Source organism: Pongo abelii, chromosome 1 (genome assembly GCF_028885655.2).
Source record: "Pongo abelii isolate AG06213 chromosome 1, NHGRI_mPonAbe1-v2.0_pri, whole genome shotgun sequence".
Classification (NCBI taxonomy): Eukaryota; Metazoa; Chordata; class Mammalia; order Primates; family Hominidae; genus Pongo; species Pongo abelii.
The window spans coordinates 42,648,932-42,790,573 of NC_071985.2; the positions used below are offsets into that span (position 1 = coordinate 42,648,932).

The following is a 141,642-nucleotide window of genomic DNA, read 5'->3' on the forward strand; positions in this document are numbered from 1 at the left end:
AATCATCTGTTCCAACCCTGTCATTTTACAAATGCAGTGTGGAAATAATTGAAAACCACCCAAATGAGAACAAGCAAGGCTATTTATTCAGAGCTTCCTCTAGCGAGGGAGTCAGCCATCATCACCTGCATTTTGGCAGAGATGTCAAGGCAGGCAGAGGAGTAGGAAAGCTTTAGACTTGGATGAAGAAAAGCTTCAGGTATCCCCTGATTGGAGGCTGTTTGCATGGAGAAGCTGCAGGCATGCTGACTAGAAGTGGGCATCCTATGTGATTGGGGTTTATATTTTTGACTTTCTCTGGCCGATCCTAAGTTGGAAGCAGGGACAAAAATTAGGGAAGCTGTCAATTATTAATCAAGTCCTGCCCATTTGGAGCCAATTGTTAAAGGTGTTATTGCTTCCAGGGCTGATTGCTAGTGATAGTGATCTTACTTCCTGAGAGTCTGACATATTGAGAGTAGGCTGGCTTCCTAGGCTGGTTACTGTAGATAATGGATTGGCTTCCTGGGCTGGTTGTTGCAGATTGTGGGTCAGAGTTCTATTTTTAGATATGGCCTGGCCACTGTCTGTTTGTATATTCAGTCTCTCAGCAGAATATATACTCCCTCCAGAGAAGGTGAGTGGCCTATTTAAGGTCTAACCACTAATACTAACCAGAGCTGATAGGTCAACCTGAGATTTAACATATTTATCTTGTCATCTCCAAAGGAACTTATGCTCTGCTTGTTGAAGAAACAAGATTCAGACCCATAGAAAAACAAAATTCAGCACAGATGTCACAGAGATAAGTTGCACCAGGAAGTTAATTGTTAGTGCCATAGCTTGGCAGGAAACCTCATCGTTTTCCTCTGATAATGGCCAGAGCTGCTACTGGTCAGGTGCTTTCTATGTCCTGGGCATTCTACCCATCCAGCAAAGTCCAGGGGTTAAAAGCATGGCTCTCCAGTCTTCCCACCTGCATTCATATTTTATCTCCACCATTGGTAGCTAGTGAACTTGAACATGATATTTTACCTCTAATCTTCAATTTCCTCATCTGTAAAATGAGAATAATAATGGAAATATCTCATCATGCTCTTGTGCAAATTAGATGGCCAGATATTTGTAACATGCTTAGAACACTTACATTATAAGTACTGGTACAAATTAGCTATTGCAATCTCATTTAGTCCTCATATCCATTCAGTCTGACAAGCAATATCCCCAGCTTGCAGATGAAAAACTGAAGATGGTGATGTCACTTGTCCAAGATAGTGAGAGTCAGAGTCAGAATTTTTACTCATGTCTCTAGGAAACCAAACCTCATTATTCCTTTCTGCTGTGCTTCTGAAGACAAGATGCCATTGTTGGGAAAAAGGACAAGAAAGTCCAAAAGTATGTAGGGCTGTAATATCAGACCACCCACATTCATATCTTGTTTCTGACTTCTATTAGCTGTAAAACCTTGCACAAATTACTTACCATTTCTGAGCACACTGTCATTTGCAAACTGGTAATAAGATTAGTTGTTTCAATAAGACTAGGGTTGTTTTAAGGATTAAATAGTGTACTATATGTGAAGTTTCCATTACAATGCCTGGCACATGCTAAGTGCTTAATACTTGACAATAATAATTTTGGTTATTGTAATCGGAAGTGACTATCATAAACCATTCTTCAGTGTCTGTCCTCAGTGGTCCCATCTTCGTGCAGTTTTCCCTTAACCTCCAGTCTACTTTGGTGTCTCCATTGTTGAATTCCTCATTATTCAACATTGTTGACTTCCCTCATGTAGTGCTACAGTAAGTCAAGAAGAAATGAGACAAATGACTTGGAGGAGAAGATGGGTTCTGCAGGGAAGAGGAATAGACAGGCAAAGGGTAACAAGTCGATGGCAACATAGTGACATGGAGTCCCCAAAGACCAAGGCTTCCTATCGTCCAGACTTTCAGAAGAGTCAAAAATGCTTCCTAAGGCTGGGCATGTTGGCTTCAGTCCTGTAATCTCAGCATTTTGGAGGCTGAGGCAGGTGGATCACGTGAGCTCAGGAGTTCGAGACCAGCCAGGACAACAGGCTGTCTCTACAAAAAATACAAAAATTAGCTAGGTGTGGTGGTATGCACTTCTATTTCCAGCTACCTGGGAAGCTGAGGTGGGAAGATTTCTTGAGCTTAGGAGTTCAAGACCAGAGTGGGCAACAGAGCAAGACCTGTCAAAAAAAAAAAAAAACAAAAAGGAAAGGAAGAAAGAAAGAAAGAAAGGAAGAAAGAAAGAAAAGAAAAGCCTTCCTAGGAAGCAAATAGAGGAGTTGTGTCTTTAGCTTTGTGGTCAAACTCAGACATGGCCATCTGGGAGACATTCACCACATCCTTAGCAGATGAAACCAGCTTCCTCCTTGCCATGTAGCATCCCTTGGAGGTGATGATTCTAATTTTAGCACTGAGTTCCATGCAATTGACCTCTCAACTCTGTTTCTTCAGAGTTGAAGCCAAGTTGTTTATCAGATTGGTCAGAGAGAATCAGGAAACATGCAACTGAAAAATCTGATAGATAAAGGGTGAAAAGGGGTAAAAACCTGATAGAAAATGGGCAACAATAGTGGGGAGTATGAACTTACAAAAGCAAGGGAGCAAATCAAACGAACATAAAAGACCACCTCTTCCATCACCCTGTAAAGTAGATATTACCATTCTGTTTCCCAAAGGAAGAAACTAAGTCCAAATAAAGTTCAGTTTTGCCCCCACAAATCACTCAGGTAATGAAAGCTGAGTCATGATTTGAACGCATCAAAAAATATCTGGAAAAAATAAGCATAAATGTTTACAAGTGGTTGTCTGCGGGTGGTGGGATTATGGGTGATTTTAATTTTCTTCTTTATATTTCTGTTTTCTTCCAAATTTTTTTTCTGTTGGGCAGTTGTTACTAGTATAATGAGAGTTATTAAAAGTTAAAGTCATTGAAACTATATCAGGGCCCAGGCTAAGAACAGGGAATAGAAATTAAAGCAGTAAGGAGAGTAATCTTTAGGACCCAGGGAATCAGCCTGAGACTTTTGTTTTTGAGACTGAGAAAACTAAGCAACTAAACTGGGGGTGCACTTCAGAGTGAGGTGGGGGAAGAAGGAAGAAACCAGGCCAGGCCAGAACTCTGGCTCCTCGGTGTCCAGGGACACTTAACCTGAAGGGGGCCTGGAAAGAAAACACTGACTTAATAGTTGGACACAAAGATAAGGACTTGATCTGGTAACAACCTAAACTCTGAGGCTGGACAGAATCCAAAATGGAAGGGCCTCAAAAGGGAGCTCATACACTTCCCTGGGCAAGACTCTAGACCTACACTTTGCACCTGTGGGTTTTTAACCTTTATAATAGAGCCTCATGCCCATTGTAATTTGTCTTGCAAGAGTATGAGGTGAGAAAGAAAACAGAGGTATAGAGAGGGCAGTGCTCCAAGCCAATGAGGCGAAAGCAGAGATGGCTGAAGCCCCTCACTCTGTCACAGTCCTTTTGAGAGGTGGGCAGCCATGGGGTCAGAGCAGTATGAATTAGGAGATAGAGCTGAGGATGAAATCTGCAGGAGAGAGAAGGTCCAGGTTCCTACATCTTCTTCCTCAAAGGAGCAAGAGGACCTGGGGTGAAATGAGATTCAAACTTATCCTCAACGTGGTCTCTGCCCTTGAAACATTTGCAAACTCCAAGCAGATGTTATGAAAGGAGAACTTTATTTGTAGAAATACATGCCGGCCGTGTAGGATTCCTGGCTGGAAGATACACAATTATGGGACTGGGAAGTCTACTGGGGATGGTCAGTAATTGTAAGGTAGATGTGCAATTCCACATCAAAACTTATTCCACGACCCATCCTAAGTAGTCATTTGTTCAATTTCAAATATCTCACAGAGCATCAGCAATGAGTAAATATGTCCTTAGTTGAATACAAATGAATAACCCCCATAGCCACTCTTCTGGAATTTACAAGGTTTTTTTTACTGTATAAAAATACATCACCTGCTCTAGTCAGGTTATAAATATAATCTGTGAATTTTTTTAAAGTCCCATGTCCAAGTACAAAAATAAATACATTAAATAGCAAAAAATAAATAAATATATTAACTAATAAATATATCCAATAGTAGAAAGATATTACAAAGATCTTATACAAGTATGGTCTCAATTAAGATTGGGGATGCATAAAGACAATCACGAAAGGAAACAAGTAATGCATAAATAAGATACACTGTGACCAGCACTAGACTACTACAGTAAAGAGATGGTGGTTTGGGGTCATGCCTCTGCAGGTATTGAGGACTGGAGCTCTTGACCTCTAATACTCTTAGCAGCATCATCACTTTCCTCCTATTCTGTCTCCTCCATCCATTGCAGAAGAATGTCTAGTTCCCCCAAAGCCTTCACAACTGCTGCCTGAGGTTCCAGCTGAAAGAGACACACACCCATGTGGTTAGCAACTCATGAGACAACATTTTCTTCAGGGTTAATTCTCTCTTTTATGGATAGGTCTGCTGACAATTGTGAGCAGAGCATTCTTCTCAAGATGAAGCACTTAAAGAAGTTATAGAATCTCAAGATATCACACAAGGAAAGGAAATCATTGAGTTCATCACCCTGGTCTTATGTACAGAAACTGAGGTGCAAGGGAGTAGCAGAAGCAAAACTGCTACTTAAGACTCTTGAATCACAGAGATCAAAGTAATCAAGCTATTTTCTTTAAGAAACGTGTGTGTGTGTGTGTGTGCCTGTGTGTGTGTGTAGGGGTTGCCTATGGTGCACACATCAGTTGAACAGATATTGATTGTGCCAATCACCTGGCTGATGGTTAGGGATGAAAAGGTGAATGGCACAATCCCTATCCACAGTTGAGTGAGGAGACTGGCAAAAACAGGCAACTAAAATGTAGTGTGGTGAATAAAGGGATGAAATTCCTACAAGATGATGTGGGAGGCATCTAACTCTGAGAGAAGGAGTCAACACCTTCCTGAAAGTGATGCCCAGGCTGAGTCTTTAAAGGATGAGTAGGATTTAGTCAGTGAGGAGTGAACTCCAGGCCTTCCTGGCAGACATGAGAAGGTGTGAAGGTGAGAAATTGAATGGCATGGGTGTGTGTGTGAAATTGTGAGTGTTTTCAAAGGTACGTACAAGTGTGTGAACATTGAAAAACTATTGCCTCTGGTTTGTGCAGCTAAAAGATCCATATGTCACTGTAGTGACTTGATGGAATCATGGCCATTCCCTTTCCATTTCCAGAGCATCACCCAGAGAGGGTACTCCTCTAGAGCGGATGGGTGTCCCCTGGGTTAAAGCAAGGGCTGGTCCTCATGATTTCAGAGGGCTATGAACCTGAAGCCTACAGGATGTCTAACAGTGAATATCCATCCCACCCACCTATGATCTCAGTTCTTAAAACACACCCATCCCAATCAATGCCAAAGTTGCATATACCTCTTCAAAGTGACTCAGAGTCTGGCTGTATTTCTTCATTGCTTCCTCCCCACAATGGCATGTCATGTGGGCATGCTGAAAAGAACCCAAAGAATAATAGATTATATTACAGATTCTGATTTTTTTGCCCTTGCCATTGACATGAAGCAGGTAGAAATTCTACTCTTTCACCCACAACCCTGAGGATGCTTATTCCTATAGAAAAGCTCTTTCAGATCTCACATTTGGAATCATTAAGTTCATCATCAGCTAGGAGAGGAAGCCACCTTTTAGGCTCAAACATGGAACTCATCACTTCTTTTTTAGAAACAGGCAGGCAGTACTGAAGGCATTTACCATCCCTGTACCCCATCTGGCCTCCCCACAACCCCTAGCTGTAGTCTAGGAGCTCTATCCCAGAGCTCTTTGAGCCCCCATGAGAAAAAAAAAAAAAAAGAATTGAATTCCTAGGTCCTATTCAGACTATATTCTGAGGTCAAGCTCAATGGTCTACTAATTGACTGCCTAGACAGAGGATGCACTAATATACTGTAGGATGCCTCACCTATAGAAAAAGTATAATTTCAAAGACAACAGAGTTATCATTAATATCAAATAGTTAGCACCTTATAGTTCTTTAGACTTTGCAAAGTACTTTTTGCCTAGAGCATATACTGAAAAGCCAATAAAACTGAGTTCTTATTACCTAGTCACATGTCTCAACACAGATTATTAGAACTTTTGGACTCAGTTTCTCCATCCATTAAATGGAGGTAGGAAAGAGAGTTTAGTTGCTAAGCCATTGAAGCTGTGTGCTGAGATGCATCCTGTCACCCAAGACCCACACTCACACAGAGCCGGAGGTCCTTCTTGATGGTAAGAAAGGAATTGGCGAGGCTGCTGATCTTCCGGAGAGTATAATGGTCAGGGGTCTGGTAGTTTTTAAATACTCTGTCCAGATAGAGTCTTAGCAAATGGCGCAGGAGGCAGCATCGATTCGCAGGCTGCAAAAAATCACAGCTATATTGGTGAGGGGAAAGGGGAGAGCAGAGACAAGACCAGGGTGATGGAGATGCTCCCACTCCACTCCTCCTCCCAGAGTTTGTCTGGGCCAAGCACATACCTTTGTGTCTTGCAAAGACTCAGTCCTCCTTAAGATTCTGATGTCAATGTTTCCATCTTTGGCTTGCTAAACAGAAGAAGACAAAACAAGCAAGGATGAGTCAGTGACTGCTGCCAGGGTCTTCAATATCAAGACTTCTCATCCACTCCCTGCCAAGAACTAGTGGGAGGTGTCCTTTACCAAAACATTTTACATATTTGAACTACAGTTATTTCTTGGGAATACATCCCCGGGGTAAGGAGTCCCCAGCCTGCCTCTTTTTATGATTACACTGCCAGGACTGCCAGGAAAGAGAAACGGACAAGGAAGGAAGAGAAGAGGCTTTCAGGAGAGGTAGATACCCGCTTACGTACCACACTGCCCCGTAACTCAGAAAATCCATTTCGTATTTCCTGAAGGTTTGTGGCGACCACACAGCTTCCCAAATTGAGTGTCTTCAGTCCAGTGGAAGGAGTCCATAGGAGATAAAACGCAGCAGAGAGAAGGCTGAAGGCAAGACTAGAGGCTTTCATCTTAGGCCTGAAATCTGGAGACCACAGGAGCTAGGAATTCAAAGAAGAGAGCATGACTTACTGATTTTCCCCTCCTCCAAGTGTCCACGGGGTGAGGGGTGGGGGGGCAGGGGAAGAGAACAGCCTTATCTGGCCTCAGACAGTATGGCCCATCCACGCAACTTACTAAGAAAAACTGCCGAGCCTCCCGTGAAGAGAAGCTTTCAGGTCTGAGTTCAGAGTCTGAGTGCGAGTTGGTGCCACAGGTCGTGGCTCCTTTATTCTGGCCCCGTCCTGGCTCCGCCGTTAGTGCCCAGCAGGTAAGGCCTGGAACAGCAGGCATTTGTAGTGACTAGATAGAGGATGACATTTCAGGGGAAATGTCAAAACTTGTTTTGGGGAATTGACGCATATAGCCTCCCCTTCCAGAAAGCCACCGTAGCTCACCCTTCTGGTCCCCTCAGACCCACAGGGGAACTGGGGAGAAATGGAATCTCACAGAAGCTGTGGCTGCGCCATCGAAAACACCTGGGGAGAAATTGTCTGGATTTTATGGCCACCCACAGGGCAGAGAAACTGAGCTCTGTTTGGCATTTGTCTGAGATCAGATAGGTTATTTGAGGGTAACAGATTTGCTTAAGCCCCAGAGGCAAATAGAAAGTCAATGATTTCATAACAAGCCTACTGCCAGGGAAAGGCAAGACGTGATGGGCAATCAGCCCGATTCCACCTAACACTGAAGTGTCTGGGACTCCACAGCGCCCTCTGCAGGACGACTGTAGTCAGGCACTCCTGGGTGGATTCGAGAGTACACCGTTTCCTGGCCCTGCAACTCAGGTCCTAGACCAAGCAAACGATCCCAAAAGTCAGAGAAGAAAGGCAATGACGGAACTCATTTATTCTTGGGTGAGGCTCCTCAGTAAGAGAGCAGGTTAGGGTGTTTGCTGAGTTTTAAGATAAAATGATAATGGGCTGGGGTTAGGGTAAAACAATTGAGGCACTCATTTTGGGTGCAAAATTTAAGGGAGCACTAAAAAACCTCAGTCATCAAGATAAAAATATTTTAATGCAATATCAAAATGAATTAAAAAGCTTATGATGAACAAAATATCAAAATTTTATATAAAGACAAAATTCGACAGTGCCATGCTGAGCCATATTGAAGCAAAAGGAAAATTATGTACCGCTATTCACATGTTTTCATGTTTCATTCTTAATGGTTAACTTTGTTTCTCAAAAGCATATGATGAAAATATTATTGATGAGTTTCCTTCCCTTAAAACCAGGACAGTAAAATTATAATAAATTTTGTTTGGGGCAGAAATAAAATATTTAAACTTAAAGTCATGAGTTGTAATAAACCTACTTTTTAATTTTTCAATTTTCCCAACTACTTTAATATTTTTGAAAGAAATAGCATACATAAAATTTATAAAGACATATATATGTATATATACATATACATATATATGTATATATATGTATATATATATATATATGCACACATCCACATATATATGGCTGGCTCCATAGCTTGGCACAGCACTGATAATCATTATCACTTACTGAATTTTTCCTATATGCCAGGCAATTTGCTAGACATTTTTTACATTTGTGACCACTCGAGATACTGTCAAATGTAGGAAAAGGAAAAAAGCAAACCAAACCCAAAAGAATCAAAGAGGATTCTGGGTTTGGAGACAAGAGAACTGGGTCCAAACAAATCCTTGCTTTACTAATTTCCATTGATGTGGGTCATTCCAGTTTACCCAGGACTGAGGTTGGGGGGCAGGGGATGGTTCCTGAAATACGAAAATTTCAGTTTTAAAACTGGAAAAACCACAGGTAAACTGGAATGAGTTGGCCACCCTACCTCTATGTGACCTTGGACAAGTCAACTCACCTCTGAGTTTAATTTTCTTAACCCCAAAATGGTGATAATTAAACTTAACCCAGAAATTGTTTTGATTTTAAATTGATTATTTAAATACAACAATATATGATTTATACACTTAGCACAGAGCAAGTGATCAATTCGTTTTAAGTAGAGATTGATGTTAGTTGTCCTGAGCTAACAATTTGATGAGCATTTAATGAGCACCCGTTGTCTTGAATGTTGTGCTAGGTACTGAAGTACAAAGATAAACATGATGATTATTTGTCCTCAAAGAGATGTTGTCCTCATGGAAAAAGGTCCTTTAGATGTGACCTTGAACAGACCTGGGTAAATGATTAGGAGAAGTAGGTGATCCTCAGAACAATGTGAGCAGTGTCAGTAGAGGGTAAGTTCTCTTACCTGAGCTCAGGAAGGGCTGCTGCTTCTGGTCTCCCAGGAGCCTGTTTCAAGTTGAAAGGCTCCCAATTATTTGTATCTATATATACATGTCATATGAAGGAAGTGAGCTCAGGCAGGTGAGGGCTGGAACTCCCTTGGAATTTCTCTGGTGGCATTGTTCTTCCTCAAGCACTACAGCAGCTTAATTGCAGGGCGGATTACCCCAACACCTTCCTCCTGGAAGAAGCACTGCCTGAGGGGATTACTGGTTGTAGCTGTGGATAAAGGATGTGCCTCCTTCTGGCTCCACCTTCCTGCTTGGTAAAAATGATAGGATAGGGAAGATCTGAGTTACTGAACTGGAAGAGAATTCTGGGGGATTCTCCTGCTCTCTCCTCTAAACCCAGTTCCCCTTAACCAAGTTTCTCTGCAACTCCAGACACTGTGGGCTCATTCCTGCTGTTTTTCCTCAGCCTTTGCTATCCCCACCATTGCTCTCCAACATGGCCACCCTTCCCTCTAGTCATCATTAAAGACGAAACCCAAATCCTTTATTCCTGAACAACTCTGGGCTATACCAATCCCTCCCTTCTCTGACTTCCAATAGCAGATTTTTCTTTGGCAGTGAAAGCATCTAATGTTGTCCTCTGTTTCATGGAACTTGGTCTTTTCTCCCTAATAACACTGGAAAATTTTTTTAGGCTGGGACTAGTCCATCATGTAGGACCATGCTCCCGGACAAAATTAAATTCAAAGAACCTGGGATGAATTACAGACAACGCTTTGGAAATCATAAAGATGGTAGAGACTATCATATGTTCTTTATCAACTGATTAAAAATTAAATATCTAAAATTCTGAAGTCTTATATTTGAGTCCAAAGACTCCACATTACAGTATGACTTTGGCTTATGATTGTGCCTTTCTGGATCTCAGTTTACAAATCTGTAAAATGAGAGAAACAGACTAAACAGTGTGTAAGGTCTTTTCCTGTTCTGACATTCAATGACTCTTTGTGTTTCTACCTTTTGGATCAGAATGTTCTTTTCAACATCTTTTGATATCTTCTTAAAGTTTCCTGAAAATAAAGACCATGGCTTTTTATTGTAATGCTTAATAAATGTTGAAAATATGTACAAATATCTAATCTAAATATCTCTTAAACTATTTAAGCTCATGCCTATTTTTCCATCATTGGTGCCAGGTCAACCATTTCTCATGATCATACATAAGTGTGATTAAAGTAAAATCACGAGGTGTGGTCTGATGAGAATAGTTAAAATCAAGATTTTCAGTAAATCTAGGCTTGTATAAGCCAGTCATGTCAGTCAATTCCTTTTCATTAACCAAGAAGAATCCAATTGCATTGTTTTAAGTTATGTGTAATGATTAATTAAACTTAGTATTCACACACAATCCCAAATCTTTTTTTTTTTTTTTTTTTTTTTTTTTTTGAGACAGGTCTTACTCTGTCGCCCAGGCTGGAGTGCAGTGGTGCAATCTCGGCTCACTGCAAGCTCCACCTCCCAGGTTCATGTCATTCTCCTCCCTCAGCCTCCCAAGTAGCTGGGACTACAGGTGCCCACCACCCCGCTCAGCTAATTTTTTTTTGTATTTTTAGTAGAGATGGGGTTTCACCACGTTAGCCAGGATGGTCTCAATCTCCTGACCTCGTGATCCACCCATCTTGGCCTCCCAATTCTATTTTAATAATCAAGTCTCCCCTTTTCCTATCTCAAAATACTTTATCCTTTTTTTTTTTTTTGAGTTGTTTTTAAGGCAGGGTCCCTCTCTGTCTCCCAGGCTGGAGCGCAGTGACACAGTCACAGCTCACTGCAATTTCCTGGGCTCAAGTTGTCCCCCCATCTCAGCCTCCCGAATAGTTGGGACTATGGTGCATGCCACCATATTTGGCTAATTTTTTTGTATATTTTGTAGAGATGGGGGTTTCACCATGTTGCTTAGGCTGGTCTCAAACTCTTGGGCTCAAACAATACACCCTCTTCAGCCTCCCAAATTGTTGAGATTACAGGTATGATCCCACACCCAGTTCAAAATACTTTATTCTTTTAAAATTCACTTACCACATTCCACATCACATTCTGTACAGATACCAACTTACCTCATCTCCTCTGCAAAACTTCTCCTGCCCCACCCTAATCTGTCTCTTCACTCCCATTTCCCAAGGCGGAACTGATTCCTCCCACCTTTTCACCTTAACTTTGCCTTGTATATTGCTTTTTGTATTTATCACAGTCAACTACAATTTTTTAGTTGCATGTCTCTATCTCTCACAAACCTGAGAGCTCCTTGTTCATCTTCTTGGTCCCAACACCCAAAGGCTCCTAGTAGGTGCTCAGTGAGCATTTGATGACTATGGAATGAATATATTGATTTGTCACTGTTCCTTCTTTCTGCTATGTTCAAAAGCCTGAGCTCTATGATTTAACCTATGAGGGGACCCTGGGGCTCCCCTGACACACATCTTCTCCAGTAAGTCCTGGAGGGCCCACACATTTTTTCAATTAAGGAATTCAACCTCAATGGCAAGAATTTCCTTATCTGATGATAGACTATTCCTCCTGGACTGTTAGAGCAAGAAGTGATTTTTAAGTACAAGTCTAATTCCTTCATTGTATACATGGGGAAACCATAGTTCAGAGAGGTGAAGTAACTTGCCCAAGGTCATTCAACTGGTAAAAGGCAGACCCCAAAGTTGTATTCAGTAAGTGTTCATTCCACTACATGACACTCTTAACACGTGAAAAACTCCTATAGTAAATAGCTTTCCTTAAAAATGAGACTGAGAAGGAAGATTTTCCCATCTCATCATTCTGGTAGAAGAAATGAGTCTTCAGTGGAAACAGTGTAGAGGGTATTAGCACTGAAGATCACACAGGACTGAGAGCCAGGAGACCCAATCCTAATATTCACTTTCTCACCAACTTTCAGGGTGAACTTGGGTGACCCAAGTCTAGTTTTTACACCTTTCGGGCATTCAGAGTTTCATTAATAAAATGGAGATAACACCTACATCGTCTGTCTGCCTCACCCAGGAGTAATATATATATATATATATATATATGCATATTTATATAAACCTATAAACACATAAGATCATTTTTATCATCCTTGTGTCTGATAAATCTTAAAAGCCATTCTTTCAATAAATATTTATTAAATGCCTACTATGTGCAAGACACTGTGCTGAATGCTGTGAGGATTACAGAGATGCCCCTGGCAGGTCTCTGGCCACTACCTGCCTACAGCCTTGTTGGAGGACCAAGATCAATACTGCTGAGCGCACAGAAAGTTAAGGGGCACAGAGGAGGGCACTATCACATAGGAGAGCTTGAGCTAAGCCTTGAAGGGTAGGCAGAATTTAAATGAGCAGAGATGTTAGGGAGGGATAGAGAGGAGGGCGAAGTTGAACAAAGGACACTCAAAACAGAAATGAGAGGACAGAAAAACCCACAAGGTACTTGAGGACTGGCAAATAGATTTGTTTGGCTGGAGCTCGGTTTCATGGGGAGAAGCCGTGGAGAATCAAATTGGAAATATGGCTATAATATCAGTGACCAAGAATACCATACCAAGGAATATGAATTTGATCTGGGAGTCTAGAAACTGAAGTTCTAGCTCTAGCTTTACCTTCACCTCATTGTGTGGTCTTGGTAAAATAACTTCCTTTCCTTATCTGTAAATTATGGGAAAATAAATGAAATGATTTATTAAGCCCCTTTATACTTGGCTTTCTTAATTCTGTAATTCTTGACTTTTCCCCCTTAAGGCCATAGGGCCACTGAAGACTCTTATAGTGGGGGAGAGATGTGGGAATAGCTGTGCATGAACCATGGGGTCTTCAAGGGCAGCAAGTGCTTGGCACCTTGCTAGTGCTCCAGTGGAACAGATGGGGGATGCAACTGTGTTAGAGAGGCCAGGGGTACATTTCATGGGCACATCAAGCCAGCTTGAGAAAGTGAGGTTCCAAACCTGGGAGTCAGGCTATAATCGGTGCCAGTGGCATTGTAAAGGTAAGCCGGGCAGAAGGAAGAGAAGGAGAATCCCTTCCTAAGAAACAAACTCAGCTTCCTAACCAAGCCATTTTTGGGCAGGAAACAATTTTCTAGACAGCAAGAAGAAAATCCAGACACTCCTTTTTTTCCAAAGCAAGACCTGAGTTTGCAGTGCAGGGTTTTCCCTGTCTAGGACGTCACAGTTGCTGACATCTGAGCTTCCTGCCCAGTTGCATCACTTTGCAGGGAAGCACATGGGCCTTCGGTTCTGCTGGAGGAAAAACCTCAGTTCAAAAGGTGGGCAGGTGAAGGCCGTTGCCACTGGCTGGTAGTGCTGGGAGCTTTGCCCCACTTGCAGTTCCAGCTACCTTCCTGGGAGACAGCAGGGTGGAATAGGCGGGGTAGCTGACTATCAGAAGCGTACATTTTCGGTTCCTTGTCCTCAAAGCTGCCAGCATGAGTGACATCATTTCCCTTTCCTGCATTTTTTCATCATGCTCTGTTTAACCAGCTTGACTTGTTTCCAGGCTTTCTCTGAGACTTCTTCTGACATAGCTGGATCCCCAAAGTTGGTTAATTCCTCCTGCCCCATGCCTGCAGAGCAAGAGACACTGGGCATTTATTTCCTCCTCTGGAATTGGAGTTGGGAACAAAAATCCAGACAAGGACTTGACTTAACAGTTTCTTCACCTGAGAGAGCAGGGATGTACCAGTTCTTTCCCTTTTATTTTATTTTATTAATTTATTTTTTGAGACCAAGTCTCACTCTGTCACCCAGGCTGGAGTGCAGTGGCGTGATCTCTGCTCACTGCAACCGCCACCTCTTGGGTTTAAGCAATTCTCATGACTCAGCCTCCCAAGTAGCTGGGATTACAGGTGCACGCCACCATGCCTGGCTGATTTTTGTGTTTTTAGTAGAGACAAGGTTTGACCGTGTTGCCCAGGCTGGTCTCAAACTCCTAGGCTCAAGCGATCCACCTGCCTCAGCCTCCCAAAGTCCTGGGATTACAGGTGTGAGCCACCACACCCAGACAGTTCTTTTCCTTTTAATTTCACAAACAAGCACAGAGAGTCTCCCATGTGTGAGCACTGAGCTGGATTGACTCAAGGGCTACCAAAATGGAAAAGATGTGGTCTCTTGGGATCCCTCTCCATGGGACCTCATAGCATCATGAAGGCAACAGACCCTCTAATGCAAGAGTTCTTAACTTGGGAGAAGGTAGATGGGAAGACACTATGTCTTTTCTTTTTGCTAACCCCTAATTGAAATTCAGCATTTTCTTCAATTATAAGGATAGGCAACAAATACAAACCACAATAGTATTAGCAGTACCAATGACTTTGCCACTGATGGAAATCACAAATATTTTTGTATCACATTACAGTGGTTTCAGGTATCTCAAAATATCACTTATATTCATTACTTCTTAGAAATGTCAGCAGTTTGTAGGCCTACTGCTAGATCATGCATTAATGCATTAATAAAGAAGCACATATATATTACCTATTTGTCATTTCCACATTTTGATAGCTATATTTTACTACTACCGCTTTCCTTTATAACCCTATTTCTTTTACTTTATGCATTTAGAAGTATTATTCTGAGTTCATAAGCTTCACTGGCATGCCAAAGGAATTCACGGCACACAAGAGGTTAAGAGGCCTTGCTGTAATACCTGTGGGCATGGTGACCACAACTCCCCAGTTGTGACACACAGTCTGAGAAAAATGAGGCAACATAAAGGGGATGATGGGAAGGATTTTTGTTATCAGGACATTCCTAAAAAATTCAGAGTCTACGTTCATAATATGCATTTGGGTGAGGAGAGGAGAAAGGCACTGAGATTGCTTCTGAGGGACAAGGAGGGTATCCGAGATTTCTTAGAGAAAGTCTGGTTTGAGCAAGGGTTAATATGTCACAAACCCATTGACAGACTAATGGGTTTGTGAGCTTTGAGGATGGAGAATGTGGTAGGGTCAGAAGAACCCTTACCCCTTCCAGTAAGGAAAAATAGAACAAAATTCCTGAGGCCAGAGAGCACTTCTACCTCCCGTACCTGAGGTATGGTGACCCGTGGATGTTGGGCGGGGTTCAGGAGCAGGTATTGAAGAAAGTTGAAAAAAACGGCAGAATTGCAATGAACTGTGAGCAAGAACTTGAGAAACTACACTCTGAGACGTTCTAAGAATCAGTGACTGTTTTCCTTTGGTAACCCACTCAGAATCTAGACCAACATCATACATCATAATAGGTCAACTGACTTGCTTACTGATGTGTTTCCCTAATTTCAAATTCAAAGCACCTTTTTTTTTTTAGAGAGACATATAGAGACAGGGTCTTGCTTTGTCATCCAGGCTGGAGTGCAGTGGTATAGTCATAGCTCACTGTAACCTCAAACTCCTGGGTTTAAGCAACCCTCACATCTTAGCCTCCTTAGGAGCTAGGACTACAGGCATTCACCACCATGCCTGGCTAATTTTTTATTTTTGTAGCTGTGGTGTCTCTCTATTTTGCCCAGGCTGGTCTCAAACTCTGGCCTTCAAAGTACTTTTTCGTTCACTGGTTTCCTGCAGAGAGACTGAGCTTTCTACTATCCAATAACTTTCACATTAGACACCACTTCCAGCCACCTAGTGGTACCGAAAGGACCCTGCCTGCACTCTGCCTCAGGGGTACCTCATCTAGACTTACACCTTGCTCTTCTTAAGCGAGGTGTGAGGGACATTTTGGAGCCATTGAGGAGGTGAGGAAGAAGAGGTGAAGTCTTGAGTTCTTTCTCCCCACTCATAGGGCGGCTGGTCTGAAAAAGCTGAGAACCTCTGGCCCAAGTGAGAAGGTGATGCTTCTGCCACTACTGACCTTGTCGGAACAGATGATGCCCTCTAGCCTGCAGGCTTGGGACTGCACCACTCCTAGGTGAGAAGGGCCCCAGTTAGCAAGACACCCAGAGCCCTGGCCAGCCAAGGAGTTGAGTGGAGACACTAATCTTTAGGCTTCAGGATGTGAAGTTAAGGACCATAGGACAATAATCAGGGGTGAAAGAGAAATGAAAGGCAAGAAGGACAGACAGAAAACTGACTCCTTTGCCATGGAGCTAGAAACCAAGGACATGGAACAGAGGCAGAGGATCCAAGTGGAGGATAAAAGGAAGGCTGAGAAGTTCCGAAACCAATGACAAAGCCACAGGCTTCCTTTAAGTGGGCTCCACCTTTGCTTCATGCATGCATTCATTCATTCAATGAACTTTTATATACTGAGTGCAGCCATTCACAAAGTAGCTGTACCCTCGGAAGCTCAGAATCTGGAGACAGGAAATGGATACTGAGATATCTCTGACTTGTCAAGAACTGGAAAACCATTCTGGGTCCCAAGGAACACAACTAGGAGTGGAGGTAGAGAGGAAGGAGCAAGAGGAAGACTGCTTTCTGTCCTGGGGGAAGCCCTGCAGTTCCTGGGAAGTTAAGCCTGTGCTGGGGGTAGAGTTAAGATGCACTAGAAGGTGACCATAGGCTCTTTTGTTGTTTGTTTGTAGCACTTACTGTGTGCCAAGCACTATGGACTTCATGAAATACTAGTTCCTTTAATTCTCATGCAACCCCATGAAGTGTGTGTGCTTATTCTCTTCATTTTCCAAATAAGGAAATTGAGGGACAGAGTACTCTTACAGTGTCTAGGGAAGTGTTCAGCAGAGGCATCCAGACCGGAGTGTGCTGAGTCATACTTATCTCCTGATATGAAAGCTAGATTCTGAACCCACTCCTACTCCCATGATGGTCCTTCCGTGGGACCTGGTGCTGGATCCAGCCTCATTTACAGCACTTGAATCTTCGCTGAAGGTGGTTCTGTGGCAGAGCTCTGAAACTGAACTAATTGAATGTCTTTCAGTAACAGAATGCCAAGTATATAGACGTCTCTAGAATGCTCTAGAGCAGGGGTCCCCAACCCCCAGGCCATGGACCAGTACCGGTTGGTGGCCTGTTAGGAACCAGGCCACAGTTGGAGGTGAGCTGCAGGCCAGCAAGCATTACTGCCTGAGCTCTACCTTCTGTCAGATCAGCGGTGGCATTAGATTCTCATAGGATGTGAACTCCAGTGAACAACGCATGTGAGGGATCTAGCTTGCACTCCTTATGAGAATCTAACTAATGCCTGATGATCTAGGCCAAAACCGTCCGCCTTCCCCACCCTTGACCTGGTGGAAAAATTGTCTTCCACAAAACCAGTCGCTGGTGCCAAAAATGTTGGAGACTGCTGCTCTAGAGAATGCTCTATCTCCGGCCGAGTGCTGTGGCTCACACCTGTAATCCCAGCACTTTGAGGTGCCAAGGCAGGCAGATCACCTGAGGTCAGAAGGAGTTCGAGATCAGCCTGGCCAACATGGTGAAACCCCGTCTCTACTAAAAAAAATACAAAAATTAGCCAGGTGTGGTGGTGCACACCTGTAATCCCAGCTACTCGGGAGGCTGAGGCAGGAGAATCACTTGAACCTGGGAGGTGGAGCTTTCAGTGAGCCAAGATCACACCACTGCACTCCACCCTGGTCCACAGAGTGAGACTACATTTCAAAAAAAAAAAGAACACTCTATCCCTGGAATTCCTTGTCTCACCTGCTACTTAAGAAACAAAAATAAACAAAAAAACCAATGTAACTTGAGCTCATAGCAACTTTTTAAGAATTTATCCTCTCCCAAAGTCCTTGGCCAAATGTGATATGCTGACTCCTGCTATGGACCTACATCCAGGAATAATTGCTTTGCCCTGCCACCCACAGTCAGGCATTGCTCATGGCTGCATGGGGAGTATTGAGTGCATCTTATGAGCCAACGGTTGTTCTAGGCATGACAATCAGTGCTGAACAAAGCAGGGGTCCGGATAGAGTCAAGAGAAGAGTCCTACACTGATGAGTACTGTGACAGGGGAAGAATAGAGCACTGGACCAGCCTGCAGGAGGGGTACCTGAGTAGCAGGGAGAACCAGGAAGGCTACCTGGAGCCTGGTTGGCCATGCAGAAACTACAAGAGCCATTGCCAGGACACGGCAGAGAGCCATCTGGAGATGCAGACCTAGAGGAAAGTACAGCTGCTCTGGGCCAGAGTCTCTTGCCTTCATACTTGCTAGTTATAAATAAATAAATACATGTACAAGTAAAACTCTCCTAAAACAACACTGTTACATGGGAAATAAAATCGGAAAGTTGAGAATCATTAAATAGGACAATCAACATTTATTAAAATTTTTAATTTTTGTGAGTACACAGCAGGTGTATATATTTATGGGGCACATGAGATGACTTGATACAGACATACAATGTGTGACAACCGCATCATAAAAAATGGGGCATTCGTCCCCTCAAGCACTTATCTCCCATGTTACAAACAGTCCAGTTATACTCTTCTAGTTATTCTAAAATGTACAAACAAATTACTATTGACTATAGTCACCTTGTTGGGTCATCAAACACCAGGTCCCATTCATTCTATTTTTTTTTTTTTTTTACCCATTAACCATCCCCGCTTCCCCCCAAACCCCCTACTACTCTTCTCAGCCTCTGGTAACCATCCTTCTACTCTCTATCTCCATGAGTTCAATTGTTTTGATTTTTTGGTCACACAAATAAGTGAGAACATGTGATATTTGTCTTTCTGTGCCTGGCTTATTTCACTTAACATAATGACCTCCAGTTGCATTCATGTTGTTGCAAATGACTGAACCTCATTCTTTTTTATGGCTGAATAGTACTCCACTGTGTTTATGTACTACATTTTCTTTATCCATTCATCTGTTTACAGACACTTAGGTTATTTTCCAGATCTTGGCTATTGTGAACAGAGCTACAGCAAACATGGGAGTGCAGACATCTCTTCAATATAGTTTCCATTCCTTTGAGTACATACCCAGCAGTGGGATTGCTGGATTGTATGGTAGCTCTATTTTTGGTTTTGTGAGGAACCTCCAAACTGTTCTCCATAGTGGTTGTACTAATTTACATTCCCACTAACAGTGTACGAGGGTTCACTTTTCTCCATATCTTTGCCAGCATTTATTATTGCCTGTCTTTTGGATATAAGGCATTTTAACTGGAGCGACATGGTATCTCATTGTAGTTTTGATTTGCATTTCTCTGATGATCAGTGATGTTGAGCACCTTTTCATATGCTTGTTTGCCATTTGTATGCCTTCTTTAGAGAATGTCTATTCAAATATTTTGCCCATGTTTTGATTAGGTTATTAGATGTTCTCCTAGAGAATTATTTGAGCTCCCTGTATATTCTGGTTATTAATCCCTCATCATATGGGTAGTTTTAAAATATTTTCTGTCATTCTGTTGATTGCCTTTTCACTTTGTTGATTGTATTCTTTGCTGTACAGAAAAACTTGATGTAATCCCATTCATCTATGTTTGCTTTGGTTACCTGGGCTTGTGAAATATTGCTCAAGAAATTTTTTCCTGGGCCAATGTCCTGGAGAGTTTCCCTAATGTTTTCTTGTAGTAGTTTCAGAGTTTGGGGTCTTAGATTTAAGCCTTTAATCCATTTTGATTTGAATTTTGAATATGGTGAAAGATAGGGGTCTCATTTCATTCTTCTGCATATGGATATCCAGTTTTCCAAGCACCATTTATTGAAGAGACTGTCTTTTTCCCAGTGTATGTTCTTGGCACCTTTGTCAAAAATGAGTTCACTGTAAGTGTGTAGATTTGTTTCTGGGTTCTCTATTCTGTTCCATTCATGTGTATGTCTGTTTTTATGCCAGTACCATGCTGTTTTGGTTACTATAGCTCTGAAATATAATTTAAAGTCAGATAATATGATTCCTCCAGTATTGTTCTTTTTGCTTAGGATAGCTTTGACTATTCAGGGTCTTTTGTGGTTTCATATAAATTTTAGGATAGTTTTTCTATTTCTATGAAGAATGTCTGTATTTTGATAGGGATTCCATTGAATCTGTAGATTGCTTTGGGTAGTATGGACATTTTAACAGTATTGGTTCTTCCAATCCATGAACATGGAATATCTTTCCATTTTTTGGTGTCCTCATCAATTTCTTTTATCAGTGTTTTATCATCGTCATCATAGAGACCTTTCACCTCTTCTGTTAATCCCCAGGTATTTAATTTTATTTTTGCCTAGTGTAAATGAGATTACTTTCTTGATGTATTTTTCAGATTGTTCACTACTGGCATAGAGAAATGCTACTGATTTTTGTATGTTAATTTTGTATCCTGCCACTTTACTGAATGTGTTTATCAGTTCTAATAGTTTTTGGTTGAGTCTTTAGGTTTTTCCAAATATAAGACTATGTCATGTGTAAACAAGAATAATTTGACTTTTTCTTTTCCAATTTGGATGCCCTTTATTTCTTTCTTTTGCCTGATTGCTCTAGCTAGCACTTCAAGTACTACATTTAATAACAGTGGTGAAAGTGGACATCCTCGTGGTGTTCCATATCTTAGGGGAAAGGCTTTCAGTTTTTCCTCATTCAGCATGATACTCGCTGTTAGTATGTCCTATATGGCTTTTATTATGTTGAAGTATGTTCCTTCTATATCTAGTTTTTTGGGGATTTTTATGAAGGGATGTTAAATTTTACCAAATGCTTTTTTGGCATCAATTGAAATAATCACATGGTTTTTATCCTTCATTCTGTTGATATGATGTATCACATGGATTCATTTGCATATGTTGAAACCTCCTTGCATGCCAGGGATAAACCCCACTTGGTCATGATGAATGATCTTAATGTATTGTGAAATTCAGTTTGCCAGTATTTTGTTGAGGATTTTTGCATCAATAGTTATCAGAGACATTGGCCTGTAGTTTTCTTTTTTTGAGGGGTCTTTGCCTGGCTTTGTCTTTAGTAGTTCATAGTAACCACTAATGATCCTTTGAATTTCTGTGGTTCAGGAGCATATTGTTTAATTTCCATGTATCTGTATAATTTCCAAAATTCCTCTTGCTATTGGTTTCTAGTTTTATTCCATTGTGGTCAGAGAAGATGCTTGATATTTCCTTTTTTTTAAATGTTTTGACTTGTTTTGCGACCTAACATATGGTCTATCCTTGAGAATGAGCCAATGATAATACTGGCCTCATAGAATGAGTTTGGAAATATTCCCTCTTCCTCTATTTTCCAGAATAGTTTGAGTAGGATTGATACTAGTTCTTTAAATGCTTGTAGAATTCAGCAGTGAAGCCATCGGGTCCCGGGCTTTTTTTTTCCACAGGGAGACTTTTTATTACAGCTTTAATCTTGTTACTTGTTATTGGTCTGTTCAGGTTTTGGATTTCTTCAAAAGCTTGATAGATTGTATGTGTCTTCAAGCTTGATAGGTTATATGTGTCTAGGAATTTTTTCATTTTTTCCTTTCTTCTAGATTTTCCAATTTGTTGGCATATAGTTGCTCATAGTAACCCACTAATGATCCTTTGAATTTCTGTGGTATCAATTGTAATGTCTCCTTTTTCGTCTCCGATTTTATTTATTTGAATCTCTTTTCCTAGTTAGTCTGGCTAAAGGTTTGTCCATTTTGTTTAACTTTTCAAAAAACCAACGTTTTGTTTCGTTGATCTTTTGTATTGTTTTCTCCATTTCAATTTCATTTATTTCTGCTCTGATTTTATTATTTCTTTTCTTCTACTAATTTTGGATTAGGTTTGCTCTTACTTCTCAAGTTGTTTAAGATGTATTGTTAGGTTATTTAGTTGACATTTCTCTTCTTTTTTCATGTAGGCACTATAGCTATAAACTTACTTTTTAGTACTGCTTTTCCTGTATCCCATAGGTTTTGGCATCTTGTGTTTCTGTTATCATTTGCTTCAAGAAATTTTTCAATTTCCTTCTTCATTTACCTGCTGGTTATTCAGGAGCATATTGTTTAATTTCCATGTATTTGTATAATTTCCAAAATTCCTCTTGCTGTTCGTTTCTAGTTTTATTCCATTGTGGTCAGAGAAGATGCTTGGTATCTCAAATTTTTTTAAATGTTTTGACTTGTTTTGTGACGTAACATATGGTCTATCCTTGAGAATGAGCCGTGTGCTGAGGAAAAGAATGTGTGTTCTGCAGCAGTTGGATGAAATGTTCTGTAAATATCTATTAGGTTCTTTTGGTCTATAGTGCAGACTAAGTTTCTTTGTAGATTTTCTGTCTGGAAGATCTTTTCAGTGCTGAAAGTGGGCTGTTGAAGTCTCCAGCTTTTATTGTATCAGGGTCTATCTCTCTTTTGTTCTAATATTTGCTTTATATATCTGGGTGCTCCAGTATCAAGTTCATATGTCTTTAAAATTGTTATATCCTCTTGCTGAATTGACCCATTTTCACTATGTAGTGATCTTCTTTGTCTCTTCTTACAGCTTTTGTCTTGAAATCTATTTTGTCTGATTTAAGTGTAGCCACTCCTGCTCTTTTTTGGTTTCCATTTGCGTGGAATATGTTTGTCCATCCCTTTATTTTTACTCTGTGTGTCTTAATAGATGAAATATGTTTCTTGTAGGCAGTAGATCGTTAAGTCTTTTTTAAAAAATCCATTCAGTCACTCTACGTCTTTTTTTTATTTTATTATTATTGTACTTTAAGTTTTAGGGTACATGTGCACAATGTGCAGGTTAGTTACATATGTATACATAATCATCATTCTCAGTAAACTATCACAAGGACAAAAAAACAAACACTCTATGTCTTTTGATTGGAGCATTTAGTCCATTTACATTCAATGTTATTATTGATAAGTAAGGACTTACTCCTGCCATTTTGTGATTTGTTTTCTGTCTGGTTTGTGACCTTCCCTTTCTTCTGTCTTTCCTTCCTGTCTTCCTTTTAGTGAAAGCGATTTTCTCTGGTGATAGAATTTAGTTTCTTGCTTTTCATTTTTGTGTATGTGTGTATCCGTTGTATGTTTTTTGGCTTGAGGTTACCATGAGGCTTGCAAATACTATTTTATAGTCCGTTAATTTAACTCGATAACAACTTAACACTGTTTGCATAAACAAGGAAACAAAAAGCAAGCAAAAAAAAACTAATAAAGACTCTATGCCTTAACTTTGTTCCCACACTTTTTAACTTTTTGTTGTTACTATTTATATCTTATTGTACTGTCTGTGTCTCGAAAACTTGTTCCACTCCTCAAGTGGAAGTTACTATTTTTCATAATTTTTCATTGTTTAGTCTTTCTACTTAAGATAAAAGTAGTTTACATACCACAGTTACAGTGTTATAATATTCTGTATTTTTCTGTGCACTTACTATTACCAGTGAGTTTTGTACTTTCAAATGATTCCTTACTGCTCATTAACATCCTTTTCTTTCTGATTAAAGCACTCCCTTTAACATCTCTTGCAGGACAGGTCTGGTGTTGATGAAATCTCTCAGCTTTTGTTTGTCTTGGAAAGCCTTATTTCTTTTTCATGTTTGAAGGCTATTTTCACTAGATCTGATATTCTACAGTAAAAGTTTTTTCCTTCAGCACTTTAAATAGGTCATGATGCCACTCTCTCTTGGCCTACAAGGTTTCCACTGAAAAGTCTGCTGCCAGATGTATTGAAGCTACGGTGTACGTTGTTTCTTTTTTCTTCCTGCTTTTAGGATCCTTTCTTTATCTTTGACTTTTGGGAGTTTGATTATTAAATGCCTTGAGGTAGTCTCCTTTGAGTTAAATTTGCTTGGTGTTCTATAAACTTCTTGTAGTTCAATATTAATATATTTCTCTGGGCTTGAGAAGTTCTCTGTTATTATTCCTTTCAATAAATTTTCTACCCCTACCCCTCTACTTCCTCTTTAAGGCCAATAACTCTTAGATTTGCCCTTTTGAAGTTATTTTCTAGATCCTGTAGTCGTGCTTCATTGTTTTTTATTACTTTTTCTTTTGTCTCCTCTTGCTCTGTATTTTCAAATAGCCTGTCTTCTGCTTGCTGAATTCTGCTATTAAAAAACTCTGATGTGGCCGGGCGCAGTGGCTCACGCCTGTAATCCCAGCACTTTGGGAGGCTGAGGCGGGCAGATCAGAGGTCAGGAGATTGAGACCATCCTGGCTAACACGGTGAAACCCCGTCTCTACTAAAAATACAAAAACAAAATTAGCCGGACGCAGTGGCGGGTGCCTGTAGTCCCAGCTACTGGGGAGGCTGAGGTGGGAGAATGGTGTGAACCCGGGAGGCGGAGCTTGCAGTGAGCCAAGATCGCCCACTGCACTCCAGCCTGGGCGACAGAGCGAGACTCTGTCAAAAAAAAAAAAAAAAGAAAACACACACACACACACAAAACTGATGTGTTCTTCAGTATGCCAATTGCATTTTTCAGCTCCAGAATTTCTGCTTTATTTTTCTCATTATTTCAACCTCTTTGTTAAATTTATCTGATAGAATTCTGAATTCCTTCTCTGTGTGATCTTGAATTTCTTTGGGTTTTCTCAATGCAGCTATTTTGAATTCTCTTCCTGAAAGGTCACATATCTCTGTTTCTCCAGGATGGGTTGGTCCCTGGTGCCTTATTTATTTCACTAGGTGAGGTAATATTTTCCTAGATTATCTTGATGCTTATAGATGTTTGTCTGTGTCTAGGCATTTAGCTATTAATTGTAAGAGGTATTGTAATCTTCACAGTCTGGGCTTGTTTGTACCTGTCCTTCTTAGGAAGGCTTTCCAGATGTTCAAAAGGACTTGAGTGTTGTGATCTAAGCTCTATCTGCTTTAGGGGGCACCCCAAGCCCAGTAACACTGTGATTCTTGCAGACTTGTAGAGGTACCACCTTGACAATCTTGGACAAGATCCAGAAGAATTCTCTGGATTACCAGCCAAAGATTCCTGTTTCCTTCCCTTACTTTCTCCAAAACAGTCTATCTCTCTGTTTTGAGACACCTGGAGCTCAGGGTGGAGTGACACAAGCACCCCTGTGGCCACCAAGGACTGTGCTGGGTCAGACCTGAAGCCAGCACAGCACTGGGTCTCACCAAAGGCCTTCTGTAACCATTGCCTAGCTACTGCCTACGTTTGCTCAAGGCCCTGGGGCCCTACAATCAACAGGTAGCAAAGCCAGCCAGGCCTGTGTTATTCTTATCAGGGTAACAAGTTCCCCCAGGCCCCCAGAGGTGCTATCTGGGAGTCAGAGACTAGAGTCTTCTTATCAGGGTGACAAGTTCCCCCAGGCCCCCAGAGGTGCTATCTGGGAGTCAGAGACTAGAGTCAAAAACCTCAGGAGTCTACCCTGTGTTCTGTTCTCTATTGTACTGCACCTGAGCTGGCACTCAAATCACAAGATGTAGATTTTCCCACTCTTTCCACCCCTTTCCAAAGGCAGGAGAGCCTCATCGGATAGCTACCGCCACTTCAGGCCCACAGAGAATACTGCCACACTACTGTCAGTGTTCCCAAGGGCTCTTCAGTCAGCTTGCGGTGAATGCTTCTAGGCCTGGGACTCACCCTTCAGGGCTGTGGGCTCCACTGTGCCCCAGGGCAGGTTCAGAAATGCCATCCAAGAGCCAAGTTGTAGAATCAGGGACCCCAGGAGCCCAGTTGGTGCTGTACCCCATTGTGTCCAAGCTGGTACCTAAGGTGCAAAACAAAGTCCCCTTTATGTTTCCCTCCACTTTTCCCAAGCAGAAGAAGTCTCACCCCATAGCTACCATAGTTAGGAATGTGCTGAGTCTCATCTGAAGCCAGCAAGTCTCAGAGTCTCACCCAAGGCCCTCGACATAGTACCTGGATATCATTGCTGGTTATTCAGGGCCCAAGGGCTCTTCAGTTAGCCGGTGATGAATCCTGCCAAAACTGTGTTCCCTTCAAGGCAACTGGTTCCCTTCTGGCCCAGGGGGTGCCTAGAAATGTCAAGTGGGAGCTAGGGCCTGGAAAGGGGGCCTCATGACTGACCAGTGCCCTATCCTTCTGTGGTTGAGCTGGTATCCAAGATATAAGACAAAGTCCTCCCTACTCTTTTGTCTCCACTCCTCAAGTGGAAGGAAGGAGTCTCATTATTTTGAACCATGAGCTGTGCAGCCTGGGGTTAGAGGAGGGGTAATGCTGGTACCACTTTAGCTGCCTTGGCTGGTGTCTCAGTATATTGTGTGCATTCACACCCTAGTCTGCTGGCTCTGGGCCCAGTTCAACACTAGCACTTGCCTAGGAGTTGCAGTCCTTGTGACCTAGACTGAATTTCAAGTTTATTTAGAACCCCAGAGCACTTTAGCCCACAGTGGTAAGGCTTGCAGAAACTCAAGTTCTGACTGTTGGGGTCAGTGACTCCCCTCTGGGTAGGGCTGGTTTAAATCTCCCTCCACGGGTGGGCATCAGGTGAATGTGTTCCAGTTTTGCTTTCTCCTATAACAAGGACAGTACTGATTTTAATACCTCACAATTGCTGCACTCTCCCTCTCCCCAGCACACAAAACTGCTCTCTGTACCACACTGCCACTGCTGGGAGATTGGGGACAGGGTGGCATCAGCGATTCAAGACAGTTTTTCCTACCTCTTCAGTGCCTTTTTCAGCAGTATGAAGTTTCAGCAGTATGAACATGTGTGGCTATTAACAATTTGCTCTGGAAGATGGAAGGAGGATAGAGCATCCCCAGGAGGAGCCCAGGCCTCAGCTGGGCCGGGAACATTGCGTGACACACTCAGAAGTTGGCCTCTGCTCCTTTGCTCTGTGTAGGTCCATAAATTCATGTGTAACTTCAGAAGCTTGTGGCTAGTTAGTCCAAGCCCCTTTTGGTGCATCTGGGTTTAGTTATCTGCATTGCTGGCATTCGACGTGGTAACCTGCGTCCTAGGTTATACAGTCTTGTCCAGGGTAAAATGAACTCCCCTAGCAGCAAAAGGAGAGGGCACCAAAGCCAGGAAGATGGGGCCTGGATTCATTTTCTGGATCTGCCATCCTAAAGCTATGTGGACTTGGGCAAGCTCCCCCACCTCCCTGAGCCTAAGATGCCTTCACTGACCGTGTGAGGATAAGAACTCCAACCCCCTTGGCTTCCTCTGAGGCTTGAATGAGGTCCTATGTGTAAAGTACCTGTCATGGCCCTGGTGCATGACATAGGTTCCCTCCCCTTGCACCTTAGCAGTGGAAGTGAGCTCCAGAATTTTCAAGGGTACCTACTAGGGGCTGACAGAGGACTCAGCATGGTTTGGGAGATAATGTTACTATTGGGTTCTTAGCATTTATTTCTTAAGCACCAGCTCTGTGAAGAAAAACACACAAACACACACACACACGCACACACACCCCACTATGCCAGACCTACTGCGAACTCAAAAAGCATTGGGACATATTCTTCAAGTCTGAAAAAAGAGAAAGGAAAAGTAGATGAGGAAAGGAAGCAAACAAGAGACCTAGGAGAATTTTAAGCAAGATACTAAAGATACACCCTTTCACTCAGAAAGGGTGAGCTCTTCTTCAATTATCTTCCTCCTGCTCCTCCTCCTCTCCTACTAGTACTTCTACTACCATTGATGATAACAATATTTCCTACAGGTGCAGGTCATTATGCCAGTAAATCACCTTCTCTTGTGGGCTTCTTGTCACATGAGCAAGATGCACAAGCCACAAACCATCATGATGGAGGGCTCAGGCTTTGGAGTAGGACACCCGGAGTTTGAATCTCAGTTCTACAACTAGAAACACGGCCTTAGGTGTATAGTCAAACCTCACTAATCTCCAGACAATTTTTTTTTTGAGACAGAGTCTAGCTCTGTCACCCAGGCTGGAGTGCAGTGGAGCAATCTCGGCTCACTGCAACCTCTGCCACCCGAGTTCAAGCAATTCTCTTGCCTCAGCCTCCCCAGTAGCTGGGATTATAGGCGCCCGCCACCATGCCTGGCTAGTTTTTCTATTTTTAGTAGAGACAGAGTTTCACCGTGTTGACCAGGCTGGTCTCGAACTCCTGACCTAGTGATCCGCCCACCTCGGCCTCCCAAAGTGCAGACTTCTTCACATTATAATTATAATCTTACCTTAGAGAACTATCGTGAGGAGTAAAGGAGGAGCCATAAGTTCTCACCTTGGTGCCTGGCACATGATGAACTCAACATATGTACATTATTGTGGACATTATAGTTCATTCTGGAATGCGGCTGCCTGAATTGGAAGCCCAGCTCTTCTACTTATGGAATGTGTGGCCTAGGGTAAGTTACTTAACCTCTCTGTGCCTAGTTTCCTTCTTAGGGTTTAATTATCAGTACCGCTAACAATCAATGAGGTGGCCTTTTTCATTTTATTTCATTCTAAAAACCCTACAATAGGATTGTTGTGAGAATTAAATGAAATATATATATATGTACTTATATTATATTACAAGAAGTATATTTCTTAGACTATCGGCTGGCATATAGGAAGCACTATACACATGTTTATGGTTATTCACATTTCTTGAATAAATAATCTGGGTGAATTGTGAATTTAGCACCTACTAAGTGCCAGGCAGTGAACAAACTAAACCATCCCTATACTCATGAAGCTTACATTCATGTGGAGAAACAGCTAATAAACAAAATAGGGTGCTAGATAAACAGGAAAGGGGTACAAGGTGTGCTGAAGGTGGAAATGGGGGGTTATCCTCCAATAGGAGACCTTTGGAGTGAAGGTCTGAAAGACGTGGAGGTGCAAGCCATGCAGGTGTCCAGAGGAAGCACATCCCAGGGCAGTGATAAAAGATCAGAAATGCTATAACTGCCATCACCCAGCCTGCTCAGGGTGGGTGCCCATCCAAGGTCACTTTGGAAAGGTTAGGTCCTCAGCAAACAACCCTACTCCCTAATAGCCTATGAATCCCATTAACGCATACTGTGTGGAGGGTTTGTTTTATTTTTTAACCCTACCTCAGTTTATGAGTGTGCATGTACACAAAGTGCATACACTGTATGGTGAGAACATGCCTGGTGTGTTTGAGAAACACAGAGCAAACCACTATGGCTGGGTCAGAGTGAGCCCGGGGAAGGAGCAGGGACACAGCTGGGGGAAACAGCCAGGAGGGGTGTGTGTGCAGATATCAGGGTTGTCAAAGGCCTCATAATGACTCCAGCTTTTAAATGATTATATAGAGGCAGGTGTGGTGGCTCATGTCTGTAATGCCAGCACTTTGGGAGGCCGAGGAGGGAGGATTGATTGAGCTAGGAGTTTGAGACTACAGTGAGCTACAATCATGCCACTGTGCTCCAGCCTGGGTGACAGAGTGAGTCCCTGTCTTCATAAATAAATAAATAATCATATGGAGCAGGTAGTACAGAAGGGTCAGTATCCACACTACCAACAACTAAGGACCAAAGAAATGTACTGACCTGCCCTGGGAAATTCATGGCAGGAGATGCCTTAGAACCAGAAGGTGGCCCCTGAATTGGCAGTCTTTATATTGTACCTTGCTGTCTCCCACCCTGCTGAGGTCATGAGGGACCTTTTCCTTACTTGATGCTCACAGCAACACTACAGGACTGGTGTTAATATCTCCACTTTACGATAGAGGACACTGAGTCTTAGAAACATTAAGTGCTTTGTTCAAAGTCACATAGGATTGGAACCAGATCAGTTGGACTTCAGAGGTCTTGTTCTTTCCATTAAAGCATGTGATATGAAATCTGAAAGATACGCATTTGTGCTCTGAATCATCTATGCAGTGTCCATCTAGATGTTGGTACCCTTTTTGGCCTCTCTACCCAGTGGCCGCTCTACTTACTTGTGTCTGTGCTTGTTCAGCTTTGTCACCATGACTACCATCCCTCTGTCAGAAACACCCTGTCCTCAGTCTTGACTGACTCTCCCTGAATGAAAAGATCCCTCCATTCATAGGTAAAATACGGAATTTATTCAGAAAAAACAGTCAGTACAATGTGTACTACAGGATATCACTCAGCTGACATCACAGACATGGACTATATAAATTCACAATAAATTAGAGGGGAGGCAGCCCTTGACTCCCAGGATGGCCTGCAGGCCCTTTCAGCAGATAGAGTTTATTATAAAGACCACAGTAGACTTTTTGGCCATTTTCAAGTGGAATCAGACAGCCTGAGGCCAGCCAGTGGAACTTTCAGCTGCAAGGGGCCTTCCTCATCTCCTTCCCCTTCAAGATGGGCTGTCTCCCACAGTAAACCGCATAGGGGGTGTTCATCCCTGGATCACTACACAGGTTCCTTGTCATCAGGCTGAGGACGTTACTTCATGATTCTTATCAATCCAGGCTAGAAAGACGTCGAGCTCTCCCAGGGATTTAATGGCAGCAGCGCGGACCTCCAGCTGAAATCAGAGATCATTGTAAGAACCCACCTTTCTAGACTGTGTAATGGTTTTCCAGTCACTTTCTTCATATGCTGGTTCCCACAAGGTTTTGTTTTTGTTTTTGCTTTTTGTCACGAAATATATTTGCATAACATACAGACTCAATATTATTTTCCTCGCAGGCAACCAATTTTTTTCCCCACAAGCAAGCAGTTAAATCATGTCAGCTCCTTATAAACAGAACTTTAAAATTCTTCATTCTTTTCCCTCAAGTTTTTTTTTTTCCTCTGTTTTTCACAGGAAAAAAAATCTGCCTTACTGGCCAGTTCTGCTGATTTTCTTCTCCACATCAGCTTGCTTTAGTGCTTCTGTTATCCCAGAACATCTTTGTCCCTGGGGTGCTGGACAGTGGGTAGGGAGAGCATGTTGTCCTCATTTGACATATTAGAGCACTAAAGCCCCTAGAGCAAGTGTCCTACCCAATGTCACACAGCCAGTTAGTAACAGAGCTGGAAATGAAACCCAAGTCTCCTGCCTTATTCCACCTCCTTCCTCGGCAGACTGAGTTCATGCTTTTAGCACATCCTGTAGAGCCAGGCAGCATGGAATTGAATCCTACCTCTGCCATGCAGTTGCAGTGTGAACTTAGTTTAGTTACTTCACCTGCTCGAGCCTCAGTTTCTTAATGTATCCAATGCAGATAATGACTCATAGCATTGTTGGGAAGGACAAATGTGTGTTAATACTTGTGTGCCTAGAACGATACCTGGCTTATAGTAAGAACCATGTAACTCTTAGCTATTTCTATAACATTATCTTACAGAGCCTCTCCACAAAGAAGCAGAGCCCATAACAGACTCCCTAACTCTTGCTATTCAAAGCACTGGTATCATTTGACAGTGTGATCTAAATGCAGAAACTCAGGCTCACCCCAGCCGTGCTGAGCCAGAATCTGCATTTTAACAAGATCTTGAACTGATGCTCATGAGAAACACTGCTTCTTCCTCTACATCCACGTGAGATGTGCATTTTACACCAACATTAACGTGAGAAGTACCGTGTCTTCATCACTACACACAATACGGCGGGGCAGGTAGTGATCGCAGTGACAGCGTGCAGGTAACACGTTTCAGGCGTAACAGCTCACATTTCATGGGGGATCTTTGCTCTCTCTGTGTCATCCCATCTTAAGCAGTGGGTGCTTTCCCCAAATCATACAGGTCAGGCTTGATATATGAGGGTATGAGAAAATGGTGGAGGAATGATGGAGATGGGGAGCCCAAGAGATTAGCAAATGAGGTAAGATCAAAACTCTCTTTACAGACACAGAGAATTGAGGCCTGCCCACAATGACTGCTTATAGAGTGAATGCATGAATTTAAGTGGAGAGGAGGCTGAAGAGCTGGCACCCTCCTGATCTACCTCTCATCTTTCACCTTCCCCAACCTCTTCCCAGATCTTACCTGATCATAGTTGTCGTGGATGACTCTGGTGACATTGGTGGCTTCCTGCCTGCAGTGACACTGCCTCTGTTCCTGCTGTGATAAAGTGGAGGAAGCTCCTATCAGAGGACATTTCCAGTCTGGCCCTGTCTTACTCCTACCTCCCCACATGAGAAGTGACATTTCTTCTCCCTCCCACAGTGAGAGTCAGATGAGTAAACTCAGGTGGGAGCGGCCACAGAAGAATAGAGCTTGTCTGTAGAGTCACCTGCCTCTGCCCACGCCATTTCTTTTTTCTGCATTTAGAGCCCATCAGACTGTCAGCACTAGGAAAGCAGGCACCATATCTGTCTTATCACCACTCTGAGTGCTGCATCCCACAGGGTAGGCACTCAACAAACATTTGTTAAATATTAATTATTAATTATATAATTAATTTTAACAAATTATTAATTAAACAACTGGTTAGGTGAATTCATTTGAGTCCATTATCATTATCATATTAATGCAAGTAGGACAGGGGCCCTCAACTCTTCTAACAATTTTAGAATCTGAGGCACAGAAAGGTGAAATCACTTGCCACAAAGTCTCACAGGAATGGGGCTAGAGCCCAGGTTCTCTCCTGGTCTAAGTTTTTGTTGGTTTCTGTTGGTTTTGCTTCTGATGTTGGATTTGAATAGATCGCAATGAATTTCTAGGCAACCCTTAGGGATAGGCCATACCAAGGAACTACCCAGAGGTTTATTGATGTAAAGACACCAAAGGGCCAAAAATAAAGAAACCAGGGGTATGCTTATAGTAGAACTGGAGTCTTTGCCATGCCTCTTACTAAGGAATATGTTGACATAAGTTGGTCACCCCAGGAGGGTTATCTAGGAGGAGACCATCTGAGGAGTTGTCAGAGGGCAGGGAGCCCTGGGGAAGCAGTGACCACTGGGAGAGGTTCTCAACAGTTCTCCCCGTGGACGTGCGCAGAGAATTTCCTTTGACTCCAAGCACCATATCAGGAGGCCGATGGGGGCCAGCACTTCCTGGCCTCTCCTGGGGCAGACGGGGAGCAGATGCTGGAATCCTGACCCAGTGACTCACACATTGCCGCAGAGTTTTCTGCATGTAGAGGAAAGAGTTGGCAATGCTGCTGATTTTTCTCAAGATTTTGGGGTTTGGCTCCTGATGATCCTTGAACACCCTGTCCACGTAGAACGCCAGGAGGTTCCTGGTCACGCAGCACACATCTAAGGGCTACAAACACAAATTAGAGAAACACTAGAGGCCTCTTTTCTCATTATGTTGGAGACCAGGGCAGTCCATTTGGGTAGGGGCAGCAACACATGAGAGAACTAAAAGTCATTTTGGAAAAATTCGTAATAGTCTCAGAGTGTTCATCCTCTCTTATTCCCATCAAAGCTACTTATGACAAAAATAGTGAGAAGAGATTCCAGTTCTCCCCTTTTTTTGAATGGCCGAGAAATACATTTACTAAGGATGGGGCCCAGAATCCATCATAGGCTAATTCTCTCTACAGTATCCCTAACATGTCGTCACTAACTTCCACTGAAATCTTTCCAGGAACCGGTTGCCTCCTTTTTAAAAGGACTGATGGCTGAGCAGCTTTCTTGAAAAGAACTTCCCTACACTACAGGGGCTGAAGTTGCCTCTCTGTTATGTCTCCCATCTGCCAACATGCAAGGGCTGTTGCATGCCAGTCATCCTGCTAAGTATGCATTCCTCCAACTGTAATCACACTGCATTCATTCTGGCCACCTTACTCTGGGCCACACTGCTCATCTCTCCTGTAGTCTGTCCTTTTAAAACCAGAAAGATCATTGGAATGAGGCTGAGATTTGCAAGAGAGACCGACAGCTGCAGAAATGGGCATATTTGGGTAGGTCTGCAGCCTGCAGAGTGCAGATGTCCCAAAGAAATAGCCTCTAAATTCCCAGGCACAGCCCAGAGAAGTTGGCTAGACAGTTTCCTTCTAGAAGTTTGCGTGCCATCTGCCCTGAGAGCCAGTTACTCTGCAGAAGATTAACTGTTCAGTCTAAGCAGGGAGTGGTTAACGGTGGGACAGCACATCCATCTTCATTCAAGAAGCAAAGCCTCCTTGGCCCCAGTGTCAGCTTTTCCTAGATGGCAACACAAAAACCCTTCTCTTCCTTCACTATTGCTGATTCCCTTAACCAGAAGGGCAAAATGTTACACCCCTCTGCACTATGAAAGACTTGTGGTACTAGATAAAGGAACACTGCAGAAAAAAGGAAGGTGGGGTTGAGAAAGGAAGGGAAGGAGAGAGGAAGGGAAGGGAAGGGAAGGGAAGGGAAGGGAAGGGAAGGGAAGGGAAGGGAAGGGAAGGGAACGGAAGGGAAGGGAAGGGAAGGGAAGGGAAAGGGAAGGGAAAGGGAAGGGACCTGAATCCTTATTGACACCTTTTCTTATTCCACATGAGCTACTTCCCAACCTTGAGAGGAGAAAGAATCTGAAGATGCGGGCATATATTTGGGGGTCTGTTCCTAACTCTGCCACTAACTGGTCATGCTCCCTCCCAAGGTCTCACTGTCCTCATTTGAAAATGATGGTTTTGGAATAGATGGTCTTTTGGGTCCCTTCCATCTGTCATATCTTATGTGTCTATAATACAGTTGGCTAGAATATTATTTAGTAAGTGGCTACATCTCTTCACCACAAGTAAATCACTGCTTAGAAGAATTATGAAGAGGTGTGTGTGTGTCTCTCTCACGTATGCAGAGAAACCTGAGAAAAAAGTAACACAATACAAATATACCTTACACTCTGTCATATAAAATCCTTCCCAAAACTGGATCTGTCTAGAATACTTCCCAGGACTGGAGGAGCTCACTTTTAAAGGCATCTCTCATGGGCCTTTTTGTAAAATCAATGATCACCTGGTAAGCCAGCTATTTCGTAACATACTTTCATCACCTCCTGTCTAGATGGTTGGGCAGATCTTGTCACTGGCTTTCCTGCCTCACGTTGTCCATTGTAAGAACAGCACCGGATTGTCTTTCTAAAACAATTTATGGTCATATAACTTTGGGCTCAAAAATCTCATTGACTCTCTATTGCTGCTATTATTTTCTTTTATTCTTTTATACCTCCATGGGGCCTTCCAAAATTACCCCTAAGCCACAGAAATCCTAATCCCCTCTGAGCACTGGGAACCCCCAGTCACTCTCTAGGAAGTGGCACTTCTTTAATTCCTCCCAGGGGTTCCAAGTCCTTGGGACACTAGCATGCCCTAACACACATTCTTTTATTCTTTTTGGGTGTCTCAATCTGGCACCCAGGTTGGAGTGCAGTGACACAATCATGGCTCACTGCAGCCTTGACCTCCCAGGATCAAGCAATCCTCCCATCTCAGCCGCCCAAGTAGCTGGGACTACAGTTGCATGCCACTATGCCCTGCTAATTGTTTTGTTTTGTTTTGTTTTGTAGAGATGAGGTCGTGCTATGTTGCTCAGGCTGGTCTCAAGCTCCTGACCTCAAGCAATCCTACCCCCCTCAGCCTCCCAAAATGCTGAAATTACAGGCATAAGCCACTGCCCCCAGCCTATTGCCTATATTATAAGCCTGAGGCTCAGCCTGGCTCCAGGGATCTTTATAAAATGACTCCAGGGTATTTTTTCACCTCATCTCCCACCACTCACTTGTATGTCCTTCGGGTCACAAACCTGGTCACCTCTATATCCGACCTTCACTGATCTTACACCCATTCTCTTATCCTGCCCAAATACCTTCCCCCCTCTTATCCACTGATCTACAACCTCCTCGGGTTTTAAGTCACTGTTTGTTTTCTTAGCTACCTCCATGGGACCTTCCAAAATTACCCCCAAGCCACAGAAATCCTGTCCCCTCTGAGCACTTGGCACCCCCAATCACTCTCTAGGAAGCGGCACTTCTTTAATTCCTCCCAGGGGTTACATGTCCCTGGGACACTAGCGTGCCCTAATACATCATCTGACAAAGAAGCCTGGTGCATTTAGAGTACAGTAGAGATTAGGAAAGAGAAGGGGACAAGGTAGGGATTTCTTTCTCAGCCCAGAGCCATTTAGACATGAAGATAAAAATACTGGAAAAAGCAGACACAGGCCAATACCTTAATGATCTGCAGAGTCTCCAATGTGGACAGGATAGTGACATTTGGGAAGGTGTCCTTAGCTTGCTGTGGAGGGAAACATAAGAACAGACATAAGCAATCAGTATCCTATATTCTTCTGAGATGCAAAAGGTAATGAGAAGGAACTCATTTTCAAGCTAAGATGTAAGGGGAGGCATACCCCGTCACCCACACCTTTAAACCAACCCATACTCACAATGGCTCTTTTGATTTCTTGGAAACTCTCTTCTATATGGTGCATGTCTGTGGAAATCAGACATCTCCTGAGACCATGGTTGTCTACTGAGCACAATATCAGTATTGTACCCAGGAGCCAAAGGGAAACAGACTGTAACTTCATGCCTGCAGAAAGGGGAGGAAGTCAGCTGTCCAGCCAAGAGTGGAGGGCAATGAAAAAGAAGACCCCTGATTAACGCCCCCTTCCAGCCTCGAAGGCAGCCCAGGCGGAATACAAGAAAACAACACTAAACACTTCAGCCTTGAGGAGTTTCAGGGGTATGTATCTCCTCTGGTTTTCTTGAGTCAACTGGATATGAGTTCTTCCCCACCCTCACCCCATGCCCCCATCTCCACCCCAGAAAACACGATACACCACTCTCTTAAGTCCCAGAAAGCATACTTGTGTGCATATCACTCTCCTATGACTCAACACAGCCTACATTGTCAACGGGGGTGAAAAGCATTGTTTTTAATAAATTAAATAGGAAAAGCAGGGTTGGTAAGATGCCCTAGGAATTCGGCAACAGATGTGAAAAACCATAAAAACACACTTGGTTTTTGATGTTTGCCCCTGAAATAAGTAACACCCTTTTATTATAAACCTCAAGAGTATATCTGCTTAAAATCATTTGTTTGAAGCCAGCTGTGGAGATTTCACCTTCTGGAGAGGATGGGAAAGGGAGGCACAAGGCATCTTCAAGAACTAATTAGCCACAGTGAGGAGCTAGGGGAAGAAGCCAATGGTAGAGGGCAGCTTGGCAACTTCCCGTCGGTCACCTGCTGAGCCAAAGGGTATGAGGGGCATGTTTGCAGCTAGCTGCTTCATAGCCAGGGCCAGAGCCTGAGAGGTTTGCTACCTCTTCTCATTCTCTTACTCTTCTTGCATCTGTCTTTCTTGCTGCCTCTTCATTTAACCACTTTGTATTGTGCCATATAATGCACACAGAGAAAAGTGCGTAAAATATAATGGTACAGCTTATGGGGTTATCTCTGTTTTCACCCACATTTCACAAGCTTATAAATAGAGCTTAGCCTTAACGCACGTCTTATGACAACACATGTGACGAGAGTAGCCCTCTGCTGTGCACTTTGCATGGTGCCCACGGAGATCTCCCATTTACAGCTGTGTGTGCCAAGGTAAGTGTATCATGTGTGGCCGTGGAGGAGAAGAGGGCATCAGACACAGGGAGCCAGTGCGAGGACTGCAGAGCTATAGTTAAAGCTGCTGTAACTCACACGTGTGAGTGTGAACCGCAGCTGACCCCACTCCCCATGCCTTCCTCAGGATTCCCAGCTCCTTCTCTGGAAAGTCTGGAAAGCCAGGAAACAGAAAATCCTGTTTAGAAACCATTTTTGCCTGTCTCTCCTTGATTGGGCATCATTCCCAGGGAATAGACAGGTGTATGTCGAGACCTTACCACGTGGCAGGCATTAGGCCAAAGAGCTCCTTTCCTCTGTTATCAACCTTTCTTTCTGGCTAAACAAGGATGGGCCCCATTGCCAGGGAAGTTTATAGAGAGTCCCCCAGAGCTCTGTCCCCTCAAAAGGCTACTGGGGTGCTTCTAGAAAGCCAAGAAAGAGAGTGTAGTTTTTCTTCTGACAAGATTACTCTCAGAAGCAGTGGGATATTGCCTGCTCATCCCATGCCAGGAGACTTGAGCATTTTGTGGAGGAGAAAGATGTCTCCCTTAGCTTGGTGAGGCAATTCCAGACATCTTGGCTAATTCAGATATTAGTAGTAGGTAACATTTATCCTGCGTGCCATGTGCATTGGGCACTGTCCCAAGAATTTTACGTAATTTTCTCATTTAATGCCCACAACCACCCTGTGAAGTAGGCTCTGTTTCTGTTCCAATTTTACCAAGAAAATGAAGTAACCTGCCCAAGCCAGGGTTTGAGAGAAGGCGGGCGAGTCCCTCAGCTGGCTGTCTTTACTGCTACTCCACCCCACTTACAACATTGTTTACCTCTGACATCACAGCCTAGGATCCCAGTAGCTCCCCTGACACCAGACAGACAGGAACCCATTTCTGAACCAGTGGTGCTCCTTACATTTAAAAAGATATTTCACATTGCAAAGGATTAAACAATAATAACACATTATAAAGTGCCCAACACAGTTCTTGCAACAAAAAAAGCAATAGTAAAGACATTAGATCCCTGACCCTTCCTTCACTTTGCTCCTTCTTTCCCACTCTCTATCTCTTCTCATTGAAAATAAGATACTAGAAAATACACCTCTTCTATAGAGTACCCCTTCCCATTCTACCAATTACCCAGCATCTGGAACATCATAGCCATACGCAATGGTAACAGGTCACCTCCCTGCGGCCGTGAAGGAGGAGGGCTAGGATGGCGGTGCATATCAGCCCCTGACGACGGACTGCGTGAGCCTCACCTCTCACTTGGTGCTTGCGGGTTGCTCCTTGTGTCTCCTCTCAGTGCTTTCTGCCATTTGGAAAGGGCTGGTCATTTTTATTCAGGTGGATAAGAGGAAATGCTGTCAAGGTTTGCTGGGTGGATCCACCTTGGGGAGATTGTTTTTTCCCCTTGTTTTCTTAGTATCGTATTTCCTTAATTGTTTTCTTTCTTCTTTAAGATATAGCTGATTAATCATTATTATGAAATGCCTCTTTCTTCTGGGTCTTGACATGCAGCTTCTAGGAAAAATAAACTCCCCATCTCCATGCAAATGAGAATTTTTTGCAATTCTGTGTCCATTCAGAAAGATCCAACTTAGGTCACTTTCCTGAGAGCTGTGGCACGTTACCAACTGTACCCTGCAGGCCAGCTCACAAAAGCACTCTCAATCAGCCACACCCTGCAGCAGCCAGCCCATGAGGCTCTGCAGGTGCCTCTGGCTCCAGCATGATCCAGTTCTCCAATGCCTCAGGCAGCTACGAGTGTCTGCCATGTGCCAGATGCTAGCTAACTGCTTTACCTGCATCATTTTTTTGAACTTCATGAGGAACACTTTTTCCCCTCATAAAGCAAGGATTTCTTTGCACGTCGTCTCTTTCCCCTTCATCTTGTCCCCTGGAGGGTTCTCTCATTCTTGATTAATGCAGAGAGAGAGAAAATGAGACTGGAAAGAAGAGAGGTTTAAGAGCAGCCAGTGGCAGAGCCAGGACCTGAAATCCTTATTCTTGGGCTGGAAGACTCTCTATCTAAATTACCTTTTTACATAAACTCTTTACCATGAAGTTCTGTAGGGATCAGGTTTGGGGCAATGAAAAGATAGGGTATAAACAGTTTCTTCCCATTAAATAAAATTTCCAGGGGGTGATTGGTTTGGACTGAGTTACTGCACTAGGCCAATAGGCCAAACCTAAATGGAGTTGCTCATGCTGAATGAAGTTCCACACCACCAAGCTGAAACTAAATTGTTTATCTAACCTTCTGAGAAATCAGGAGAGAGAAAGATAATAGCCAAATCCTCAAACGAGCCAGTTTTAGCCAGCATATAAGGAAGTCTCCTCTGCTGTAACCTTTACAAGGAAAGTAACTTTAAAATGACCAGTCTGCTTTTTGTTCTCTGTTTCTGCTTCCTCCAGCCCTTGTCTGCCTATAAAACCACTCTCCTCTGTCAGCTCATGGGACCACTCATTCTATTTTCATAAAATAGGATGTTGCCTGATTCTAGAATTGCAAATAAAAGCCAATTAAGATCTTTAAACTAAATGTGTTGTAATTTTGTCTTTTGACATCCCCAAACACAGACTCCCAGAATAAATGGAGCTTATTTTTAACCAAATGAAGTGACCTCAGCATGAGGTGCAATTATGAGACCCCATTGGGCTGGTACAAATCCTGCTCCTGTAGCCAGATTCAGGAGACAGAAAGGCCCACAGGGCACCAGCAGAGAAGGAAAAGGGACAGGAAGGATCAGGGCCTTTTATGGGACAGGTGCAAGGGAAAGAAACCCCAGGGACTTGGTGTCTTGTGGTCCAGCATCTTGGACATAATAAAATGATAAGTGTTGAGGGAAGTGGTAGACTATAGTGGTTCACAATGTAGTTCTGGATTTAAACCGTGGTTCTCTCTCTTCTCTTCTCCCTTGTCTCCCTTCTCTTCTTGGTAGCATGCCACAGCTCTCAGGAAAGTGACCTAACTTGGATTTTTCTGTATGAACATAGAATTGCAAAAAAATTCTCATTTGCATGGAGATGGGGAGTTTATCATTTTTCCTAGAAGCTGCATGTCAAGACCCAGAAGAAAGAGGCATTTCATAATAATGATTAATCAGCTATATCTTAAAGAAGAAAGAAAACAATTAAGAAAATAAGACGAGGGTATGGCCAGGCAGGTACTCTCTCTGCCTGGCTCAGAAATGATACCATGCCTATTGCCTTCTATGGGAACGAGGCTCCATGGAGTTGAGCAATATGTGACCCTATTGCAGAGTCTGGATGAAGTGCATTAGGTCAATAGACACTGGAAAAGCTACTTAAAGCCTTTCTGAAGCTCCATAAAATAGGTAAAATAAACTGTGAGGATCTGAATGAGCTAAAGGACCTGTATCATAGTAAGTACTCCTTAATAAATATTATGTGTTTCTATCCTGTGTGCCATGCGCCTGGAAAAGGAGAAGACACCTTTGTTAGGAGCTAATGGATATCTTTCTGCTCCTTTGGAGAGGGGCAAAGAGCTACTCTTGACCTCGGGAATCTCCCCTACCCCCACCTTTGTTTCCCCCAGAGGGGTCAGATGGATGGAGGTGAGTGCTATTTTCCCAGCAGGGCCTGAGCTGCCTGGCTCAGAGCCCCTCTGCACATGTGAGAAGAGCAGCTCAGAGCCCAGCCGCACAGGTAAGGGGATTTGCAACACTGTCCATGCTGAGTCTCACCCCACATTCACTCCTTGTGCTCAGACTATATGTTCTGACCTAGCTTTCATTTCAGGGCAAATATGTCATATCAGGAAGCTTGCAGGGAAAGGGAAATAAGTGATGTGTTTATAGCTCCGCTTCCAGCATGTGGTGTACCATAATCGCTGGTACTGGAAGCTGGGTTGACTGGCTCTGCTTTCTACGGCTGTCAGACTGAAGGCAAGCCACTTAATCTCAGTGCCTGTTTACTCGTCTGTAAAATGGTACACATCATGCCTACTGCACATTCGCCATGTAGGCACAGCATGAAGATGAAGTGATTACACATAATTCCTCAGCACAGTACCTGGCGCATAATAAGCAACTTGAAAATGATGACATTTATTATCAATTTTACAATTCCCTTTAGAGCTCCTAAATCAGGAAGAAGGCGGAACAGTAAAAAAATAAGTTCTCTTCATCTTAAGCCTTGCTGCCTGACCCCTAATATCAAAAATAGGAATATAGATTGAGATAGAATGGCATCTTTCCCAGGATTGCAATTAAATTATAAATCTGGTCTCCAGACATAAGGTTGCATCTGCCTTAGAATTAGGACTTCTGGGACCAATGGACCCACCATTGAGATATCAGAGCTCAATTTTCCACTTGTTGGGTAGGGAAGCAGAAAGAATGTGAGGGAAGATTGGCGAGCCAGAATGGAGAATGCTTTGAGTTTGACATGTTCTGGACACAACTCTCTCATGTCTTCCAATTCCTTATCCCTGCCTAACATGCACTCCAACCTCACGAATTTTTCATAATGATGCCAGGGCAATTTCCTTCCCTTAAAAGAGTGGATCCTGGCCATTCCTAAGTACTGAGTCTTGAGCGCATACAAAAATCGCATAATTCCAGAGGGTACCATGCCTATTGCCTTCTATGGGAATGAGGTTCCATGGAGTTGAGCAATGTGTGGCCCATTGCAGGATTTGGATGAAATGCATTAGATCTATATGAGTAATTTTGGTTAGATTTGAGAAAGAACCTATCATTATGAGGACTATAAAACACTAAGAAGTATGACTGAGAAGAAATTTGTAAAAGAAAGAAATACAGGCCGGGAGCGGTGGCTCATGCCTGTAATCCCAGCACTTTGGGAGGCCGAGGCGGGCGGATCACGAGGTCAGGAGTTCGAGACCATCCTAGCCAACGTGGTGAAACCCCGTCTCTACTAAAAATACAAAAAATTAGCCAGGCATGGTGGCAGGCACCTGTAATCCGAGCTACTCAGCAGGCTGAGGCGGGAGAATGGTGTGAACCCGGGAGGCAGAGCTTGCAGTGAGCTGAGACCGCACCACTGCACTCCAGCCTGGGCAACAGAGCAAGACTCCATCTCAAATATATATATATATATATAAAACTGATAATGATGGATGGGTATTTTATTTGGGAAGCTAATAGGGATTTTAAAACAGAATACATAAATGTTTAAATGTCTTGGTAAATATATCTAGATCATAATGATATGTGTGAACTTGTGTATAGCTTTGAAAATAAAACGAAAAAAAAGATGAGAAAAAGAACTGGGAAATTTAAACCTAAAAAAGTTTCTCCTTTGTTTTGTTTTTGTTTTTTATCTTTTCTCTCTCTTTTATTCCTCATTTTCAGTGGAGTTGGCTCTCCTTTGTTGTGATATTTGGAAATGAGAGTCAGAAAATATAACAGAGATAACTCAGTTCAATGTTCGCATTACAGCGATGAAGAAATAGAGAAGTGAACCAGCCCTCCATGGCATCGCAAGGAAGTGGCACGACTGCTCTCAAACCTCTATCTCCTTACCTCTGGCTCAGCACCCTTTCTAACCCCATGCTGCCCTTTCACTCTAGGATTAGGTAGAGTGGAAAGGAACCTAGACTTGTGAGGAACCTCAAGCCCGTTCAGCAGAGGAGGTGACATAACTCTCCCAAGCCACGCTGTTCTGACTTGTCATTACCCAGGAAGCTGATGACTTAAGGAAATCCAAACTGGCCACACCTGTGCTCCTAGGAAGGGAAGCACAAATCCACATTGGGCACCTATGCCACTTCAGCCTGGACTTCCTTCTCCTCCTCCTTTTTTGCCCACAAGGATCTCAGTCAAAGTCTGTTCAAAGCCTCAGACCCTGGGCGACACATCTTATGTCAATGGGCTCTGTGGTTCAAATGTTGTGAAAGAGCCCCAGCGGTGATGGGATGGAGGGATAGTAATGGAAAGAGCCCAGCTGATGCCTCCCCATTCCTCTCCTGAACAATCCACTCTTCCCTAGGCAGATGGACTTTTTAAAATGCAAACCCAGTCTTGGAACTCTCCAGTCTAAAACTCCCAGCATAACGCCATGGGGCCTCCCAATAGCAGAAAATCTGCTCCCCACAGCATTCAGACCCATCACAGCCTGGACTTCGCCTACATTTTCTGCCTCATCTATCTTGCAGATCTCCCACACTTCACAGGCTCATCTCACCTAGAAAGCCCCCCTGCCTCTTCTACCTTGCAAACACCAACCTAACGTTCAAAACCTAGCTCCAGTGTGACTTCCTTTGTGAAACTTCTCCTCTCTTCCTTTCCTCTCCCTACTCCCCTCCTCCTCCCCACTTCAACCCTGGTTGAATTGACCACTACTTTCCTTTTTTATATTCCCACTGGATACAAGATGCATATTTAACTTTGAATTTCAGAAGAAAACATCTCAGTGTTTATCTACCTGAAATTCCAAGTTAACTGGGTGTCTTCTATTTGTATTTGTTAAATCTGGCCATGCATAGCTCATACAATTGGGTGGGGAGGGTCCTTTTAAGAAATTGAATTCAGGCTGGGCACAGTGGCTCACACCTGTAATCTCTGTACTTTGGGAAGCCGAGGTGGGAGGATCCCTTGAGGCCAAGAGTTTGAGACCAGCGTGGGCAACAAAGCGAGACCACATCTCTGAAAAAAAAAAAAAAAAAAAAGCTGCGTGTGTTGGCACATGCCTGCCTGTAGTCCTCCTGCACACCTGTAGTCAGGAAGTTGAGGAGGCAGGACAATTGCTTGAGGTCAGGAGTTGAAGACTGCAGTCTGCTATAATTGCACCATTGCACTCCAGCCTGGGCAACAGAGTGAGACCCTGTCTGCGGAAAAAAAATTGAATTCAAAAATAGAAGTACAAAATTAGGGACAAAAGTAAATGTTTATTTAGAAAGAGAAATTACAACAAATTACAAACTCATAAAAGCTAACAAATACCACAAACACCACAAAATCCAGAAAAAAATACATCTTTATTCATTAACTCCTGACAACTTTTTGTTTCCTTCTTCTATGTCAATACTTTTTTTACTGTTATTTTCTATAGAGAGAATAAAAAGATATTCAATCTGTCCTTTGCTATGGTTGTTTCCATCAGCTTACCCCAATGGAAAGTTAAGATTTAATTCTTTCATAACACTCCATACAAACCTGTTATTTCTTTCCCCCATCCCACCAACATAAACATATCACAATGGCACCTCTTTCTAGACAACGTGTCACCCACATTGGCCCAGGGATGTATCAGCTTTGGGAGAAGGCAGAGTCCTACTCTCCTTAGCCTTGTGTCTCTGGGAGAACCAGAGAATGGTATTGGGTTCAAATGTTTATGTACCTTTCACTCCAATTTCTAACATTTCTCATGGTCACATACTCAAGATGTTGCCAGAAAAGAGGATCCCAATCTAGACCCCAAGAGTGGGTTCTTAGATCTCACACAGGAAAGAATTGGAGCACAGACAAAGAAGCAAATTTATTGGAAACTACTCCATTAGAGAGTAGGGCATGCCCAGAAAGCAGGAGGAGGAACCCCTGTCCTTTAGGAATATCTCTGCTTGTAAGAAACTATAAGGACCTATGATTAAACTTGGAATGTGCAGATGTGCTCACTAAAGGTAGGGGCTGTTGGTGCTCTAGTGACCATTAATCCTTCAACTTGAGTCTGCTCATTGACGTTATCTCTGAGTAAAGTGGGCTGTACTTGGGACATCTGGACATTCTGCAGGGTTGGTGGGAGATGTCCTATATGGCCATCAATCTTCTGTAATTATAAGTGGTGGTGAGCTTAGAATGTGGCTATTTTCAGACCATAAAGCATTAACTCTATAGGTGACTTGTGAGTGCCTAGCCTACTCACTTCAGGATGGAGTCACTCCAGTCATGTTTTATTAAACCAGAGGCCTGGTAAGCAGGAGTTTCTCTAACAAAATTCATAGACTAAAAGAGTAGACTCACACTAATAGCTAACAAGTACTGAGCACATTTGCCACCCCAGGGTCTGTGTGAAGCATCTATATGCATTGTCTCTTTTCATCTTCACACCTATTCCATGAGGTCAATACTATTTTTGTGCCCATCATTTTGGATGAGGAAGATGAGACTTGGAGCTACTAAGTACCTCACCCAAAGACACCCAGGTGGGGTGTGGTAGAGCTGGGTGCAGTCATAGGCAGCCCACTCCAGGGCTTCATTACACCAGACATGAAAGAGCATCTGGCCCAGCCTTCTCATTTACAGATGAGGAAACAGCTGAGGCCCAGAGAGAAGCATTTTGAATTTGAAAATTGAATTCAAAAATAGATGGACAAAATTAGAGAAAAAAGTAAATACTTATTTAGAAAGAGAAATTACAACAAATTACAAATTCATAAAAGCTAACAAATAGCACAAACACCATAAAATCCAGAAAAAAAACAATATTTCTATATTTCTATTCATTAACTCCTGACAACTTTTTGTTTCCTTCTCCTATGTCAATACTTTTTTTTACTGTATAAAAAATACTGACTGAATAAAAAAATATTCAGTCTGTGCTTTGCTATGGTTGTTTCCATCAGCTTACCCCAATGGAAGGTTAAGATTTAATTCTTTCATAACACTCCATACAAACCTGTTATTTCTTTCCCCCATCCCACCAACATAAATGTATCACAATGGCACTTCTTTCTAGGCAATGTGTCACCCACATTGTATCACAACTTTTTGTTTCCTTCGTCAGACAACTGAGTAGTGGTGGAGCTGGGACCGGAGGCCACATCCCTGAACTCTCAGTCCAGTGCTCTTTCCATTCACAGAATCTTTATCTTCTCTTCTCACTTCAAACTTCCTCCCTATAGAAACAGGTATCTCTTCCCTCCAAGCAAAGGAACAGCAGAACGGCAAATGGCATAGAGGATGCCTTGAGAGTGTCCTTCCCAACTGGCAAGTCCAGGCATGTCAGGAGGAACTCTAATTCTGTGGAAATCAGATGTGGTTTTTTTCCCTTATTGTTAAAATAAATCATGTCAGTTGAAAAGAGCTTCTCCCATGGGTACTGGAGCCAGGGAGTTCCTGGGGAGGGCTTCACCCCAGAGCCCTGCGAGGAGGAGAGGGTGGACTGGAGGCTGCTGGCCTGCTGCAGAGTTACAGAAAGCAGGTGGCAGAGTGAGAGCTGACTCATCTGAAATACTAAAGCAGTAAGGGCAGGCCAGAGATGAGGACTGCATCTTGCATCCACATTGTTTCCTGGAAGAAACCCCACCCAGCTGCCCTCTCCCCTACTACCATCCCAGCTCCTCAAATCCTGTCCATTCAGAAAGCCAGTGGTGTAGTTCAGACTTCCTTTCTTAGAGGATTTTCTGCCCTGGGTTGTCTAAATCTCCACCATGTCCTGGGGACAGTCATTCAATATGGCGGGCCAAATAGAAGCCAGCTGTCAGCATCTACTTAGAAGTTAGCTAGGATTTGCAGCTTAGGGCTAAAATTCAAAGCAAGGTGCAATTCCTCTAGGAATCCCTCTCTCACTGCCCTCACTGCATTATCTTCTCCTTGGTCTCCCCTCAGCCCTTGTGGACTTATTTTGAACTCTGTTCACTTTTACTTTAGATTGTTTGGGCCACTCTGAAATCTCTCTCCTATCAGACTTGAAGGTGGAGGAAGGCTGAGGCCATGTGTCTCAAGCAGAGGGTGTATAACAGTTAGTGGCCAGATGGCCCCTTTGTTAAGTTGGTCTCTCAGTTTGAAGGTCAAGCTCTGGTTTGAATATAGACTCCACAAGGGCAGGGATCTTGTCTGTGTTGTTCATCACTTTATCCTCAAAACGTAGCACATACTGGGTGCTCCACATTTGTTGACTGAATGAAGGAATGACAGGGAATGAGACTTTCCAAAGGCAGGGACAATTGTGTAGTTCTTTGGTGTTTCCGCACATCCACCTGCATGGGGTTTTGGCGAGTTCCACGTGAAGAGCCTGCCTGCTAAGCTGGGTTCCTGGTGGGGAGGAGCCCCTGGATCTATGCTGTAGAAACATTATTCTTCTGTGCCCCTTCAGTGAAGCCCTTCTAGAGAAAAATCAGAAAGGTCAGGCCCAAAGAGTCTACATGCTTCTCTCCCAGTATCCAACATAACTAGATTCAGAAGGGGTTGGAGACAGGCAATCCTGGCTGCTGAAGAGTTGAATTACAGTCTTTTTTCTTCTAGGGTATGCACCTAGGTTGAAAATTAAACAAAATGTGGTATCAGAAGAAAAAATTTTGATCTTGACATCTTATAGATATTGAAGAGTTATTAAGCCGGGAGAAAGAAAAATTCAAGTTGGCCAGCTGCATCAAAGGCAAATCAATCATTTTGACTAACAGCCTTGAAGCACAGTAACAATTAAGCACATTTTAAGTGCCAGAGTAACTTGCCATCACTAAAGCTTTTCTTGTAGTATGATCAATGTTTAAGTACAGAAAGAGTTACTTATGCACCAACTACAGGTCCAAGATTTCTGATTCATTTATTTGAGAAGTTGATTCAATATATGGAATCCTTCTCCCCCCAAAAATGTACACATATGCAAACTTTCCTTCTAATGTCTTTCTGAGAACCCCTCAAGAGTCCATGAACCCTAAATTAGTAACATTAAAAGACTTGGATTCAGGGCGCCTGGCGCAGTGGCTCATGCCTATAATCCCAGCACTTTGGGAGGCCAAGGTGGACAGATCGCCTGAGGTCAGGAGTTCGAGAACAGCCTGGCCAACACGGTGAAACCCCATCTCTACTAAAAATACAGAAAATTAGCGGGGCGTGGTGATGGGCACCTGTAATCCCAGGAGGCTGAGGCAGGATAATCGCTTGAACCCAGGAGGCAGAGGTTGCAGCGAGCCGAGATCATGCCACTGCACTCCAGCCTGGGCAACAAGAACAAAACTCTGTCTCAAAAAAAAAGGTTTTTTTTTTAGACTCAGGTCTAACTTTCACACTTGCTGGCTCTATAACTTCAGACAAATGAATTAATCTCTCTGTGCCTCAGTTTCCTCATCCAGAGAAATGCGGGTGATAATTCCTCCCCTACTCTTACTAGCTCTGTGATCTTGGGAAAACCAGGTCAGTCTATCTTCCATTAGCCCCAGTTTTCTCATCTATAACGTGTGGCAAATGAGGAACAGACAGCATAACATACAGGAAACTCCTAGAAGAAGGAAGAAATGCCATACATGTTTTTGAATTGGCAGATGCAAGAAACATAAACAACTCACTGAAGAGAGTCTATGTTTTCCTCTATTCCACTAATACTCTTCTCATTCACAAATAGCATCTGTCCATCACTTTGTGATCTCCAGGGCATTTTTCACATATAGTATTACTTCACACTCAGAATTCCATGTCAACAGGAAAGATCTTCCATATCAATAGGGAAGATGTCCTCCTTTCTTCAGATGGGAAGGCTAAGGCTCAGTGATTGAAGGATCATGCAGCCAACTAGAGCTAGAACTCAGCCTACCTAGGCATCTTAACTCGGTCTGAGCCTCCTCCCTGCCTTCCCCCTGGGGCAACAGCTAGGGTTGCCCTCCATCCAGGGGCCCCAAGCCTCTGGAGAGAAATAATCCACTGATATCAAGTAACAGTGCTTGAGTGAGCAGCAGGAGCAGCAGTTTTGCCCCTCAAAACACTCAGGACCATTTCTTGGCAAAAGATTTAAGGTCGAGAACATTCTTTCCCTCTGAAGACACGGTGATCCTGCTAAAACTGAAACTTGCCCCAGTCACATCCTTCTTAAGATGGAGGGAAGCAGGGCCTCCACCCCCACGGCTTTGAGCTTTGAAAATTCACTTGGCAGGAACATCCTGTGAAACCTCCAACAGGCCTTGGAAGGCTGAGAAGCCTTCCCATCACACATTGTTTATTCCCTGCATTTCTTACCCATTCTTATCCTTCAGCAATGGCTCCTCACTTCCAGACAATGGAGAGTGTTATGTTTGTTTAATAACATTTTCTTTTCTCAGCCATTATAAAAGTAATCCTTGCTTTGGTATGGAAAAATTATAGAGAACACAAAAATAAAATAGGTAATGGAATAAAAAACTAGAAGGAAAGAAAAATGGTCATCCACAGTTATTCTATCCAGGAATAATCTTGGTGTCTTGGTGTCTTTTTTTTTTTTTTTTTTTTTAGACAGAGTCTCGCTGTCACCAGGTTACAGTGCAGTGGCCTGATCTTGGCTCACTGCAATCTCCACCTCCCAGGTTCACACCATTCTCCTGCCTCAGCATCCCGAGTAGCTGGGACTACAGGCGCACGCCACCACACCCAGCTAATTTTTTTTGTATTTTTAGTAGAAAAGGGGTTTCACCATGTTTGCCAGGATGGTCTCAATCTCCTGGCCTTGTGATCCACCCACCTCAGCCTCCCAAAGTGCTGGGATTACAGGAGTGAGCCACTACACCCAGCCATCTTGGTGTCTTGTCTAACTTGGATCACCTAGAAAAAAAATGTTTAGGCCAGGTGCGGTGGCAGATGCCTCTCAGCACTTTGGGATGCCGAGGCTAGTGGATCACTTGAGGTCAGGGGTTTGAGACCAGCCTGGCCAACATAGAGAAACCCCATCTCTACTACAAATACAAAAATTAGCCAGGCATGGTGGCACATGCCTGTAGTCCCAGCTACTCAGGAGGCTGAGACAGGAAAAATTGGAATCTGGGAGGTGGAGGTTGCAGTGAGCTGAGATCACACCACTATACTCCAGCCCAGGCAACAGAGTGAGACTTCATTTCAAACAAAAAAAAAAAGAAAGAAAAAGAAAGGATCCATGCAGTGAAATATAACCCTAGACCCTAACCCCCACAAGGCTGCAACCACCTAAGCCCACCCTGGTCACTTACACGTTCATTCAACTGGGCCCCTACAACAAGCCAGGCCCTGCACTAGGTTTGGGGGACACCGAAGAGTTGGGGGACACAGAAGTGGACAGCATAGTCCCAGCCCGACAGGCCATTAAACAGTTGTCATGATCACTCTCACCAGTCAAGACCTGGGCTCTGTGCTAAGCATTTTCAATATATTAATTTATTTAATCCTTACAACCTTGTGAGAAGGTACTATCTTCAGCCACATAACACGGATTGATAAAACTGAAGTTAAAAGAGTTTAAACACTTGGACAAGGTTGTCGAGCTTGTAAGTGAGGAGCTGAGATCCAGACCCACGGAGACTGACTCCGGAATGGAATGAGGGTTATGAGGATCAGGAAAGGCCTCTCTAAGGAAGTGAGGTTTAACCTGAGACATGGAGGAGGAGCACAAGTAGAACATCACAACCCCATTCTTTCCTCCATATCACCCACCAGCCTCCAGCATTCTCCTCCAGGATTCTTGTGCCAACTTTGCCCATAGCTATGGCTCTTCGTGGGCCCTGCAGCTGCCATTCCCACTTGTCTTGCTTCTCAGCCCTTCTACTCAGGAGTGTTTCCCCATCGCCCTTCTCCATTTCCCCCTTCATTGCAAGCCTCTTACCCAGGACCTTGCCCCGCTCATTCTCTCGAGGGCATCTTGGAAATTCCCCTTTCCCCCTTGCCCAGAATAATTTCAGGCTTAGCCCAGAACCCCCAGTTTTCCCAGCACCAAATATTAATCACAGTTCAGGCTAAAACTGCCGTGCTCAAGTTCCTCCAAATTCCAGGCAGGGTGGGGCACGCACATGAGAGAACTCTGGGACTTGTCAGCTTCTGGCTACCCCAGAAAGGCAGGGCAAGAACAAGGCCTGTGGGAACTTGAAGAACCTGGACACCTCCTCCAAATTAAGGTGCAGACCAAACCCTCTCCCAAAGTGTAAGGAGCTTTCATTTCAGTGGGCGGCTTTCCTTCCAGCATTCCCACAAAGGACATCCTGGGGGATGGGAGCTGTTGATCCCAGGGTGGTGGCATACCAGAGCACTCTGTCCCTGAACTCACTTCTCCCTTTCCTTAACCCTGCTGTGCCTGGGGAAGCTTAGAAGCACCTGGCAGGTGGTGATCCCTGCATCCACCTGCTGCAGTGGAAGCCAATAGGAGCAAAGCTGATGGTGCTAGAGCAGGGACTGAGCCTTTGCCAAGAGAAAAACACATGCAGACTCTGTTAGTCTTGAACACACTTTCTCTTCCAGAGGATTCCTCCCAGGGAACTCCCAGAGGAGGAGGAAGTGCCAAGGTCGTCCAAGGTCCCTGTTAAAGAAAAACCCTAATGGAAGAGCAAAAAGAACCTTTGGCAAAGACAGCTCTAAACCTGAAAGCCGCAGGCATCGTAACAATGATAATAGCAACAACGAATGCTTATATGGTGCTTACTATGTGTGAGACACTGTTCCAAATGATTTATGGACTTGAACTCATTTAATCTTGTGTCCAGTAGAACCTGCTTCACTGTGGCTCTTTACAGGTGCCAGGTCCTGTTGCTAATCTGGTATTTCGATAGTATCATTTTAACTTCCAGAACCTGTCATCATCATATCACTCATTGACTCAACAGATTGAGCACCCACTATATCTTACACACTATGCTATGATCTGGGAATGCAAAATGACAACAATTTCATCCCCTGAAGAGCTGAGAATCTCATGGGAAAGACAGGCAAACAAAGAGGATAATCCATTACAGTGGGATAAGTGCTTTGAAAAGGGGAAATAAAGCGTGCTGTGGAACACAGTAGAGAGACTGTAATGCAAACCAAGTTGTGTGGGGCCAGGGGATATCAGGGAAGGCTTCTAGGTAGAGGTGACACCTTGGCTGAGTCTTTGAGGATACATGGAAAAGGACAGGCACACTGGATGGAGCCCTAGAGATGGTCAATGATGGCACATTGTGGAAAACACATGTTGGTCAATATGGGCAGAGTTTGAAAGCGGGGTGGGGAGGGGGCGGCAGGAAGCCATGAGAAAAGCTGACAAGACTCTCAGAGTTGTGCTAGAGGAACCTCACTGTGCCAGTCCACAGCTGTTCTTTAAGCTCAGCCAATGCCACAATAAAGTAGAGGCCCACTGTTCTCACCCAGCCATGTCCACATTTCAAATTCATCAGCAAATAAATGATTGCTATTATTTGAAGCCGCTGTTGTGGGATGGTTTGTTTTTCAGCAACAAATTATCAAACAACCACTTTAGAGGTGAGGGCAGCAAGGAGGGCTAAGTGGCAATGGCAAGCATCAACACTGGTGCCAATATCTTGATCCTTCTGGCCCTTATGTTTGGTTAGAAGCAAACATTGTTTGGCTAACATCTGGAAGTCAGTTATAACCAGCATGTGATTCTAGATGGTGCTAGTAGGTCTTTAGGCTCCAAATATAGAACATAGCCCTCAGAATCTGGAGATAAGAATAGAAATGGGTTGGTATGCTGGTATCGCGAAGGTTACAGACTGGTAAACTGATGTCAACCTCAAGCGGGAGGGTTTCTAATAGCCGACCACAGGCCTTCATCCTTTCCCTTGTCTTAGCAATGATTTTTATCAATCACTCAGATGAAGTTTAGGGGGGCCATATTTATCAAAGTCACTAAATACATGAAGCTTGGAAGGCGAGTGAGCATATGGAATGACAGGATGAGGATCCTAAAATATTTTGACAATCTGGAGCAATAAGCTTAATCCAACAAGATAAAATTTAGGAGGGATAAATATAAGACTCCATGGTTGAATATGAAAAGAATCCTTCACAAGTATAAAAAGAAAGGGGTATGGCCCAGTCACAGGAGATATGAGACCCACGTAAGAATTTAGGCTTTGGGGTTAGATAGACATAGGTTTACATGTTAGATATACCAGTTAGTAACTGTGACCCTTGGAAAATTATTCAAGCTTCTCTTAGTCTTTCCTTGCAAGAATTAGAGATAATTCATATAAAGGAACTGGCAGTTTCTGGCAAAAGTAAGTGCTCAATAACTGGCCAGTGAAAGATCTAAGTTGCTTGTAATAGTGCTGAGTCTCTACATAGCCAAGGAAAAAGCTATCCAAAAGAACTTTCTCTAATGGTAGAAAGGTTCTATAATCTGAACTCTCCAATATGTTGGCCTCTAGCCACAAATGGCTATTGAGTTCTTGGAATGTACCTATTGCAACTAAAGACTGAGTTTTCCTTTTTTTTTTTTTTTTTTTTTCGAGACGGAGTCTTGCTCTGTCGCCCAGGGTAGAGTTAGTGTCACATCTCGGCTCACTGCAACCTCCGCCTCCCAGGTTCAAGTGATTCTCCTGCCTCAGCCTCCCGAGTAGCTAGAACTACAGGTGCACACCACCACACCTGGCTAATTTTTGTATTTTTAGTAGAGATGGGGTTCCACCATATTGGCCAGGCTGATCTGGAACTCCTGACCTCGTGATCTGCCTGCCTCAGCCTCCCAAAGTGCTGGGATTATAGGGGTGAGCAACTGCACCCAGCCCAGTTTTACATTTTAATTGTAATTAATTTAAATTTGGATAGCCACTTGTGGCTAGTAGGTTATTTTATTGAACAGTGTGGGTTAAGATGATGTTAAGAAATGCTAAACTCTGAGACAGCAGGATTGCTTGAGCCCAGGAGTTTGAGGCCAGCCCAAGCAACACAGCAAGACCCATCCCTTAAAAGAAAAAAAAAAGCTGGGTGCGGTGGCTCATGCCTGTAATCCCAGCACTTTGGGAGGCCAAGGCAGGCAGATCACGAGGTCAGGAGTTCGAGACCAGCCTGGCCAACACAGTGAAACCCCATCTCTACTAAAAATATAAAAATTAGCTGGGTGCTGTGGAGGGGGCCTGTAATCCCAGATACTCAGGAGGCTGAGGCAGGAGAATCGTTTGAACCTGGGAGGCAGAGGTTGCAGTGAGCCAAGCTCATGCCACTGCACTCCAGCCTGGGCGACAGAACTAGACTCTGCCTCAAAAAAAAAAAAAAAAAAGAAAAAGAAAAAGAAAGAAAGAAATACCAAACTCTAAACCTAAGTAAGATCTGGAGCAGAGAAACAATTTTCACTTTTCTTTATAAACTTCTAAATGGGCTGACTTTTTATTGTAACGAAAGTGTACAATTTGATAAGCTCTGGCATATCCAGACATCCATAAAACCATCACCTCAATTAAACTGTGAACATACTCAGTAGCCCCAGCAGTTTCTCCTGCTCCATTTTAATCCTTCTCTCCTGCCCTCTCACCCACATCCCCACACCAACCCTGCTCGGGCAAGCACTAATCTGCTTTCTGAAAGTATAGACTAATTTGGGTTTTCTAGTATATTATGTAAATAGAATCATACAGTATGTAGTCTTTTTTGTCTGGTTTCAACTGAACATAATTATCTTGAGATTTGTCCATGGTGTTGCATGTATGACCAGTTGATTTCTTTCTAATGCTTAGTAGTAGCCATTATATGGCTATGCCGCAATTTGTTTGCCCATTCTCCTTCTGATGGACATTTGAGCTATTTCCAGTTTATTGGCCCAGAATATGGTCTGTCTTGGTAAAGATTCTGTTTGCACTCAAAAAGGATGAACATTCTAATATTGTTAGGTAGAGTGTTCTATATATGTTAATTAGGTCAACTTGGTTGACAGTGTTATTTAAGTCTACTATATCCTTGCTAATTCTGCCTACTTATTCTATGGATTATTGAGAAATGGCTATTGAAATCTTCTACCATAACCGGCTGGGCGTGGTGGCTCACGCCTGCAATCCCAGCACTTTTGGAGGCTGAGGCGGGCAGATCATTTGAGGTCAGGAGTTTGAGACCAGCCTGGCCAACATGGTGAAACCCCATCTCTACTAAAAATACTAATATTAGCTGGTAGTGGTGGCACACGCCTGTAATCCCAGCTACTCAGGAGTCTGAGGCAGGAGAATCACTTGAACCCAGAAAGCAGAGGTTTCAGTGAGCCAAGATTGCACCACTGCACTCCAGCCTGGGCAAAAGAGAAAGACTTTGTCTCAAAAAAAAAAAAAAAATCTTCTACCATAATTGTAAATTTTTGTATATCTCCTTGTAATTCTGTGAAGTTTTATCTACTTCAAAGCTCTGTTATTAGATGCATAAACACTTAAGACTGTTATGTCTTCCTGATAAATTTACCTCTTTATCATTATGAAATGACCTTCTTTATGCCTGGTAATATGCCTCTCTGAAATATGTGTGATATAGATATAGATAAGATTTATACCTCTAGATAAATAGGTAGACATATATAGATAGCCAGCTTTCTTTTGACCATTATTAGTGTTACTGCACAAAAGTGGCTTGCTGCTGGATGTGCTAGAAGCCAATATTATGACATTGAGTTTTTGAGAAAAGAAAAGCTTTATATTGCAAGTTGACTCACAAGAAAATAAGAGTGTCAAGCTCAAATCTGTCTCCCTGTGCTGGCTTCAAGACAATATTTTTATTAGGAAAAGTTCAGGGGGTGGATTCTGAGATCAGTAGGTGATTGGCGGAAGGAAAGAGGAGGTCTGGAAAGTCCTTAGGCATGCGCAGTTATCTCTTCATGCTAGCTCACAGGTCATATGTGCAAATCAGGGGGAGTTAGTATGAAACATACGGTGGAAATTTAGGCTGTGATGTCAGCAAGCTCATTCTGTGCAAACTCCAGTAGGCCATCTTGGTTGCAACTGATTTCAGCCAGTTTTTTTTTCTTCATATCAGAAGCCAAGGGAGTTTCAGCATTTCAGCAAGTTGCTTCTTATCTGATATCCTGCCAGCTCAAGAATTTCTGTTAGTTACTGGTTTCTTACTCTTTGGTGCACAGTTTCAGTTTCAGCTTTTCAGCAAGTTATTTCTTTTCTTATCTGCTATCCTATAAGCCCAAGAATTTAGTCATTGGTTTCTTTAACTCACTGAGGGACAGTTCATTAGCATAGTATATCTTTCTCCATTTTCTGCATTCTTTCACTGTTAACCTATTTGTGTTTTTAAAGTATGTCTCTCATATAGTTTGTCCTCATGTATTTTTTTAAAAAATTCAATCTGATTATGTCTCCTTTTTAATGGTCATATTTAGGCCATTTGTATTTAATGTGATTATTGATATGGCTAGGTTTGGGGCTATCCTCTTGCTATTTGTTTTCTATTTGTACCATCTTTTTTTAAATACCTTTGCCCCCTTTTTCTGCCTTCTTTTGATTTCATTATTTTCATTATTCCATTTTATCTCCTTTGTTGACTTATTATATATAACTTTGTTTTATTATATTAGTGGCAGTGGCTGCTTTAGGGTTTCATGTACACCATACGCTTTTAACTCACCACAGTCTGCCTTCAAATCATACTATATATTTCATGTAAGGTATAAGAGCCTTATGACAGTGTTCTTCCATTTCTTCACTCCCAGCTTTTATGCTATTATTTTCATACATTTTATCTATACCTATTTTATAAATTCCAAAGTACATTATTTTTTTAAAAAATTATCTTTTAAAGATATTTTTTAAATCTTATACATTTACCCATGTAGTACCATTTCCAGTGCCCTTTATTTCTTTGTGTATATTCAGAATTCCATTTGATATCATTTTCTTCCTGCCTAAAGGACATTAACATTTCTTGTAGTGCAGGTCTGCTGGCAATGCATTTTTTCAACTTTTATATGCCTGAAAAGTCTTTATTTCATCTTTATTTTTCAGAGATAATTTCACTGGGTATAGAATTTTAGGCCGGCAGGTTTTTTTGTTTTGTTTCGTTTTGTTTTGTTTTCAATACAGTAGGTCCTCACTTAATGTCATCAGTAGGTTCTTGGAAACTGCAACTGTAAACGAAACAACATACAATAAAAGCATTTTTTTCTCATCAATATTGTAATGAAAAAATGTCGAAGGAAACAATGTTATTCGAGGGCCTGCTGTACATCATTTTGCTAAAAGTTGCCGTTTTCAAGAACCTATCTACCATGTTAAGTGAGGACTTACTGTACTTTAAAGATACTGCTTCGCTGTCTTCTTATTTGCATTACTTCCAATGAGAAATTTGCTATCATTTTTATCTTTCTTCGTCTTCCCATGGACGTCTCTTTTATGTAGTCGCTTTTAAGATATGTCTGGTTATGACTTGTTTGGTGTCATTTTCTTACCAAGACTATGTTTCATATAGGATCATGCTACTCCTATTTTGCTGATGTTAATCTCTAAAATCATGGTGGATAACCAGGTAGGATTGACCTAACTAACAGAGTCATAAATAATAGTAAAAAAGGAATATTTTTAACTCAGGATTTTAAAAGAACTTGTGTGACTAAATCCACCCAATCCAAAGAGAACTACATACACTTTATTTAGCAGTTAACTTGGCCTGTTAGGAATTCTCAAGAGTAAAATTTTGGCTGCCTGTTCTAATATTTCCTCTGTGGCCATCTTAAAACATGGTACCAAAATTCTTTGACATTTTTCCCACTGAGACATGACATCTATATCTCCTGCCCTCGAATCTGGGTTCTGTGACCACTTAACTGATAGAATGCAGCAGAACAAAGTTTTTTTGGTCCAGACATTAAGACTCTGTCAGTTTCTCACTTTCTCTCTCTGGCTGTTTGTTCTTGGAACCCAGCCATAAATGATCCCAAACATCCTGGAGATAGACTCACATGGGAAGGAGGTTCACAGCCCACTGCTCTGGCAGAGCTCCCAGAGAGCCAGCCTCAGCCATATGAATGAGATATCTTGAAAGTGGATCTGGCAGTCCTCATTGAGCTGTTTCAGCTAAAATTATATGGAACAGAAATGATCTATTTGTACTGAGCCCTGCCCAGATTGCATATTTGTGAGCAAAATAAATGATTGTTGTTGTTTTAGGTCTCTAAGGTTTCAGATGATTAGTGACACAGAACTGTCTCAAGTAAGTAACTTCTGCTGTGATCCAGGGTGTTTTCCTCTTTTCCAACTTCTAATCTTCTATTTGACCCAAGGGGTTCCATTCTCTTTTTCTTCTACATTGACACAGTCCTGTCCTAGTAGGACTCATACTGCTATTCATAGAAAGTAGTTGTGCTTCCACTCTGCATATGTTCAAAGTGAATTGTGTGTGTGTGTGTGTGTGTGTGACAGAGTCTCACTCTGTTGCCCAGGCTGGAGTGGCACGGTCTTGACTCACTACAACCTCTGCCTCCCAGGTTCAAGTGATTCTCATGCCTCAGCCCCTGGAGTAGCTGGGATTACAGGGGGCTGTCACTATGCCTGGTTAATTTTTTGTGTGTTTTTAGTAGAGACAGGGTTTCGCCATATTGGCTAGGCTGATCTCGAATGACTGGCCTCATATGATCTGCCCACCTTAGCCTCCCAAAGTGCTGGGATTACAGGTGTGAGCCACCGCAGCAGGCCCAAAGCATTCTGATTCCCTCCATTATCCTCTGCAGAATGCTGTTTATCTGTTCTATGTGTTAACCATTTTCTCTTGCTGCTCTTCTAACCTACATACTTGGGTTTGGCATATTCTCTGTGTAAGCAATGTTCCATTAATATTTACTGGCTGCAATCTCTGCTCATAATTGCCGTTCAAACTTACACTTAGTATAGGAGTCTTTATTGAAAACTTCCAATTGTGCATTGCTTGAATCAGTTAGAGTTCAATCAGGTGATGGAAACCACAACAGTTATTTAAATATATGTAAATAGGTACAAAGATACTAACTAGATAACTATATCAGCCAGGGATCTTCAGAAAAACAGAGCCAGCACCTCTTACTATATACTAATAGATTTATTTCAAGAAATTAACTGATACAACCATGGGGGCTAGCAAGCCTGAAACCTGTAGGGCAGATTGGCAGGCTGGAAACTCTCAGGCAAGAGCTAATTTGCAGTCTTGAGAATTTCTTTTCTTTTCTTTTTTTTTTTTTTTTTTACGGTGTTGGCATTTTATTTTATTTTATTTTATTTTATTTTTTATTATTATACTTTAAGTTTTAGGGTACTTGTGCACAATGTGCAGGTTAGTTACATATGTATACATGTGCCATGCTGGTGTGCTGCACCCATTAACTCGCCATTTAGCATTAGGTATATCTCCTAATGCTATCCCTCCCCACTCCCCCCGTCCCACATCAGTCCCCAGAGTGTGATGTTCCCCTTCCTGTGTCCGTGTGTTCTCATTGTTCAATTCCCATCTATGACTGAGAACATGTGGTGTTTGGTTTTTTGTCCTTGCGATAGTTTACTGAGAATGATGATTTCCAATTTCATCCATGTCCCTACAAAGGACATGAACTCATCATTTTTGATGGCTGCATAGTAGTATTCCATGGTGTATATGTGCCACATTTTCTTAATCCAGTCTATCATTGTTGGACATTTGGGTTGGTTCCAAGTCTTTGCTATTGTGAATAGTGCCGCAATAAACATACATGTGCATGTGTCTTTATAGCTTCTTCCTCCAGGAAACCTCAGTTTTTGCTCTTCAGGTGATTCAACTGATTGAATGAGGCCCACCCACACTATTGAGGGCCATCTCCTTTACTTAAAGTCAATTTAGTGTAGCTCTGCAACATACCTTCACAACAATAACTGATTAGTGCTTAATTAAATAACTAGGTACTACAGCCAAGCCAAACTGATATACAAAACTAACAACCACAGTAACTAAAAAAAGTTAAAAGAGAACTCTAAAATATCATAAAGGTTGCAACTGCTGAGAGCCAAGAGGCAAAGAGAAAAGGTTAAAATTATTAAAAATTAGAAACTTAGTAGAGAAGCCCCAAGGAACTGAAACTCAGATCTGTAAGAGGCATTGCTTGGCCAGTGCTTGTTGTCTTAGTTCACAGGGAGGGATCCAGGGGATTAGGATCCAAATCTCTGCAGAAGGGACACTGGCTGGCTATTGCTGGTGTCCCCAAGGGACACATGATGAAGCTGATTCTGCAAGTTAGAAAAACTGAAAACTAGATTTAGCTGCAGCTACAAGGGAAAAAAAAGTGATGATGAAGGAGCTTCTCTGGGGTAACACTCACAGGAACCACAAGCAGACAGGAAACAAACCCTCAGGAAGCATATAGAAAGGAGAAAACCCCTTTTTCTGCCTCCAGCTTTGAAGTCTCCAGCTAGTGCCTCTATTGGCAAAGCCAACTGGCAAATGCAGAAATGTGGTTTTTAGGGTCCGGGCTCTAGGATCACAAAGCAGACTATAGAAGGGTGGGTTTAGAACTGAAAGGCAATAACTGATACAGTCCACCCCTTTGGCTATTTAGCATCCATTACACTGCACCACAAAAATTTGAACTTTGATACAACCACAAAGCAATTCATTCCCTCCCAACAAAATGCAACTATTCAGCATATAAAACAGGCGAGCATCACCTTCTTCCCAAGTTCAGGATTATAAAGTCTCAAGTCATTGTATCCATCTCTGAGAAATGTTAATTACTTCTCAAATTCAGTCACAGTCCCATCTGAATATGATTTCTAAAAACCAAATTGTAAAGTTAACTTCCAACAAAACCTGTATAAAATGATATGAATAAGAAGAAAGAATAAAATAATTAATATATACAAATACACACAGTAAGCAACTAACTAGTCATGAGGCCATAATTATATTTACAACTTCCTTCTTCCACTGCCTATTTTATGTTTCCTTTGCCTTCATCCAGCACCTCTCACGGTTGGGGTTTTTTATGTGGTGGGGTAATCCATCTGGCCTGAAGGGTCTGAATCATCAGTGGTTATGCCTTTAGCCAGGGGCTGGGGAAGTTGTCATCTTCCGTTAACTTTTACTATTGGACATGAAAATCCTAAAAGGCACCCCAGAAAATCCCCCTGATTTCCAGATATAGTCCTCTTTGGGCCCATGGAGTGGCAGCAATCCAATTTCACTTTGGTAATCGGTCGCCCCAGTCATGGAGTAACCTTCTTCTTAGCCTGTTGGTTTGGCATCATGAGGATCCCCAAATGGCCAAATGGTAGTCTCATCTTCCAAACCGATGGGACATTGATGTATTTCCTGGTAGAGACATTTGTTCCTTAGGAACCAAGACTCCAAACCAACAGAGTTCAAAGGCACAAGGATGAAAAGCAAAAATTCTGTGAGTAGGCTATGAGATGTGAGAGTGTGAAGAGCTAGTCCCCCTTCCACCCCTCATTCCCAGACCTGTGTAGTCTGGCTATGGGAAATATGGAACCATATAGTTGGTTCTGTGATTCCAAGTATAATCTACATCCTGTGATGTAGAACCCCATCTTTTCAGACTGTAATCTCCCAACTGGTACCATAACTGAATCTTCAGTAGACCATCAAATCTTTCTATTAAGCCATCTGCTTCTGGGGATTAGCATATGTGGTTGTACCAGTTAATTCCATGGACATAAACCCATTGCTGTAGTTCTTTTGAAATTACTTTCTTGATCAGAAGAAATGTTGTATGCAGTACACCATATTTTGTAGTCACAGCTGCCAGAAGATTTTTGGACAGGAAAGCAAATCTGTACTCAGAATTCATATCTCCTGCACTAAGGAAACATTTTTCCTTCCCTCCATGATGGAAGGGTTGCACTGTAATCAATCTGCCCCTGGGGGCTGGCTGGGCCTTTTAGGGAGTTGTACCATAACAGAGGCTTAGCTTAGTTGGCAAGCTAGGCATTCAGCAGTGTTGGTATTCAAAAAAGCCTTGACTAGGGTAAGTGCATGTTGTTGAATCCATGCATAGTCCTCATCCCTGACATTATGGCCACTTTATGCTCAGGGCCATTGAGCAAGCACAAGAATAGCTGGAGAAAGATATTAACTGAAATCCACAGGATGCGTCATTTGTCCACCTTCAATCAAGAGATTCTAAGTCTGGAACTGGCCTAGGTCTGGAAATAGAATGAAAGGCTGCTCAAGTTTTTGGTCACCAAACTTTTTTTTTTTTCTTGAGACGGAGTCTTGCTCTGTCACCCAGGCTGGAGTGCTGTGGCGAGATCTCGGCTCACTACAAGCTCCGCCTCCCAGGTTCTTGCCATTCTCCTGCCTCAGCCTCCTGAGTAGCTGGGACTACAGGTGCCTGCCACCACACCCGGCTAATTTTTTTGTATTTTTAGTAGAGGTGGGGGTCACTAAACTTTTTATATAGCTCAGATGACATTTTAGTAAGGTGGCCATCTTTTTCATTCCTAGATGCACCATGATCAATTCGCCTCACTAAAAATCTCTAGGTTTCAAAACAGTTTGATTATCACTATGCCCTTTCTGTTTTTTTATGGTATTTGTCTTAGTCTATTTTGCATTTCTATAGAGGAATACCTGAGGCTGGATACTTTATAAAGAAAAGGGGTTTATTTTGGCTCACAGTTCTGCAGACTGTGCAAGAAGCAGTGCACTGGCATCTGCTTCTGGTGAGGGCTCCAGGAAGCATCCAATCATGGTGGAAAGCAAAGGGGGCATGTTACATGGTGAGATAGGAAGCAAGAGAGATGCCATGCTCTTTTAAACAACTAGCTCTCATGTGAACAAATAGAGTGAGAACTCACTCATTACTCTGAGGAGGGCACCAAGCCATTCATGAAGGATCTGTCCCCCTGACCCAAACACTTCCCAGTAGGCCCCACCTCCATCTCCAGCATTGGGGATCCCATTTCAGCATGAGATTTGGAGGGGACAGACATCCAAACTATGTCAGTATTTGCAGTCCCCATGTCTCTAATGGTTAAATTATAGCATTTGGCCTCTGCTATATGGGCATCTCATCATTTCTATTAAAATCAGAGATTCAACTCAATGGAGGTGTCTTTCACCATCATACCTGGCTTATAGAAGACAGCCACCACAGAGTTTTTCAGAGATGCAAGTGCTACCTTCGTCAATGTGTTTCTTAACGTCTTTATGAAGGGATTGTCCTCTAGGCATTCTGGGGGATGGATTTGAGGTGGGTAGATGTAGAGATTTCATGTGATAAAGTCACTCCATCATTCCTTCCTCCTTAAGTATTGGATGCCTTCCTCTACATTGTGTCAGGGAAGTTCTGGCATTCCAGCCTTATTGAACATATGCCACCATTGAGTCCAAGGTTTAGTCAGCCAACCAAGAAATTTTAGAGCCACTTCCAGTTGCAAGAGCTAGCACACTAAACCCAGAATGTCTCATAAATACACCCAATAAATTCAATCCAATCCAGTGCTATATTCTATCCTCCTTGGTCTAACAACCTTAGAATCTATTCTCACACGTTTCCCAAGATTCTGCCAGTATTTATTAGTAAAGTCTTGCACTTCTTTTAGTCTATAAACTATTCTGAGTCGGACTTTGTCCATGCCCTCCAACCCCCAAAGAAGGGTGAGATCCGACCCTAATGGTGAGACGAGTGGCAATAAAGAGAGGTTGGGATGGGTCTTGAGAAGAAGGATAATTCATTCCCTTGAAGGAAACTGCCCCAAGTGAAGTTGTTATAAGGTTTTTCACAAATATGGATGGGATGGTTGATTCCACACCTGGTGGTGATTGCTGAGCTGCAACATGCAATCTACTGATGAATCTGGGGAAGTTCCTGTCAGACTCATTATAAATGAAGGACAGTATCTTGCAAGTCATTTAATAGAAATTTGTCCTTATCATTATCCTGGGCCCAACCCCACCTCCCAGCTATTATATTTCTTGTTTGAGACAGGTCTCATCTAATGCACCCAGGCTGCTACGGTGCCATCTAGTGCCAATTGCACAACCCGCCTTATACTTTACATGCTACTTACAGTAGATCAAGAGGGCAGATTCACCTTTTCTGGTGATTTTCCTGAAACTAGATAGATGCCCAGAGATTGGTATGGTACTTTTTCAGTCTACTGTGGTGCAGTATAAAATCATCTTTTAAAGTCCCTACCAGAGCTGTGGGCTGGGCAGAGAAATATTCTACCCAGTTGGCCAACAGTCTTCCCTTGAGGCTGAGCTAAAGTGAAGACCTGCAGGAAAAGCCAGTGGAGGTTAGGCCCACACACAGCATCTTCTGAGGTTCATGCCCACCCACCCCACACCAAGTACTACTAACAGTACAGACTACAAAGCCTATCACATGTGGAGATCTCACATAGGGATGTGGAAATCATGCATGATTATCCCTTCCTTTCAGATGAGAGCAGTCTTAAGATAATGAACCAGCTTGGGTTTACACAGATAGCAAATAGCAGAGACAGGTATTCCAGCCCAGGTCTGCTGCCTACGAATGCTGTATCTACCACTCTTCACAGCTCCTAGGTGAAGCAGTGGGGGCAACGCCCATGGGGGCTGCTTTGAGGGACATCATGATCAACATACACAAAGACTGTTTGCCATGAACAGAGAGCAGCTTTGCTCTCTCCCCCTAAACAAGACCTGCTTTTGAGTTCATGGGGAGTAATACAAGTTTGTTTCCAGAACCTTCTGCCTTCCTTCTCTGTCATACAGAATCCTCAAGCACCCTCTTCACTCATGATGCCCCACCCAGGCTGTCCTTTCCTGGCCAGCATCTCTAGCCCCTGCAGCCTCTTCACTACATCTGTCTCTCACCTTCTTTGTTGCACCACAAGGGGTCCTTATTGTCCACAGACCAAATGGGCTGGGAGCCTTTTCTTAGGACTCCTGCTAAGACTTGTGTCAACTGCAGGCACACATACATAGCAACAAGCCCCTCCAAGGTGGGTGCTTTGTCCTCATGGCAACACTTTCTACACTACCCTCTGTGAATTTAACCTACCGTGAGTTTTCTTGTACCTGGAAGTCTTAGGGGCTCCTCACCCTCCCACCTCACTCCATTTACTCTGTCTCAGTGCCAGATCTCTGCTCACCTAGTTTTTTCCTACCTCACCCCACCATGCATGCACATACACACACACAGACACACACACACACACACACACACACACGCACACACACAATTCCCTTCATACCTCTCCCTAATTTTCTGAATTCTATTCTTCCTTCAAGGCCGCAGTCACTCTACACGCACAGTTAATTCTACTCTCAGAGCTTCACATCACATCAGTCAATATCTTTTGTTTGGTATGGTTTGTTTTTTGTTGTTGTTTGTTTTTGTTTAGATGGAGTCTCGCTCTGTTTCTCAGGCTGGAGTGCAGTAGTGCAATCTTGGCTCACCACAACCTCTGCCTTCAGAGTTCAAGTGATTTTCATGCCTCAGCCACCAGAGTAGCTGGAATTACAGGCATGTGTCACCACACCCGGCTGATTTTTGTATTTTTAGTAGAGACAGGGTTTCGCCATGTTGGCCAGCTGGTCTCGAACTCCTGGCCTCAAGTGATCTGCCTGCTTCAGCCTCCCAAAGTGCTGGGATTACAGGCATGAGCCACCACACCCAGCCTATATCAATTTTTATGGCACTGAATTAGGAACCAAAAGCACTATATAATGAATGTGCTTATTTACTCTTTTAAACATGCTTTCTGCTCCATTTTTTAACATCATAGTTCATCTCTTTAATAGAAAAAAAATGTTTACCATCATCTTAGAAATTATAGCTAAATCAATTCCCATAACTTCTTTCTATATATTTGCTTCTATATATAGTTACCCCATTTCAATGTTTCTTCTTGCCTTCCTCCTACAAATATAAATTGCATACCATTTCTGTGTCATACACAGTGCTTAAGACCTGGGAATTCAGTGGCAAATAAAATAAACATGGTCCCTGCTTTTGTGGGGCTCATACTCTAAAAGAAGACAAATGTAACACAAGTAAACACATAAATATATAGCCTCAATTTGTGATTAGTGGTCTGAGATAAGGGTGCCAAAAAAAAATAAAAGGAAATATTTTCAGATTGTGAGACCAGAGAACATCTGAAGAAGTGATATCAGTAGGCTGAGATGTAATGAGAAAGAAGGAGCCAGCAAAAGAAAGGGTTGAGGGAAGAGAGTTCCAGGTCGAGGGAACAGCATGAGTGAAGGCCCTGAGAGAAGAAGGAGCTTAGCATGTGCACAGCAAGAACTGATCAGTGGCTATGTGACTATAGCATGGTGAGTAGAGGATAGTGTGGCTGGGCTGGGAATAACTGCAGAGGTGGAATCAGGCAAGGTCTTGAAGGTCATAGTAAGGAACTTGAGTTGACTCTACATGCCATAGGATATGGTTTGGCTGTATCTCCACCCAAATCTCATCTTGAATTGTAGTTCCCATAATCCCCACATGTCATGGGAGAAACCTCGTGGGAGGTAATTGAATTATGGGAGCAGTTACCCCCATGCTGCTGTTCTCGTAATGGTGAGTTCTCATGAGATCTGCTGGTTTTATAAGGGGCTTTTCCCTCTTTGCTTAGCACTTCTTCCTGCCGCCATATGAAGAAGGACAAGTTTGCTTCTACTTCTGCCATGATTGTAAGTTTCCTGAGGCCTCCCCAGCCCTGCAGGACTGTGAGTCAATTAAACCTCTTTCCTTTATAAATTACCCAGTCTTGGGCATGTTTTTATAGCAGTGGGAGAATGAACTAATACCCATAAGAAGCTGTAAAATTATTTTGAGCAAGGAAGTGACATGATCTGGTTTACTAGACCATTGGAAGGGTTGAGAGTGGAAGAGACAGGGAAGTTAATAGGCTGTGACAATGGTCTAGATAAAATATGATATTGACTTGGACTAACACGATACCAGATTGATAGTGGAAAAGGGACCAAATTGTGGTATATTTCACAGGTAGAATGATAGGACTGGGTGATAATTTGTACCAACTCTAATTTATCCTTATTGTGATATATTTTTTACTAGTTTGCTCAGGGAGAGTTCGGGGAATTGTATTTTCTGAGTGCATACATTATGAGTGACAATTTACCTAGGCATAGAATTCTCAGGTCACACAACTTCTTTCCTTCGCAGATTAAAAACTTTATTTCATTGTCTTCTCACATTTAGAGTTATGGAATATAAATCTGAAGAATGCTTGACTTGTTTTCTCCCTGCCTACTTATTTATTGAGTTTTTGTAGTATTTTAGATGTAAAAGTTCTACCTGAATAGATTTGAGAGTAGTAGGTCTTTTCTATCTGCCCAATGTGATGTTATTTAGCCTATCTAGCATTCATCCCCCTTTCTTCTGGAAGTAGCAACCCCATTTTCCTCTGGGAAATGATCTCTCCCTTATTTGCAGTCCATATGACTCTAGGTAAAGCTGACCCATCCTCTCATCCCAGGAGTGGGTGTGTGCTGCCAGTGAAATTAAGGTAACAACCCTTCTCAATTGCATAGATTGATTCAAGGGTGAGTACATGACCCAAGCCAAGCCAATCAAAATCAAAGAGGATTAACCCAAGGTTAATGGCACATGTATTAGAACTCTCTTTTCCACTGGGTTTGGTAAACTGGGAGAATGTAAGTCTGGAGATACTGAATGTTGCCCTACAGGAACAACCCTCCCAAGAATGATGGCAACCCAGAGAAAAGCAAGAGCATCAGGGATGGATTCCTAGTGAACCCTTGGACTTCATTAAGTCAGCCAGCAAAATTCCTTTTTTGTTTAAGCTGGTTTGAACTGAGCCTGACACAACCCAGACTCCTGATGAATACAGTGAGTGCATTCAGTTTTTAAAATAAGATTTTACTTAAAGCCATTATATTTTCTACATACGGCTTCTGCTCCAAAAGAATCTGTTCATTATCTTTAGGAATTCTTGTTATGTGTAGGTTAGCTCTTTGATATCTATATTTCACGTTTACTCTATTCTTTCATTTTCATTTCTTTATCTTTTGCTTTTGTGTTCTAGGAAATTTATCTTCAGTTTGCCTTTTACTCATTAATTCAGTTTTCTGCAGTGTCCATTTGTAAGCTATGGCTTCCATTTTGGAGTTTAATTCAATAACTGTGTTTTCCAGCCTGATAAAATATTTCTTCAATTTGGATTGTTTCCTTTTTATAATGGCTTGCTCTAGTCACACAGATGTAAATTGTTTTAGCATCTAGCATATGGCATTCTTTGATAAACAGAAAAAAGTGAATGATGTTATTATTCATTTTTCAGGTCAATGATTTTCCTGATTCTATCACTTAACTCCCCTTAGCCTCCTTTGTCTTTATAGCCTCTACCACCTGCTGTATATCTGTATCAAGACCTAGAACAATGGCTTCACAAATTGGCACTAAAATCTATTTATTGGACATGTAAACGGATCAGTACAGATGTGTTTTCACTCTTAATTTGCTCAAAGTCCCATTGAGAAGGTAAAACTAGCACAAAAAGGTAAATAACCATCCCAGGCAGCTAACTGAGAGCTATCAGAAACACATACATGATTAATAGCTAAATAAATTGTGCCGATACAGGTGTGTACTCTAGAATCAGAGCCAGGTATGCAGAAAGCAGGAGATCATTTAGTGCTTGAATGATCAGAACAGTGTCCACAGAGGATCCAAGGATTGAAAGGAACTTCGAAGAAGGGTATGATTTAGAAAGGAAGGAGTCTGGTGGATTCTTCTAAAGAGCATTTCTCTGGGATTCAGATAATTTCACCCTTGCAGTTAGCACCCATTCTATCCTTGAAAGATACAGCTGCTCTTCCTATAAGGTAAGAGAATTTCAGGCTCGAACAGATAATTTTAGATTGAAAAATTCAAGCCCATTTTCTATTCCTCCACCCCCACACAAAGGTGCGGAAAGCAGTTGAGGAAACAGGCTGAGGTGAGTTTCCTTGGAGCCTTGCTCTCTTGCATCTCTGTTTGATCCCTGGGTCATTCTCTCAGGCGTCTCTGGTCAGAAACAATTTTAAACCCCAAATCTCATCCTCACTGGGTTTGCATTGTGCCTAGAAAGATGCTGACACCAATAAAAGCTTGTTGTTTAAAGACACAGCCTATGACTCACACAATGCACACTTTATGTACACTAATTGCTTCCATCTCTAGTAACTTTCAGCTTCTCATTACCTAAATTATTTCAGTGCACTCAACCTGGGGGTTATCGTCATATAGGGAATCAAATGAGGTGCCAGAAACAGATAAAAATCAAGAAAACAACAATTTGAAAAGGTTATCATCGGCATCAGGGAATGTCTGTGTTGGAAAGGATCTCCAGGTTCATTAGCCCCCGCTCCCAGCACAGGAACCCTCTTTGTCATGACTCGGACAGATGTTATCCAATTCTGCTTTATGATTTTCAAGACCTGGGTGCCACATTCAGCAGTTGTCATCTGCAAACTTGATAGGCAGGTGAATGTGGCAAGCAACCCATATTTAAATATACCTGAAGCCCTCCTGGAATTTACACAGCTACATCTTTCCCTGTACTGCCCTACAAGAAGTGTGAGAGAAGAAGCTCTTCTGAGCCTCTTGCCATGTTATAGAGAGCAACAAAGAGAAGGGAAGAGACAGGGCAAAGAGAGAAAGGATGACTTGATATTGCAGTGTTCAAGCTGGAATAATTTTCCCTCCCACCTTGCTGGAGTGCTTTCCAAGTGCTATTTCCTGGAGCAATGCAAGATTAGTTGTTCCAGAATTCCCAGGGGGCTTTGCAGAGTCCCAGACCCCGTCCCTGAGAGTTGAATTTGGTACATCTGGGATGAGGCCTGGGCATCTCTATTTGTTAAAGCTTCGGATTATTTTGAAGTGCAGTCAGTTTGAAAGTCACTTTATTAGAGGGCTCTGGACTAGGTCACCCCATTCCTGGTGGTTGAAAAACCTCATGCAAGCAGATCACTCCTATGTCCTCCAGCAGTTTTCTGTAAGCATGTTTTTGTGTTGCTGAAGGCAGCCCCATCAGCCCCTGGGGGAATAATCCTTTCCTGTTCTCTCCAGCCATGCTCTATAGGATCACCTGATGCCTGTGTCTGGGCCTCTTTACTGCAGCAGAGTACAAGCATCCAGCTTGTACTCTTTGTTGTGGGCTGGCCAAGATGCTGACAGGAACAAAAATGACTTGTTTTTGAGAGTAAAGATACAAGCTTTGACTCAGATGACGCACACATGTTCATGGAGGGAGACTCTCACATCCGACCTACCTTCTTCCGTCCACAGAGAGTCACGTTGCTACTCTAACCACATCACTAATTCCGAAAGATGGGGACTCCTACACAGGGCCTCCAGGTCAATGCCTCTGATTAGGTCAGGGAACTGGAAGGCATCCAACCCCAACTTCCTGGCACCCCAAGTTCTCTCAGCAGCAACAGCGAAAGCCCATGGATGTAACTGCATTACAGAAGGCAAGGCCCTCAATGTGTAGACTCTCTGGGGTGCTATTTTAAAAGGCAGACTCTCAAGCCCCACAAAAAGATGTTTTGAAGATTGGAGTGAGGCCAGAAAATCCACCTTTTGAGCAAGCAGGACTAGGGAATTCTGAGTAAGGCTAGTATTTGAACTTTACCCATTTGGGACTGAACCTCAAAGGAAAAAAGGGATCTGGAAAAGGAAATGACATCCCCTCCGCCCTTCCAGGGCCACTGCTGCTTCTGTTCTTGAGATATTGGCCAGGCCCCTTATTTCTTTGACATTCCCCTTGCTTTCCTGTCCCCTCGTCTTCCTTAACAGGCCTTCTTATCTGCCAGAAGATTGGTCTTTCTTTAAGGCTAGCAGTTAGCCTTGATTGGGGATCCAGTTCTATACATGTGGGCATACAGGACAGAGCAAGAAGACAGGACAAGTGAGCAGGACTATACAAGGAAGGGAAGGACAGTGTTAGAAGAGAAGCCCAGGCTTGGAACTTGCCCATGGCAAAAAAAAAAATTGAAAATTTGTACCCTCATTATGTCACCAGGAATTGAAATTAAGTATGACTCATGACTTACCCGTGAAGCTCTTTCCCAATTAGTCTGGGTTGTGTCATCAAAAGACCTGAATTTAAGTCATGACTCCATCACTTATTGGCTTCGTGATCTTGGGAAAATTATTGAACTCTCTGACATTTAGTTTCCTTATCTGTAAAACAGAGGTAATCGCTTGATAAAGGTGCTGTTCGTTTTGATGAGGTAATATATAAAAATGCTTAGCCCAGGTTTTGGCACATGGAAGGCAGAAAAAAAAACACCCAGATATTATGAATAATATAATTCTGTCATGTACGCCTTTCCACACATTTCCTCTTACAACCTACTGACTTACTCTAGGCACCAGGCAACCTGAATTACTAAGTGTTCTCTAGGGCCCCAATAAGCCATGGGTTTTAAAGTCTAATGGAATGGTCTAATCCCATCTCCATCACCAACTCATAAGCTGTGTGACCTTCCTTCCTGGGCCTCTGTTCCATTCTCTATGGATCAGTGCCAATACATCAAGTTTCTGCAAAGGCCTGGTGCATTCACTGATGCACATAAGGAGCCCAGGACCATGCTTGGAGCCCCCTGTGCTGCAGCCTCCCCTTCCCTCCTTCCCTGCAAGCTCCCATGTTTGTCCATGCCTTTCTATGGCGGTGCCTTTGTTCAAACTGTTTCTTCCACCCAAATGTCCCTTCCCTTTTTCTGCTCATTGGAGTTCTTCCCAAAGCTGCCTTCATTCTACCTCAACCCCAACAGTCAAGATACCCAGATAATCACCCTTCATTGACATATAGAGTATGTATTGAGAGTCTGTGATGTGTCAGGCACTGTTGCTCATGACCAGGGATATAGAGATGATTAAGGTCTAATCCCCAAGAAATTCAGTCTACTTAACATAAGAACATAAGAACAATATGAACATAAGAACAAATAACTGTCGTCCAAGGAAGTGGGGGTAATAATAGAAGTGACTCAAAAGTGCTGGGACAGCACAGAAGAGGGAGCTCTTGGGTCTGACTCAGGTGGGACGGAGAAGTCTTTATAGAGACACAGACATTTGACTGGAAGGATAAGTGAGTTTGAGAGGGAGAGAAGAGGGAGTAGTTTGTCTAAGACCGACCCAGAGCCGTAGAGGTCTGAGATAGGCAGGTGGGCCAACAGTGCTGGAGGCTGACCAGGCATGGGGAGGGCACAGAGACAGAGCTGGAAAGAGAAGAGGACCAGGTGCCAATGGCCTTGAGTCTGGCCAGGGAAAAGTCCAGGAAGTTGCCTCCATTCCACCCCCGCCTAGGCACATGAGGACAGTGGAGAGCAGATCTGTCAACTCCAAGGAACATTCCAGAGCAGGAGCAGTCCATGGTAATCCCTCATCTCTAGTCCCCCTTATATCATTGGCTAGAAGGCCATGGGCTACAGGCTTGTAATTCAAAGGACACAGAGGTCTGGAGGCAGACTTCTGTTGCTTTTTTTTTTTTCCAACTACAAATAGACAACTTTCTTTGATTTCTTAAATTCAATTGCAAAATTTAGAAAATCCCACTCCACCAAAGAGAGAGTGAAAGTTAGAAGATCCAGTGCTTTCTGAGGAAGGTTGCAATTTGGGAGTGACAAATTTCACCAGAATCTCAGCATCCAGCCATCTCACTCCATGAGCCAGAGGTCAACGACCTCAGGCAGGAGTAATGTCTCATCCTAAGGCCTTCTGGAATATGTTTCTGGCCAGAGGTGGTTGGTCTCCAGGCTGTGCCTGGTCCTCATGCCCAGCCAACATCATTGCCTTCCAGACCCCAAGGCAACTGGTAGTGGCTACTTACACACTGCCTCCAGGACTTAGCACACACGGCCAGGAGGGGCCGGGGCCAATCTCCCCATTCTTTTCCCCATATTTTTTGTGTTCCAGGTATACTAAATGTCTCACCTTCCTCCAGACACAGCAGCTCTTTCACAATGCCTAAAATCTTTTTCCAGATAAATGACTTCATCTGGAAGGGCTTGATCACCATCATTCCTGTCTCCTTTCCCCATCCCGGTTCCCTAAACACACGCACACTCACATACTCGACTCCCACTCTCCCTGGCAAACTCCTATTCACCCTTCAAGTTCAGTCATGTGTCACTATTCTTAGCAAAACCTCCCTTGACCACACCCTCTTCCTCCAGGTGGTAAATCACTCTCTCTTTGGGGTCTTGCAGCACTTCTTCCCCAACCCTTAACTAATAATACTGTCATGTTGCACAGCAACATATCTGACCATTCATCTGTGACCTTCCCCCCACCCCACCACTGCCCTGCCCCAGGGAGACAACTCCTCCAGGGCAATGCTGGAGACTTAACACATTTCTATCCTCGGTACCCAGCTGAAAGCCTAGTTTAGAGGAAACGCTGTTGACTGATTGATGGTCTTCACTGCTACACTGGAAGCTCAATGGGGTATGGACTTTGTCTTGTTCAGTGTTGTGTCCTCAGCAGTCTGGTATGTAGAAGGCACTCAATAAAAATTGGTTTAATTAATTGCATTTAATCAAGCCAGGACAATTCAGTGAAATGAAACACTTGGCCAAGTTGCTTAAGTTCCTGAAAATTGATTTATCTGAAGATTATCGATGACTTTGGATAATTATTAAATATATCTTTCTTTGTGCAAGTTGTGAAATATATGGAGATAAACAAACTTGCTTATAGATAAGTGGGAGAGGGGAGGAGATGTTTATGAAAATAATAGTACACAAGATAGAAAGCAATACATGCCAAGAAGAGAAAGTGCTGTGGGTATTCAGGAGAGAGGTCACTTCCTCCATAGAATTGATCAGGGTGTCTTCACAGAGGACAAGCCATTTAACTTGGGACACCATTGATGATGTTTTCCACCCTGACCTTGGTCCACAGGCAGCCATGTGACCCTGGTCTCCTGGCTATAGCTGATTGGAAAGTGGACAACTGACCTAAGCTGAGCTGTTAGTCTCTGTCTCCCAGTAATTTGGTCTTGGGACTTTAGAGCACTAGTCAGTCTTGGCTGGTCCCTTGAATTAAAGACTGGTAGCCTCTAGAGCTGTGCAGTTGCAGTCCTCTGCAAACTGCTCAGAGATGCAGAGAAAGCTGCCAAGAAAAGCAGAAAGGAGTGACCAGGTGGCCTCAGAGAGCGAGAAGCTGAGTCCTGGCTTTCTGATGACTTCTGCTCCTGGTTCCAGTCACTCTGTGTCATGCAGCAGCTTCCATTCCATGGATATTCTGAGACACCCCAGACTCCTTACAGTAAATTCCCCCTTTTTGCTGCAGCTAGCTGGACTATACCATTGCAGCTAGCAACCTTGGTGAAGACTCTTGTTGTGTGAAGAAATGGGCCATGACCAGTATGGGAGCTGGTGGGGAAGGGGTATGCAGATATGGTTTATTTGTCTGCCTTTCCACCCTACACTCCCTCACTCACCCTCAGCATCTCCAGTATGGTGACCCCTCCATCTCCCCTAAACCTGGCCAGCAGTCTGGCAATAAGGAACTTTATGACAGACAAAGGCAGTCCTGTCAGTTCATAGGTGTCTGGAAACCCAGTCTTCCAGAGTCTTGAAATAAACTGGATATCTCTGGTCCCAGAGAATGGCTCCACATCCAGGAACCCTATAGCAGAAGTTACTCACCCCATGGAACAGAGCCCCAAAGCACTGGCACACACACATGGATATGTGTGTGCACACGTGTGAGTGTTAAGGAACGTGCAGATCTGTGTGGAAATGCTCCCTCAGTGCACATTCTTGGAATCCTGTCAGTGTGTGCAAGCACTGCTCTATGGAGAAAATCATAGAGAGTCATCATTACAAAAAGGTGCACTCAGCTCCCTCCTTCTGGTGGCTTTGAGGTCGGCAAAAGTGCACACACGGCAACCTCTTTACAAAAATTCAACCCAGCTACTCTGAACCGAATCACACCCTCAATCAAGGTCTGTACTGTGTGGGAGAGCTCCAGGAGGACAGTGGTGTTTCTCAGGGCATTGTGGGACTCTGACATTTGGTAAATTGGGTCGGGGAAGAGGGTGGCCAGATTTTATGGGGCCCAGAGGCATATATAATGGAAGGGAGAACTGTCTTTTAAGAAAAAAAAATGTGTATATAATTACTTTGGCTGTGGAAAGGACTAATGAAAGTAAGAGACCCTGAAGCTTTTATTAGCGTCACAGGAAATTGACTTGGGGGTGGGAAGGTGGGCGCTTAAAATTAAATCCCACTTTCCTTTGCTCTGTCCTTGTCATTTCTATACAAATTGAAGCCCCCAAGGACTGCAGTTCCACAACAGCACCACTTCCCTTGCAGAGGGGATGCCTGGGCTGTAGTGTGGGCTTGCACACGCCCCCTGCAGGCTAGCGAGGTCAAGACTGGATGGAACAACAGGCCAGGTGAAGAATGTGAACTAGGCAGCTTGGAGAGAGAGAAATGTGCCACTCTTCTGACCTGGCAATTCCCAAACTTCATCTTGATCCTTTTATTTCTACATCTCACAGATCATCCCCCCTCTCTGGATCCCCAAGTCACACAATCCCCTCCTTTGGTGGGGGTCGGGGGGTGGGGCGGGTGGAGGCAGGAGGGAGATGTACATTACTCTGTAGTACTGCCTCCAGGTCTGGGAGGCAATGTAGCTAACAATGGGAGCTTGGAACCAGGCTGCCTGGGTGTGGAGCCCAGCTCTGCCACTTAGCTGGATGACTTTGGGCAAGTTATTTCAGCGTTCTCTCTGACTTTCAGTTTCCCCTCTGTAAAACTAAAATAAAGTTAGGCCCTATCTCATATGGTTATGTGAAAATAATTCAGGAAAAATGTCTAACACAGTAGGGTTGACGAGGTTGACTCTTATGGGTCATAACTCATCAGCCAGCAGCTGTTGGATTTTAATGATCTGGCCTCCCAACCTCGTGAGGATCGTGACCTCTTGTTGGACAAGTCTCTTTCCTCAATCCTTTCTGTAAGGAACTCAAAATTTAATTTCTAAGATATACTGCCTTGGAGCAGAAGACAAGGAACTTCGGGCAATTCTCCCCATTTTACAGCCAGGCAAAATAAGGCCCAGAGATGTTAGGGGCTGGGCCAAAGGCTCAGAGAAAAGTAAAGTCGTGTCTACAAGTGGAGCTGAGGCCTCATGGCCTCTCAGTAGTATTCTCTGAACAGGGAAGGAGGTGGGGTTGTCTCATGGAACACCACCACTCTGTCTGGTACTCTGTTAGTGAAGAGGGGTAGTTGGGCACAGTGGCTCACCTTGAGTGACTCAGGAGGCTGAGGGGGGGAGAATTGCTTGAGCCCAGGAGTTCGAGGCTGCAGTGCACTATGATCGCACCTATGAATGAAGAGCCATTGCACTCCAGCCTGGGCAATATAGTAAGACCCCATCTCAAAAAAAATTAAAAGAGGAAATAGGCAGCAAGAGGTCTGGGGAAAGTCATCTGTCCCCATGACCTACAGCAGGTGTGCCCTGCTTCCTCCTTCAACTCCACCTCAACACAACCAAACACAGAAGGTGCTGGGCTCTCTGAGAAAGGACTGGCTGTCAGGAGGTCTGTGGCCTGTGAGTCATAGCTCTGCCACTAGCTAGCTCTGAAATCCACTTCTTCTGCCTGTAAAATCAGGGATTAGGCTGGATGACATCTAAGATTTTTATCTTAAATCTCTTCAGAAATTGCTTCATCTCATAGTCACGTGGAGAAAGAGCCAGAAGCCAATATCCCTGAATGTGGCACTTCCTGCCAACCACAACACCTTCTCCGGACTCCCATCATGTCCCAGGGAGTCCTGATCCATGTGGGGACATAGTCTGAAATGGCCAGCTGCTGTCCTCCTTTGGCCAAGGAACCTCTAGGGTTTGTGAGTAATAAGAGTAGGTCTGGAGGAGGCAGCAGGAAATGTCCTTGAGAAAAAAGATCAGGAAAATGATTTTTCCATTTAAAGGGCAATGTTTCAAATAATTTTTTAAGGCAAATGAACGTAGACACCTGCCCATTCCCAATATAGAAATTCCCAAACATTTTCTTGTTTTCCAGGAAAAACAGTAAAGGGCTCAGGATAAGCTACAGTAGCAGAAATTGAGACATTTGCAAGAATACCTGAACTCTCGGAGGTGGGGGATGTGTAAATGGGTGACTGCAGGTCAGTGTGGAAACCCTCTGGTGCCTCTGACGTCCATGTGTCTGCTTAGGAGGATGTACGACATGACCTCCACCTCACCCCACCCTCCTCCATAAATTCCCTTCCTGCCTGAGAATTCTAGAATTCTACACCAGTTGAGCAAGAAAGTACAAAGGAGGACTGACTTGGCAAAATCCCATGGGGCCCTGGTGAAATGAACAGGTTTGGCAATGATTGTGTCACTATGACCCCGGACAAGTGACTTAACTTGACCATGCAAAAGCCAAGGATGTTCACATCCTGTCCAGCAGCAAAGTCTCTACACTGCAGGGAGTGAGCCCTGACCCTTAGAGGCTGACCCCAGCGAAGGAGTCAGGGAAGGTTCTTCTTCCTCCAAGTCTTACCCCAGCCTCAGCACAAGGAGGCTTTGTGATCTGGTTTTCGAGCAATACTTCCCATTTATTGGGCTGTGAACATCCCTGAGTCTGTAGTCCTGGGCTGGACAAAGGGTGAGAATCCAAAGATCACAAGACAGCCATTACTGTCTGGGCCTCCCAGAATGGTGGAGGAAGCTGCCAGACTAACGAAGGTGATATAGAACACATTAAAATACAGTCATGTGTCACTTAACGGTGGGGATATGTTTTGAGAGATGCCTTATTAGGCGATTTTGTCATTCTGCAAACATCATAGAGTGTATTTACACAATAATATAGGCCATACAGTAAGGCCTATTGCTCCTAGGCTACAAACCTGTACAGCGTGATGCTGTACTGAATACTGCAGGCAATTGTAACATGATGGTAGGTTATTTGTGTATCTAAACATATCTAAACATAGAAAAGGTATAGTAAAATACAGCATCATAATCTTATGGGACCACCATCATATATGTGGTCCATTATTGACTGAAACACCATTACTTGGTGTATGGCTGTAATCCTACAGGAACTCATGGGGGAAAAACAATGGTAAGTGAAAATTAACATAGTACAAGCCACCAGCCTCGTAAAGAATGGAGGATTGTGATGGCTAATTTACGGTCAACCTGACTGAATCACAGGATGTCCAGATGTCTGGTTAAGCATGATTTCTGGGTGTGCCTGTGAGAATGTTTCTGGAAGAGATTAGCATTTGAAGTTGTGGACCGAGTGAAGCAGATTGCCCTTGCCAATGTAAGTGGGCATGGTCTGATCTATGAAGGGTTCCAGTAGAACAAAAAAGTGGGGGAAAGGAGAATTCCCCCTTTCTGCCTGACTGCTTGGACTGAAGCATCCATCTTCTCCTGCATGGGAGCTTCTGGTTCTTAGGCCTTCAGACCTGAACTAGAATCTAGACCATGGGACTCTCCAACTGGCCTTCAAACTATACCATCGGCTTTCCTAGGTCTCCAGCTGCAGACAGATGATCATGGGGCTTCTCAGCCTCCATAATCACGTGAGCCATACTTTATACCTTATAATAAATCATATATGTATATACACACACACACACACACACACACATATATATGTGTGTATATATATATATATATGTATTTCTATTGGTTCTGTTTCTCTGGAAAATCCTCATACAAAAATGAACTGAATAAATCAAAGAAGACTTCTTCTTGGGGAAGGTGAGTTTTAAGGCTGTTAATACAAGGAATAAAAAGAAGGGAGTCTTTGATTCAGATACAACTGATGGAACAAGAGTGGGCTATGGGGGATAACTTGAGGGCAGGCTCTGATCCAGGAGCAGGAAGGTAAACAGCTTTCCATGTGTAGTATGTAGAGGCTGTAAGAAGCTCATAGCAAATCGCCCCCAAGTCTTGGGTCTGTCTGCCCATCCATAGAATGAGGAAGAAGGTAGACTAGCTAGTCTCTACAGCTCCTTCCAACTCCAGCATTCTACAGTTCACAATCCTAAAAGTGTGGGAAGGAGTCAAACGGTGAGTTGGCTTGGGTTGAGTAGAAAACAGATGGTCAGTAGGAGGGGAGTAGGCCAGGCTCTTGAGGCATCCAATCTAAGAGTAATTTAAGCATATCTGCTTGGGCTGAGCAAACTCAAACCTCATCCCTGACCAAACACCATCCAGGACTAGTTCTTATAAAGCAGCCTCAGAGCCGAAGGCAACTTGTGTATATGACAGAATACACCCAGCTGGATGCAAAGAGACTGAAATGTTCAAGAAGGTGGGCTAGGTCTAGAAAAGTGCTGCAGCTTCAAGGTGACATGTCTGTCCCCTTTCACAACAGACTACTGCCCTCAGACTGTTGTCAGGCTGAACTGTACCAGCCTTGGTGGCCAGGTGTTACTCTACTTCCCAGTTCTCCGGCTGGCCCTTGTGTCTGGATCTAGACTGTCCCCTATGCCTAAGCTTTTTGTGTGGAGAATGAAAGGCCCTGAGAGACACCTGGGCCAGAGCATAACAGCCAAGGTTGCTTTAGCTGGCATGGGGAAATGGAGGAAGTGTTTGGGTGATCTGCTGGGCACAAAGCAGTTTTGGGACCCCACATCCTGCCCTGAAGGATGCACTCACTGACCCTTTTCCCTGAGATTCCAATATTTTCCATCCCACAGCACTTTTGCCAATTCACATGAGTGCCATGGGCAGAAATAGGTATGGAAAGTGGGGAGCATAGCAGGATTCCAGCTTGACAAAGCACCGGGCTTGGTACAGGTCACGAAACGTGGTCCAGGGAAATCCCCAAACAGAAGTGCTCCAGATGGTTTCCCCATTACTTTGGGTAACTTTCCATTGCCACACACCCACCCCTACCCACCTCGCAGGTCTCTTCTAAAGAACCTATTGCTCACCTTGTGACTTGTCAGGCATGAGAATCAAAAGAAGCAATGAGCCCAGTTCCTGAACTTGAGAAGCTAAAATCTACGTGAGAAGATGAAACTTACACCCATGCTACAAGTAGGGAGGACCCAACAGGAGGACCCGGGGCCAACCATAGTATAAGAGCTCAGAGAGGGGGTGTCGACGTGAGCTGGAACAGTGGGAAGAGGCTTCACAAAGGAGGGACGCGGGGTCATGGGAATCAGTGAATGTGTGGGAGGCAGGGCAGGAGTCATGGAACAGGTGACAGACAATGAAGTGTAAGATGTGACGGACCGTAGACAGAAATAGAGTGAAATAAACCACCACGTATTGAGTGCCTACTGTATGCCGTGCCAGGAACTTTCCATCTGTTATTTCGTTTTATCCTCCCAATAAGAGCGGCAGTATTTTTATTTCCAAGTTGCAGGTGAGGAAACTGAAAGGTTCATATGAATTTAGAGTTGTTCTGGTGGCCAATGAGAAGTCTCTCCCAGTGACCAAACTGGGGAATAACTTGAAGGTGATGGTGATGAAATGAGATTGGCCTGGCCATGGTGTCCAAGGTACTAGAGAACATTGCCCATCCACCACCTGAAGAGCCATGACCCAGGAGCCCCTAGATGTCTTTGGAACATTAAGTGGTGGTCTCTAACTTAGGGATCTGCCCTCTTGACTCAGGTGCAGTAACGATAGCCTTAGCCCAGGCTTCCACCCCCACCTCCCTGTCCCCACTCTCCTTCCCCTGCTACTCAGCCCCTCCTTCTTGTCAACAGGCACACTCCTCCCTAGCCCTTCGACCAGATGATGCCATTAATCACTACCAACAGTTAAGGAAGCCACTGAGGTGTTATCATAACAAGCACTCGAACTATGACTATGACTAATCGAGTGGTGTTAGAGGTTCAGAAAGCATTAATAATTATTATAATTATTTTTTTCTGCCTTGTGTTTTTTTCTGTTGTTTGAGGTTCCAGGCATGAAATGGAGGGTGAAAGGAAGGCCCAACCTTTCTGGAGTTGAGATGATGTGCCATTTTGTTCAGCCTCCCAACCAGCCTTGCAGTGGGCAAGGGGATTGCCTGCTGCAGCCTCTTTGACTCTCTGAGCAGCACCTTGACAGAAGGTCTGAGCGATGCAGGGTGAGTCAGGCCGGCTGGGGGAATCGGAGGCATTCGACCAGAGCGCGACTGCCAGGCCGCACAGTCGGGGAATCCCTCAAGGGAACCAGGGACCCATGCTGACCAAATCCAGCCCGTAGGAAAGCCCTGTCTTGCTACATGACCCCTGATTCATGGCTTTCCCCTCCTGGGGCCCAGCTCACATGCTGCCCCTAAAGCAGCCATCACCAGCTGCCTTACATTATTTTTAAAACTGTTACCCCCAAAGTCCTCAGAGAACCAACTCCCTGAGATGAAGAGACTGAAATGTCAGAGGCTATAAAAGTCATCGGCAGAAGTCCCCGTCGGGATTTAGCTCCAGGTACAAACCTCTGAGGATGGGGCTGACCAACCCTGAGGATTGTCAGTGGCTTGCGTGGGTGTCCCACAAGCGCATTCATGCACTCAGATGCAAATCCTTCTAACCCTAATGGATCCTGAAAGCCCTTCATTCCACAGTCATTAAAATGCAAACCATTTTTGGGGCAAGGGAACTAACATTTATTGTGGTACCTTTGTGCCAGGTACCACGAAGTACTTCATTTCAGCTAATTATATGTCAATTAGTTCCCCATAGCTCTGTTAAGGGACAGCAGAGTGTGGCCTCTGCAGCCACACTGCCCAGGATTCAAATCCTGGTTCTGAAACTTATCAGCTGTGTAGGCTTGGATTGGGCACATCACTTCTCTGAGCTCAGTTTCCTCACCTATAAGATGGGCTTAAGAGAGGTACATACATCTAGCCAGGCATAGTGGCTCACTTCTGTAATCCCAGCACTTTAGGAGACTGAGGCAGGTGGATCATGAGGTCAGGAGATCTAGACCATCCTGGCCAACATGGTGAAACCCCGTCTCTACTAAAAATACAAAAATTAGCTGGGCGTGGTGGCATGCACCTCTAATCCCAGCTACTCGGGAGGCTGAGGCAGGAGAATCACTTGAACCCAGGAAGCGGAGTTTGCAGTGAGCCAAGATCATGCAATTCCACTCCAGCATGTGCGACAGAGCAAGACTCCATCTCAGAAAAAAAAAGGAGGGGTGGGGGGATTTTGAATGTGCTAAACCACAAAGGGTCAATCAGAGCATCATGTTTTTGTCGTTACACAATTTTTTCTAGGGTGGCCCTGTCAGGGAGCATCCATCACTGCTCATAAATACAGCCTTTAATGGAGGGGTGGAGAGGTATGAGGTCATGCCAGGTTGGGAAAGGGAAGAAAAAGATGGTTAAGGAATTTAGGTCTGCCCCTGACTCAGGAACACTCAGCAATGTTCACTCAGGAAGTGGATGGGCAGTTGGTTTGCTTGTATACTATTTCCAGGGTAGACTTTTTATGCTGTTCCCCAGGCTTTCTCAGAATCTTGGAACCAAGAGAAGGCATCTCAGACTCAGCCTTCAGAAGCCACAAATATTACCAGGATGGGGCAATTCCAGAGAAGTGGGCATCTGCCCGTGAGTGGCACTGCCCATCTTAAATGTTGGGAAAGGCAGAAGAGATGATAAATCCAACCAGCCTGGGAAGACCCAGGGCCTCCCCACCCACACTTAAATGCACACACACGCACACATGCACAGGGCCAGGAACGTTCCAATTTACTTAGACACCCTGTCTGGGATATTACCAGTGAAAACTACAAGTCTTTTTCTGGGAGGGTGAGAGGTGCAGTTACAACCTATTTTTAAAAGTGTTCAGTTGGCCAGTTACCTTTAAGAAAATGGGGCTTTTACAGGGGGAGGAGAAAGGAGCCTCTGGTGAGGGTGAAATTCTTGGTGAAGGAAACCACACTGAGGCTTTGAAAGCCAAAACGCTAGTGAGAGGGCACTGGGCCTGGGCATGGGGCACAGGAAGCTTTGGGACTGAGCACAGTGTGCAGAGAGCCAAAGTCAAAACCTAGGGACTGGGCACAGTGGCTCACACCTGTAATCCCAGCACTTTGGGAGGCCAAGGTAGGCAGACCACTTGAGGCCAGGAGTTCGAGACCAGCCTGGCCAACATGGTGAAACCCCGTCTCTACTAAAAATACAAAAATTAGCTGGGCATGGTGGCCGATGCCTGTGATCCCAGCTGCTCGGGAGGCTGAGGCAAAAGAATCGCTTGAACCCAGGAGGTGGAGGTTGCAGTGAGCCAAGATCATGCCATTGTACTCCAGCCTGGTCAACAAGACCGAAACTCCATCTAAAAAAAAAAAAAAAAAAAAAAACCTAAGGACCTCCTGGTTTGCCCAGCTCCGTCCTGATAATGAACAAATGACTTTCCAATTAGTCCTCTCTGTCTAACTCTACAGTTGTCCCTTGAAACAATCTCTTTCTTACCAAGAAGGAAAAGGAAAAGGTCACTCTAGTATTCTGACTGGTATCTGTTTATTGGAGGATACAACATACATGGTCCATCTTCGTATCTTGATCAGCAAATGAGGTGGTAAAACTGCCCAGACCTGGGAAAGCCCCTCTGCCTAGAAATGCCTTACACACACAGGCACTGCACAACAGAGAATAACTTAGCAAAAAGGAATGAAGAAAGATATCAAAGGTCATCTATCATGTCATCCTCAACTTTCTGGAATCTGTGCTAAGAGAAACCCCTATGGAATCGAGGCTCTTGCCTCTGTCCTGCCTGCACTGCCTTAGGTTGAGGCATGTGCTAAGCAGATTCTGGAGATGGTGAAAACCCTAACAACTTTCCAGCACCTCTAACTGCTTCTGCCTCAGCTAATCTGGTCCTGGGGCAGTGGGGGGCAATGGGGGAAGGGGATGAGGTGTCAGAGGCCCGGACAAGTTAGTAAACCCCCAGACACCTGCCAGAGCCTTAAACTTGCGTCAGAGTCTGTCTCCACCAAAATGAAAGAAACCAAGAGTGCCACAACCAAATCACAGTAGCCGGAGTGGAAAATATAGCTCTGACACAGGCCGTTGGCTCTGGGGAAAATTCTGCCGATGAACCATACTGAGACTCAACGTTGTTTATCTTCTATAGTTGCCGAGCTTGGGTTTTTACATTTTACATTATTTCCCTCTTTTTCTACCTGGGAGGTGCTGGGTATTTTCCTTCCCCTGCAGTAGACGGGGAAGGAATGACCATAAGCAGGCCACAATCAGAGACAGAAACAGAACATGCCATGGGGCTCAGTTTTTTTTCTGGGATACTGAGAGGATGGCACAATGAGAGGACCATGCCCTGATGACATTTTTCAGCCTTTTAAAAATTATTGGAAGAACCACAATGAGATACCACCTTACCCCAGCCAGAATGGCCATTATTAAAAAGTCAAGAAACAATAGATGCCGGTGTGGATGTGGTAAAAAGGGAACGCTTATACACGGCTGGTAAGAATGTATATTAGTACAACCTTTATGGAAAAGAGTATGGAGATTTTTCAAAAAACTAAAAGTACATTTACCACTCAATCCTGCAATCCCACTACTGGGTATCTACTTAAAGGAAAAGAAGTCACTATATATATCAAAAAGACAACTAACTGCACATATATGTTTACTGCAGCACAATTCACAATTGGAAAGATATGGAACTATCCTAAGTGCCCACCAACAAATTAGTGAAAAAAGAATGAGATCATATCCTTTGCAGGGACATGAAAGGAGCTGAAGGCCATTATCCTTAGCAAACTAACACAGGAACAGAAAACCAAATGCCACATGTTCTCACTTGTAAGTCGGAGTTCAATGATGAGAACACATGGACACATAGAGGGGAACAACATACACCGGGCTTATCGGAGGGTGGGAGGAGGGAAAGGATCAGGAAAAATATTGATGGGTACTAGGCTTAATACCCATTAGTTATTAGTAAGACAACAAACCCCCATGACACAAGGTTACCTATGTAACAAACCTGCACATGTATCCCGAGCTTAAAAGTCGAAAAAACCTACTGAAACATAAAAAAAGAAAATATGGCATATATACACCATGGAGTACCACTCAGCCATAAAAAAGTATAAAATAATGTCTTTTGCAGCAACTTGGATGGAACTGGAGGTGATATAACTCAGGAATCAAAAACCAAATACCCATGTTCTCACTTACAAGTGGGAGCTAAGCTATGGGTTCACAAAGGCATAAGGGGTGGTATAATGGTCATCGGATCCTCAGAAGGGCAGGGGATAAGAGATTTAAAATTACCTGTTGGGTACAATGTTTAGAAGTTTCCAAAAAGGGAACTTCAGTGAGAAGGTTCCATAGTGTCTAATGGCACTAATGGTCAGAGCATCTTCTTCAGTTCAACAAAGATCTCTCGTACTGTACTATAAGCCCAGAGCAACCTTCATGGAATGCCAGGACTTCAGATCATCAAATCACTTTCCAGTCAGTCCTCTCTATCTAACCCTACTGCTGTTCCTTGAAACAATCTCTTTCTTTCCAAGGAGGAAAAGGAAAAGATCACTCTGGCATTCTGACTGGTATCTGATTACTGGTGGAAACAACAGACACTGTCCATCTTTTATATCTTGATCAGCAGATGAGATGGTAAAACTGATCAGACCCAGGAAAGCTCCTCTGCCTAGAAATGCCTTACACACACAGGCACTGCACAACAGAGAATAACTTAGCAAAAAGGAATGAAGAAAGATATCAAAGGTCATCTATCGTGTCATCCTCAACTTTCTGGAATCTGTGCTAAGAGAAACCGCTATGGAATCAAGGCTCTTGCCTCTGTCCTGCCTGCACTGCCTTAGGCTGAGGCATGTGCTAAGCAGATTCTGGAGATGATGAAAACCCTAATGCTTTTCCAGCACCTCCTACTGCTTCTGCCTCAGCTAATCTGGTCCTGGGGCAGTGAGGGGCAATGAGGGAAGGGGATGAGGTGTCAGAGGCCTGGATGAGGTGCACTAAAATCCTAGACTTCACCACTGTACAGTTCATCCATGTAACCAAAAATCACTTGTACCTCTAAAGCTGTTGAGATAAAAAAAAAAAAAAAAGTTAATTGTTAGAGTCACATTATTTGTCTCTGCGTGGAGATATGGGTAAAGGAATGAACTGATTATCAGGTTACTTGAGCCTTATTTTGCGCTACTATAAAATAGATTTAATGATTGGATCAAATCTTTAGATTGTTGTAAAACTTAAAATGAAGCAATATGAAGTGTCTTGTACATAGTAAGACGTCAAAGAGCAATAAGGGAAACCAACTAAGACAGGTAGTAGTTTGCCATTGGCCTTGCCTGGGGTCTAGGGCTTGGGTCAGGACATGTCTTAGTCTATAGCATATGGTGGGCACACAGTATACAGTATCAGATAGCTGGCATCACTTAGTCATAGAACAGCTGCAAAGAGTCACACACGCACACACACGTGAGCACACTCACACAACAGATAAGATTGCTCAAGCCACCTCCGGGATCGTGAAGATGAATAAGAGGTCTGCAGACCAGTGTGTTTCCCCAACCATGTCACAAGGAAGGAAGGTCCACAGGGTCCCCAGGAACTCTGGGCAGAGGGGGATTTTAGAAGGAAGCTTGCTGAAAAACACGGATTCCCATGGCTATGAATGTGGCTGGTGGAAAGGAAAGCGAGACCTGACGGGGCTGCACCACATGGTGCAGTGGAAAGGATAACGCAGCCCAGGAAAAGATTGTGTGGCTTGGTGGTTTGTGGCATGGCTGGAGAGGAGAAACTCCTGGATCCTAGTCCTACTGCTGGTTCTGAGAAAAGCCACCAGAGCCTCCCTTCTTGAGTCAAAGACAAGACCACAGAGGGGCTCTTTCATGCATTTAGCTATTTTGTGGCTTTAAAGTATTTCACCCTATTGACAAATCTCTTTGATCCTTTGTAAAGCAGGAGAAAGAACTGAGGAGTCTCTCCATTTCACAGAGACAGAAATTGAGATTCACTGAAGGTGGAAGACATCTCCACAGTCACACAGAGGAAAGACCAAAACCCAGCCCTCCTCTTCCCAGCCCTAGGTCTTTACCATTTGAGAATCGTAAACATGAGCCTTAGTCAAAATGAGCAAAATATGCACAAGAAGCTAGACTGTGTCTCCTCTCTATCTCTGGCATATATAAAACATGGGTCCAGTCCACAGGGATGAAATACACACAATACACTCACACATATGCATATGTGCACACATGCATCCATGCAGGCAAAGACATTTCACAACTCTAAGGCAGGGTACACAAAGTACTGCCAAGGATGGTCATAAGCATTGGAGGATTTTTTTAAAAATGAAATCTCAGTGGGGTCAGGTTGTTAAAGGAAGGCTCATGGAAGAGGTAGTGCTGAATTGAAAGAATTCTGTTGGTGAAAAGGAAAGGGGGTCATTGCAGGCCAGTGAAGCCATGAGTGGAAGTAAGGAGGTGGGAGAGTACAGGGCATATTCTGGCAACAGTGAGATCCCCCTTGTTTTGGTCAGAGATCTTGTGGAGAGAACCTGTGGGAAGGAAAGCTGTGAAGGCATTTGGGAGTGCAAATGTCAGGCTAGGTTGGGCTGTGCTCTGAAAGCCCTGGGCTGCCACTGATGGTTTGTGAGAGTGGAGTTTTGCTGATAAAATGAGTGCTTTGAAAAGTGAACCTGGCTTGGTGGTTTGGAAAAACTAAGACTTTAAGAATGCGTTCTGTTCTCCGGTGGCTTGGGGGCTGGAGAACAGAATTTAACATGTTAATTGGTTGTTCTCAGAATGTTGATGGCCGTAACTACAGCTGAATAAACCTCCATGTGGCCTTTAGCTCAGCTAGGGTGGGAAGTACTGGGGAGAAGGGTGAGGTCAATATGAAGAGCTCAGCATCCCTCACACCATTTCCACAGGCCTGCACCTTGGTTACAGTGGCACTAGCAGCCTCAACCCCAATTTTCCCACCACTGCAGCCTATAGAGAAGCAAGTTCTGGCTCAATGTGGGCTGCTGCAACTCAGTCTCTCCTCCTCCCCTCCTGTTTACTCTAAAGCCCTCTGATTTTACCTGAAATGAAACAGCAGCCCCAGCTATGCTCACAGTGACCAGAAGCTCCTGCGTCCCACTCCACCAAGAACCTTGCCTTGTAGTCCCCAGCCAACCCTCACTCACACAGAAAGGACTGTGGGGACACTAACTCTCCGTCCACGTGCACCAATCTTTAGATGTTCAAAGTCATTTCAGGAAGCCCAGAAGAGAAAGAGAAATTGTGGTGATATCAACAGTCATAGCTGTCCTGATAGTACTGGCCGTAGCAGCTGTAGTAGTCTCAGTACAGTTACAGTCATTGTAGAGTAAGCAATGGCTTGTCAGGTAAAAGTCATTGAGTGCTTGCTATGAACCGTGCACTATGACAAGCATTTTTCCCATTTTTTTCTCATAGCCAGCAGGTAAGTATCATTATGTTTTCCATCTTACAGATATGATAGGGTATCCTTGGTAAAGATGTACATGGGATTCTGGATTGCAATGGCAGAGCTTTGGTGAGGCCAGCTTGCTCATGATACCCTCTAAGGATGTCCTGTATCCCTCCCCTTTCACTTCCCTACCCCAAGTCCCCGTCACCACCCATCCCTAACACACAGTTTACATCTTGTGACCCCTTTGACCAGATATATGTTTATACACTTCGGTGCAGGTAGCTTTCCAATTTTGCACAGATGTCTGTAAGTCACTTTTTTGGAACCTGGAGCAACATCTTTGTAGAAACTCTACTTATAAATGTTGATTCATTCCCAGCCTTTGATTTCATTCACAAAGCAGGGGTTACACTATAAATAGCACCAAACTTAGTTCAGGTTCTTGGGAGCTGGGGGTCTATGAGATTTACAAAGGACAGCTTCTTTCTCCTACTGGACATATGAACAGCCTCAGGCAACATCTGAAATAGTCAAGGTCATCTTGGGTCAACTTCTGTCACACTCTACTCCCTCTCCCTGGCTGGCCTCTCTGGAAGTCCCTCTGCACTTTCCCCTCTGAGGGGCTGTAGGCCCTCCATTGAAGTGCTAACCTTCTGCCCTGCTTAACCACATGCTCCCAGATGACCTACTCTCCTCCCCGCCTGCCCCAGCTCACAAATCAGCCCCACAGGAACTCAGCCTCCAGGATTAGAACCACCCAGGGATTTCAGTGTCATTTTCATGGCTTCTTTCCCACCACTGTATTTGACCTCCTGGCTCTCTAGAAGTTGCTGGTGATTTCGTAAAGGATTTCTCACAAGCAGGGTTAAGGAAGTGCCAACGGTTGCCACTGAAGTCCATAGAAAACAGGCACTTCTAAATTGGGAGTGGTGTATGCATTCTTTTGCATTATCTATATGTTTGTATTCCATGGGTCTTCAGTCTATCTGAAGTCTACCTGCATGGACCCTCCTTCAAGGATCCAAGAATCTGCTGATCCAGAGCCTGCATGATCTGAGTGTTCATCCACAGTGGTTTTCACAGGGGTCAGATATCCTGTTTCTAGCACTGGCCATTCCTCCCTGCCTGCTCGCCTTTTCCCATGGGATACAATGGAGGCCTTGGGGGACTTTAAGACTTCAAAGCCCATAGCAGCTGGCAACTCCTGGTACTGAACCAGCACCCAGACTGGCCTCACTGTGCTCTGCCATGGGAATCCAGGATCCCATGGTCACCTCTCTCAAAGGAATTTATTATCTGAGTCCCATGTCAGGAGCCAACTACACCAAGAACACTTTCTCCTGGGCATAGGCCTGCGTCGCTCAGGCATCAACGCAACACAGACATTTTACTGCATGGTGCAGATAATTGCTTGAGAACGCAAACTTCTTTCTGAAAGAGATGTGAAGCGCTTTCTAGGGCTTTCCAGTAATCTTCTTTTCTCCCTGAAACAGTCAATGTGAGAAATCCACTTCCGGAAGGTGACCACCTCCCTTCCACACCCCCGCCGCCCCCGGGGCCATGCTCTTGAGGAAAAGGCAGCATCACGTCCTCCCCTACCAAGTGGAGGCTCTTCTGATTTCCACTGCTCTCAGCAGGCCTGACTCACAACGAAACTGCAACCTCAAAGTGCTGGGGGCCAGGATTGCAAGAAGGAAATACAGGTGAACACACGCAAAAGCTGCCGGAGGAAAAGGTTTTGTTTCTCTTACAGAATGGCACTTCCAGGGCTGGGCAGAAGCTATGAGCTACAAGAGGCTGACAGGGCCTGGTCTTGTGCTGACCTGGTGGATTTGGAAAGGAAGGAAAATATGTATCAGAACCACTCATGTTCTCTCACTCCTGCCAAGGGGAACAGAAGGGGCAGGCTGGGAGGAGAGATAGGGGAAACACAAAATTTAAGGGCATTAGCTTTGGAAATCTTCTTAGAAAAACGACTCTGGCAAGCCCTTGGCTTATTGATGCAGAAAGCAAGGCCAAGGGATGAAAAGGAACTTGTTTGGGATCTCATAGTAGAAGGTCCAGGGCTGGAAACTAGGCCTCCTAACTGCCTGAGCCAGTCAGTCTTTCTACTATAAGACTGATTTCTCTGTCTCCCTGTAACATCCTCAGAATATTGGAGTTGAAATTGGTCTGTTCCAAGTCTTCAGATCCATGAAGAGACATACTTAGCTTTTAGCAGCTGAGTATTCCCAAGGAAAAACATCAACCACTACACTTCTGATGGGCTGACTACTTGCTGTATGTCAAGTATTCATCCAAGCATTGTATACAGTTGCTCATTCCGCCCTTGCAACACTACAACAGCACCAATTATCATCTCCAATTGTATATAGATACTGCCACACAGGGAGGCTCAGAAATTTGCCCAAGGTCACACAAATGGGGAAGGGCAGAGCTGGGTTGCAAACCCAGTCTGACTCCAGGGCCTGCACACTTAACCACCATGCTCTGCTGCAAAGACAAGCCCAAAGACAGAGCACATCTTGGGGTTTCCAACAACAGAACACTTGGACCCAGGGTAGGGCTGGGGGTTGAGCAAAGTGGGGAAGGCAGTTCCAGCCTTTGCTGTCAGAGGTATATAAGGTCTGCCACATAAGAGAGGCTCAAGTGCACAACCCTTAGCCGCTTTCGTGAAACCAATTGACTACCTGACACCAATTTATATCCAACCCACTGCTTGAGGCACCTGAATTCAAGGTTCTTGCTGGGAACAGTCTCAGATCACCCAAAAGCCAAGGTACAAACAGATTCTCCTTAATTACTTGAAAGAATAATACTTTTTAGAAAATATTCCTTGTATTTTAAGTAAGTATTTTAATCTTAAAAGGAATACTTTTAAAATCATCAAAAGAGTATCAGAACCTTGTTGGGCCTCCTTAAACTATTTTGAACTACATCTGAAGGTCGAGACAACTTAGGGCCTCTGGAGTTCTTAGTCCAGCACCAGGGGAAAAAGAGTTTCTTTTTCCCCTCCTTCTATAGATGGTCTCCCACAAATAGGTGGGCAACCAGGGATTGAGCTTTAATCTGACCACACAATGTCTGATCCAGTTCCTAAAAGGGTGGCCTCCTTATAAAATGATTTCTAAGTTCACCAGAGCACTTAGAGCCCACCTACTGTGTGTGCCAGGCAAATCTGCATGGGATGAGAAGAGAATGGCAAGCCAATGATATTGATTTAATTGGATAACTTCTGGCCAGCGGGGCTAGGAAATGTCTGTTTTTATTTTCAATGTTGTTCTAAAAACTGAGAAAGCACAAGAGTTACCAAAGACTAAGCAGGGTTTTTAATGCCCCTTAGAATTAAAGAGGAGGGAGAGAGGAGAATAAAAGGCAGAATAAGAAAGCAGAGCCCAAAATAAGCCTGCAGAAGAGCCTGTCCAACAGCTCTGTGCCCCTTGACCACACCCAGCCCCTAGAACCTAGTCCTAGGCCTGGGGCCCCTTGGAGAAGGGGTTTACAGTAATGACAGGTCACTGGCAAATCAACCCCAGAACTCCCATGGGTTTTGACTTGAAACCACAAACACCGCTTGTGAGGCACTGTCGCTTCCGTGACATGTGAGAGGCTCACAGGAGCTGCTAAACTGAAAGACCACCCTGGCTATTTGGAAACTCTGAATAAAGAAGACAGCAGTGGGCTTCTCCCTTATCTACCCAGACCAGGTGCCCTGTGGGTACATCCTCTGCACCTGCCTCCAAGGCCACACTTTGATCATTCTCCTCCTACTTGTCCTCACCCAGAGATTTCTGTGAAACACTTACAGCATTCATTCTCTAAGGGTGGTCTGAGAAACACTGAGAGGTCTTCCCTTTTCCAAAGGAAAATTCTTATGCTCCAAATAAAACAGCGTATTACAACAGACCTCATGTAGGAGCAGTTGTGAGGATCCTGCTTCTATCAAGCCAGAGGGTTAAAAAGCCTTGGAAAAAAATGCAAAACAATGCCACTCTTCTCACTAAATGTGTTTTGGTTTGGAAAATAGTTACATCTCATTTAAAAATGCCATGTTAACATGTAAGGGTTTATTATTGTTTATGACTTCAAAATGATGTCATAGGAGGTATTTTTTAAAATTTCTCAGTTTTACTTTCTAATATGATAAATGTTTACATATATATATGTATAAATATATATATATGTATATATAACCCACATAAGTGAAAGCTCTTTGGGGGTTCTCAATAACTTTGAAGAGTGTAAAGGGGTCCTGGATCCACATAGTTTGCCAACAGCAGCTGACTTAGGGAACTGAGGGCAAGGCTGGACGCAGTTGCTCGCACCCACTCCCTTTCCCTTCTTCCTTAGTCTATGAGCTAAGAGGGGCACATGTAAATGACAGTCATAGTGGAAGCAGCATGAATCCAGGATGGGAGGAAGCACCTGCATCTTCAGTGTGATGCAACTGTGCATCCAAAATGCACAAAACACACGGAGTATGGGGAGGATTGAGAGTCAGTGGCACATTTTAGAGGTAAGGACCAGAATGGGCAAGATGATGGGAAGTGCTCAACTTTCTCTCCTCTCTCTTTTTTTTTTTTTTTTTTTTGGAGACAGAGTCTCACTCTGTTGCCCAGGCTGGAGCACAGTGGCGTGATATCTGCTCACTGCAGCCTCAGCCTCCTGGGTTCAAGCGATTCTCCTGCCTCAGCCTCACCACGCCCAGCTAATTTTTGTATTTTTAGTAGAGACAGGGTTTCACCATGTTGGCCAGGCTGGTCTTGAACTACTGACCTAGTGATCCGCCCGTCTCGGCCTCCCAAAGTGCTGGGATTACAGGTGTGAGCCACCGCACCTGGCCCCTCTCCTCTCTTTTATAAGGTTTCTGGAAGGTGTTGCTCCTGTAGGGGTACTGCAGTGGGAAGACAGGGCAAACTATGCTTTATAACACTGTGCCACTCATGGATCAGAGACAAAATAGAAACGCCATTCTGTCTGAAAATACTCCAAGGCTCGCAATCTTCCCCTAAGACAAAAATATCTAAGCCACCCTCACTATCATCCCCAATTCCTAAACTTAAGGTACCCAAGGAGTACAAAATAGATTCATAACTGTTCAATGGATGGAAACGTATTGTCACAGACTTTCAACTTCTTACCACCACAACCTAAGATGCACACATCTTAGACAGCTGCCCCTAATTGTTGCTGCAGGCCCAGAGAACCCAGAGTGATTTGATACTTACGTGAGTAAAGGAATTAGGTACTAATTTGAAAAAGAATTCAGATTCTACCTTTGCCATTAACTACCTCTAGGACCTGGGAAAGTCTTCTTCTCTAGGCCTCTGTTTGCCCATTTGTAAAATAAGACACATGAATTTGATAATGTCTAAGACCCCCTCCTCTTCTGACATCCTACAGAATTTTAACATTCCAGCAGCCATGGAGGAGTTAACATCTGCCTGGAAGGGCACTAATTAGTAATCAGATCAATTCTTTTAAAAACTGGAAAGGCTATAATGGGTATAGGCATATACTTTGTAAGGATAGTGGTTTCTTCAGACGAATCCATTCTCTACTTCTACTTTATAAGAGATGGAAGAACAACAGACATATAGCCATGCAGCACTACAAAAAATTTAGGAAGCACATGCTCAGCCGCCCAGTCAGCCAACAAATATTTAGTGAGAACCTTGGATGTGCCCAGAACCATGCTGAGTACTGCGCAAACAACACTCATCAAAAACAGATACAGGCCCTGCCCTCTAGGTGGTCACAGTCTAACAAGAGAGACAGAGATCAATCAAATGATCACATAGCCACATGTCTAATTACAAACTGACATAAATACTATAGAGGGGTGGGAGCAAGGTGTTCTGAGAAGATACACCCAGGGGGCCTGACCTAGACTGGGGAATGATGAACTCATTTGAGGAAGGAACATCTGAGCTGAGAGCTGAAGGATGAAGACAGGAGGAGAGCAGGAAGGGAGAACTAAATGTGCAAAGGCACTGTGATAGGAGAGAGAGGGGATAAATCACTGGGCATAGTGGCTGGTACAATGTAAGCCCAGCCACTTGGAGGCTGAGGCAAGAGGATTACTTGAGCCTAGGAGTTCAAAAACAGCCTGGGCAACATAGCAAGACCCTGTCTCTTTAAAAAAAAAAAAAAGAGAGAGCATGTGGATCATTTGAAAAAAAAGAAGAAGAAAGTCAATGAGGCTGGAGTGCAGAGGGAAGTAGAAAGTGGAGAGTGCCGCAAGTTGAAGCAGAAGAGATAGGCAGTGTCAGATGATAAAGGAAGTTATAGAAAACATTAAGAATATGAGTCCTTATTTGACCAAGAGAGGGAAAGTGGGAAGCCATGGAAAGGTTCAAGTAGCAACAGATTCATGATCAGATTGGTGCTTGGAAATAATTACTCTTGCTACAACATGGAGAATGATCTAGAAAATGGATATTAGAATAACAATTTGGCATTTATTTTGGAGTCCAGGAGAGATAAGACAGTGTTGGGGTGATCAGACCCAACACCAGGCCATGGGGGCTACAAAGTCCAGCAGAGTCAAAGGAATGAGAAAAGACAAGTTAAGGGTGCATAAAGTGGGTCCAGGGGGCCAACACTAGTATGGAGGCTGCAAAGGCCCCGAGCTCTGGGAGCCCGCACTATTTATTGGTGATCAAACAAAGAAGCAGTTGGTGAAGAAGTGGGGTAAACAGGTGAGGGCGCGAGGATGTGGGGATAGAAAGGTAGTGGTGCATCAAGCATAGCTGTAATGGTTTAGCATTTTCTTTGACACATATAGAATATGCTCTGCTGCTCGAGATAATGGAGAGCATGTTTACGAGCCTGGGAGAGCAACCAACAAGTCTGTGCACATTCCATCCAAGCCACTAGGGATTTTATGCCCTGGGCTTAGATTTGTGGTGCAGCAGGGCAGCCTTCTACCCTTTGGCACAGAGCTTGGTGTTCCAAAGGCCACGAGCGGTTTTAGACCCTGGACCCCGGACATCTCCCAAGACTCTTTTATATTACGACAGACAAGCCAGTCCTGCCTCAGCTCTTCTACCAACAGATAGTAGCTTGAACCAGACAGTCATTGCTGGTGATGATGGAAATGGAGAAAAATCAGTAGATTAGAGAAATGTTTATGAAGAAAAATCTGGAGGTTCTGGTGATAGATTGAACATAGATTGGCAAGGAAGAGGGAGAGACCAACAAATCATTTCTAGAGTTAATTGATAGTTCCATTTACTGAGCGAGGGTGCACTGGATGAAGGTGAAACCAGAGAGAGATGATTTTACTCTCAGATACAGAATCAACTACATAAATTGGCAGGGGAAGACAGTACAAAATAAAAATGTGGAATCCCCTGCTCAACAGTTATTGAGAATTTCAAGATGGTGATAGCAGAGCAAGGGGAGGACTTTTTTAGTCATGGGACCCTGTGTAACTGCAGAAGTCACTTATCTACAAACCCAGCCCTGCTTGGATATGTTGGGTTGGAGGTGCCAGCCATCCAGTGGAGACTGGAGCAAACTAAATCCCACCAGAGGGACAGTCCTGGAGTTAAAAGAATCCATTTGTGCCCCACACTCAGGAGCCCACTAGTTATCCTAGGTAGTCATGCAGACAGAGCAGAAACAACTATGGTCCTCTGGGTGGCCAAGGCTCCAACACCTGGTGTCCTGGTCCCTGATAAGCCAAATTTCTCATATGACAAGTTACAGAGCACAGTTTCTATCCCCTAAGGAAAATCCAAATTGCCTGATTTGGTGCCACAGTTGCACAAAGGGGAATTCCACATTGGCTGCCCAAAGATCAGCCCTTCCGCTCATCTGTGGTTTGCAGTGTCTGCCAGCCATGATCCTCGGAAGGGCGCTTAATCCGGTTTGCATAACCCTTGTTCCATTCCACCTAAGGGCCAGCCCCAGCCTGGGCTCCTCCTAAACTTCTGGCCCACCAGGCGTTTATTCTGAAGTACCCCAGACACGATCAAAGCCAATGTCAGGAGAGCCCAGAGGAATACAGTGCTCACAGACTCCTGTCCCCTTGCACCCCAAACTGGCCACACTTTGGGTGTGTGATATGCATGGGGTCTGCTGCAGCACAGCTTCCGAGGAAGCCTCTGTCCTAGGAGCTGAGGAAGGTTATTCAAGGGAATACTAGAAATTTCAAGCTGGCAAAGCTATTTTACACACTAAATGTCCTGGATAAGAAGAAATGAAACTCCCATTATCAGCCTTAAAAAATAACTACTGATGGCAAATAGGAGTCAAGCCCGGAGGGGCTTCTTCATCAGGACAGTTGTCACCCATCCCCAAGATGGGCACAGTCTCACCTTCTCTGCCTGCATCATCAGCCTGCCTGCTCTCTGCCGGCTGACCCTATTGCCCAACAAGCTGTCTAAACCCAGAGTCCAGCAAGCCCGGATCCCTGAACCTTCCCTCTGCAGCTCCAGAGCCACCCTCACAGGGCTCCTAGCCTGCTCCCCACTCTTGGGTTTGAGCTGCAGAATTGCAGTAAGGCATGGGGTAACTACACCAAGAAGGCTGCCATTTTGCTTAGCATGAGAGTAGCTGGGAGGCTGATTCTTTTTTTTTTTTTTTTTTTTGAGATGGAGTCTCGCTCTGTTGCCCAGGCTGGAGTGCAGTGGCGCGATCTCGGCTCACTGCAACCTCCGCCTCCCGGGTTCACGCCATTCTCCTGCCTCAGCCTCCCAAGTAGCTGGGACTACAGGCGCCCACCACCACACCTGGCTAAATTTTTTTTTTTTTTTTTTTTTTGAGACGGAGTCTTGCTCTGTCACCCAGGCTGGAGTGCAGTGGCGCGATCTCGGCTCACTGCAAGCTCCGCCTCCCAGGTTCACGCCATTCTCCTGCCTCAGCCTCCCGAGTAGCTGGGACTACAGGCACCTGCCACCACGGCCAGCTAATTTTTTCTATTTTTAGTAGAGGCAGGGTTTCACCGTGTTAGCTAGGGTGGTCTTGATCTCCTGACCTCGTGATCCGCCCACCTCGGCCTCCCAAAGTGTTGGGATTACAGGCCTGAGCCACCGTGCCCGACAAGGGAGGCAGATTTTTTTTTTTTTTTTTTTTTTGTAGTTGCAAGATTTAATACAGTGAAAACAGAGCTCCCATACAAAGGGAAGGGACCCCAAGAGGGTAGCCATTGCCGGCTGAAATGCCCGGGTTTATGTCCCGATCATTGTCCCTCCCGCTGTGCTCTCAGGTAATAGATGATTGGCCATTTCTTTACCTCCTGTTTTTGCCTAATTAGCATTTTAGTGAGCGCTCTTTACTACCTGATTGGTCGGGTGTGAGCTAAGTTGCAAGCCCCGTGTTTAAAGGTGGAGGCGGTCACCTTCCCAGCTAGGCTTAGGGATTCTTAGTTGGCCTAGGAAATCCAGCTAGTCCTGTCTCTCAGTCCCCGCTCTCAACGGGAAAGCCCAAGTGCTGTTGGGAAGGTTGGCCAATGACTGCTCTAACAGGAGGCAGATTCTTCATAAGATCTTGTGAACTGTAGAAAGCACCCTCCAAAATCTATTTGCATAAGCGCACACACACACACACACACACACACCCCAGCAGTTCTTGCCTGCCCAGATTCCTTTGCAGCTAAAGTGGTGAAACTTACTGGGCGCAGCTTCCTAAAAAGATTATTAGGGTCTCCTGGGTTGGTGTGCCTTTAAAACTTTGGACTTTACCACCCCCTATCTCTCCTATCTCCTTGCAACAAAGGTTAGGAGAACAAGAACGCAGAAAAAACGGGTCCTGGATGACATCTAGGTGCCTGCTTTGGGCTTCTTGATGAGTGAGACAGAAAATAAAATAAAATCCCCTTTTTTAAAAGCCATGCTTACTCAGGTTTTCCTTCATTAGCCGCTAAATACAGAAATGAGAGAATATATTGGAGCAGGGATGGAAGAAGAGAGGTATTCCCCTTCCCACAACCTTCTGATTTCCCAGTATGTCCCCCACTGGAAAAATTCATTTAAAATCAGTGTAATAAGCATTGATTAGATGCCTACTATGCATCTGGGCTTGAGGGCAAACTGGACCCAGGCCTTTTGGCCTCAAGAAGCTCACAGTGTGAGAGTGGCATTTGTGTCCTCTTGAAATTCACAGGACTAAATTGTGCCCAGACTGACATTCTAACCATCCATAGGTGCCTGCCTTCTCACTTCCCTCTCTGCATGGGCTCTTGCTTTGTACCAAAATCCAAACCCAAATCTCCTCACATGTGAGTGTTGGCATTCATGTCTCAGACATGACCTATGGGCTTGGAACTTTTCCCCGTGGACCCCAGTGACTTTTCAGATGAACAGATATCTTCAAAAACTTGAGAAATAGGAGTCTTGTTTGTTGTTCTTGTTGCTTTGTCAATATAAGGGCACAGGGTCTTTATTCAAATGTTCATATCTATCTCTTGACAGCAATACTATGGGACATATTGATGGAGAAGCTGTTATCTCCATATGCTAAATGAGGACTTGCACCAGGGAACTTGCCTATGGTTCTCTCCAACCACTTAAATTCTGAAATTTTGAAATGAGAGTGGATAGTAGTTTCAAATCAATGGGGAAAGAATCAACTCTTCAGCAAGTGGCTTGAGATAATTAGCTACACATTTCAGAACAAATAAAGAAGTCAGATCCAGGCCAGGCACAGTGGCTCACGCCTGTAATCTCAGCACTTTGGGAGGCTGAGGCGGGCGGATCACGAGGTCAGGAGATCGAGACCATCCTGGTTAACATGGTAAAACCCCATCTCTACTAAAAATACAAAAAAAAAAAAAAAAAATTAGCCGGGCGTGGTGGTGGGCGCCTGTAGTCCCAGCTACTTGGGAGGCTGAGGCAGGAGAATGGCTTGAACTCAGGAGGCAGAGCTTACAGTGAGCTGAGATCATACCACTGCACTCCAGCCTGGGCAACAGAGCGAGACTCCGTCTCAAAAAAAAAAAAAGAAGTCAGATCCTAACCTCAACCCTATTTAATAGATTATAGATGAAAGAAAGGTACAAATGGCTTTTACACACCTCCCTTCTCCCTGACATTTTGTGTGTGTGTGTGTGTGTATGTATTTACACACACATCTCATATAGGAAAATTGAAGGGAGGCTGCCTGCCTCCCTGAGTCGCTCTCCCTCTCCTTCTGAATGCTTACCTGTGCCCAGACCACCTCCTTAGCCTCGCACCTTCCAGGCTCACAGGGCACTCTTCTGTGCCCATCCCAAGTATAGCTGATACCTTCCACGGGCCAGACTCAGTGCTAAGTACCAAGTACGCAAAGATTAATAAAACAATGACCTGTTTCAGGGAGCTCAAAGCTGATTCGGCAAGGCATGGTGTGTACATGAATGACAACCACGTAGGGTTGTAGGTTTCCTAGTGAGGTAAGCACAGGGCATGATGGGAAACAAAGGAAGGAGGGGTTCACAGCCTCACCCAGAGTTCAGAACCCCTGGCCTGCCTGGTGTCTATGCTGAGTCCACTTCTGGAACACCCAGCTCAGAAAGGGGGTTAGCCCTGCAGGCTAACACAGACACAGCCCAGAAAACCCAGGAGCCACGGAGGAAGGAGAAAGGTGCAAGCAGGGGAAACCCAGGTCCTGGTCCCCTCCTCTCTGCTTCCTGGCAGCAGAACTCAGACAGAACCCTTAAGCCAGTGTAAGTCTGGCGGGACCAGTAAGTTCTGAGTTAGCTCCATACTAGTTTCTAGCAGGCTCTTTCTCACTTCCTGATTCTTAGGTTTCTACATTGACACTCCCTGAAGAGTTGGGAAGAGACACCACAGTCCCCTGACCCTGATCCATAGGTCACATAGCAGGGACATCCACAGGGTGGGCCTGGGCCCTTTCATCCCTCCCTCCCACTCACTCCACGCTGGCTGGGCCTCAAGGTGTTTGCACCCCTTGCAGTGAGTGACCTTCTCTAGTGCAGCAAGCTCAGAACCTGCTGCCACTGGAGGTGTCCCATTGCTGATGCAGAAAGGTGAAGAACTAGCAGAACACTGGAAATGCCCTCCATCTGGGTCCATGGCTACTTAAGCTGAGTGCTCCCTGGCAGGAAGGAGGACAGGTGCTATTGCCCTGTTGGGACAGATGAAAAACAGACACAGGGAGGATGAGTGATTTTCCCTGAGTATAGAGTGACAGGGCCAAGGCAGAGCCCAGGCCTCCTGCACCTAGGCCAGTGTTCCTCCCAGTTACAGTCTAAACTGGAATGGCAGGCGAAGCCCCTGTGGAAGGGAAAGGTGAAGGCTCAATCAAAGGATCCCCAGAGACTTTCCAGATATCTGAAGAAGTCCTGATGTCACTGCCCTGGTCCTTCCCCAGGTAGAGCAACACTCCTCACCGCAACCCAACTGGCTCCCCTTACCTTGTACACACACACACACACACACACAAATCCAAGACAATACTACTAAAGCTTCTTTGGGAAGGGGAAGTAGGGATAGGTAAGAGGAAAGTAAGGGACCTCCTATCCAGCCTCCATGGAATCCTGACTTCTTTTCCTTGTTATTTCAACTTCTTCCTCCCCATCTTTTAAACTTTAGACTCCAGCCACGGAAGCTTACAACTAAAAGAAACTGTAAGGCCAATTTAATCCAAGGTTTCATTCTACATGCTAGAGATGGTGTACAGTAGGGTGAGGGAACCAAATTCTCAGTTGGCACTGGTGTACCCTTGTACAGGTGATGTAACATCTCTGTGCCTCAGTTTGCTTACTATAAAATAGAGATGGTAGGGGTCATGGTGAGTACTACCTGACTAGCATATAAGAAGCTTTCAGCAAGTGCAGACTACTCTTACCCACTTCCCCCAAGCACAGTTGGGGTGGGGGACAGCTGAAGAGGTGGAAACATGTGCCTGAGAATCCAAATGAAATCGGGGTAAAGGAGCCTGGAACATATCCTGTGACCCTGCCTGTCCTGTAGGAAGCCAGTCTCTGGAAAGTAAAATGGAAGGGCTGCTTGGGAACTTTGAGGATATTTAGCCCACCCCCTCATTTTTACTTGGGGAAACTAAGGCCCAGAGACCTAAGGTGACAGCCTAAGTTAGCAAGGAGAAGTCTTGGGTATTCATCCCAGGTTGGGGGGACCCAATTATTTCTCAATCCCATTGTATTCTGGAATGGGCAATTTGTCCACGTCACTGTGACCTAGGAACACGCGAATGGGAACCCACAACTGTGGGCCTCTGCGCACAGAACAGCTGTTCTCCCCAGGAAATCAAGTTTTTTTAATTGAGAAGCTAAAAAATTATTCTAAGAGAGGTAGCCCATCCTAAAAATAGCTGTGATGCAGAAGTTCATGTTCAACCAATCATTTTTGCTTACGATGCAAAAATTGAAAACTAAGTTTATTAGAGAGGTTAGAGAAGGAGGAGCTCTAAGCAGAAAAAATCCTGTGCCGGGAAACCTTGATTGTGGCTTTTTAATGAATGAAGAGGCCTCCCTGAGCTTACAATATAAAAGGGGGACAGAGAGGTGAAGGTCTACACATCAGGGGCTTGCTCTTGCAAAACCAAACCACAAGACAGACTTGCAAAAGAAGGCATGCACAGCTCAGCACTGCTCTGTTGCCTGGTCCTCCTGACTGGCGTGAGGGCCGGCTCAGGCCAGGGCACCCAGTCTGAGAACAGCTGCACCCACTTCCCAGGCAACCTGCCTAACATGCTTCGAGATCTCCGAGATGCCTTCAGCAGAGTGAAGACTTTCTTTGTGAGTATGATTCCTTCCTGTCCTTTCTCTCTTCCTGGGACTGCCTGAACTAGGCATTCTCCTGGAGCTATAAGAACCCTCCTCCTGTGCCTCTACCTCCATCCCCAACACCTGTTCCCCCAAACTTAAATTCTTAAGAGAATCCTAGATCAAGCCATGGGTTTGGTGAGTTAAGCTAAGCCAGATGATACAGTAAATGTGCAGGAAAAGCTGCCTTATAAAGTAAATGCGTTCTCTCTCATGCTGAGAAACTTATAAGATCCTGCTGGAGCTCTATACTTTATTGGCTAAGAGAAGTAAAGAAAGGTCTGATTCGAGGTGAAGATGCTCCCCATGTCTTGCAGCAGGGAAACTTAAATTGCCTCTGCTTAGAGCGTTTCCAGACCTGAAAGACCAGTGGTTTGGGGAAGCACTCTACATGAGGGAAACCTGCATCAGAAGGAGCTTCTTAATCCCTGGGATCTTTCCAAGCTAAACTGGATGTCTACAGTGGGGAGAAAGAAAATCAGAGAACAGGACATGAAAGGGGGCTCAAGGCACCGAAGGGTTGACATAAGTGTCCCTTAAAGCCAAATGTAGCTCCGCAGAAAGAAGACCAGGACTGAGTCAAGCTTCTGCTTTCCCTTCAAAATCGGCCAGATTTTTTAAATAACTTGACTCTGAGGAGGAGGACCTGATTTAAGTGACGGTCCCATCACTGTTGAATCCTCTGTTTTTAAAACTCCCCTTTTGATTTTTTGGGCCAGAGCCAATTTGATTTAAAAAAAAAAAATCTCTAAATGAAAGGGCATCAAAAAGACCGCATTTCAGTTATTTCCCCAAACCTCAAGTTCATTCTCCTTTTGTTCTTCCTGCAGCAAATGAAGGATCAGCTGGACAACTTGTTGTTAAAGGAGTCCTTGCTGGAGGACTTTAAGGTGAGAGCAGGGGTGGGGTGCTGGGGGAGTGTGCAGCATGATTAAGGGAAGGGAGGCTCTGCTTCCTGATTGCAGGGAATTGGGTCTGTTTCCTTCGCTTTGAAAAGGAGAAGTGGGAAGATGTTAACTCAGCACATCCAGCAGCCAGAGGGTTTACAAAGGGCTCAGTCCCTTGGGGGAGGCTTCTGGTGAAGGAGGATCGCTGGAACCAAGCTGTCCTCTCAAGCTAGTTGCAGCAGCCCCTCCTCCCAGCCACCTCCACCAATCTCTCACTCACCTTTGGCTCCTTCCCTTAGGGTTACCTGGGTTGCCAAGCCTTGTCTGAGATGATCCAGTTTTACCTGGAGGAGGTGATGCCCCAAGCTGAGAACCAAGACCCAGACATCAAGGAGCATGTGAACTCCCTGGGGGAGAACCTGAAGACCCTCAGGCTGAGGCTGCGGCGCTGTGTAAGTAGTAGATCAGTTCTTTCCCTTGCAGCTGCCCCCAAAATACCATCTCCTACAGACCAGCAGGGACACTCACATTCAGAGACACAGCAAAGACACAGACTGGCAGAGCTAGCTGTAAATGAGGAAAGACTCCTGGAGTCAGATCTCTTGCTCATTTCTCTTTGAGCAGGCGTTGGGGGTGGCTGCTAGGCATTTACATGTGAAATTTGCAAAAGGCAGCTTTCCTGTTATTTGTGAGTCATTTGTGGGTTATTAACTACTCCCCTCTCTCTTCATGAAAGGAGCCCAGAGCTTCAGTCAGGCCTCCACTGCCTCTTTGTAACTAGACCCTGGGCCGGGAGCTAAGGTTCCCAAGCAGAGGAAATATCATTCACCTCTTTTAATCTCAATGTTTTGAAAGCAAAGCTCTAAGAAGGGCCCAATTGACTGACAGGATTTCCCCTGGCATTTTAGAAGGGACAAGGGGACTATTCATCCCCAGGCTAGTGTCTATGAGTAATTCTTCCAGGTAATTTATTTCTCCAACTGAAATGATGCCGTCACTACTAATGGTTTCCCCTGTTCTGTCACCAATATTGGAAAATCAGTTGGTGTCTATTTGTAGGACAGGGCTATGTGAAGGGTTTGGTCCCAATAGCTTCCCTACTCAGATGCTTAGAAGTGGTCCTCAGTGGCTGTGACTGATGGGGAGGGACAGGTTAGAGAGGCAGAAAAGGACAGGCTGAAGAATGCCTTGCTCAGCACTGCAGGAGATACTGTAGAGTTCTGGGGGAGGAAGGAATCCCAAGACCTGGGTTGTCATCCAAGCCTTGCAAACATCTTGAAGTGAGTCCTGGAGAAATACTTTTAACTCCCAGGGCCATGGAAGCAGGGCTCAGTTCTCTCTGGGAGCTGTGAGGCGAGGCATTTGGATAAATCTGGCCTCCTCATGATGCCACCAGCTTGTCCCCCAAGTGTGATGGACATGGAGCTGGGAGCCAGGATCACCAACACTTTCTCTTTTCTTCCACAGCATCGATTTCTTCCCTGTGAAAACAAGAGCAAGGCCGTGCAGCAGGTGAAGAATGCCTTTAATAAGGTGAGCTTGGATGGTGGCAGAGAGGGTCTGCAGAGCACAGCCCATGCCCACTCCCCAACGCCAAAGCGTGGAAGGTGGTGGGGACTCAATAGGCCCCATCCTTCATTGGAGAGAGTGTGGGAACCTGACAGATGGTATGACCTGCTCAACCAGTGAGGAGCTGCTGCCTTGATTGTATTTGTTTTCTGTTAAGTGTCTTTGGGGGTTTCTAAATGACTGCTCACTGCCTTTGCAGGCTTGCGGGTTAGGCTGGCCAGCCAGCCTGTGAACACAGTGAGCTGTGTGCTGGGGAGAGTGACAAAGGAAACAGAAAGTACAGAAAGTAGCTTGTTGGGAATCTAGGCTGAACCCACACGTGCAGGAAGCTGGCACATAAATGTGCACATACAAATACACCTGGGGGTTCAGCCCAGACTCCCCAGAACTCAGAATGAGCAGGAAGCTGGATTCTCACTTACCTGGAGTTGGTTCAAGCCCACTTTCCATCTGCCCTTCGCACCTGCCGAGGTGCCTGAGAATGTCAGTTCCCAAACGAAATGGGGTTTCACACTTCCAACTGTGCATGAACTTTTTCAGTCTGATTTCCCAGAAACCATGCGGCCTATGTCCTCCTCGTGGGCTGGGGACAGACACTGCACAGAGTGCCAACATCAGGGGGTGTGAATTTCTCATAGTAGGTCAGGGCGGCAGGGCAGGGCCTGCTCTGTGTGTTGGTGGGAGAACACAGACATTTAAAAGGCTCCCTCCTCTCCTCTCACCATCTTGCTGTCGAAGTGCTTCCTCTAATGTCTTTTCATCAAACTCTGCATAATCATCATGTGAATACGTGACCTTTAAAATTGTTGAAAAGGCATCATTTTGAAGACAGTGCTTTGCAAAATGAATGCTCCCCTTGCTAGGGGGAGGCCTGGAGGAGATGAAGGTCAATGCACAGCCTTTCCCAAGGCAGCTAGGCTTATCCTCTGCTTTACTTCCCAGCGTGAGGGAGAACAAGCAGCCTCTGCACTCAAGGTCATGCTCATCCATGAGCATGGGGGAGGGGAGCCTATTTAGTCCCCAGAAGGGATTTTAACTGAATGTTTCTTATCTCTCTGCACAGCTCCAAGAGAAAGGCATCTACAAAGCCATGAGCGAGTTTGACATCTTCATCAACTACATAGAAGCCTACATGACAATGAAGATACGAAACTGAGACATCAGGGTGGCGACTCTATAGACTCTAGGACATAAATTAGAGGTCTCCAAAATCGGATCTGGGGTTCTGGGATAGCTGACCCAGCCCCTTGGGAAACCTTATTGTACCTCTTTCATAGAATATTTATTACCTCTGATACCTCAACCCCCATTTCTATTTATTTACTGAGCTTCTCTGTGAACGATTTAGAAAGAAGCCCAATATTATAATTTTTTTCAATATTTATTATTTTCACCTGTTTTTAAGCTGTTTCCATAGGGTGACACACTATGGTATTTGAGTGTTTTAAGATAAATTATAAGTTACATAAGGGAGAAAAAAAACTGTTCTTTGGGGAGCCAACAGAAGCTTCCATTCCAAGCCTGACCACGCTTTCTAGCTGTTGAGCTGTTTTCCCTGACCTCCCTCTAATTTATCTTGTCTCTGGGCTTGGGGCTTTCTAATTGCTACAAATACTCTTAGGAAGAGAAACCAGGGAGCCCCTTTGATGATTAATTCACCTTCCAGTGGCTCGGAGGGATTCCCCTAACCTCATTCCCCAGCCACTTCATTCTTGAAAGCTGTGGCCAGCTTGTTATTTATAACAACCTAAATTTGGTTCTAGGCTGGGCGCGGTGGCTCACGCCTGTAATCCCAGCACTTTGGGAGGCTGAGGCAGGTGGATCACTTGAGGTCAGGAGTTCCTAACCAGCCTGGTCAACATGGTGAAACCCCGTCTCTACTAAAAATACAAAAATTAGCTGGGCGTGGTGGTGCACACCTGTAATCCCAGCTACTTGGGAGGCTGAGGCAAGAGAATTTCTTGAACCCGGGAGGCGGAGGTTGCAGTGAGCTGCTATCAAGCCACTGTACTCCAGCCTGGGTGACAGAGCAAGACTCTGTCTCAAAAAATAAAAATAAAAATAAAAATAAATTTGGTTCTAATAGAACTCAGTTTTAACTAGAATTTATTCAATTCCTCTGGGAATGTTACATTGTTTGTCTGTCTTCATAGCAGATTTTAATTTTGAATAAATAAATGTATCTTATTCACATCATGTTCTGGTGTCAGTTGACTCTTGTCTGACTAAAATTGTTCTCTCAAAGCTCCCAAGACAAAAAAGAGTGGGTGAATGAATTCTGCATTTCAGAGAAAGGAAGCCAGCTACCCCCTCCCAGGAGAGAGGGAAGGCTCCAAACCTGATCAGAGAAAAAGCTATTCTCACTGCAAAAGCCAATAGCAAAGACACCATGGTCTTCCCACAACTCAATCCTTTAAAGATTTGCTCCTAAATCCTTAAAGATCATGCTGATTTTCAAGGCTAAGGAGGAGATTCTGTAGGTACCAAAATTAGAAAGGTAAACAGGGGAAGGTTTTTTGGAGGTTGTTTTTGTTTTTGTTTTTGCTTTTCGAGACGGAGTCTTGCCCTGTCTCCAGGCTGGAGTGCAATGGCATGATCTTGGCTCACTGCAACTTCCGCCTCCCAGGTTCAAGTGATTCTCCTGCCTCAGCCTCCCAAGTAGCTGGGACTACAGGCACATGCCACCACGCCTGGCTAATTTTTTGCATTTTTAGTAGAGATGGGGTTTCACCATGTTGGCCAGGCTGGTTAGGAACTCCTCACCTCAAGTGATCCGCCCGCCTCAGCCTCTCAAAGTGCTGGGATTACAGGCGTGAGCCACCACGCCCGGCCAGGGGAAGTTTTTAGGGTGAATACGAGTTGCCTGGGTTATCCTGAGCATTAAGATAATGAGCTAACAGGGCTTCTGGCACTAGGAGATGGTCGCAGTGCATATAATTGGTTGTTATTGGTCATCACAACCAAAAACTCCCGCCAAATCCTCTCTGAGCTGAGATCAGAGGCAATAGGGCTGGACCCAACAGAGTTGAAAATAAGCCAATTAGTCCACTTGAGAGGATAGCCAAGAACATAAGCTGCTGCTCTTTCTGTCCCCTCTCTGAGCCACCAGACAAATGTGAGATTGGCTTCTGACTGCGGTCTGCTGGGAGGGGCACGGTGGCTGGGGAAGCCCTACTCAAGGCCCCGTGACTTAGAGGAGAGAGGAGGGAAAAAATGGGCTGAGTAAACACTAGTCCCCCTCACGCTCTGCCTGGGCAGCCCTTGTCTGGGGAAGGCTGGGAGCGGACAGGCTGTGGTCAGTTTTTCAGTAAGACCTGACTCACTTCGGTTAAAGTAACCATAGGAAGGAAGTGGGAAACATCAAAGCGAAAATTCTGAGATGAAAGGGTAGGAGTAAGAATGGAGGTTAGCAGAAGATAAGGAGAGGGGGCCTGAAGCTCTCTACTCTGAGGCTGTCCATACTGAACTGAAGAAGACATCCTGAGTCTGTGAAAGGAAAATCTTGGGGCCTCAAAATCACCAAGCTAAAGGGAAAAGTCAAGCTGGGAACTACTCAGGGCAAACCTGCCTCCCATTCTATTCAAAGTCATCCCTCTGTTGCCTGAGATAGATGCATATCTGATAGCCTCCTTTGGAAAAGAATCAGAAACTCAAAAGAATGCAACCATTTGTCTCTTACCTACCTGTGACCTGGAAGCCCCTTCCCTGCTTTGAGTTGTCCCCATCTTTCTGGATGGAACCAATGTACTTCTTACATATATTAATTGATGTCTCATGTCTCCCTAAAATGTATAAAACCAAACTGTGCCCCGACCACCTTGGGCACATGTCATCAGAATTTCCTGAGGCTGTGTCACAAGGCTGTGTCACGGGCATGTGTCCTCAACCTTGGCAAAATAAACTTTCTAAATTAACTGAGACCTGTCTCAAATTTTCAGGGTTCACAAGTCCCCTGGCCTGGAAAGCTTAGGCCATTAGCCTTCCAGGCAATGCATACTGACTTTAGTTTGAGCCTGGCATTTCATTTGAGAGAAGTGGGCATCTGAAACAAACAGTAACTCACCTGAAAAAAAGCTGAAAAAAAGCTGAAAAAAAGCTGTACAGCTGATAAGATGTTAATGATAGCTACAATTTATTAAGCAACTACAGTTTATTAAGCTAGTCACTTATTTTAAGCCATTTGGTGTGTATTATGTAGCAATAAGATGGCATTATTGCTGTTTTCTCTAAGAGGAAGCTGATAGTCATTTTTTTCTGTTACATTTGCTTTATTGGGATTTAATAATCTAACGTTCTGTAGATCATATTTGACAGTCAGGGTTTCTAAACAACCATATTAACCCAGCTCTTTAAATCATGAGTTGATCACAGGTTAACCTGGGAGAAAACATAGGCTCTGCACTTCCAATTTATCATCTGTTTGTATGTATAATTGTTCCAGTGTACCTGATATTTATGTTAATGGCAATATGAACATTGACTAAAGTCATTTGCTGGCTACTTTGCTAAATACTTGATATATATTAGCTCATTAATTATCAGGTAAAACTATAAGGCACTATTAATATCTCCATTTTTTCATGTAGTGAAAATGAGACCCAGAGAAGCTATATAATTTATCTTTGGTCATCCAGCTATTAAAAGACAGTCCGTGGTCTTAATGATTATCCTACACTCCTAAAGTGATTTTCACAGGTAAATTACTGCATCATTCTTCTTTCCTAATATAATTCTGTTTGTATCATGAAAAATTAAGATACAGGTTTTATAGTATGTTGTGTATCCACTTTTGTTTGTCTCAAGATGTTTTTAAATTTCTCTTTTAATTTCTTCTTTGACCCACTGGCTGTCTGGGAGCATGAGAAATGTCAATCTGGCTTGGCCACATGGGTAACATGGAGAATGGAGAACTGAGTATAGAATAAAATACTTTTCTCTTTGTATTAATTATCTATTGCTGTCTTCAAAATTTAGCTGCTTAAAACAACACTCATTTGTTATCTCACAGCTTCTGTAAGTCAGGAGCCTGGGAGTGACAACTAGGAATTCCATCTCAGGATTTCTAATGAGGCTTTGTCAGAAGGACAGCCAGGGCTGCAGTCACCTAATGGCCTGACTGGGCTAGCGGATTCGTAAGTAACACGGCACACTCACAGGGCTGTTGGCAGATGGCCTTGGTTCCTCTTCATAGGGCTTCTTGAGTGTCCTCACAACATGGCAGCTGTCCTCACCATACCCAATGATGCAAGAGAGAATAAGGAGAAAGTTGCAGTATATTTTATGACCTAATTCCAGAAATCTCACACCATCACTTCTGCTATATTCCGTTTGTTAGAAGTGAACCAGTAAGTCTAGCCCACATTCAAGGGAAAAGGAATTAGATTCTGCCTTTTGAAGGAAGGAGTGACCAAGAATTTGTGCACCTATTTTAAAACAATCACAACCTTCTAAGAATCTAGAAGAAATAGTTTTGCGCTCTTGAGCTGGCAGGGAAAAGAGGAGGAGTTGAGTAGGCCTCAGTGTGCTTGGATAGGCCATCATCATGCACACTCCCACCCTCAGTCCTCTCTCATAGGCTCACTCTAATAGATTTATTTCTCTAAGGCTTAGTTTCTCATCTGGAATACTAGCAAAACGTCTTCCCAGGTGCTATGGCCTGAATGTTTGTGTCTCACCAAAATTCATATTTTAAAGCCCTTTCCCCCAATGTGATGGTACTTGAAGTGGGGAACTTTTCAAGGTGAGTAGGGTTAGATGAGGTCATAAGGGTGGGACCCTCAGGATGAGATTAGTGCCCTTATGAGAAAGACACTAGAGAGCTTGCTGTCTTCCCCCCACTACCCCCAAGTGTGCTCAAAGAAGAGGTCATGTGAGCACACAGTGAGATGACGGCCACCTCCAAGCCAAGAGAAGAGGACTCAGAATGAAACCTGCCTTGCCAGCACCTTGATTTTGGACTTCCCAGCCTCCAGAACAGTGAGAAAACAAGTTTCTGTTGTTTAAGCCACCCAGTCCGTGGTATTTTGCTATGGCAGCCTGAGCTGACTAATATACCAGGTTTGCTATAACTGCCAAATGAAATCTCAGGTATGAAGGTACATATGTGTTTTGAACAGGGAGCACAGAGATGAGGTTTTGATGGGATTTTTTTTTCAACAAGCCTTTATTCTCTAAGAAAAGCAACCATTTCCTCTCTTCCATGTCTACTCTGTGCTCTTACACCTGAGTTTGGAAAACAGTGGAGAATGAAAATCTGTTTGTCTGTGATCCTGGCTTTGGAGGTAAGGAAGGTGGAACCGGTGAGAAGCCCCTGCAATCTGTGATGACAATGTGGTTACCTATGCAGCCACTGACAGAAATTGGAGAAGAAGCGAATGGGTTCTTCCACCTGGGAGTGAAGCACAAGGCAGAAGGAAGGGGAAGAGATCAGAGATGAAAAGAAAGAAGAGGCCAGGTGCCGTGGCTCCCACCTGTAATCCCAGCACTTTGGGAGGCCAAGGCGGGTGGATCACCTGAGTTCAGGAGTTCAAGACCAGTCTGGCCAACGTGATGAAACCCCATCTCTACTAAAAATACAAAAAAAAATAGTTAGGCGCGAGCCTGTAGTCCCAGCTACTTATGAGGCTGAGACAGGAGAATCGCTAGAACCTGGGAGGCAGAGGTTGCAGTGAGCCAAGATCGTGCCATTGCACTCCAGCCTGGGCAACAAAAGCGAAATTAAAAAAAAAAAAGAAAGAAAGAAAAGAAAAAAGAAAAAGAAAGAATGAAAGAAAGAGAATGAAAGAAAGAAAGAGAAGGAAGGAAGGAAGGAAGGAAGGAAGGAAGGAAGGAAGGAAGGAAGAAAGAAAGAAAGAAAGAAAGAAAGAAAGAAAGAAAGAAAGAAAGAAAGAAAGAGAAAGAAAGAGAGAAAGAAAAAGAAAAAGAAAGAAAGAAAGAGAAAGAAAGAAAGAGAGAAAGAAAGAAAGAAACAAAGGAAGAAAGAAAGAAAGAAAAAGAAAGAAAGGAAGGAAGGAAGGAAGAAAAGAAAGAGAAAGGAAAGGAAAGGAGAAAGGCAAGTTAGTTCAGTGGCAAAAACTTCCCATTCTGTGACATGTGTCCCCCTCAAAACACTTATATGAGTAGTTTTAACTGTGGAATGTGGGAACCAGCTTTAGTCCTGGGGCGATTTAGGGAAAACCATACATAACACTCCAAGGAAATGGGAACTGAATTGTAAGAACATAAACCCAGAATTTTAAATGATAGGAAGATCTTTCAACTTTCATAAGCGACAGAAATGGCTACAGAATGAACCAGTCAATTGCACATCTTCAGGGGCTAGTGGGTCCCAGGTGACACATGGGTTCCATTATTCAATACCCCTTCCAGGCATTAACTCACTTGGTGACTTCAAAGATTTTACTTAACTTGTCTGGGACTCAGTTTCCTCAACAATAAATAAGAAAATAGGTCTGAATCAATGGTTTCCCTTGGGGAAAACCATTCACCCCTGTGGCCACTACAGTGGAGCCAATCGCCCCTGGGGCCACAAGAGTGACAGCGCTTATAGCAGGGGATGGGTAGTCTGAGCAATTTCCAAAATTTGAAAAAGCCTCATGGAAATTGTGCATTTAACAATACCTCCTCTCAGAAGTCTGCACAAGCTCATTAAAAAGCACTTCTCCCTGTCTGGATGGAGTCATCCACTTTGTGTGGAAAGACAGTTTGCCCCATGCCAATCAGAGTTCTATTAGGCCGTTATCTATTACATCTTTTTCTTTTCTTTCCTTTTTTTTTTTTTTTTTTTTTTTTTTTTTGCCAAGGAGTCTCGCTCTGTCGCTCAGGCTGGAGTGTGCAGTGGCACGATCTCGGCTCACTGTAACCTCTGCCTCCCAGGTTCAAGCAATTCTTATGCCTCAGCCTCCTGAGTAGCTGAGATTACAGGTGCCCGCCACTGCGCCCAGCTAATTTTTGTATTTTTAGTAGAGATGTGGTTTCACCATGTTGGCCAGGCTGGTCTTGAACTCCTGGCCTCCAGAGATCCACCTGCCTCAGCCTCCCAAAGTGCTAGGATTACAGGTATGAGCTACCATGCCCAGCCCATCTATTACATCTTCGATTAAGGCAATCAGAAAATGGAATTATTTATTTAAAAAGTTTTTAAGCAGCCAAAACATTTTAAAACAGAGAGTCTCTGGAGAAATTTAATAGCAGCAGTCCTTCAATTAAAAGCTTCAAAACCACTAAACTAGATGACCTCTAAATTCTGTTTGAACCTGTAGTTCCTCATTCCAGCCACTGACTCCTCCAGTCCACCAGGCCTATTCCCACTGGACTTCTCCTCCAGGACTCATTCCTGTGTCTACAGCATCTGCACTCCTAATTTTCCAGGCAGTTCCCATTTATCTGTGTATTATCAACAGCTCCCTCCCCCAGCAGAATTGAGCTGCCATTGAGCCTTTAGCTTCCAGAGGCCTCCTTGGCACCCTGGCTGGAGAGGACAAGGGAGACATAAAAGACCTAAGGAAAGTGACACAGCGTACCTCTGACTCTACAGCACAGGGTGACATGCACAGCCTCTGGAGTCTGAGCCCAGGCTTCCACTTACTTGTCAGCTACATGACCTTGAGATATTCCCTAGCTTGGTATTCTCCTCTGTAACATGGAGAGAGTAATTACTCTTTCAAGGTGTCGTCAGAAAAAATAAAAGCTTGAATACATAAAAGTCTCCTGGCACAAAGTAAATACTTAATAAAAGCAGCTCTATCGTAGACATTTGGGAAAATGCTCCCATCCAACCAGATGGAACAATAGGTGTCAACACCATGGAAAATAGCTGGACATGCCTTGAGCTTGTACCAATCATAGACCTGGGCTTTTCCTTACAATGCCTTCTGCCTCCCTATCCACCATTTCTGGGTGGAAAGAGTAAATGGTTTGTCCCTGCACTTGGAAGGGAAAGAAAGGAAGCAACCGTTTTTGAGTGTCTACTTTCAGTTTCCTGAAGGTGACCTCAGAAATGCTTGGCTTGGTGAAGTAAAAAAATACACATTATGAATTACAGCCCCTAGAGTTCTATAAATCCAGTGAACAGCTTAGCATACATGCCTAACTGCCGTTTAGAGCAATAATAGCTACACATACTATTAAGTATAGATTAGATTAACCATGTAGAAAGCTTATTTGATTACAGCACTGGACTTTGCTCAAATATGCTTTCTCCATCATTGCTGCTGATCTGCTAGCAATATGAAATATGAGAATTCAGCCAACTATTCTATTCTCCCTTACTATTATTCAAGAAAAAAATATTTTCCAAGGTCATGAAGCCATTGCATAACAGAGCTCATTGTGTGTCCAGTATACAACCCGGAATCTTATGCCTATTTAAAGAAGGCTTCCTGCGTTACTCAGGGAAGTGGGATGCTATTTCCGCAAACTGACCCTATTATATACTCTTCACCAAGGCTGAATTAGTAACTTTGGTCAGTATGTGGCATTAAGTAACTAATTCAATCTCCCTACATAATAATCTCCACATTCATGTCTGATGATCATGACACCCAAATCGAAACAGAAGCAGATTGCTTCTCCATAGTCTGCAAAGATGGAGTCATCCACTTTGTGTGGAAAGACAGTTTGCCTCATGCCAATCAGAGTTCTATTTGGCAGTCATCTATTACATCTTTTTCTTTTTTTTTTTTTGGAAAGGAGTCTCCAAACCTCTGGCTTGGAGGCAAGCCAAGTCAGAGGTTTTACAAGATACACACTTATTCACTCACAACCTATTATGCTCTAGGTATTATGCTGGGTGTCGAAGAAAAAGCAGTGAATAAGACAGACATAATCCTTGCCCTCGTGGATTTCTTTTAATTTTTTAAATAGAGATGGGGGTCTCACTATGTTGCCTAGGCTGGATTTGAACTCCTAGGTGCAAGTGATCCTCCTGCCTCAGCCTCCCACCAATCCTGGCTCCAGCTACATGGATTTAATAGCTAGTTGAGGAAACAGATACTATAAAGTTAACTATATAATGTTATTATAATCATGATTATTTCTATTAATTAGAAGTGTGAGATTTAAGAAAGCAACTAACCTAGACTCAGGGCTAGGGGATGCTTTCATGAGATGGTAACATTCAACTGGACATGAAGGATGAGCAGGAGCTGGCCCAATGAAGAGAGAGGTGATAAGAAGCAGAGCATTTTGCAGATTTAAAGACCACTAAGAACAGCAAAGAATGGGGGAGAAGGGGTTTATCTCTGGAGCAAAAGTAGATTTGTACCAATTCACGACCCAGCTGGACCCTGGGCTCTCTTCACAGCTCTCTGACTTCTCTATCCCATCTCATGTTCTGAGGCCCTGAGGCAAGAAGAAACTTAAACTCTTTGAGAAACTAAAAGATGAATCACAGAGAGTAAGGGACATTATATGTGATGGGGAGAGATTTAAGATGAGCTTGAAGAAGCGGGCATGGGTCTGATCATTCAGGGATGGTAGGCCATGGTCAAAAATTTAGACTCTAAGAGCAAAGGGAAGCCATTGAAGGCTATTAAACAGAGAACATAATATATACCTTCTGTATGAGACCATTTAGGAGCCATTTACTTCCAGTCCAGACAGGAAGAAATTGTGGTCTGGACTAAGGTGGTAATAAACAGGAATTCAGAGAAGTGCAACGTTTCAAATAGTCTGCAATTATTTAGGTCAGAATGGTGAGAGTGGGCGACGGCCAAGATGAACCTCATCTCTGGTCTGAGCAGTTGGGTTGAGAAGCAGCAGGTTTGAAGGGGAAGGTGATCTGGTCTACACTGGCCCTGCTGAGTTGGAGGTGCCTCTGAGACTTTAAGTGAAAATATACAAGTGATCAGATGGACATCAAGATTGAGTCTGGAAATCACTATGTGGGGGTCATTGATACAAAGATGGTGAGTAAAATCATGGGAGTGGGTAAGATTACCAAGGGAAAACAGTGCAGAATGGAAGAGAAGAGAGCCCAGAACCAAGCTCCGAAGAACCCAGATATTCATAAGCCAGAGCAGGAGAAGCTGTCAAAGGAACTCATTAAAGAGTGGCCTGAGCGATAAAAAGAAACACCAGAAGAGAGTGGCATCCCTGAGGACAAGGAAAGAAACCATTTCGAGAAAGACAATGGTGAGCTGGATCAAATGCTATCAAAAAGTCAAGTAAAATCAAGACAAAAGAGCCCCTAGTGCATGGAACACATGAAGGCACTGTTGATTTTATCAAGAACAGCTGTAAGGATGTAGAGCTGTAGGGATGTAGAGCGGTAGGGATGGAAGACAGATGGTTGCACATGAAATAGGAGGTGAAAAAATGGGGTGGCTCATGCCTGCAATACCAGCATGGTGGCTTACACCTTCAATCCCAGCACTTTGGGAGGCCAAGACAGGCAGATCATCTGAGGTCAGAAGTTCAAGATCAGCCAGCCTGGCCAACATGAAGAAACCCCATCTCTACTAAAAATACAAAATTTAGTCGGGCGTGGTGGTGCACGCCTGTAATCCTAGCTACTCGGGAGGCTGAGGTGGGAGAATCACTTGAACCAGAGAGGCGGAGGTTGCAGTGAGCCAAGATCATGCCATTGCACTCCAGCCTGGGTGACAGAGCAAGACTCCATCTCAAATAATAATAATGGGATGACAAATGTGGACAACGGTTTCAAGACATTGGGCCAGGGGAGGAGAAGAAGTTGAAGACAGAAGAGTGAGATGGGAGAACTGATGAAGTCAGGTTACTCAGAAAGCAGGACGGGGTGGGATGCAAGCAGAGGAAAGAACTACCTTTGAAATGAAGAGGGCACCTCCTCTGAATAATAACAGGAAGAAAGTAGAGACGGTGGGTACAGAAGCAGGTTGGTTTGAAGAATCGTTGGCAGGAAGTTGAGGTTAATTTCATCAGATGACTTATATTTACTCTTAAGAGAACGAATAAGGAGAGAATGCAGGGCAGTTTAAGGAGAGAAACAAAGGTTTGAAATGATGTTTGCAGAGATACGGAAGACAAACGACTCTAGAGAAATGTAGTAGACTCCCAGGCAGTGTTGAGCCCAGTTGAGGTAGGTGATCATGAATTGAAATGGTCTGCCAGACTGTATCATTTTTCTCAGGATTCTTTTGGCAGCTTGAGGAGCAATACATAGAAGGCAGAATTGTTTTGCCCCATGAGTATAACAAAAAGACAAGGAGGAGGAATTGAGAGTACAAGGGTACCTCATTTTATTACACTTCACTTTATTGTGCTTTGTAGATAATGCAGGGTTTTCTCATAAATTGAAGGTTCGTGGCAATCCATGACAAGCAAGTCTATCGACACTATTTTTCCAACAGCATGTGCTCACTTTGTGTCTCTGTGTCACATTTTGGTAATTCTCAGAATATTCCAAAGTTTTCATGATTATTCAGTCTGTTGTGGTGTCCTGTGATCAGTGATCTTTGATGCTAACACTGTAGTTGTTTTGGGGCACCACAAACTGTGTCCATATAAGGCAGAGAACTTAACTGATCAATGTCATGTGTATTCTATTTTCTTGCACAAAATATAAAATGCTTTAATTTCATCCTATAAATGGCTATCACTTATGTTGTAATTTTTATCTCTTAAAGCAATATCTAGAACCATACGCTACATCTTAAATTATTTCAAAGTTACCAATTTGTTCAAATCTCTCTACAGTTGAGATTATGGCTTGTTCTATAATGAGAAGAAAATAGGTTCTATTGAAATTAGTTTGAGGATTACTTGTGCATGAATTTTTGCCTTCAAATTCAGGCAAATATTTTCCTTGCTCTGATTTTCTTATGTTGTATTGAGCTGTCACTTTTGTTCATGTGTCGAATGCAGTTTCACTCAATTTAAATAGTCAATTTTCTCTAAAATTAAAACAAAATTTTAAAAAGTGAATCTATTTTTGTTTTTGTAAGCTTTTGATAACATTATTGATATAAGTGATACACAAAAACTTTATGGTAGCAAATATAAAATTAATCTTGTTTTTCACCAACAACTACAATTCACTCTTCATTTAAGGATCTTGTAATGTTTCACTTATACATCTTCTGTCTTGTCTAGACTAAGTCTAATTGCTTTAGTAGCATTATTTTAGGGAAAAAGGGAATTGTTCATTTCCCTCCAGGGGGTTTAGACAAGTAATTTCACATTTCATTTACGTTGTGTGTGCTCTGACTGCTCCACCAACTGCCTGCTCTTCCATCTCTCTCCTTCTCCTAGGACCTCTCTATTATTTGAGATGTAACAATATTGAAATTAGGCCAGTTAATAACCCTACAATGGTCTCTAAGTGTTCAAGGAGAAGGAAGACTCACACATCTCTTACTTCAAATTAAAACCTAGAGATGATTAAGCTTAGTGAGGAAGGCATGTTGAAAGCTGAGACAGGCCAAAAGCTAGGGCTTTTGTACCAAACAGCCAAGATGTAAATGTGAAGGAAAAGTTTCTGAAGGAAATTAAAAGTGCTACTCCACTGAATACACAGATGATAAGTCAGTGAAAAGCCTTATTGCTGATACGGAGAAAGTTTGAGGGGTCTGGATAGATCAAACCCACCACAACACTCCCTTAAGTCAAAGCATAATCCAGAGTAAGGCCCTCACTCTCTTCAATTCAAGGTCCTTGCTCTGGATTAGAAGAAGCTGCAGAAGAAAAGTTGGAAGCTATGAGTAGTTGGTTCATGAGGTTTAAGGAAAAAGAGCCATCTTCTTAACGTGAAAGTACAAGGTGAAACAGCAAGTGCTAACGTAGAAGCTGCAGCAAATTAACCAGAAGATCTAGCTAAGATCATGGATAAAAGTGGCTACATTAAAGAATGGATTTTCAATGTAGATAAAACATTCTTATATTGGAAGGAAATGTCATCTAGGGCTTTCATAGCTAGAAAGAAGTGAATGCCTAACTTCAAAGCTTCCAAGGACAGGCTTACTGTCTTGTTAGGGGCTAATGCAGCTGGTGACTCTAAGTTGAGGCCAAGGTCCTTTTTTATTTTTATTATTTTTATTTTTTTTTTGAGACGGAGTCTCACTCTGTCACCAGGCTGGAGTGCAGTGGTGCAAACTTGGCTCACTGTAACCTCCGTCTCCCAGGTTCAAGTGATTCTCCTGCCTCAGCCTCTCTAGTAGCTGAGACTACAGGCACGCGTAACCATGCCCAGCTAATTTTTGTATTTTTAGTAGAGATGGGGTTTCACCATGTTGGCAAGGATGGTCTTGATCTCTTGACCTCGTGATCCACCCACCTTGAGGGCATTTACCATTCTAAAAATCCTAGGACCCTTAATAATTATACTAATTCTACTCTGCCTATGCTCTATCAATGGAACAATGAAGCCAGGATGAAAACACATCTCTTTACAGCATGGTTTACTTAATATTTTAAGCCCACTGTTGAGATCTACTGCTCAGAAAAAAGATGTTTTTCAAAATATTACTGCTCATTGACAATGCTCCTGGTCACCCAAGAGCTTTGTCTTGGAGCTCTTGGTGGAGGTTTACAAAGCTGGAGATTTACAAAAATGTGAATGTTGTTTTCCTGCCTGCTATCATCTACTCTGCAGTCCCTGGATCAGGGAGTAATTTTGGCTTTCAAGTCTTATTATTTAAGAAATGCATTGTGTGAGACTATAGCTGCCATAATGATTCCTTTGATGGGTTTGGGAAAGGTAAATTGAAACCATTCTGGAAAAGATTCACCATTCTAGATGCCATTAAGAACACTCATGATTCATGGGAGAAGGTCAAAATATCAACTTTAGCAGAAGTTTGGAAGAAGTTAATTTCAACCCTAATGAATGACTTTGAGGAGTTCAAGACTTCAGTGGAGGAAATCACTGCAGATGTGGTGGAAATAGCAAGAGAACTAGAAATGGAGACTGAAAATGTGACTGAGTTGCTGCAATCTGATGATCAAACTTGAACAGATGAAGAGTTGCTTCTATGAATGAGCAAGGAAAGTGGTTTCTAAGAGGGAATCTACTCCTGGGGAAGATGCTGTGAATATTGTTGAAATGACAACAAAACATTTAGAGTACTCCATAAACATAATTGGTAAAGCAGCAGACAGGCCTGAGAGAACTGACTCCACTTTTGAAAGATGTTCCACTGTAGGTAAAATGCTATCAAACAGCATCACATGCTACAGAGAAATCTGTTGTGAAAGAGTCAATCAATCCAGCAAACTTCACTGCTGTCTATTTTAAGAAATTGTTACATCCACCTCAGCCTTCAGCAACCACCACCTTAATCAGCAGCCATCAACACCAAGGTGAGACCCTCCACCAGCAAAAAGATTACAACTCACTGAAGGTTCATGTGATCATTAGCATTTTTAGCAATAAAGTATTTTCAAATAGGATATGTATATTGATGTACTTTTTTAGGCATACTGCTATTGCACACTTAATAGACTACAGTCTAGTATAAACATAACTTTTACATACACTTGGAAACTAAAAAATTTGTGGGACTAGCTTTGTTGTGATATTCACTGTCTTGCAGTGGTCTGGAACCAAATCCACAATATCTCTAAGGTATGTCTGTATAGCTAAGAGCTTGAATGAAAAGATGGACCAAGCAGTCTAAGTTCAATAATGCAGGAAATAAAGGCAGGAGAGAGCTGAAAAAAGAAAAAGAAGCATGTTGATCATGGTCAAGGAAGAGTTGTAGTGGGAGTATCTGAATCACTAAAGAGAGGAGGCTGTGGCAAGAGAATGGAATGCCCAAATGAAGGGATTTTTGGAGGTGGTGTCATTTTGAGGAATAACAAAATCCAGGCTGTAACCATTAGAGCAAATTGCTGTGTAGAAGCAAAGAAAAGGTCATTGGAAATATAAAAGTCACAGAATTGAAAAGTCACATTTGGATAAGTCAACCACAATGGTACTGAAGCCCATCAGACTCACAGCAGTAGAAGGGAAATCAGTAGAAAGCAGTAGAAGGAAAAATATAAGTGTTCAAATCATTTGTGAATGAAGAAGAGAGGGAGAAGATATTTGAGCATCCTGGAGTTTCTGATAGATTCTAGTTTCCACATGTGTAGTATTCTCAGAGTTTCATATACTGGACAAATGATCATTCCAGATTTCTTAAAACTTTTTTTTTTGACAGTCTCACTCTGTCACCCAGGCTGGAGTGTAGTGGTTCATTCCAACCTCTGCCTCCCAGGTTCAAGTGATTCCCATGTCTCAGCCTCCCAAGTAGCTGGGATTACAGGTGCATGCCACCACATCTGGCTAATTTTTCTATTTTTAGTAGAGACAGGCTTTCACCACGTTGGCCAGGCTGGCCTCAAACTCCTGGCCTTGAGTGATCCACCTGTCTCGGCCTTCCAAGGTGTTTGGACTACAGGAGTGACACCATGCCCAGCTTAGATTTCCTAAATCTCAGAGGAGAATAGATTTAGATCTCTTGGGAAGACACCCTAACACAATTGGAATTTCCTAATAAATCAAAGGACCTCTATGTTTATAAATATATCTTACCAGATTGAAGTCACTTTTATGTCATAAAAGTAACGCATCTCCAAGCATAAACCACACACAACCTTAGAGTCACTCAGCTTAAGAAGCTTTTATTTTTGGCCAGGATGAATCATCATTCAATGATACATCCAATGGGGAAGCTCCAGCAAATCTCCAAAACAGACCTTCCTTTTGCGGCACAGGTTCTTAGTCCCTTGAGTCTCTTCTCTCTCACATATTACCATGGAGCTCAATCTCTTTCCTACACAGCAAAAAGATGGAAAATCACCATCAAGAAATTATTTCCTAGGGGGCCGGGCACAGTGGCTCATGCCTGTAGTCCCAGCACTTTGGGAGGCCAAGGCAGGTGGATCACTTGAGTTCAAGAGTTCAAGACCAGCCTGAGCAATGTGGCAAAACCCCATCTCTACAAAAAAATACAAAAAATTAGCTAGGTGTGGTGGTACATGCCTGTAATCCCAGCTACTTGAGCGGCTGAGGTGGGAGGATCGCTTGAGCCCAGGAGTTTGAGGTTGCAGTGAGTCGTGATCATGCCACTGCACTCCAGCCTGGGTGACAGAGCCAAGACGCTGAAAAAAAAAAAGAAGAAAGAAAAGAAAGAAAGAGGGAAGGAAGGAAGGAAGGTAGGAAGGGAGGGAGGGAGAAAGAAAGAAGAAAGAAATAAAAAGGAAGGAAGGAGAAAGAAACAAAGAAAGAAGAAAGACAGAAAGACAGAAAGAAGAAAGAAAGAAAGAAAGAAAGAAAGAAAGAAAGAAAGAAAGAAAGAGAAAGAAAGAAAGAAAGAAAGGAAGGAAGGAAGGAAGGAAAGAAAGAAAGAAGAAAGAGAGTGGAAGGAAGGGAGAAAGAAAGAAAAGGAAGGAAGGAAGGAAGGAGAAAGAAACAAAGAAAGAAGAAAGAAAGAAAGAAGAGAGAGGAAGGAAGGAACGAAGGAAGGAAGGAAGGAGAAATTGTTTTCTCAAGTCTAATATAAACCTCTTGAAGAAAATAGACGTCCTGGAGGGTGGAGGGTGGGAGGAAGGAGAAGATCAGGAAAAATAACTAATGGGCACTAGGCTTAATACCCGGCAGATGAAGTAATCTGTGCAGTGGACCCTCACGACACAGGTTTACCCATGTAACAGACCTGCACTTGTACCTCTGAATTTAAAATTCCAAAAAAGAGGCTTAACTTTCCCTCTGAGCATTTACTTTAGAAAACTTGTAATTATAAGTTCTTTCTCTACCTGTTTGAAATTATGTAAATCTTTTTAAAAGGTAAATAAGCCTCTTGCCAGCTTTCTTCCCTTCAGGAACGTCTTTCTCAAGTACCCGGGAGCCATCTCTTTGAAATGCAATCATTAAGGAAGACAGTGCCCCTATTTCCCATCTCTTCCGGAGAGTAGGAGCCTAACGTGGGCAGGCACCTCTCTCCAAAACTCACCTCTTGTTACAAAGATATGAAGAAATTTATTTTTCCTTTGCATAAATCCAATTAGCAAACACAGACGGTCACCCCTGCTACCAGGTGAATCTAGAATGTGTAACAAATAGTGCAGTCAAGTCCTCTTACTTGAGGACTAGTCAAGTTGAGGACTAGTCATGTTTATCTTGAGAACGGGTATGGAAAAAGGATTGTATGGGCTTGTCTGTATAGAAGGGTGGATTTTGTTTTCTGACTTTGCAATCTATGTGCAAATTACCTATGACGAACATCCCGTTCTAGTTAATGCTTACTGAATAAAAAAATTTTCTTCTTCTTCTAAAAAAAAAAAAAAAAGAAAGGAAGAAAGAAAACAGAAGTCCCTATGAAAACAACAGGGCAATATCTAATCTCTTCCTCTGATGTTTGCCTTAACATTACAACCAGTAATTCTCCCACTGTCACCTCAGCAGAGGCATCCAATCGTTGAATATCTTTAGCTGCAGTCCAGGGAAGAGGACGGAAGCAGAAAGCTGTCTGAATCAGTGCTACTCAGTATGGGCTGAAGACCAGGGCTGGTCCATGATCTGTTTGTTGCCAGCTTGTGGCAAGGTAAGTACAGAAATTAAGAGTTTGGAAAATCTTATAGCAATTTGACAGATTATCTGTGTGTGTGTGCATGTGTGTGTGTGTGTGTGTATGTGTTATATTAAATAATTTAAAACAGGGCTTGTATTTTGTATATCTTTATTATATTTTCATTTCATTTTCCCAGTATTTCTTTTTTTATATTTTACAAAAACTGTTGATCCATAATGGATTAAAATTTTTTAAAAATCTGGCTCTTAGCCAAAGAGAGTTTGATAAGTACGGGTCTAAGCCACACTCCCAAGCTTGTTCCAGACTCATGGAAGATTTTAAGTTGGAAGAAAGACATAGTGAGACATATACTGGACAAACACTTAGTTATACGTGGACTAACCGGATTTCATATTCCCACTCTCACTTACTATTGACCTTGGCAAAGTTACATAATTTTAATCCCTTACCTGAAGATAGGAATAATAATTCTTCACTTGCAGATTTGAGACGAAGATTGTAAGAGATACTGTGCTGTGGGCCTAGCACAATAGGAGGCTCATGGTAAGGATTGTAAGTTGCCTTAAAGGTCATCTGGTTGAACCCACAACCTACTGCTCCAGTGAGAATCTCAGTCCCCACCAAGGAACCAACCACAGCTACCCCAGCACAGCCAGCATATCCTGACTGGGACCCCCAGCTCAGGTAAGGCAAATAGTACTGGCCAGGTCATCGCTACCCTGGTCTCCATTATACCTGAAGAACTTAGCATCCTAACTCAGGAGCAAACACGACATCCTTCTCTCTCGTGATAACAAATCCTGATTTTGTTCAGGTATCAGGCATCCATGTGCTTCAGGGGAAGTGGGCCCCTTCCATGGTAATTCGCCTGTCCGGTGACTGATTTAGGAATGGGTTTGTGATATAACCTGGATAATAAAACATGGAGAGAGGTCTGAGTCTCTCCAGGACCGAAGGAGTATCAGGAAATATTTTCTTACTCTTAAAAGCAAGGAAACTAGACTTTTTTTCTGCCTCTAAATGTCCACATTTGAAGCCTGGAATTGCCAAAGTCTTCTGGGAACCATGAGGGGACTCAGCCAAAGAGGATAAATCAACATGTGGAAAGCAACAAACAAAATAACAGAAAGAAGTAGGACATTGATGTTTTTGTTAAACCCATGAATTAACCAATCCAAGATCAGAACTACATCAGCATTTTCAATATGTAAGATAATAATTTTTCCTTTAAGTCATTGATAACTGGGTTTTCAGTTACTTGCAGCCAAAAGATGTACAAAATAGACACGTGAAGTCTGAGGCTATAAACTGTTGGGCACCTTCGATCCGGGGCTTCCCCTACTCCCTTCCTTCTTCTGAGCAGCTAAGTCATCTCCGACTCATCCGGTGAACCCCAAATATTTAAAGGAGTTCAGGATAGACGAGGCGTTCATTCCCTTTCACCACAGGACATGACTCCTGCATTTTAGCAAATTCTCAGGCCAGCCCCATCCCGTCTTCCTCATTGGTTTCAGCTAGGGAAACCAGAGCGTTGCAAAGCCCACTGCAGACTCCGAGGCTGTGAATGAAAGCTGTGAGGCGCGCCGGCTGTGTACTGGCCACGTCTGCTTCTCTAGCAGGCTCCACCATCAGCCCCTTCCTCCTGAAGTGGACCCTCCTCTCCAGCTCTTCCCCGTCCACTGTGACCGTTTTCAAGCCCCTCCTCTTCTGTAACGCCTTCCAGCATAACGCCAGACCACACTCTGTACTGAACTTTTAGACACTCGATGATACTCTGCAAGATTCTGCCTTCAGATTGTGAACTTGACACTGTGCCTCCAATCTGGCTGTGCACCTTTGAGCGCAGGGATGAGTGCAGACCTCTGCATGTTTCCAGTGGTGCCCAGCACACAGAGGCATTACATAAATGCTTGAGTTTAAGTAGAAAGTAAACTTTCCCCACAGCCATACAATCACAGATAAAATTTTGAGTTAGAGCCTCAAAAGCTCTCTTGTCTGGCTGCTGCCCTCAATGATCCTACAGATGGAGTTCGATCCTACAGACTTCAATCTTTGCAGTGAAGCAGAACTCATTACTTTCGGTGCCATCTGTTTCATTTCTGGACAACTCTCAGGATTGGAAGTTTATTTCAATTTTATTATCAGGCCCCAATTTGCTTCCCTATAACCTGTCTTCAGCTCTTTTATTTATCTTTCTGGGATAAAAAAAGAATAAATGTATTCTATTTTCACATACTAGCCCTACAAATATTGAAAGCAGCTATTATATCTGTTCTAAATCTTCATTTGTCCAAACTAAATATCTTCAATTACTTAAATTATTCTGTAAGAGGGGAGGGTTCCAGAAATTTGTTTCATATTTCTTGTACACATTTCAATTAGCCATTTCTCTGTTAAGATCTCATTTATTGATTCAATAAATATTGATTGAGTTCTTACTTTATACAAGACTTACATCAGAGAATCTGACTTGGGCTTGCAGTCCAGGAGGGAAGACAATTAAACAGTGACAGTGAGGAACAAAGTGTACTGGCTAGTGCATTGCACCACTTCAGGGGCACCATTCACACATAATACAATGCAAATTTCACCCCTTGGAGTTGTGCAACTTGGTGACCGGGCACTGATGGGAGCAAGCAAATTGTGGGTCAGGAAAGGCCTCCCTAGAAGAAAGGACATTTAAGCTGAGACCTGAACTATGACTGTCAGTTAATTATGTAAAGCAAGGGAGGAACATTGTGCTGGGCTGAAAGAACAGCATGTGAAAAATGTGGGGGAGAAAGCAGGGGGCAGGGGAAGTGACAGGAAGAAGAGGGAATAAAGAGAAATGAGGCTCGAGAAGTAAGTAGGGGTCAGAGTTTGCAGTGTCTAGCAGGCCATGTTAGGGAGGTTGACTCATATCCTAAAGAGGGTGGGATTCCACTGGAGAGATTTAAGCAGGAAAATAATATGTTCATATTTGCATTCAGGCTGCTGTATGGAAAGTGGATTTGAAGAGAATAAAACCAGAAGCTGGGAGACCATTTCAAAACCTGTTACAGTAATCCAAACCAAAAAAAAAAAAAAAAAAAAATCTGAGGGTGGCCAGAAACCAAGGTAGTGGTAGTCAAAATAACCAGGACATTATGTAGACACATTTGTGAGCTAGTTCAAATGTAAAGTCAATTAGACTTGGTGACTGGCTGGATGTGAGGAGTGAAGGAAAGGAAGAAACCAAGGATTTCATAGGCAAATGGACAGATGGTGGTGCCACCTACTGAGGCTGGAAATCTTGAAGGAAGTCTAGGTTGAAAAAATTAAAAAGTGTCGGGGCAGAGGGGGTGGGAATTGGCTGGTCCAAAGGTAGTGCATTATCTCGATTGATTGTTCACTATCAGGTACAGATCAAACTCCTTGTTATCCTCTTTCCCTGCTTCTCACTACTGCATTTGACTAGTCTTTAAAAAACAAAATTTAAATCAGATTAAATTAAAAAGGACTACAATAAAGAGCCCAATTTAGGCCAGGCGTGGTGGCTCACGCCTATAATTCCAGCACTTTGGGAGGCTAAGGCAGATGAATCGCTTGAGGTCAGGAGTTTGAGACCAGCCTGGCCAACATGATGAAACCCTGTCTCTACTAAAAATACAAAAATTAGCCAGGCATGGTGGTGCGTGCCTGTAATCCCAGCTACTCAGGAGGCTGAGGCAGGAGAATTACTTGAACTCAGGAGGCGGAGGTTGCAGTGAGTTCAGATCACACCACTGCACTCCAGCCTGGGTGACAGAGTGAGGCTCCATCTCAAAAAAAAACAAGAGCCCAATTTGGAATGTATTCAGCTGAGCTATTCTAAGATACCTAAGTAGAGATGTCTAATTGGATTTCAGGAGATGTCTCCACAAGATTCTGGAGTCATCAGTATATAAATAACTAAAGCCATGGGAGAGGATATCAACTCAAAAAAAATATATATATATATATGTATATAGAATAAGAAGAGAAAGTTTAAGCCACTGAGGAACACAGTCATTTAATGGTTGAGTTGAGGAAGAGGTCTCAGCAATGGAAACCAAGGGGGAACAGCCAGAAAGATGAAAGGGAAGATAAGAGTGTGAGGTCATGGAGCCAAGGGAAGCCAGAGGAGTCAAGTCCTGCTGACACCCCTGGAGCTGGCCTGGTCCAGGAAGCTTAGGAGGATCGTCCTCCTTCTCCAGGATCATCTGTTGTGATGCAGCCTCACTACTATCGCTGATACTTTAGTGGAAGCTGCACCATGTTGTTGACCATACTGGGTGTTGTGGGTTGAACTGTGTCTCCCAAAATTATGTTCAAGTCCTAACCCTCCAGTACCTGTGAATGTGACCCTGTTTGTAAAAAGGGTCTTTGCAGTTGGGATCAAGTTAAAACAAGGTCATACTAGATTAGAGTGAGCCCTAATCCGATGACCAGGCCTTATAAGACTAAAATTTGGACACAGAGGCATACACACACAGGAAAGACAACCACATGAAGACAGAGACAGAGATTGGAATTAAACTCCCATGAACAAATGATTGCGAGCAACCACCAAAAACTAAAAGACGTAAGGAGGATTCTTCTCCAGAGCCTTCAGAAGAAACATGCCTGCAGGTACCTTGATGTTGGACCACTAGTCTCCAGAATTATGACAGAGCACATTTCTTTCTTTTTTTTTTTTTTTTTTTTTGAGATGATTCTAACTGTGTTGTCCAGGCTGGAGTGCAGTGGCTTGATCTCGGCTCACTGCAAACTCTGTCTCCCAGGTTCAAGCAATTCTCCTGCCTCAGCCTCCCAAGTAGCTGGGATTACAGGCATGCACCACCACGCCTGTAAAATTTTGGTATTTTTTAGTAGAGACGGGTTTCACCATGTTGGCCAGGCTGGTCTCAAACTCCTGACCTGAAGTTATCCGCCCACCTTGGCCTCCCAAAGTATTGGGATTACAGGCATGAGTCACCGTGCCCAGCCATTTCTATTGTTTTAAACCACCCAATTTGTGGTAGTTTATTACAGAAGCTCTAGGAAACTAATACCCTGGGGGTCAGCTAAAATCTCAAGCCTTTTTTATTTGAACTATTTATTTATTTGCCTCGTTTTCATTCTGTGTTGCACACTGAAGTTTTTTAAATTAATGACATGCTCATCCATGTTTGCTTTGCTCTTAGGTATTTTGGACAATTGATCTAGCTTTTAAACTTGTTTTCTACACCTTTGCCCAAGTTGACAAAACATTAAACATGGTGGGTCAAGGCCATAGTACATCAGACATCAAAGTCCTTCTCCTAGCTAGATGGCCAGGCACAGTGGCTCACACCTGTAATCCTAGCACTTTGGGAGGCCGAGATGGGCAGATCACTTGAGCTCAGGAGTTTGAGACCAGCCTGGCCAACATAGTGAAACCTGGTCTCTACTAAAAATACAAAAATTAGTTGGGTGTGGTGGCATGCACCTGTAATCCCAGCTACTCAGGAGGCTGAGGCAGGAGAATCACTTGAACCTGGGAGGCAGAGGTTGCAGTGAGCCAAGATCACGCCACTGCACTCCAGCCTGGGCAACACAGTGAAATTCCATCTCAAAAAAAAAAAAAAAAAAAAAAAAAAAAGTCCTTCTCCTAACCAGAAGTAATAGAAGACAGCTATACCTTGATGACCTCTTATGTGATCAAAAGTCTGCTGGAAATCCACATCTACCAGTCCAGTGACCATATGAAATGAGCCACTTGTCTGGACCAGAATGACCTCAAGTCTGCCCTCTCCACACAAGTCAGGTATCAGGCAAAAGTATCTGTTCATTTGGAGTGAACCTCAATTTCTCTACCCTCTGTAACCTGACCCCCTAACTATGCCACTTGTTCTGGTCTTGCCTCAGCCTTCACATTTGAGGTGCTTTGTCTCACCAGGCATGACTTTGCATATCCTCTGAAATCTGACTCTGTGTCCACATCTACAGGCTCCTCCTGAAGCAGTATCTGCTAAGCACAGTCCCAACAGGTACCATTCACAGCCTTAAAGGCAGAACCCGAACAGTGAATGCTTACTGGGTCCTAACAACTGTTGCCTTCTCTTCTGCTTGCTCACACGCCATTGGTTTAACAATCTTTCAGTCCACTCCACTCCATTCCTATGACAGAAAGAAGCAGTAGGGAATCTTCCACAAAGAAACTGGGAGTGAGTGGGAGACTGAGAAAGGAGAGGTGCATGCGCATTGGAACTACTCTGTTGATGTGAGAAACATGTCACAGAAGCTGAGGCTTGTTAAGCCAAAGATGGTACAAATGTATTTCCATGTGTATTGCCAGGAACAAAAGCTTTGTGTAAATGTTGAGTATAGAAGGAAGGAGGGTGGGGAAGTGTGCACCTGTTTGGATTCATCCCTTCCCTTCATCCTGACTTGCAGCTCCCTTGGGCCTGGGTGACTCCCTCACTGCAGTATGTTTATCTGATGGTTGATTCTGCTCTAATGGGTTCTTCCTTTCCTTCCCCTATTGTTTCATAACATATGCTAACCCTCTCCTCCATCCCCTCTTTTTTCCATGGGAAAATACTACAAATGAATAAAGACATATTACTACTATAAACCAAAGAAATGATCCATCATTCCAGAACTGTGGCACTTTTCTTCCTGTGTCCCAAATCACAAGTCTTCACTATCCACAATCTCTTGGCAAGACAGAGTCAGCACCTTCTCTGTAGCCAGAAAGGAAAATACCCAGTGGTTTTTTTCTGATTTCCCAAAAGCTACTGGGGATATTGGCATTAATTAGACAGAAAATGATTAGAACTAGAGACAACTTTGTCATCAGGTATGCTAGTTAAGGTAACACTAGATGCTATAACAGATAAGCCCTGAAATCTCAGCAGTGTAAACACACAGGAGTTTATTTCTCATTCCCAGAAAGAATATATGTGGAGAGGGCAGCAGTGAGGGGAGGTGGGGAGAGGTAAGAGCAAGAGCTCTGCTCCACACAGTCACTCATGCTGATGGAGGTTCTGGGTTAGTCACCTTTCAGAAACAGGATGGATGCACACACCCCAAATGTGTTTCAAACATCAAGACAGATGATGTTATGCACGCACCAAGAAGTTATAAAAGGATTTTTTGCTCACATAATGGGGCTTTCTAGGGAGAGCTGGGCAGGTTCCCAGGTAGGTCCAAAAATGGCTTGAGAGAGAGACGAGAGGGGACAACTGGCTTGGGTTTTATGATGGTTAGGGGAAGGGGTAGGGTTAAGGATCCCTGGGTACAGGCTTGGATTTGCACGGTTTGAACATCCTGCCAGTGCCAAAGAAGGAAGTGCTCAGGCTTCTTTTCAGCTTATGGGGCAGATGGGGTTAGAGGAGTGGTGGACTTGAAAGCTGTCAACAAATACCAAAAACAGAGTCAGACTCCACTATACTTTGCTGCCATCAATGCATGGCTTCCAAGGTTGCCCTAGATGTCAGCACACATTCAGACAATAAGAAAAGAGGGACAACGGAGGTTTGCACAGAAGGTCTCCCTAAGTCAGGCCTGGGAATGGTGGTCATGTCCCTTCTGCCCACATTCCACTGGCTAGAACCAAGTCCCCTAGATGCAAAAGGGGCTGGGAAATGTAACTGGCTGGGCAGTCACTTCCCAGCAACAACTACCAAAGGGGAAAGGAATCTTGAGTGTATAGTCAGCCTCTTATTCCACAATGGAATACAAGCAGCAATTCATCCAGGTTTTTTGGGGCCCAAAGCTTGAATAATTTGGAAGCTGTCTTCAAGAAAAAAATAAAAATTACAGATACCAAATTAGCAAAGGGTCCTTGCAAGTCAAGGCTCTGTTTTGTTATTGTTGTTGTTGTTTTGGTTTGGTTTTTGTTCTTTTGTTTGTGACAGCATCTCACTCTATTGTCCAGGCTGGAGTGCAGCAGCACGATCTCAGCTCACTGCAACCTCCGCTTCCCAGGTTCAAGCAATTCTCCTGCCTCAGCCACCCGAGTAGCTGGGATTACAGGCACATGTCAGCATGCCCAGCTAATTTTTGTATTTTTAGTAGAGACAGGGTTTCACCATGTTAGCCAGGCTGGTCTCAAACTCCTGACCTCAAGTGATCCACCCGCCTCCGCCTCCCAAAGTGCTGGGATTACAGGTGTGAGCCACTGCATCCGGCCACAAGTCAAGGCTCTGAAGTTCAGCATTCATTGGCTTCCCCATGAAAGCCTCGGGCTGTAAGTTATCACAGAATGAATCTAAAGAGGCATCACCAATGACTCTTCATATCCTATGAGGACAAATCAAGAAGAGAGGGGTATGGTTTCCAATGTGGCTACAGAACTCCTTCTTAGGAGTAAGTACATTCTGGGATTGGTGACTTCAGTTATAGAGTTCATGGAACTCTAGTCTAGATCCTATGAAAACAATTGCAAGTGTGCTATTAGAATTGGGAAAAATAATAGAGTTCTCTATGTTCTGGTAGTGAAGACTGATGAAATGTTATCTCTTTGCAACCACAATACCTAAAACAATTCATCCCCTTAGTTTATGCTCTATATGTGGCTGTTCAGAGGTTTGGAGTCAGTATATCTTTTAAGTAAAAAGTTTGCAGGGGTGGAGCATGGCAAATATTATGATTTGGTGATCTATGATTTTAGAAAGTTTGAGAAATAAACAAAAGTATCCTTTTGTGCGCCTTCAGCCCTGAGATTCTGTGACTCAGAAATACCCCAGAATGCCCATGTCTCAACCTACTCTTCAATATGCCTGTTTAGGGACATGTGATATTAATATAAACACAGAGAGGAATTGGGACCCCATAAGAATTGTGACACTCCACTTCTCCTATAAGCATGAGGACCAAGGGACATACTCCTACCCCCACAATAGGGTTGTGGCCCAGGGTTGTCCTCAGAATGACTCATTGGAGGAGCAGCGGTCTGAACATCTAGACAACAGCAGGCTTTACTATCCGGGTTTCAGCTCCACCTGGCTCCACTGAGTGAGGGCTTTTGGTATGTATCCTCCTCTCCCTACATTCTCATTGTTATTTTCCTATTTCCTTGATTTTGTGCCACACAGAATACAATCACGCAAGTGCAAGCTTCCATTTGGGAAAAGTGGCATAAAATAAAGTGCTAAATACAAACATATAGTAAAGTTAAAAAAAAAAAAAAAAAAAAACCAGAAATTTGTTTAAATGATGCCACTGTTGTGTCTAGACAGAGACTGAGTCATTTAAATGTCTTTTCAGAGCATCTTATTTTTCTTTTCTTCTTTTTTTTTTAGGGCACTGCCACCCAGGCTGGAGTGCAGTGGTACTATCATAGCTTACTGCAGCCTTGAACTCTTGGTCTCAAGCAATCCTCCTGCCTCTGCTTCCTAAAGCACTGGGATTACAGAAATGAGCCACTGCACCTGGCCTCCAGGCATCTTTTAACTCTCAGCTTTATCCATCCACTCATCCTATATTTACTGAGCATCATCTACGTGTTCGGCTTCATGACAAGTGCCAGGATGTGCATCCATGGGTTCAACCCTACTCCAAGGGCAAGCTGTCTGCTGCTTGCCCCTTCCAGGCTACACAAGCCTATGGGCAATTTGTCTGCAGCAGCCCATACTTAGCCTGCTGGGACGGTGGGGTGAGGAATGAGATGGGCTGGAATGGTTAGTGTGGTTACCACCACAGGACCCACTGAGGGCAGAACAAGAGGAAATGGGCAGAAAGAGCAGGAGGGATCTGGATTTGACAGAGTGAAACCTTCCCTCTATCAGGGCAGGGGGAGCTGTCTCAGCTGATGGGGGAGCTAAAGAAATGGGAGTGCCAACTAACCTCCTCTAGGAGGGCTTCCCTGGATCTCACAGACTTCTGGGGACCTGCTCCTGGCCCCACCCAGCACGTGCTGCTGTCGTTACCACAGCCCTTGGCACTGACTCATACAGCGCCTTGTGTTGTTCTCCACAAAACTGTCAAGTCAGGGAGGTTCATCTTCATTCTCTGCAAAGAGTACTGGATGCCAGCAGTTTCCCACCAACCTTCAACAAGTAGCTGAGAGCTGCTATATGCTAGGCAGTGGGATGTGTCCATGGATAAAACAGACACAAATCCCTGCCCTTGTGGAGGTTACATGCCAGCCATTATAAACAAGTTATACAGATTTTTAGAAGGTGATCAGATCTATGGGGGAAAATTAAGTAGGATAACTGTGTGTATGTACAGAGTAATTCAATAAAAATGATTTTTTAAAATAGAGCCATGAAGGGTTATGGAGAATGCCCAGAGTGAGGAGTCAAAGGTGGGAGGGAAAATTGCAGTTCTAAATCAGACAATAAGGGTAGGTGTCATTGAAAAAGTGACATGTGGCCAGGGGGCAGTGGCTCACATCTGTAATTCCAGCACTTTGGGAGGCTGAAGCGGGTGGGTAACTTGAGGTCAGGAGTTCGAGACCAGCCTGGCCAACATGGTGAAACTCTGTCTCGACTAAAAAATACAAATAGTAGCTGGGTGTGGTGGCGGGTGCCTGTAATCCAGCTACATGGGAGGCTGAGGCATAAGAGTCACTTGAACCCAGGAGGCGGAGGTTGCAGTGAGCCAAGGTCGCGCCACTGCACTCCAGCCTGGGAGACAGAGCGAGACTCCCTCTAAAAAAAAAAAAAAGAAGAAGAAGAAGAAAGAGAGAAAGAAAGAAGGGAAGAAAGAAAGAAAGAAAGAAGGAAGGAAGGAAGGAAGGAAGGAAGGAAGGAAGGAAGGAAGGAAGGAAGGGAAAGAAAAAGAAAGAAAGAAAGAAAGAAAGAAAGGAAGGAAAGAAAGAAAGAAAGAAAAGAAAGAAAGAAAGGAAGAAAGAAAGAAAAAGAAAGGGAAAGAAAGAAAGAAAGAAAAGTGACATGTGAACAAAACTCAAAATGAGTTTTGCTGATAACTGAGGAATGTTCCACTGCAAGGACATGGAGGATGGAAAGAGTGGCTTCTGCCCTGCCCCACCCGTCCAGCTCTGCAGCTCCGCGAACTTTGCAGGTCCCTAAGCTGTGGCTTGGCCTTGAGCCTCTCTGAGCTTCAAATGCCTTCACTGCTTCCCTTTTGCCTTTGGGTGGTGTCCCAAGGAGGCGATAAACCTCTGTTGAACCTCAGGGTCCTGTACTACAAAGGATTGTTTCCTAGGTACTTAATCAAGCTGAGCCTCAGTTTACAAATCTATAAAATGGGGATAATTATTTCACTTCCTTATGGAGTCATTGAAGATCAAAAATCCAAAAGAAAAGAAAGACTCACAAGGGGGAACTGGCGGTCTCTGAACTGAGCTGAGAGGCTCTTCATAGGGCTTTAATTTAGGAACTGGGCTAAAGGTTAACACTGATTCGCTATCTCATTCTCACAACAGCGCTATGACAAAGATGCTCTTAAATCACTGTTTTTACTAATTGGGGAATTGAAGCATACAAACACTGAGGGCTCTGAGCTGCTGAGTGCTAGAGCAAGACCATGAATCCAGATCTGTAGGAATCTGGGGTTCCAGCCTACACACCACACAACCTCTTTTGAATCTCTCAAGCCAAATTTTCTTTGGTGGTGTGAGCAGGAAGAGCCAGGTTCTAAAACCTAAACTAGACACTGCTGTTCTCACATTTCCTCCCAATCAGCCCTAATCTCTGTGGCCTCCTTTGCTGGGATACAACCCAGCGGTTTTCTCTGCCGCATTCTTATAAGAGAACGATACCCCCCAAAGCCGAGGGCCTGATTAATTTGGGCGACTGTGGGAGGGAGAGAAGGGGAGGCATTCTTAGAACTGGGGCCTAGGCTGGGGCTGGCGGGCTCCACTTTCAGCACATTCTAGAGACCATGGGCATGGGGGTTTTGAGAGAAACCTGTGACTCACCTCGCCTCTCATGGTCTGTTTCACTCGGAGGCTCACTGTCTTCCCATCACCCTCCCTCGGCCCCCACCGCCAACACTGCCCGGCTGCCAGCACCCCTCAGTGACCCACCCACCTACTCCTGCTACCTCCCAGCAAGCCTACGGCTCAGCAGGGCAGGGGCTCCTCTCTGAGGGGCTAAAGAGCTACAAATCCACTGGGTCTGAACGTCCCTGCAGCAGATCCTTGTAGCAGCCTCCCTTCTCAACGAAAGCCACACAGCGTTAATCACCCTTATCCCAGAAAGAGGAGTCCCGGGCCAGCCTAGGGAGTTAACAGTAACAACTGCCACTCTTATATAAAGGGCACATGTGAGGGGATAGAGAACTCGGGAGATAGAGCAGGGAAGGGGCAGGAAAGCAGGCTTCTTGACTCCTAAATGCAGTCTCCTAAGTTAAATTAACCTGCTTACACCGGTACAATGATGGCTACAGTACCCACTACATAATGCATGAGAATATATGATAATAACGAGTGCTAACTATGTGCCAGGCTGAGGCTTTTCCATAATTGTTTACATGATTTAACTATGCTAAATCTTTCATATGATTTTTTTACCTGATTTTTCATTTAGTCCTCCCCACCTTCTAAGGTTGGTGATAATATTGTAGTCTAGATTTTCCAAGAAGCAGATGCCAAAACAGGATTACACATACAAGGGTTCAGTTAGGGGAAATTTCTTTATGAGAGAAAATAGGGAGTGTGAAGCAAGGCTGGGGAACCACCAGTGTGTGACCCCACTAAGGAAAGAGGGAGAGGAGGATGCGCACAAGGGCCCCAGGCACAAGTGTCTATGAAGTTGCCAGGGGCAAAGCTGGCCATCCTTCGAGTCCTGGTTCTCCCAGGAATGGGTGCGTCTTCACATCCTTGTTGTACTGTCATTGACTGGGAGCAGGAGGAAGGAAGTGTGGCCTCCACACAAATGAGACAATGAATTTCAGAGTGCCGTAGCTGGGGCCCTTGGACAATTAAGCTCCCCATAAGAGGAGGTCTCCGGGCACATGTTCATGGGTGCCTCAATAATAATTCCCACTTTACCGGTTGACAATCTGAGGCTCAGAGAGGACAAGTCATCTGCTCATAGTTGGGACCCAGCTTAGAGTAACTCCAAAGATTTATCTTGTGCCATATGCAACTGAGCTACTGACCACCACATCCCAAGCCATCCCCAAGACTGACGCCTCAGATTCGGTACCCAGCAGAGGGCTGGGCACACAATCAGTGTCACATTCGGAGGCAATGTGGTTGAGCTCCTGTCTAGTGAGCTCCTATATAGTGGGACCTGCATGTGTCCTGTGTGCCCCACAACACCTACGAACCGGAGTCAAAGCCGCCTCCTCCTCCCTGCTATTCCTAACCAGAGGGGTGCCTCCTCCGTAACTTCCCACAGCACTCTGGGCCTCTCTTACAGCACCCACCAGAGTCGGCCTTATGTCACTTATGTTATGTGCACACTTGTCATCCCCCACAGGCATTTGCATGCCAGTCAGAGAAGCAGGTAGCCCGGTCAAGATCAAACACCAGGAGGCCGAACAAGGCTGAACCTCAGATTTTTGTCTTTGAGCCATTCTGCCTACATGCCCAAAATGTATGCAAATAACCATAATTGAGTGAGCAGGGCCACTGACGTGGGGAGATGTTGAAGGAATCCCCTAAACCCCTCTACATCTGACTTTTCCACTCCCCACAATGTGGCCAAGGGTCTACATCTATCAGTTTTGGGAAGTGCTACAAATGCCCTTTTACTCTCGGCTGACTGACTCTACCCCCAGATTTGCTGCTGACAGCAAACGCTTTCATAAAGCTCTCACTTGGAAAGCAATATGCAAAGTGCATTCATTCACAAATCAATATGGTCTTTTTGGCAGTCCCTATCAAAAACTAAAATGTGTATACCCTTAGATCTCGCCATTCCACTACTAGGGATCTATACTACAGAAATCCTTACACGCAAGCTCAAAGACATTGTACAAGATATTTGTGAGATCTATATAAATAGCAGAAAAAGGGGGGAGGGTAGTCCTTTAGGGCAAATGAGGTTAAAAGACAAATAAAAAAGAAAGGAGGTGGGAAATATCCATCCACAGCAGATAAATTGTGGTACATCATACTATAAAATACTCTGCAACTATTTAAAAAAAGAATGATAGTTCTATGAGTTTGGTCATGGAAATTCACAAGATATGCTAAGTGAAAAAAGCAAGTTGTATGTTGTTTAATGGGTATGAAAAAGTTCTGTCAGTTGCACAACAATGTGAACATACTAGTGAAGTTTACAGTTAAAAATGTTTAAGACGGTAAATTTTCAGTTAAGTGTATTTTATCACAATTTTTTGAAAGCAGGTTGCAGAACAATATGCCTAATGATTCCATTTATACTTGTTATAACTGCCAAAGAAATTTCTCAGTTGTGCTTATATTTTGTATCTAGATAAATTAACAGAAACTTTTTGGATAAAAATTTCAAAAAAAATAAAGCTGCTCAATGAAGTTATTTCTGGAGAGGGAATTGGCATCACTGAGGTGGAGACGTTATAAAGAGAAAGGTTCACGCCTCACTCTATATGTCTGTATATGTACATATAATGTCTCGTTTGAGTTACTAAAATTACTTGTGTTAATTTTCCTTTAGATGCAGTCATCCATCCAACAGATACTAAGCACCTACCCTGAGTCAGCTGTCATTTTCAGAGCCTGAAATAAGCCGATCAGACTGAATTTCTCCTCTACCCTTTCTCTTCCTTGCACACTGGCTCAAAGAATGCCTGGCTGTCATCCTTCCCCTCCTGTCCTCGACCCTCCTGTGGGTGGGTAGGGCTAGAGTCTCACTATGAGGACCATTTCCTTAGAATAGGTTTGTGACCAGAAAAGGAGACAGCTGAGTGCCAGAAAACCAAAGGCCCCTCTAGGTCTTACTACAAATACCAGGTCTCTCTGCACCACAGACTCCAGCTAACCAAGGTCTCTGTCTTAAACTTAGATAAGATCATGGTTTCTTTCAAAAGTAAACCTTTGACTGGTGAATTCAGAACCACATGTCTCCAAATCAGAAGGTAAGGGCTGGGAGAACTCAGCTCATTCTGAAACTTGAGGCCTTATTACCCCAAGAGGCAGTAGCTGTTTGAGGAACAAGAGACCCACAGCTGCCTTGACAGAGGAAGGAGCAAGATCACGTTTCACACACTCGGACAGCAGTAGTCAGAGCTAGTAACTGCCCTGGGCTAGGACCAGAGCCACCCAGACAGGATGCTCATTTGCATAACTTGTACAGATACTTTGCATATCAGGGTCCTGGAAACACTACTACCCTAGGATCAGAGAGGTTGAGACTAGTATTTGGTCACACAGGACCTCAGAGACAAAACCAAAACCAAGGGGTGGGGGAGGACTTAAGAAGGGAGGAGGACTCGTGAAGGGGGAAAGTGGAAAGTCAGTCCAGGTATTTCACTTGCAAATCCTGGCAGGGGTGTGGGATGGCAGTAGGAAACTTTACTGTCCCTCAGAGCAAGAAAGTTATGCAAACAAATACATTTGCATGGCAGCCCTGGTCCCTAAAAATGACTTATCAAACACAGGTTCCACCACCTTGGCAGCCCCACCTGAAATCCTGCAGGCTTGACAGCCGAAAGACTTCCTGGCCAGAGGCTCTGGGCAGTAACTTACCTTCCAGGCAATTATGACTCCCTCTAGAGGAGACAAGTAAATTCCAAGGTAATCCTGGGTTCCAGATGGTGGTGTGTTAAAAATGGAAAGGGTGGACGCCAAGTATACTGACATTTTTGTGTGTGAGTGCCAGGGAGGCTCCCAAGGGCTCCACTTTCAAACTGAGTGGAGTAAGAACCATGAGGACAAAGGGATGAGAAAGGCTTTTTAGTGGCAGAGGGAAGAGGGGCAAGGAAGCCCCTAACAATTGCTCATCCTGCTCTTCCAGGAGGGCTCTCAATTTCATGTAATGTCATCATTTTCCATGATGATTCATAAAGTGCCTAACTACAAAAGATCTAAGTTTAAAGTGTACCACTGTAACACTTTTTAAAAAATTAATGAATTGAGTGAAATGTGGCAAAATCCCCATCAGACCACATCCCCAAATTTTGTTTTTCAGGGAGCAAACATCATTTAGAGGGGAATCCAAGTTGGAGGGGCTGGAAAGGGAAAATGGACAGAAAACACCAAGGGCACCCCACAGAGAGGAGTAAATCAGATTTCCATAAGCAGAACCCATGAGGGGTCAAAGGTCAAGCTAACCAGATGAGCAGACAGACAGCAGTTCAGACCAAAAGACAGGAGGGGTGAACCTGTTGGAGAAGGAAGGATCTAGCTCTTGCAGAGAGAAGTGAGAGCAGAAATGCAATGGGGAAATCTCCATCATGCTATTCCATTTTCTGCCATCAAAACTGTCAGTCAGGTGCCAGCTCGAAGGGCTGCTAGGAAGCTCTCCTGGGTCTCTAACAGAATAGCTCCACCTTATGCACTCCAACCACCTCTGCTCTTGTTTTGGAGAGCATCAGTTCTCCTTTTGTTACAGCAACGCCCGCCACTTCTCTATGCTGAGCTCCACAAAGGCTAGACCCACTTCTGGACTCATCTGTCTGTCTCCAAAGTTCTGAGCACTGGGCATGACACAGAGGAGGTGCTCAAGATGAGCTGAATGTTGAAAATGTGACATTTTTACTCTTGGATAGTGGCTGAAGGTCTTCTTTTTAAAGAACAGCCTAGGCTGGAAAGGCCAAGGCACTGACCTGTCTGAATGGTGGCCCAGAGCCCAGGGGGCAGTCCTATCTTTCCACACATGAGTTGCGCTTCCCCCACCTTTCCAAGTCTTGGCACAGCCTCATTTAATCTTCACACGCCTGGGTGGGGGAGGACTGAAATCCTCCCCAACAAGGCATGGATGTGAGATCTTCGTCCAGAGGATGAGGATCCAGGACGTGGTTTATTTTTTCATTTTGGTTTTTTCACCTCACTCATGCTCATCTGAAAACCTCTGGGGCCCTAAGATGCTGCCCTATGCCACCTGGGCTTGAATGACACATTGTTCTCAGTCTGGAACAGCCACTAATATGTCCAGGCCTGTGGGTACAGGGAAAGGAAAGACAAAGCCACTTGCTGCTGCACACAGGCATTTTGTATCTCCCCAACTAGGTTCTCAAGGGCAGGAACTGGGCCCTACACTTCATTTGTTTCTCCCAAAGCACAGGACATACACCAAGTGCCTGGACTACCTAGTGGTCAAGTATGCTGGGGAGCCACACTGTTCTGACTGAGTGCAGGGAGACGACAGGGAGATGAAGTGAGCGAAAGGACCCAGGGGTGGCTGGAGTCCCTAAATGTAGGCTTTCAGAGACACAGCCCGAAAGGAGCTGCATTCTCAGGGCTGAGGATGCGGTGGCTGCCCCTCAAAGCCTCCCCTGTCCCCACTCTGCCCCACCTGGAGAGTGCCCAGAGGGTTTGTTTATATTCACCAGTAAGTGGGCCAGCCACTTTCCCCAGCCTCACCGCCCTCACCCTCCTCCCTTGAATAACTGAATTTCCTTCACACCCTGAGCAGGCCTGACCTACCCGACCTACCTGCTACCCACTCTACCCACTCATCACTCACAGCCTCCTGCATTTCCTGTCTCCAACCCAGTCAAAGGAAAACCCCAAATTTACTGTTATTGTTTACCAACCCAACTGCCTGCTCACCCCAAGGCACAGAGACCCGCCGTGAAGCTCAGGGCAGAAGCATGGACCAGGCCTAGGCCACTGACTCAACTCCAAGCCTGGGGCTCCCTGTGCTCCCACTGCTGAGCAGCTCACTGAGGTGTGGGACCCTCCTGGTGACAAAGGCCACCTGGCAGCTGGCATTTTAGGAAGCATTTAAATCCACCATCTAGGCTGAGCACAGTGGCTCATGCCTGTAAGCCCAGCACTTTTTGAGAGGCTGAGGCGGCCGGATCACTTGAGATCAGGAGTTCGAGACCAGCCTGGCCAACATGGTGAAATCCCATCTCTTCTAAAAATACAAAAATTAGCTAGCCATGGTGGTATGTGCCTGTAATTCCAGCTACTCAGGAGGCCGAGGCAGGGGAATTGCTTGAACCTGGGAGGCGGAGGTTGCAGTGAGCCAAGATCACACAACTGCACTCCAGCATAGGTGATGGAGTAAGACTCTGTCTCAGATAAATAAATCCACCATCTCACTGAATTCCTTAAAACAGCCACAGGCCTAGGACTATCACCCTCATTCCATAGCAAAGAAAACTAGACCTTCCTCAGTGGAGTGGAATCCAGCCTCATATCTCCTCTCCTCCCTGCCCCATCTGCACTCCCTTACCAAGACGATGCCCACGTGCTTTCTTAAAGAAGCTCTAAACTTGGAAACAGGAGATCCAGGTGAGAATCCCTGACTAGCTGTGTGACGCTGGGAGAGTCACTTTATTCCTCCGAGCTGGAGTTTCTTACAGGTAAGCTGGAGACGAGACTGACTACCTCAGAGGGTTCTGATGAAGAGATGGAGGGGAAGAGCCCAGCATCGGTGCTTGGCAGGGGCCCAGGAGTGTCTCTATGCTCCTCTTTCCATCTCACACTACTTAAGGGTGTTCAAGAAGCACACCTGCTCCTGAACTCATGCAAGCCAGCATCTGCCCTTAGGGACAAAAGTTTCCATTGCCATCCCACCCAGGCATTTAGCAGAGGTGTTAAGCTCTCCCTAGAGACAGGGACTCGCAGGGCCATGCCAGCATGGAAGGTCAGGGACATGGGCATGGGGGTGAAAAGGTG

General features: G+C 44.0%; 3 protein-coding genes and 1 long non-coding RNA gene across 7 annotated transcripts; 1 reads left to right on the forward strand and 3 right to left on the reverse strand.

Annotated features, from left to right (window-relative positions):
* Nucleotides 1–3,681: 3,681 nt before the first annotated feature.
* On the reverse strand, nucleotides 3,682–7,079 carry IL20 (interleukin 20). The gene is made up of 5 exons (XM_002809538.4): nucleotides 6,891–7,079; nucleotides 6,538–6,603; nucleotides 6,266–6,418; nucleotides 5,436–5,510; nucleotides 3,682–4,412 (listed from the first exon to the last, which is right to left on the reverse strand). Exons 1-5 carry the CDS (start codon nucleotides 7,047–7,049, stop codon nucleotides 4,335–4,337), a joined length of 531 nt encoding a protein of 176 aa, XP_002809584.3. The 5' UTR covers nucleotides 7,050–7,079; the 3' UTR covers nucleotides 3,682–4,334.
* Nucleotides 7,080–30,077: 22,998 nt separating this feature from the next.
* IL19 (interleukin 19) lies at nucleotides 30,078–36,660 on the reverse strand. 2 transcript variants are annotated; one of them, XM_009238510.3, is made up of 5 exons: nucleotides 36,287–36,660; nucleotides 36,070–36,135; nucleotides 33,045–33,197; nucleotides 31,977–32,051; nucleotides 30,078–30,531 (listed from the first exon to the last, which is right to left on the reverse strand). In XM_009238510.3, exons 1-5 carry the CDS (start codon nucleotides 36,428–36,430, stop codon nucleotides 30,436–30,438), a joined length of 534 nt encoding a protein of 177 aa, XP_009236785.3. In that variant the 5' UTR covers nucleotides 36,431–36,660; the 3' UTR covers nucleotides 30,078–30,435. The 2 variants fall into 2 exon arrangements, with proteins under 2 accessions (XP_009236785.3, XP_009236778.2); XM_009238503.3 differs by lacking the exons at nucleotides 30,078–30,531; nucleotides 31,977–32,051 and having other exon boundaries at nucleotides 32,739–33,197.
* Nucleotides 36,661–44,299: 7,639 nt separating this feature from the next.
* LOC129048124 (uncharacterized) lies at nucleotides 44,300–103,320 on the reverse strand. Its single transcript, XR_008510213.1, has 3 exons — nucleotides 103,232–103,320; nucleotides 71,024–71,153; nucleotides 44,300–47,626 (listed from the first exon to the last, which is right to left on the reverse strand). It is a non-coding gene; the product is annotated as an uncharacterized LOC129048124 (long non-coding RNA).
* Nucleotides 99,780–106,716, forward strand: IL10 (interleukin 10). Of its 3 annotated transcripts, XM_002809541.4 has the most exons (7): nucleotides 99,792–99,982; nucleotides 100,872–101,009; nucleotides 101,764–102,037; nucleotides 102,895–102,954; nucleotides 103,251–103,403; nucleotides 104,419–104,484; nucleotides 105,584–106,716. In XM_002809541.4, the coding sequence occupies exons 3-7, from the start codon at nucleotides 101,873–101,875 to the stop codon at nucleotides 105,674–105,676; spliced, it is 537 nt and encodes a 178-aa protein (XP_002809587.2). In that variant the 5' UTR covers nucleotides 99,792–99,982; nucleotides 100,872–101,009; nucleotides 101,764–101,872; the 3' UTR covers nucleotides 105,677–106,716. The 3 variants fall into 3 exon arrangements, with proteins under 3 accessions (XP_063581602.1, XP_002809587.2, XP_063581612.1); XM_063725532.1 differs by having other exon boundaries at nucleotides 99,780–99,982; nucleotides 100,872–102,037; XM_063725542.1 differs by lacking the exon at nucleotides 99,792–99,982 and having other exon boundaries at nucleotides 100,234–102,037.
* The last annotated feature ends 34,926 nt before the right edge of the window (nucleotides 106,717–141,642 follow it).

Excerpts from the sequence above, each read along its gene's own strand:
- IL20 (XM_002809538.4), bottom strand. The coding sequence starts at position 7,049 with ATGAAAGCCTCTAGTCTTGCCTTCAGCCTTCTCTCTGCTGCGTTTTAT. Across the intron at positions 6,604-6,890 it reads CTGAGTTACGGGGCAGTGTG|CAAGCCAAAGATGGAAACAT; the intron begins GTACGTAAGCGG and ends TCTTCTGTTTAG. Across the intron at positions 4,413-5,435 it reads CTCTGAGTCACTTTGAAGAG|CTGGAACCTCAGGCAGCAGT; the intron begins GTATATGCAACT and ends TGTCTCTTTCAG.
- IL19 (XM_009238503.3), bottom strand. The coding sequence starts at position 36,430 with ATGAAGTTACAGTCTGTTTCCCTTTGGCTCCTGGGTACAATACTGATA. Across the intron at positions 36,136-36,286 it reads AAGAAATCAAAAGAGCCATT|CAAGCTAAGGACACCTTCCC; the intron begins GTGAGTATGGGT and ends TTCCCTCCACAG. Across the intron at positions 33,198-36,069 it reads AGACTCTGCAGATCATTAAG|CCCTTAGATGTGTGCTGCGT; the intron begins GTATTGGCCTGT and ends TTGTGTTTGTAG.
- IL10 (XM_063725532.1), top strand. The coding sequence starts at position 101,873 with ATGCACAGCTCAGCACTGCTCTGTTGCCTGGTCCTCCTGACTGGCGTG. Across the intron at positions 102,038-102,894 it reads GCAGAGTGAAGACTTTCTTT|CAAATGAAGGATCAGCTGGA; the intron begins GTGAGTATGATT and ends TTCTTCCTGCAG. Across the intron at positions 102,955-103,250 it reads CCTTGCTGGAGGACTTTAAG|GGTTACCTGGGTTGCCAAGC; the intron begins GTGAGAGCAGGG and ends TCCTTCCCTTAG.